The sequence below is a fragment of the Peromyscus leucopus genome, chromosome X (assembly GCF_004664715.2).
Source record: "Peromyscus leucopus breed LL Stock chromosome X, UCI_PerLeu_2.1, whole genome shotgun sequence".
In the NCBI taxonomy this organism is placed as follows: domain Eukaryota; kingdom Metazoa; phylum Chordata; class Mammalia; order Rodentia; family Cricetidae; genus Peromyscus; species Peromyscus leucopus.
The window spans coordinates 102,779,964-102,901,859 of NC_051083.1; the positions used below are offsets into that span (position 1 = coordinate 102,779,964).

The following is a 121,896-nucleotide window of genomic DNA, read 5'->3' on the forward strand; positions in this document are numbered from 1 at the left end:
TCCAACCCCCATTGAGACTCTGGCAACTGTCATGCCTATGAGGTGGGGCCAGGGGAGGCAGCTGGAGACCCAAGAGCTGGATGGGCGAGCGCTCTCTCTGTGCCAGGACCCTGAATGGTGGAGGTAGACCGAGCAGAGCTCCAGAGAACACCGCTGGATTGCAATACACCTTTCCCAGACCCTGCGACCTATCTTTCCCTTTTTGTAAGTTGCCCACTAAATAAATCTTCCTTTTAAGTAGAGTGGCCTTAATAATTTCACCAATATATGGCTGTGCCACCAGCCTCTAATACTGAAATATTAATTCAATAATTTTTAATCAAACCCAGGATCCTAAATACATACTTCTTGATCACTTTACCTGAGTTGAGATACATTTAAGAAATTCAGTGGAGCTGAAGAGATGACTGAGCAGTTAAGACCACAAGCTGTTCTCACAGAGGACCCAGGTTCAATTCCTAGCAACTCATAACTGTCTATAACTACAGTTCCAGGAGATCTGAGGCCCTCTGTGAGCACCATGTACACATGTGATATACAAACATACATGCAAGCAGAAAAGGCATACACATTCAACAGTAACAATTATTCTTTTAAATAAACATCATGTATGTTGTGCTGTGGGATGGTCTGTATGTCAAATATGTTGCTCTGATTGGTCAATAAATAAAACACTGATTGGCCAGTGGCCAGGCAGGAAGTAGGTGGGACAAGGAGAGAGGAGAATACTGGGAAGCAGAAGGCTGAGGGGAGACACTGCCAGCTGCCGCCATGACCAGCAGTATGTGAAGACGCCGGTAAGCCACCAGCCACGTGGCAAGGTATAGATTTATGGAAATGGATTAATTTAAGCTATAAGAACAGTTAGCAAGAAGCCTGCCACGGCCATACAGTTTGTAAGCAATATAAGTCTCTGTGTTTACTTGGTTGGGTCTGAGCGGCTGTGGGACTGGCGGGTGACAAAGATTTGTCCTGACTGTGGGCAAGGCAGGAAAACTCAAGCTACAATGTTGTCACTAGTTTTCAGATGAGATAAGCAAACGAGGAAGGAATGACTTTGCCAAATTTTCAGAGACTCTATCTACTACCATGGTTCACGTCACATTGATGAATACAGACCTAAATTTTCTGCCTTGTGTCCTGCCCACTTTTCAAATCTCTATCCCTGTATATTCATTCAAGTAATTCCTGTTTCTTCCATCACCTCACATTTAACCACACAGTAAGCACATGCCTCCCTAAAATTAACTTGCCCTTTTGAGTGCTGCTTCTATTCATGAAAATTTTACTCTAAACCACACACTCCTGCATCTCTTTATCTCTCTGTGTGTACTCCTTCTATTCTTTCAACTGAAATTACTTTCCAAGTAATTCCCACATCTGTCTCTTGTCCTTTATCCCCATTACCATGGGTTAAGTCAAGGCCTATAAGGCTTCTCACCTAAGCTAATTATTACAATTCTTAGATCCAGTTTGAGGTAATCAATTCCTTCCTGAACACTACCACTAAAGTGACCCTTTTAAACCAAAACAGCCAGGCATGGTGATACACTCTCGTAATCTGAGCACTTGCAAGGTGGAGGAAAGAGATCAGAAGTTCAAGGTTTGGGCTGCATGAGACCCTGTCTCACAAAATCAAAACCCCAATCCACAACTCTCTAAAGAGCTAGTCATGACTATGGCACTTCCCCACTTACAATCCTTCAGAAGCTCATAATGAACACATAAAATACAAATATATTCTCAGGTCCATTTAAGAAAGATCTGGTTCCTAGGAAGGAGAAATAGAAGTTCCAGACCAGCTTGTCTATGGAAACTTTAAGGCCAGCCTAGACTACACAGTAAGAGCCTGTCTCAAAAAGAAACAGGAAAAAGGGGGGAGAAAGATGTAGTTCCTCCTTCTCTTGCGCACTAAGATTTAACACTTTCAAAATTTTCAGTTCCCCATCTGTGTCCTTGCAAGTGCTATTTCCTTTGCCTATCATACCCCCTTCTTCTTAATCTAGTAAGCTACTCAGCATTCAGACACTCAGCTAAAGAGTTTCCTTCTCTTTCTAGGCAAAAGAAGCTTCTCCATCCCCTCAAAAACATTCTAATCTGGGCATGGTAGCACACATGCCTTTAATCCCAGCACTTGGGAGGCAGAGGAAGGTGAATCTCTGTGAGTTGGAGGCCAGCCTGGTCTACAGAGTGAGTTCCAGGACAACCAGGGCTACATGATAGAGAGATCCTTTCTCAGAAAAGAATAACAACAACAACAAAGTTTCTCTGGTGCCATACAGGCTTAAGGAGTCTTGAAAGACCTCCACGTGACTCTGATGTTTATCGAAAGCTGAGTACCACTGCTATCATATTCCTTTAAGCTACAGTGTATGTATTTGAACCAGGTCTCAGCATTATCTGCTCTCTCATCCAGATTCTCAAGCCTTTACAAAGAGAAACCATGTCATACTCAATTTTGTAATCCCAGTACCTGAAGAAAAAGAATGACTATAAAAATAAATTTCTGTTATTACTTTTATTATACTATAAGCATATGCAGTTTTTTTCTTATCAAAATGATATAGTATTACCTTATGAGACTATAAGAATTGTCTTGAGCCGGGCGGTGTGGTGGTGCATGCCTTTAATCCCAGCACTCGGGAGGCAGAGGCAGGAGGATCTCTGTGAGTTCAAGGCCAGCCTGGTCTCCAAAGTGAGTTCCAGAAAAAGCGCAAAGCTACACAGAGAAACCCTGTCTCGAAAAACAAAAAACAAACAAACAAAAAAATTGTCTTGATAATTTAGACTAAATATTTTCACCAATGGTGTAAATGATAACATGTCCTCACTGACATCAAACTCAACCTGCTCAGAGCTGTGCCACAATAATTTAAGTTTCCTTTAATAATTTATTGTAAGACCACTATAGGTGAATTAATAAATCTCTCCAGAAGATATTTATAAGTGTAGTTACTCATATTTCCTGAGGATATATTTACTAGTGGCAGGCAGCAACATCCCAGGGCCTGCCTATAGACACGGAGTGCAAAATGAACCGACCTCAAGTTTTCTTTTTTAAATAGAACTCGATCCTTGGATCAAGAACAATTTATCCCCAGAGCAGTCTCTCTAGATGGCTTCATGACACCATCACATTCTTACCAACAGCTGCCTAGCTAAAAAGTCTTGAAGGTGGCTCAGCAAGCCCAGCTCAGAAATCTTGAAGATATTTATGGAATTACAGAAGAGTTCAGAGACCACTGAAATAGAGGACACCTGCTGCTGTCATTACACAACAAAGAAGACACCAGACAGCTTGAGCCTTTATTTTAGGAAAGAATGTTTAACCATACTTTGGAAGTCCCTGGACATGGAAACATAAGAAAACCTGAGTTGAGTCTAGGATATGTGCATTCTTTAACCTGAACCCTACTTTGGCAAGGCAACCTGTAAAAGGGTCCTCTCAACAATTTCACCTTGATGACCTAGCCACATATAGCATATTTATGAACTGGGACCATTACTCATTTCCAAAGAACAGGGACCTGGATATTTTATAGGGCATGAGCTGGCAACAAGTGTCTTGATGCATGCATAGTTAATTCAAGAAATGCAGGATTCAAAAATAATTGGTTTCCCTACCATCAAATTCATAAAACATAGTTTAAAGCTACAAGTACAAGGAAGCAAAAGGTTGACTCAGCCTTAATCTAAGACTATTTGAGGATTTGTTTGTTTGTTTGTTTGTTTGTTTTTAATAGCAAATACACTTCTGATTTTCAGGACTGAAATGGCATGCATCTTGTTCTTTAGTGGAGGGCTTCATTATGGTTACAGATGGAATGAAATGGATCATTTTGGCTGGATCTTGATCACTTTACAATTTTCTTTAGTCTATGCCAAAACACACACAGAAGACACTATGAAGAAAGCCTGGGCAAGTTAGGTATATTTGCAAGGATGGCAGGGAGTGATAGACTCTGAATATGTGAATTTACAAAGAAGTTTCTTCCAGCACTCACTGTGAATACAGGGGCATGACAATATTCTCTAGACCTCAAACTTGAACGCTTAGCTTTTTCAATTATTTTCCTCCATGTCCTACCTCCCATTTCCCAGGTTATAATATAGGCTTAACTTCCTTTTTTTCTCTCAAAGTACAATGTTCTTTATTATCTGCCTTCAGCAGACATGGTTTTTGGCTTCAGATTGAAACAGCACTGGCTTCCTGACTACCTTTCATCACTTACTTGGCTAGTTTCCCTCTGACTGCTCCTAGGATGTCCTGTTTTTCCCTGTGTCTGTCATGCTTGTGATAGAAGCCTGCTCCCACACTGTTCCTGGTCTTTGCTCCCAGGATTATAACACCCAGAAGAGGCTACAGTTTTGCTCTATTGCCACTTTCCAGACTCCCTTCCTGGCGCCTGCACTTTGCCACCATCATACGTTCCGTACCCTCTACAAGCGTCTTCTCAACCTTGACACTGGCAACCCCAAATGTTTTGTCTCTTCTATTTTTTTTTCCCAAAATCATTCTTGAATTTTGGGTTTGTTTTCTGTGAGTCTACCTTTAGACTCAGGCATCCAGTGTCATGTCATGAATCCAGCTGTGTGAATCCAGCTGTCATGTCAGACTGCATTTCCTCATCTCCCTCCAATTTAGTCTTTCTCTTCATTTACGAGTTAGCAATACAGATCTTGAGAGGAACTATCACAATGACTAATTGCCATGAAATGTGTGTGTGTGTGTGTGTGTGTGTGTGTGTGTGTGTGTGTGTGTGTGTGTGTTTACCTCAAACAATGTTTAAACTATTACTTAATGACTTCCCGTATCACATTTGGGGGAATTTTTTTCTTTCTTTTTATTTGTTTATTTTTTAAAGGTTTTTTTTTTTTCATTTTACATACCAATCACAGTTCCCTCTACCTTCTTCCCCTTCTCCGGCTCCCCACCTCCCCCCATCCCACCCCCTAGCCACTCAGAGAGGGTAAGGCCTCCCTTGGGGAATCAACAAAGTCTGGCATACTTAGTTGAGGCAGGACCAAGTCCCTCCCTCCTGCATCAAGGCTCAGCAAGGTATCTTACCCTAGGGAATGTGTTCCAAAAAGCCATTTCATGCACCCAGGATAAGTCTTGGTCCTACTGCCAGGGTCTCCCCAAACAGATCTAGCCACATAACTGTCACCCACATTCAGAGGGCTTAGTTCAGTCCCATGTAGGTTCCCTAGCTGACAGGCCAGAGTCCATGAGCTCACACCAGCTTGGGTCAGCTGTCTCTGGGATTTTCGCCATGATGATCTTGACCTCACTTGCTCTTGTGATCCCTCCTCCCTCTCTTCAACTGAAGTCCAGGAGTTCAGCCCAGTGCTTGGCTGTGGATCACTGCATCTGCTTCCATCAGTTACTAGATGTAGGTTCTATGATGACAATTAGGGTAGTCACTAATCTGATTATAGGGGAAGGTAAGTTCAGGTACCCTCTCCATTATAGCTAGAAGTCTTAGCTGGTGTCATCCTTGTGGATTCCTGGGTATTTCCCCAGCACCATGTTTTTCCCTAATGGTTCCCTCTACCAAGATATCTCTTTCATTGCTCTTTCTCTCTGTCCCTCCCTCCACTTGAACTTCTCAGTTCCTCCTGTTCCCATCCCCCATCCCATCCCTTCTACTCCCTCTCTCAGTTTACCCAGGAGATCTTAACTATTTCCCCTTCCTGGGGTCCTCCATGTGTGTACCCTTTAGGGTCCTCCTTTTTACCTAGCTTCTCTGGGGTTGTGGATTGTAGCCTGATTATCCTTTGCTTTGCATCTTAATATCCATTTAAGAGTGAGTACATACTATGTTTGTCTTTCTGGGTCTGGGTTAGCTCACTCAGGATGATTTTTTCTAGATCCATCCATTTGCCTGCAAACCTCATGATGTCATTGTTTTTCTCTGCTGAGTAGTATTCCATTGTGTATATATACCACATTTTATTTATCCCATTCTTCAGTTGAAGGGCATCTAGGTTGTTTCCAGGTTCTGACTATTACAAACAAGCTGATATGAACATAGCTGAGCAAATGCTCTTATGGTATGATTGAGCATTTCTTGGGTATGTGCCCAAGACTGGTATAGCTGGATCTTGGGAGAGATTGATTCCCAATTTTCTAAGAAAGCACCATATTGATTTCCAAAGTGGTTGTACAAGTTTGCACTCCCACCAACAGTAGAGGAGTGTTCCCCTTTCTCCACATCCTCTCCAACATAAGCTATCCTGGAAGGATTAGTGGAGGGAAGATCCTCCCAGGAAGTAGAAGTTCCCTCCTGCCAGTGCAGTTCTGAAGAGGTCCAAAGAAAAGGCAGGGCTGCTGCTTGCTCCTTGCTGGGCAGGGAATCTACCCAGTTGTTGGCTTTGCTGCTGCCGCCACTGCCTCTGCCATCGAGCCCTGCTCCTCCAACCTTTCTTTTTTTCCTTTTTTTTTATTTTTTGATGCAAAGTATTTTATTAGTTTGAACACAAGAAAGCCTAGTTTAGATGAGTTTCTAAGTTGAATGCGCTTGCATGGAGCTCAGTTTCGGGCTGACAAACAGTTCCTAACGCCCTAGGTGGGTGCCTAGTTCTGATCTGTGAGTGTGAGCTGACCAGCATCCGCTGGTAACGCCCCTTTTTTCCTTGATAAGGGCTTAACAAACATTAGGCATTGTTTTAGTCTTACACAGCCAGTGCTGTTCCAAATGTCTCCTGGGAGGCATACACCATGTGCAGAAAGCTGTCTTCATCTTCTCACTCTTGTACACTTCAGAAGTGGGTGTGCACACACTCACCATGCTGTGCCCATTCACCAGGAGGAAGAAAGCTTGATTGGTGTTAAACTGTAAGTGCCTTCTAATTATCTTGATGAGCTCGCTCATGTTCACATGATCAGGTACAAAGAACTTGGTTTTGTCCAGGATAGGTAGTTGCTTTTCACCCTTGTATCACTCTTATCACCGGGATCTTGGTGGGGGGCTGCTCCCGTATGAGCCAGAAATCTTCCACTCTTTGTTCGAAGCTGTGGCACTGCTTGAAGGTCTTCTCAGATGGTACAGGGCGGGAGTCCTGGGTCGGAGGCTCTAGCACCCGCGACAGCGACTTCCCTTGTGTCTCTTCCTCCTTCAACCTTTCAAAATGGACTGAAAAGTACCCTCTAAGAATCTTTAAGGCCTCCAAAAAAAGACTGCTGAGTAGTCAGTCAGTTTTAGAGAGTAAGAAGCAACCAGGTTCTCAGCCTCTCTAGCCAGCAGTTGGCCATTGTTGAACTCTCCATCCCTATCATGTAAGTCAATGTAACAAATCTCCCTTTAAAATGTTGATGGCTATTCTTGGTTGTCAACTGGACCACATCTGGAATGAACTGCAATGCATAAATGGAGGGCACACCTGTGGGATCTTTTTTTGCTTGGTTTGAAGTGGGTGGATACACTTCTAGTCTGGACCTTTGAGGTGGGAAAACACTTGTCTTTGATAAGGATCTTGAGGGGGAGGGATACACCTTTAATCTGGGCCACACCTCCTGCTGGAAGTCTATATGCTATATAGTATATAAGGATATGGAAGAAGGGAGCTTTTGCTCTTTGCCTGTTTGCCTTCACCTTGCTAGCAAGTCCATTCCTTCACTGGCATTAGAGCCTCCTTCTTCAGGATTCCAGTGTCTACTGAAGTCCGGGTGAGAGATCCAGCCTCATGAACTGAACAACTTCTGGATTCTCCAACTTTCCATGCAGCCATTGTTGATTAATTGGACCACAGCCTGTAAGTCACTCTAATAAAAAAAATCCATATATATATATATATATATATATATATATATATATATATGAAGAGAGAAGAAGAGAGGAGATTCATTCTATAAGTCTGCTACTCTAGTTCTAGAGAACCCCAACTAATACAAAAATATATTCCTTGACTAATATGTGATGTATGGATGTTTTCCAAATGACATGTGGCTCTGCCCAGGGAACCTGAAATTTTGGCAAGACAGAAATTTGTAGACAGGGTAGAGAATTCGGGTTGAGATTCACAGGTCTAACTGGTTCCATGGCTGTGTTAACTGCAATATTTGGATTTTCTCATTTTTTTTAAATCACTTATCTTTGGAAAAAATGATGGAAGGAACATTTAAATATGCCTTGCTTGGGAAAAAAGTTTGGAGTCTAAGCTGAAAACAAATTATTTCATTTTCCTTACTACATAATAGAATGTCCTCTGTAATACAATAAATCTACTCTACTATTATTCCAATCCATACTCCTGTGGTAGTGTCAGCTAAAGGTCCAGAGTCTTTTCCAGTGCTCATATGAAACACAGCTTCATCCCAATTTTCTCACATATAGTACACAGAGACAGAAAACCTATTTCTATTACTAGCCTCATTGATTTCTATTCCATAACTAAAATGGTGGATGCTGAAAAAACTGTTCACTAACAAATGCACACCCAGAAGAACAATATTTAAGATTGGAATCAAATAAATGAATAACCCTGTCTTAGTTATTTTTTGGCTGCTGTGATAGAATACTCTGGCAAAAAAAATTGAGAAAGGAAGGGTTATTTTGGCTCACAGTTCAAGATACAGCCTTTCATGGCAGGGGAGTCAAGGCAGCCACAGCTTGAAGCAGCTGGCCACATTCTATCTTCAGTCAGGAAGAAGAGTATAGGAATGCTTGTGCTTCGCTCACTCTCTCCTTTTGTACAGTCCAGGATCCTAGCCCAAGGAACGGTCCTACCCACAGTGGGTGGGTCTTCCCACTTTAATTAATCTAATCAAGATACCCCCTACAGACATAACCAGAAGCCCACTTCCCAGCTGATTCTAGATCTCATCAAGTTGAAAACTGAGATTAACTATCACAGACCCTTTCTTGGATAAAGCTATGACTCTTTGGTTATAAAGTAGCTCAATTGAAAACCAATTAAAGCTCTACACTTCCTACACAGACTAAATATTCTCACTCTACTGTCTGTCACTTTCTGTTTGACCCATTTTCTGTAGTTCTTCAGCTCTTCAGGAACCACTGCTTGTAGGGGAATAGCTGTTCTCCACCACAACCACCACCAAGTGTGACTCAACTGTCCAGTGTGGTTAAAAAAAACAGACAGATGAAGCATGGAAAAAAGCACACCAGAGTTTTAGTATTAGACTAAGTACAAGCCAGGGACAGAGGAAGAGTGTGATCAGGGGATGATGGAGAAGGCTGCTAGCCAGAAGCCTGGGCTTCAAACATGAAAACCTTGAATTTAGGCAAAAGACCATCAGTGAAAAATAAGGGGTTCGACTTTTTAGGAGCTGAAAAATGACCAATTGGAACCCCATGCTCAGCTGATTTGGGTCACATCCAGGCACAGGATACTGGGTCTTCAAGTCAAATTTAAAACTAAATGCTCAGATAACAAGGTTAAAAATGACAAGGAAGATAGACTGTAGAAATCCAAGCACCTGTAATCCTAGCACTTAGGAGGCCATGGTAGAAGAATTAAGAGGTCAAGATTATCCTCACCTATGTAGCAAGTTTGACAGTGTATCAGAGAGGTGGGGGAAGAACTAAGCCATAGTACTGTTGGCTCATTAAATAGTATAATGTCTGCCATATAATGAACCTTTAATCTGTTCTTAATTCTGTTTAAGAATCAAAGAATAGGGCTGGTGAGATGACTCAGCTGGTACAGATGCTTGCTGCCAAGCCTGATGACCTGAGTTTGATTCTTCATGCCCCAGAGAGTGGAAGGAGGGAACTGAATTCTGTAAGTTGTCCTATAACCTTCACACACCTGTTGTGCCCCCTCTCTGTTACACACAGATAGATAGATAGATAGATAGATAGATAGATAGATAGATAGATAGATAGATAGTAGATGCTAAAATTTAAAAGAAGGCATGAATAACGAGCAAACTAGATAATGATTCTGGAAAGTCAGCAGTGGCATTAATCAAAAGGGTACTATTAGAATCTAAAAGGAAGGAAGTCAGCCAAGCATGAGAGCACATGTCTGTAATTCCAGCACTCTGGAGACTGAGGCAGGTGTACCATAAACTCAAGGCCTTCCTGGACTCCATGGTAAGAGCCTTTCTTAGAAAAAAAAAACCCTCTGGTTACTTATAACAATGTCTTGAGTGAAATAAGGCAATCACAGAAAGACAAATGCTTCAAGATATCACTTATATATGGCCTTTAAAATCAGCAAACTCATAAAAGCAGAGAATATAATGGTGATGGTCTGAGCTTGGGGGAAGTAAAGAGTCAGCCATGAAATAGGAAGATATTGGTCAAAGGGTACAAAATTTCTATTACATACAGGAATAAGTTCTGAAAATCTATTGCATATAGCTACTATAGTTAAGAATAACATATTGTGCATGATAGTACACACCTGTAATCTCACCACTCAGTAGACTGAGGCATGAGGGCCTGCCTGGGTAACATAGGGAGACCAGTCAAAAATTAAAAATAATGTTTACATAAAAATTGCTTAGATCTTAAATGTTCTCAGGACAAAGAAGTGCTAAGTATGTAAAGTGATTTCTATATGTGAATTTGTTTTATTTAATCATTTCAAAATATATTTCTGACAAAGCATTGCACTTTATACTATAAATATGTTTGACTCTTTTTTATTATATATGAATTGAGATTTCAAAAAAAAATCCTTGGAATGAAATTCAAAGGTTTGCCACAGAAATTAAGCACAAGCAGATTTAATAAATGGGGAAAGGCCCCGTAAACAAGATGGCAGCCATTTCCTTAAATCAAATGGGTAACAGGATTACTGGGGGCTCTAGATGACATTTTGTAAATGAGGTGGAACTTTTGGTTTAGTGTATGCATGAGTATATGGGAAAGTAGACATTTCTTTCTTTCTTTTTTCTTTTTCTTTTCTTTTTCTTTTTTTTTTTTTTTTTTTTTTTGGTTTTTGGAGACAGGGTTTCTCTGTGTAGTTTTGCGCCTGTCCTGGAATTCGCTTTGGAGACCAGGCTGGCCTCAGAACTCACAGAGATCCGCCTGCCTCTGCCTCCCGAGTGCTGGGATTAAAGGCGTGCGCCACCACTGCCCGGCTTTTTTTTTTTAAAGGGTAGATTTATTCTTTTTTTTTTTTTTAAGATTTATTTATTTATTATGTATACAGAAGAGGGCGCCAGATCTCATTACAGATGGTTGTGAGCCACCATGTAGGTGCTGGAAATTGAACTCAGGACCTCTGGAAGAATAGTCAGTGTTCTTAACCTCTGAACCATCTCTCCAGCCCTTCTTTCATATTTTAAATGCATGTTAGGTTATTTTTCTGAATTTGTTCGGTATTTTTTCTTCTCTTACATTACACCTTAGTCAATATTCATTCCAGTGTTACATTTAATCACAAGTGCACTCAAGAACAAGAACTTCTTCAGAAAACACACAGCCTCAGCTTGTTTTTAGCCTAACTTATCTTTATCTGTGGTTCTTAACCAGGAGCCAGAAGATAGGGCTGTTTACTTCTGTATTAGTTCTATACTGATTTATAACAGATGACCACACAGTGACTTAACACTAACAGCTTAGCTTACAGCTCTGTAAACCAGAAGTCTGTAAACAGGCTGGCTAGGCGCTAAGCTCAGAGTCACACAAAACTAAACGCAAAGTGAAATCAAGCTGCACTCTTATCTGCAGCTTGGGATCCTCTTCCAAGTCCATTAAAGCTGTCGGCCAAATTCAACTAGATGTAGTCGTAGGCATGAGGCTCCCATTGACAGGCTGGTTATCAGCAGGAGGCTGTTGTCAGCTTCTAAGGACTGCTCATTCAATCCACATTCAGTGGTCCTCTCAGGCAGTTCATAGTATAGATGTTTGCTTTCCTCTAGGGAACCAGAGTTCCTTTCCCTGACTTGCTCTTCTCTACTGGCCAGAGAAAACTAAATTTAAAGAGTTCCTGTCATTAGGTCAGATCCATCTATATAATCTCTATATGTGTAAAGTCAACTGCTCTGGGACTTTTATAACGACTTCAAAATCCCTTTACAGCATTATATAGATTATAGATAGTCAGATTGAATAACCCAGAAGGAGGTGCATATACCAAGAGCTGGGAATGTTGGGGCCATCTTAGAATTCTGCTTAATGTACCCTCAATTGAAATGTATTCATTTATAGAAAACATGCCATAAAATGAAAATAAAAAGAAATAGCAACTGCTGCCTACACATCCCTAGCCCCAGATGACTCTGCTGAACCTGGACAGCAACTGACACAGCCTGCTCTTCCCAACCTTGGCCAACATTCCAGCTTCCTTAGATTCCTAACAACAATGCCCCAATATCAGCAAGAAGCAGCCAGAGAGAAAGATTACCACTTACCCAACACTCAGAGACCCAATAAAAAAACAAAACGGGAGAATGAAGGGCTCTAAAGGCCTGAACATAGCAAACATGGCGCTGATGGGTTTGCCCTTATACTTTTCTCTCCCTTGCTAAAAACTGTTAGATTGCATTCCTAAAGCTAGCCCCCAAGGTCCATTCCATTATTTGGACACTGAGTCAAAACACTAAGACGGTAAACATGTACAATCAGGACTTACCAATTCACCCTAGCACAGACCCCGCCTTTTTCTCTTTAAAAACACACTCCTGCAAAAAACACCTGCTGCTGCGGTTGCTGCTTGCTGTCTGCCTTTGCCTAATCCAGAGGCAGACTACACACACACACACACACACACACACACACACACACACACACACACACACACACGTCTCTCTGGGATAATAAATCTCCTTTGTGCTGAGAACTTAGTGTCTTGGTGTGTACTGTAACAACTCCAACTCTGAGGGGGTCTCAACTATTTGCTCTAATTTTTACTTGTTATCATATTATTTCAGACAGCTGACCTATCAAAATGTTCATTTGCTACAAGCTAGTGAAACTAGAACAAACTTGAATAATAAATTCATTTCAAAGTGTCACCTTGGCCATAGGACAACTCTGAACATCTCAGTTTTCACACTGATAAAGTGAAGGTGATAGTATGATCTTCCCTAAACAAAAAATTTGGTTTAAGCTCTGAATTCAGATTGATTTGGCAGCAAATCCTGACACTAAACAAATGTTACCTGTGAAACTTTGATTGACTTATATTCCTCTAAACCTATTTCTCTACCTGAAAATGAGGACAATATTAGGATCTTCCTCATGTAGTGTATGGATTAAGTGAAATAATATGCACAAAATATTTAATATGGTATCTGGCATCTAGTAAACACTAATTTAATTTCAATAATTACCTTACTGTTAAGTAAAAAACTATCTCAGAAAGTATGAAGAGGTACTGTAATATAACATTATCACTAAGAACAAAGATCAAAGACCATTAAACAGAAACTTGACATATGCTGGATACTGATATATAAGTTTATATATATTACTGTATTTAATGTGTCTTAATTTTGCAAATGAAATTCTCACTTAACTCTGTCTTTGAACATTGTAAACATACCAGTTGTATTCATAAGATAAAACATGAAGAGAATTTATAAGTATTGTTATGTTTTTGAAAAGTGTTCCCCCAAATTCATATGCTATGATCCCTGATGCAACGCTGTTGAAGATTAGGGTCTTATAGGAGGGGAATGGATCAAGGTCATTCACAAATGGATTATTATTACCTTGCAGTAGGTCTGTTACTGAAATACTAAATTGGTTATAAAACTGAGTTGAGCCTCCTTCTTTTCCCTCTTTCCCTCTTTTTGGTTATAGGATTTTGAAGGACAAAGGCTCTTATCCAATGTGAACCTCCCCACTCCCAATGTTGGACTTATAGCCTCTAGAACTGTACAAAATGAACTACTATTCTATAAATTACCCAGACTCAATTATCTCATCATGGCAGTACAGAAGAGACCAAAACAACCCATAGAGGTCAGAAGAGGGTATCAGATCCCGTGGAACTGGAGGTACAGGCAGTTGGGAGCTGCTTGACATGGGTCCTGGAAACTGAACTCAGGTCCTCTGAAAGAGCAGTATGTGTCTCAACAACTAAGCTATCTCTCCAGTCTCAGCTTCTCTATTTCTCTGTTTCTCTGTCTCTCTTCCCTCCCTCTTTTCCTCCCTTTCTCCCTCTCAAGTCCAACCTCCTCTTTCTTGAGACAAGGTTTCTCTATTTATTCCAAGTTGGTCTGGCTCAAACTTATTAGGTAACATAAAATGGCCTCAAACTTGTATCCATCTTCCTGCTTCAGCTGCCCAAATGCTTGAATTATAGACATACACACCCGTATTTGGATTTGAGTGATTTTTTTAAAACATAAAGTTCATGTGCCTTTGTTTACTTTTCTTTATATAAGGCCATGTATACTGTTTATTGCTTTGAAAAAATGTTATGCAGAGTCCATATTATTAGAAGTATATCTCTGATATTATACCTTGTTCCTGGAAATTCCACATTAGTCTGCCATTTAATAGCTGCTTTAAAAATTGCCACTGCTTATTCTCTTATGTGTCAATTGAAGTGCAAAAAGTATGCCATTTTTTACAGTAGAATACTTAAATTCCAAATATTTTTTTGTTTTGTAAGGATTTTTTCCAAGTTTAATTTCTTGATGAAATTTATTAAACAATTCTAAGACTATGGAATCTACAATAATTTCAGGATTCATAGGTGTGCAGAAAACTGGAAACAAATACTAGGTCTTAATTTTGTATGCAAGTTTACCTAATACATGGTATGTTACATGGTTTCTTTTAATACAGTCCCCTTGTTTACAAAATAATACACACTTATTGTAGGATATTTAATCATTACACAAAGAAAGAAATAAGGTACAAATCTATTTTTATTTTAATATCCTATTATTATTAAAAATATTACCACAAGTCCTTTCTGAATATCCTATCACAATTCTCTATATATGGATAAACACACATATATACACAGATAAATAATTTCACATAAATGAGATTATTACATGCATTATTCTATATCATCTGTTTTCATTTAACACATCATAAGCTCTTCTTATGCAAATGAATATAGGGATTTGACCCCTAAGAACTTATGGTAAACACTTGTTTCTGTCTGTTCATGTCCTTTTCATGGCAAAACCATATTACATAGTCCACATAATCCAAGTGAATAAGATAAGCATGCAAGTCTCTCTATTTGGTGTGTGGCGGAAAAACAATCCACTGACCTGAGTCTGAAAATGACAGTTCTCTTATGACCTTACAGGCTTCCCAAGCACAGACAGGAAGCACTAAGTTCAACCCCCAATACCACAAAGGGAAAAACATTTAGAGTTAAGACATTATGAACTGAAGTTGCTTTCATCCATTTTCACTAACTGTAAGAAGGAAACCGTTAGCAATAGGAAAACCAAAGCCAAAGTACATGAAAAATCAAAGATAACAAAAGATGGACACAAAGAGAGGACATTGATGCATATTGAGCTCCAAATGCATTGGATGTTATCATTTATGTGGACTATATACAAAAAGATATGAACTTAATAAAAATAGAAGCACAATTTTACCCATGATAAATAAATATTACAATACATATAACACTTTATTTTGAAAACATCCAAGTTTATTTATAGAAATGCAGGCAGGACAATATGAGAAGGGCTATATTCAACATACAATATATACCTGTATGAAAATGTTGAAAGACAATAAAATTTGTAAATGATGTGGGTGTCAGAAGAGTTGCAGTTTGTGAATTATTTCGAAATACTGTTAAGAGTACTACCTGAGAGCAAGCTGGAAGCTTTAACACTCCATGTGAACACATGGGATTTTAAACACAATGAACTGAGGTAGGTGGCAGATATTTGAGGTATGGGTGTGTGCATTTTGTATATTCCTGTGCAACTTGATTCAGTTTAAGTGTAGTTTTTTTTTGCTTTTACCTAATTTTTTAGCAATGAAATTATGCATATGCAAATATGAAATTCCCCTCTATTTTTAATGTATTTATCATGATAGAACAAATATAATCTAACAAATTCCCTTTTAAGATAATTCTAGTTTGCTTTCTTCCAGAGTCCTGAACAAGAGTGCATGGCTACATAATATTCTATTATAAAATAGCACGTTTGAATTGCAGGCTGGTTCTTCTGGCAATACATTTCTAGACTTTCTACTTCAGTTCTTGTTAGCTTAAGGATTGAAAACTCATTATTTTAATGTCAACATAAAGTATCACTTAAAAGGTACACTGAAAGGCCGAAAAAAGATATAAAGATTCCAAAGCCAAACAGGAGCAAGTGTTTTAATATTTAGTATCACGGTAAGAACACAACTGACCTTTCAAACAGATAATTTAGGGCTGAAGATTAGCAAATGTTATCTTGTCTCTGACAAGCTCTGGACAATTTCAGAACGTGTTTTTCATGGATTCTGATATTTCAAAACTCATAAAAAGTCTTGCAGATAAAATCTTTTCGTGTCTATGTTGTATCTCCAATACTGTAATCATTTATACAATCTTTCCTGAGTTATCACTGTAGTGCTTGCTTCAAGAAAGGCTACATGGCTTACAAGGTGCTTGGATCACTGATGTTCTGAGTGACTGCTCCCAGGGTTGTCACAAAAGTAGCTCTAGGGAACCTGCTGGTTTAAGAGAAGAGAGAAAATACCCACAGCAAGCCATTCCATATGGTAGTGGCAACTTCTTCCCTTTAGAGTAGAACTGTTGCTATATACAGGAGTAGGTTAACCAGCGCAAAGACTTTCCTTAAACCTACTTTTGCCTCAGAGCAGTGTAGTTCTTGCAGCCTTTGGCAATGAGCCAAGTGGGAAAAGATTGTATCATAATTTCCATCTATGCAGAAGATTCTGTGAGCTCTTGTGATTTTTGTGGAATGAATTAAAATAACCATTTAATTCAAGGGTACTTTCAGTTATGGGGTGACCTATAGAATACTACTGTATAGATAGAGTTCCACAAAATTTTCTGTAGAGACTCCAATAGTAAATATTTCACACCTTGCAAGTCATACAATCATCATTCCAACTGCTAAACTCTTTCAGGAAAAACAGCCAACACATAACATATTTTAAAAAAAAGCCTTATCTATATACAAATTAAATGTTATTTTAAAAAACAGTGTGGACAAGTTTGTTGATCCTTACTTAGGAAAAAAATAGTTTCCCCTTTTTCTTATGTATGTTTTATTTGTTTTACAGAACCTTGGGGCTGTCCATGAAAGAGTCAGGGAAGGCCAATAAAACAGAGAGCTGAACTACCTCTGCTTCAAACAGAGCATTTAAAAAATTATATATGGAATTTCCTGTGAAATTAGGTTTGATTAAAGGGCTCATTTATAATGAAAACATTTCCTTTTTTGTTTTTTTGAGACAGGGTTTCTCTGTGTAACAGCCCTGACTGTCCTGGAACTTGCTCTGTAGACCAGGCTGGCCTCAAACTCACAGAGATCCACCTGCCTCTGCCTCTGAGTGCTGTGCTTAAAGGCTTATATCACCACTGCGTGGCTATAATGAAAACTTTTAAAACCACTGTTTTGAACTAAACTTAATGCTTTAAAACTAAAAAACAGATATTTGGACAACATAAACGCATCTTTCACATTTTCAAAAATGATGAATGTTAGGATAGTTTTATTGCTCCCAATAATTAACTTTTCCAAGCAGTTATAAAAGCATTTAAATAGACAACTATAATAACTCTAAGATGTCATTAGCTTATCATTCCTACTACCCATTTTGACCTTTTCTCAATGGAGAAATTAATGTTCAACTTACCTTGAAAACTTGGCATGGAATATTCAAATAAAACTTCAAACTAGGATTCCAATACTAGACTGTGAGCTTGTGGAATACAGGAAGTAAGTTGTCTTCTTCATATTCAAGCTACCTTTAGCACTTCAAAATACTGAATGACATTAAATAGTACATGTTCACTGAATTGTTATATATTCTCACATAGCACATAGCATTCAAATATTTTTCTTTAATATACAGACAAGTGATACCTCTACAATAAATCAAAATACTTTAAGAAACATATAGGTTCACTAGTAAGTAATTAGGAAGAAAATAAATTTATATGGTGATATCTTTTTATATAACATATATTTTGATAAACATGCACTATTCTTTTCTATAATCCAAAAGGAAAAAGGCTGTCCTCCATAGTGAACAAAAAAAAAAACCTGTAATTTGAGATGATTTTTTTTTGCTTTTTGAGTCAGGGTCTTAGGTAGCCCAGGATGGCCTCAAACTCATTATATAGCTTAAGATGACTTTGAAATGCTGATCTTCCTTCCTCTACCTCTCAAATGCTAGTATTGCTGGCATATACCAATGCACTCAGTATCATTAAGTCATTTTAATTGACAGATAATTGCTTATATTTGGAGGGTACACTGTGATATATTGTTCAATGTAAACACTTTAGAAAGATTCAATAAAGCTGTATCATCTCAACAGCTTATTTTATAGTAACATTCCTAAGTCTATTCTTTAACACACTTAAAACACATAAAATCTAATAGTAATTTTTGATAAAAGTTATACTTTCACAAGAACCCACAATTCCCTTGCCTACACTTTGGAAATCCATAAAGCTCTTGAAATCCAGATATTTTCATGTTAATTAAAAAGGTTGGATTTCAAGCCTTCATTCTTATTTTTATTTTTTAAAATTAATATATATACCAAGTGGTCACCAACGATATATGAGCAATATAAACTGGCCTCAATAGGTTGTATTTATCTATATAGATATATATGACAATAATAATTAAAGAAAAGGATATCCATCATTTGGGAATGCACTGACATGGTCAGGGTTGGAGGGAGGAGGGGGTAAAATGATGTAAATACAGTACACGGTTTTTGTTTTAAGGAACTTATTTGACAATCAAATTATCTTAATTTATTTGGCAGTAGTTTTCTGAACTGAATGAGGCTATACACTATTTTTTGTTTACTCATTTAAACTATCATATGTTCTGCTGCAAAATACTAACATATTTGATTATGTCGTGTTTTTCCTAACTCCTCTGGTATGTTACAGAATCTACAATTTATAAGCATTTAAATTTATAGAAATGCACGGGCTGGGTGGTGGTGGAGCATGTTTTTAGTCCCAGCATTCAGGAAGCAGAGGCAGGTGGATATCCAAGTTCGAGGCTAGCCTGGTCTGACAGAATGAGTTCCACGACAGCCAAGACTACACAGAGAAACCCTGTCGTGAAAAAAAAAATAATAGAAATCCCCCAGAACACACTAGACCTTGCCTGGGGTTGGATTGCTTCACAACACTTTTAGAACCCTATTTCTAATCTCTCTGAAGCTATGCCCCTGCTCCCAGTTCAAGCTTTTATGCTGCCATCTTGATTAACGGTTGAGGCAGCACAAACAACCCAAGAGCCTATTATGACGTCAGTGGAAGAAATAAATGTGCCTCACGAAAACACTGAAAGTCAATATCACTTTAATGGGCAATGAATGGCTCTTTGTTTCAGAAAGAACATCTCAGTCTTTATCAATGGACATTGGACAACTGAAGATCAGAATCCAGGTACTGTCTTAGCTTGGCAGTGGTCTCTCTCTCTCTCTCTCTCTCTCTCTCTCTCTCTCTCTCTCTCTCTCTCTCTCTCTCTCTCTCTCTCTCTCTCTCCTCTCCTCTCCTCTCCTCTCCTCTCCTCTCCTCCTCTCCTCTCCTCTCCTCTCCTCTCTCTCTTCCCCCCTGCCCCTCTCTCTCACACACACACGTTATTTGGCTGACACACATTTTGGGCAGTATGGAATTTCTCTCACATCGTGGGCAGCGACGAGAGACAAGTTTTGAGAAAAAGTAATTGGAGGCGTTATTATGGCTCAGCTCCAGCAATAAATCCACCATTAATTACTCTTTGGAAATGGGACACTCCCCAGCTATTTCTTTCTTATGGACTTTACCCTTTGGCCATCTGGATCATATGTAGAGCTCAACTAGAGATCTCATAGTAAGTGAATAGGATGGGTCTATTCCTATAGACTAGAGATGGTGAAACTGCTAAAATTCTATGGTGGGATATTTCAGACTTGGCTCGGGCGACAAAGTAAAATACAAACCCAAATGCCCACACCGTTTTCTCACGATAAACGGAAGAGACTCAAAATCGCCCCTCTCAAAATGCTTCTCTTTCGAACTGCGCTTAGTAGAATTAGTGACTAAAGCTAAGCAAGGTCCCACCTAACTCGGGCGTGCCTCAGACTTTTGGCACCGGGCTGCTCCTGCGCAGGTCCTAGACTCCGCCCCTCTGAACGCTAGCCACCTCCCTTATTCCCCGCTACTTCCGGCCTCTACCAAATGCCCTCAACGCGCTTGCGCCATTTTGACAGGCTTTCTCCCGCATTAGTAATCAGAACATTGCCTCTCTGGGACCGCCCCCCCCTCGCCGCGCCCCCCCCCCCGCCACCTCTCCGCCCCGCCCACGCTTTACCGGCCCGACCCGAAATCTCGCGAGGGTAGGTGCGCGTCGGTATTTTGCGGGCTAGTAGCTTTCCCAGCAGCTGTAATTGCCGCTGCGGGAGAAATTGGAGCTGCTGTCGCCGGCACGCCCGCTGCTGCCTGGCTCTCCCGGACTGAGAAGAGCCACAGCCTCTCCTAGCGCTCTTCATACACCTAGCGCCCGGGACGCCCGGCAACAGTCCCAGACCCACTGCAGCCACCCCAGGCATTCGCTTTGCAGGTCATCCCCCTTAGCCCAACAACTGAGGGTGGTCCCCTGTCCCTAGCCGACTTCTCACACCACGTCATCTGTGCCCTCCTCAGCGTCGCCCGGGACCCACCTCTCCACACACTAACTGACGAGGAGGAGACGCTGAGAATCACCCTTCCTCCAGGCGGAGCCGGCCCCCTCACCCGCGGGTGTGTCCTATAAATGGCGTCGGAAAGCGACACCGAAGAATTCTATGATGCCCCTGAAGAGGTGCACCTGGGGGGCGGCTATCCTGTAGGGTAAGTAACAGAAGCCGGGGCCCAGAACTCGGACAGCCCGGTCTCTGGCTTCTCCCGTGCCTCCCTCTACTCCTCTGCCAAATGCCGCTGTGTCCGTCACCGCTGTTCCTCTTAGTCTCATCTCACTCGGACACCTCAGAACCCAAACCTGGGACTCCTTAGGGTAGGATGAGTTGGGAGAGGGACTCCTTCTCCACCCTGTTCCCGAGTGAACGGCCCGGGGACTCCTTCGGAACCCCTTTCTTGTCTTGGCCAGCCATTGAGTGGATGGCATTCGTGCCTGAGAGGCAACGATTTGTATTTGCGGTGTTCAAAGCTTACCTTTCCAACATCCGTTTGGGCCCTTGGGGACCAAAAGGAGCGGTGGCAGGAGAAATTGAACTTCCCTGGGTCTTTTTTGAAAAAGACCTCTAGTTTACCTGTTCATTTCCGAAGTGGCTGTAACTCTACCCTATTTGCCATTCACCTTTTCTTTTGCATAAAAAAGAAGCGGGGAGAAGGCAGGTATTTATTTAAGGAAGTCCTCTAGCCAATGTGTTCGACATCAACAGTGTTTTACTGAAATAGCACTTTACTGTGCGCCAGAGGAAATTGTAGACAAGATGCTTACCATTAGAGAGAATGATGTGGTCTGAAACGGCAGCGGGACACAAATGTACACAGGCGAGTACAGATGTACAAACAAGTGCTGAGTAATCTGGTCCTTGGAAGGAGAGCCCAGCTTTGTGCCCTTTATCTAATTTTGCAAGATGTTTTACTGGTGATTAATATGGGTAGCTCTGAGTAGGAAGTTCACTAGTTGGAAAGCTTCTCTGACCAGGATTTGGACTTATTTTACTCTTCTACTTTTCAGAGTTAAAATAGCGTTTAAAATGATTTCACAAACTCTTCCCTGACATGTCTGGAACAAGAAGCAGAGAAATACATTCTCAGGCTATAAGATCTTGAAAATTGGTAAAATGTGTATGTTAGTGTATGATTCTTGGAGTTGAACTCTCTTCAGTTCTTATGTTTACCCCGTGGAAGAAATACTTTGATAGAAATAAAGTTATCAGTACATTTTTAGAAATCCTTTTAAAAGCCTGCTGTGTATTATATATACAATATATACCCCAAAAGTTACAGCAACACAACCAGAAAGAATTGTATGTTGCTAGATTACTAATGTGTGTGTTTCCAGGAAGCTGTCTGTCACTATTGTGAGGTTTTAGGATCATAATGATATGCCTTGAGATAGCACTGAATCTCCTTGAAGTTCAGTATCTGATCCAAGTTTGGAACTCAGTAGAACAGGGTAGAAAATGTGTTTAGATTTCCAAACCTAGTGAATTCTCCTGAAATAAAGTCTGTGTGTGGTTTTCCCTTCAAAGTAATGAACTGTCAGTTCAGGCTAAATGAGAGAATAAATCACTTAGTAAGCATTTATGTGGGGGTTTTTTGTTTTTCTTTTTTATGTGGGGGGAATAATCAGTTTTCACTATGTTAGCAATTTAGAGCCATGTGGATATTGTTCTTCCTCATTGAATAAAGTAAGTTTAGTCTAGAAAGGACAGTTATTTCAGAACCTCTGTAAACTGTTAAGTTCGATATCTAACACAAAACATTCAAATGTGAATTCTTCTCTTCCTTTCTTGGCTTTAGACTGTTAGCTTTCTACAGTGCTTACTTTGGGAGGAAGTATACAAACTTATACTGTTTTACTTATCTGAATCCAATGAGTCATTATGATAGAATTGATAATCACTTCTTCCTCCTGGGATTATACAGCTTCTCAAGAACTTTATACTTTGATAGTAGGTGATAAGTTGGTTTCATTTTAAAGTCCTTTGGGACCCAGCTTCCTAAATTTAACTCTACCTTACCCCAAAACTGAGCATGTTGAAAGCTCTATGGAAAAATGACAAGGTTTGTTTAGATTACATGTCCTCCCTCCTACTGTATTAATGAGAGGATTGGGAAAAAATAGACTTATCTGGAGAATTGGATCTGAAAACAGCAATATTGAGAGGGCAGAAAAGAGGTGGCTTTGTTTATATTTTCCTCCATCCTCTGAGGCAGACTTGTAAGGTACTATGAGCAGCGAACAGCTTTAAAACTCAGTTAGAAATCTTGATTTCTGAAAACAGGTGGCATCACTAGCTAGTTGATCATAAGAAATGTCTTCTGTTCCTTGACATGAACCGAAGTGGCACACCATACAAGCCCTAAGAGACTAATTGAGTGAATTTGACCACTTAAAGAAATGCTTCTTGATGTTTGTGTGTTTGGGAATACACAGAACATTTCATCAAATTGTGCTAAATTGAATAGACACTTGAGAAAAACCTAATGTTTTGTTAATCAGCAGAATGCAAATACAGTCTGTTCCCTAATAGTCATCTATTTCTTACATTTCTTAATTATTTGTTAATCTGTACTTTGAAAGAAAATTTAAGAAGCAGCCCACTTATTAGAGTTTGAGCCCAATGCAGTTATGTTTCCACAGTGGCAGATCATCTCTTACCCAATTTGTAACATGTACCACATTTATAATGGTTTCTTTTGATTGGTACTTTCTCCATTTTTACATATAAGATCTTAGAGAAGTTAAAGGCATTATTCTAGGAGAAACAACTTTCAAGCAACAGAGCTGGCATTTGAAACCAGCTCATCAAACACTAGCCCAGTGTTTTTCTAATACATCATAGCTGTTCTGCACTATGTAGAGAAGGGATCTTCCCCCAGTTGATCCAAGAGTAAGTGCTTTAGTACCAGCCTTCTACATTGAATTGATAAATCTATCTAAAGCCATCGCCTAAACCTTTCAGTTCTCTTGGCTGCAAATTCCCATTTTCTCTTTCTAGAATCTCTATTTTTTGTTTTATTATGTAGGACTTTTATAATGTCATAGAATGCCCAGAAATGGCAGTTAGTTTAACTCTTACAAAATGTTATGAAAACTAAAGCCCAGAGAGAGAAGGTGGCTTACCCATGATGCCACAGTGAATTAATAACAGAACTACATCCCAGATCAGTTTCATAATATGGCATTCTTTCTCTTCTGCTGCTTAATACAGCAGGAAAGGAAGGAGGAACTGTGATATAGTAGAAAAGAGTCCAACACTGTGAGTCATCTTATTTCCTTTAATTTGAAATTACGGTTTGAGAACCCTTTGAAATTTAATTGCCTATCATTGTATTCAGATTCAGTAGTGTGTACTTTTATTGATAAACCTTTGTTCTTGGAGAAATCTGTATGTATCTCTCTCTATGTCTCTCTCTCTTTCTCTCTCTTTCTGTCACACACACACACACACACACACACACACACACACGTTGAGTTGTTTTGTTTTTGTTGTATTGTCAAACGAATCTAGGGTCTGATACATGCTAGATACACTCTACCACTGAGCTGTATTCCCAGCCTATTCGTTTTGTTTTATTTATTTATTTATTTATTTATTATTTTTTTATTTTTATTTTATTTTATTTTATTTTTTGGTTTTTCAAGACAGGGTTTCTCTGTGTAGCTTTGCGACTTTCCTGGAACTCACTTGGTAGCCCAGGCTGGCCTTGAACTCACAGAGATCCGCCTGCCTCTGCCTCCCGAGTGGAGTGCTGGGATTAAAGGCGTGAGCCACCACCGCCTGGCTCATTTTGTTTTATTTGTGCTTTAATGTATATCCTGCCAAGTTGCCCAGGCTGGCCTGGACTTTCTGTAGCCCATACAGGCCTTGAACATTCTGTCCTGCCTCAGCTTCCTGAGTAACTGGACTTACTGGCCTGTTCCACCAGGCCTGGCTTACATATTTTTATAATGTTTTATTTGAACAAACATTTATGACTTTGATACATGGTTCCAAATCCATAGATTTGAAATTATTTACTGCATAAATTATATATGAGTTGGATGCTTCTTCCGACTGTGAATTATACCTACATATTCTAAAGGCTGCAACAGAGAACATGTTATAAAAATAAATTAATATTTTCAACATTATTTTTTAGTGACAGCCAAAGTCCTAGACTTCCTAAGTCTCAAAGCTTTAGAAGGATAGAATCATGCATTTTTAGAATAGGAATTAACTAGACATAATTTGGCTCAGCCTTCCCATTTAACTGAAAATGAAACCTAGACTTAGAGAAGGAAGTTACACATCTTACTTCAAACTAAAATCCAGATCTTTTGATTCCTTATCTATGTGATGCTGCCACATTTGAATAGAGAATAAGAGCAGGTAGTTATGCTACAGATTTTTACACATACCCTGTTAAGTCAGGCCACTAAGGTGGTCTAATTCTATTTAACAGGGCTTTTCATGCTTTATCTTTCAAAAGACATTGACTGTTATATGACTCTGATTATGGCTCACTAATTTCCTTTAAGTCAAAATGAAAACCAATGATTGAATAGCTTGTCAACGAACAATGATTATGTAGTTTTGTTTTATTTTTAGTGGTCTTGTTAGTGTTAACTGCAATATTCCATGTTTAGGTTGAAGTAATGATAAGTTATAAATGAAAACCAATGATTGAATAGCTTGTCAACGAACAATGATTATGTAGTTTTGTTTCATTTTTAGTGGTCTTGTTAGTGTTAACTGCAATCTACCATGTTTAGGTTGGCGTAATGATAAATTATGGACTGAATCATGAGAACAGAGATTAAAGTATCTGGAAGAATTGTTAGGTGTACCTGAGCATAATAGCTCATTCACACGTATAATCCCAGCACTCAGGAGGCAGCATGGCAGGAAGATCATGTCAAGTTTGAGGCCAGCATGGTCTGCATAGTGAATGCCAGGAATGCATAACAAGGCTCTGTCTCAAAAAATAATAATAAAAATAAATAAAAAAGAGCAAAAGAGATGGCTCTCCATAATAATACTTGCTATGCAAACAAGAGGACCTGAGTTTGAATACCAAACACCCACATACAAGCCCTGCATGACTGCACCTGCCATAACCCTAGTATGGGGGGTGGCAGAAACAGGTGGATTCCAGCAGCTTGTTGGCTGGCCAGCCTAGCCAAAATGGTGACCTTAGGGTTCAGTGAGAGACCCTGTGTCAAAAAAAAAGTTAGCAGTAGAGCAAATCACCTGCTGGGCTTTGTAAGTACACAAACCCATACACACATGCTCATATACTGTAAATCTACACATAGAGAAAAAAACCAAAAGAATTATTAGATCTAAAACATCCCCAAATTAAATGGCTTTCTTTACTTAAACATAAGAAGCATTTCACCCTGAACTGAAAATTCATATTTGCTTTTGCCTGGTTGTTGTTGGTGGTGGTAGTGGTGCTGGTGATGCTGGTGCTGGTGGTGCTGGTGCTGGTGGTGATGGTGTGTGTATGTGTTGACATGTCTTATTATATAGCCTTGGTTGGTGTCAAACCCTTGATCCATCTCTCTCAGCATCTCCAGCCCTGGGATTGCAGGCCTGTTCCACTACATCCACCTCAGCACATGTTTTTATTTACAAAATATTAGTGTGTTATAAATTTAGGAAATATCTTGTAAATGGCTGTTTGATCTAGGCATAATAATGTGCTTCTGATCTCAGCACTTGAGAGATAGAGGCATTGATCAGGAGTTCAAATTCATCTTCAGTTGTATAGTAAGTTTCAGGCCAACCTTGACTACACAAGAATGTTGTCTTAAAACAACAACAAAAAATGGCTAGTTTTGTTCCAATTCAATCATAGATTATATTGATTGCTGTTGGCTCTGTAGATTGATAGAAATATATTTATTAGTGAAGTTTTAACATACTCATAACATATTGAAGTGGGGAAAAACCTTCTACATATCAATTAGTAAATTTAGGTTCTAAATTTAGTGACCTCCAACTGTCAATTGGTGACTCATGGAGATAGGACAGTTGGTAGCAATATGGCAATTTGGAGACTCAATTTGAATCTGTACAAATTCATGTAAGTTGAAAACTTTATTATCTTGTGATAACTTATTTCATAAAATAAGACATAGAACATGATTTTCTAAGAATGTTAAAAAACAGACGTAGTGTATTCCTGTAATATTAGTACTTGAGAAAATGGAGACAGGCGAATCATGAGTTCAAGATCAATTTAGGCTGTATACCAAGACTCTGTTTCAAAAATCCAAAACTAAAACAAATTAATATATTAAAAACAAGTAGTTATAGGATAAGTTCACTGGTAGTCTTTTTCCTTAATTTCCTTTTTTTAAATTTTTACTTTTTTGTTGTTCTGCTTTTGAGGCAGAGTCTTACAATGTAGCCACAGCTGCCCTGGAACTCACCATGCAGACCAGGCTAACTTGACACATAGAAATCCTCTTGCCTCTGCCTCCCCAGTACTGAGATTAATGGTGCGTACCGCCATGTCCAGCCCAATTGGTAGTGTTTAAAAGAATATTGTGTGCATGTGTGTGAAAACGAGCAGGCTGTTGTGGGTTCATGTGCTTATGCAAGCTAGTGGTTAATGTCAGGTGTCTTCCTCAGTCACCCTTTCCCTTATATTTTGAGGCAGAATTGCTCCCTGGAGCTCTACTAGTGGGCAAGCCTAGTTGCTCACAAAGCCCCAGTCAGTGATCTTGTTCCCCTGCTGCTAGGATTATAGTTGCATATCACCATACTTGTCTTTTTAAAAAGATTTATTTATCTTATGTGTCTAGATGTTTTTCCTGTATATATGAATATGTGCTGCATGTGTGTCTGGTATCTGTAGAGGGCAGATAAAGGCATCAGATTCCCTGGAACTGGAGTGTCCCAGTGCTTGTAAGCTGCCATGTGGGTGCTGGGAACTGCACAAGTCCTCTGCAAATACTCTTAACCCCTGAGCCATTTCTCCAGCCCCCATGCCTGTCTTACAAAGGTTCTGGGGATCCGAACTCAGGTCTTCATGCTTACATGGTAAGCACTTTATAGACTGAGTCCTTCCCTCAGCCCCTCATTGGTAGTCTTATAGGAAAGAAAATAATTTCTGATTTGGGATCTATAACTGGTGCAACAGTCAATATATTCTATTCAGATCATTGTTATAACTTTAATAAAGTCTGATAAATTTACCAACTGAGGTAGTGTGTGTTCCCTCCTCATATTCCTGCTGCAATTTTGGTAGCTGTTTTCTGGGAGTATAGTGGAGATAATATTAGAAGGGAATAGTAGTTTGAGATCATGGAAATTGTGGTGCTGGAGATGGAAGAGGTGAATGTCACCCTAAACACCTAAAATAGGGACCAGATTATAAGCTACTTCTTGCGGCCTGGTAACTGAGATATGTATAATTCCTAAGGTCATTTTTTTCATAGGGGCACACATATGCAATGCAAATTCAGTAACCATTTCTGTTAGAGATTAATGCCTAGTTTAAGCATTGTTTAAAATAATAAAATTTGTGCCCATTTTATGATGCCCCACTGATATTTTACTTGAATTGATAACCTGTTTTTTATTCTGTTCACAAACATCTAATTTATTATCCATGATCTTTCTTTCATCAGTTCTTTTCCCTTTCTGCTTTGAGATATTTTTCAGCTAAACAGTTAAATCCTTAATTGGTTGCTTTCTTGCTCTTCAAAGTGGAATTCTGTCTATTATTTTATTTCCAATTGAACCATCTTTATATTAGTCTGGTCCCATGATTCGAAATTGAAGGAAAAGCAACTAAAACATAATATGGACTTCATATCTTATAGCAACCTCAGTGTTTTTCCCCCTAGTCAGTATACAAATTTATCTCAGTTACTATAGCAACCAGTCTATCAGTTATTCTTCTAGCTGTTTAGCCTTCTCTCAGATCCTGGGATTTGCCATATAATTAGGCTCTGCAAATGTGCTTCAGGTCTCAGCATTTTATTACTAGCTGCAGCTGTCTAGCAGTTTACAATTTGTCATTCCATCAGGGTTGGTTGCTCTCAAGTTCACTAAACCTTTTTGTCTCCAAACATGCAAACATTTTAAACATACCAAACTATTTTTGTTTCATTGTTAGCCATCGCCTTGAAGACTGAATGCACTGCATCACTACCATCCATGTTTATCCCTTTGTATTATCAGTGAGAGTGAATTTCAAGCCCAAAGGTGACCATTCAGAAAATACATTTAACAGTAACGTTTTGGATACATTATCATCATCACTAAATAACTGAAGCACCTTGCCGGGCGGTGGTGGTGCACGCCTTTAATCCCAGCACTCGGAAGGCAGAGCCAGGCGGATCTCTGTGAGTTCGAGGCCAGCCTGGGCTACCAAGTGAGCTCCAGGAAAAGACGCAAAGCTACACAGAGAAACCCTGTCTCGAAAAAACAAACACACAAACAAAAAAAACTGAAGCACCTTGAGTAAAAACACATGGGTTCACCAAATAAATAATCCGGCTTAAAAAATGATTTTCATAGGCTGTAGAAAGATTGCTTAGCCTTCAGATTAATTTATTATAGTTTGAGAAAATGTTATCTTTCTTTAGCCACCTTTGAATAAGCAAAAAAGGAAGAAAAACTTAATTATTGTATGGTTCTTTAAATTTTCCCATTCACTTAATAAATTTTGTCTTCTATAAATGTCACAATTTATGTAACTAAAATAGCTTTAATATATATGTTTATCCTGCTGAAATATAAGGAATATTTACAAAATTCAAGTTGTTTCTGTTAATGCATGGTTTTGGTACTATTTTTTTTCCCCTCGGAGCTGAGGACCAAACCCAGGGCCTTGAAATCCCCAACCCCGGTACTAATTGTTAATACTGCGAAGGTGCAGTAATAATTTCTGAATGTGTACAGCTGTTCTCTAGAGTCGGGCGGTGGTGGCGCACACCTTTAATCCCAGCACTCGGGAGGCAGAGCCAGGCGGATCTCTGTGAGTTCGAGGCCAGCCTGGGCTACCAAGTGAGTTCCAGGAAAGGTGCAAAGCTACACAGGGAAACCCTGTCTCGAAAAAAAAAACAAACAAAAAAACAAACAAACAAACAAAAAACAGCTGTTCTCTAGAACTGAATGAATTCTAGGTCATTAGTCTGTCAATGACTGTACCAATATAGATGTCATCTCTATACATAATGACATAAACCACTTCTTTTTAAGATCAAAGGAAAATTTTTAAAAAACTGATATGAGCTGGGCGTGGTGGTACACACCTTTAATCTCAGCACTTGGGAAGGCAGAGGCAGGCGGATCTCTGTGAGTTTGAGGCCAGCCTAGTCTACAGAGTGAGTTCCAGGACAGGCAGGCCTGTTACACAGAGAAACTCTGTCTTTAAAAAAAAAAAAACCTGCTATGTAAAAATATACATGTCTGTGGCTTAATATGATGTTTTGATACATGTATAAATTGTGTAGTGTTTCCATTTATTGTTTCTTTATGGTGAAAACATATGTGCAGTAATACACCAAAATTTCTTGCTTCTAACTAACACAGTACCCATTTGTCAGTCTCACCACATTCTTCCCGTCTTATTTTTCTCACTTCTGGTAACCATGACTCTACTCCATCCATGAGATTTACTTACCTGGATTCTATATGAATGAGCTAGTGAAGTACTTATCTTTTGTGTCTAATTGATTTAACTTAACAAAATTATATCCATTTCCACCAAAGCTGTCATAAATGACACACTTTAATCATTTGATATGACTGAATAGTATTCTAATGTGTATATGTACCATATTTCTATTAGACACTTGACTATTGTTAATAGTGCTATAGTAAACTTAGGAGTGCAGACACATCTTTTTGGTGAATTTATTTCATTTCCTTTCGATATATAACAATAGTAAGAATGCTCGATCATATAATTGTTCTCTTTTTAACTTTTAAGGAAATCCCATGCTGTTTTTCAGTGATAGCTATACTAATTTACATTCCCATCACTTGCATGCAAGGATTCCATTTCCTCCACAACCATACCAGCATTTATCAATAGAGTGAGGTGATACCTTATTGTTCTTCTGATTTGCATTTCCATGACAGTTAGTGCTATACAGTATATTTTCATTTACCAATTGGCCATTTGTATATATTCTTTTGACAAATTTCTATTTAGGTCTAATGTCCATTCTTTATTGGATTACTTAGGACTTTATTTTGCTGTTAATTTATTTGAGTTCTTTTTAGATTCTGACCATTAACCTATTGTCAGATGTTATAGTTTTCATTTTTTCCTATTCTATAAATTGTCTCTTTATTGTTTCCTTTGCTGTGCTGAAGCTTTTAAGTTTAATAAAATCCTAGTTGTTGTTTTTTTAAAGAAATGCATTTGTCCACTGTGCTTCTGGATTCCTACCTAGAAAACTCATTGCTTGTGCCTCTGTACCTTAAAATGTTTTCCTTATTCTGTATTCTAGTAATGTCAGTTTCCAGTTTTATATTTAGGTCTTTAATCTGCTTTCAGTTGATTTTTGTAATTGGTAAGAGATATGGGTCTAATTTCATTCTTCTGTATTTGAAAATGTGATTTCTCCAACTCTATTGTCTTTTCTCTAATTTGTGTTCTTGGTACTTTTGTTAGTGATAGTTGGGAATAGATATGTGAGTTTTTTTCTAGGCTCCTGTTTTGTTCTATTTATGCCAATGCTGTGCTCTTTTAATGACAATAGCTTTGTAGTTTGTTTTGAAATTAGGCAACATGATTCTTCCTGCTTTTGTTGTTTATGCTCAAGACTCTTTTGGCTGTTTCAGGGTTTTGTATTTGTGTAAGTGCACATGCACAGTTACATAGGAACTTATTTTGTACTTATTCATTAAGTCAGTAGCCTAAGATGGCCTCAGTCTCAATGCAGTCCTCCTACCTCAGCCTCTCAAGTGTTGGAATCACAGAAAGAAACCATCACAGTTTGTTCCATAGGAACTTCATAATGATTGTTTTTATCCCTTTATTCTGTGAAGAATGTCACTGATGTTTTAGTAAGGATTACATTGAATATGTAGATCACTTTAGTATGGACATTTAAGCAACATCAATTCATACAATTCATGAACATAATAAATCTTCTGTTTCCTTAATTAGCAGTATTTTGTGGTGGTATTCTAATTGTACTGAAATGTGATTTTGATTGTATGTTAATAAATAAAGTTGCCCGGGGGTCAGAGCTATTAGAGCCATAGACAGAGTGTGGTGGTGGTGGTGGTGGTGGGGTGGGGTGGTGGGGGGCGGGCGGCGCGCGGCGGCGGCACACGCCTTTAATCCCATAGATCTCTGTGTGTTCAGGATATAGCCAGCATTGGAGACATATGCCTTTAAGACCTAGGAGGCTGTACATTCAGACAGTGACGAGGCAGTCACGTGTTTGGGTTTACAACCAATGAGAAGGCAGAATGACTAGAAAAAACGACTTACACACAGGAAATAGCTCTCTTTCGGGAAGCTGGGACAGCAGGAGGAAGGGTGAGATTTTAGCTCTGAGCTCTGACCTCTTGGCTTTCTCTTTTACATTGTTTCTGTGTTTCTTATTTAATAAGACGGTTGGTTACATCTACAGTATTTTATAATTTTTATTGTAGAGTTAGTTTGAAGCATGTGTGTTTTTGTGTGTTTCTTGTTGAGATAGGTCCTCATATAGCCCAGGTTTGATGCATGCATAGCTGAAGATGACCTTGAACTTCTAGCTTCCTGCCACTCAAGTGCTGGATTACAGACAAGCCACCATGCCCCTCTTACAGAGCTCTTTCAACTCTTTATTTAAATTTATTCCTGGGTGGGTTTTTTTTTGTAGTCATTATAAATAGGATTGCTTTATTTCCTTTTCAGATAATTCACTCTTAATATCTAGCAACACAACTGATTGTTGTACATTGATTAATTATTTTTGAGACAAGATCTCACATAAGCCAGGCTGGTTTTGAATTCCATATGTAGTTGAGGATGATGACCACCTTTTGCTTCTCCTGCCTCCATTTCCCAAGTACTGGGATTACAGGTATATGCTACCATGCCCAGATAGTTTATTAGAATTTAACTTTTAATACATTGAATGCACTTTTCAAAAAGTAGTTATCTTTCCAAGTTAAAAGATTGTTGTAGTACAACTTGTTAATTTATTCTTTTGGTTGTGAAATTACTTAGTACTCCTGATTTTTGTTTTTTATTTAAATCATGATTTGTGTGGTTTCATTTAAATACTTGTATATCCAAAACTGTTCTTGAATTCTAATAATGTTCTCAAAGAAAACTTTAACTTCACAAATAGACTTAGGCACAGAAAATTTTACTTTGCCAAGGAGCCCCCTGATCCTTATATTTTTAAAAGAAAGGGGACTTACTTCTTTTTAAATCCTAGAGTTAAAGCATCATATTTGTGATTTTTTTATTTTTTCTACGTCTCCCTGGCTAGCCTTGAATTCACTATGTAGCCCGAAAGATAACCCTGAACACCTGACCTTCCTACCTTCACCTTCTAAGCGCTGGGTAGGCATATATCATCATTCTTCACTTTATTTTTGAGGTTTTCTGATAGGGAACTAACATTTCCCCCCCCCCCATTCCTTAAGCTCTTCTAGCACAAAACTCATTAAACCCTGAATATTCTTCTAAACTACAGATTAAACTTTCCAGAAAACCAATAGATGTGCTGTATTCAAATACACATTGTTTAAAGCAGGCATTTGGTCATTAAGTAGGTTAATGAGGAGGATTGGGAGTATTCCTTCTTGAATTGCTAAGAGTAGTTGCAGATGAAACTTAATTTCATAGTCTTCTTTAAATTGGTCTCTGAAAGTCTTTAATAAAATTAGGAGACTGGAGGAATCACCTTTTTTGTTTATCAACAGTACTGTGAACATTCTAGGCACCCATTTAAAAGTTTCTATTTTAAAGATATGCTTATATATCCATGTCAAACTAAAATGACAGGTGATATCCACACCTCCTTGCCAGCTTTCTCCTTCCTAGATTAGCTAATATCATTACTGTTTTAAGATTTACTAATGTAACTCCTTGTCCCTTCCAACTGAAAAAGGATAGTAATGGATGAAATGTAAAGGGTAAGGGACTTTGGGAAGAAGCAAGGGAAAACTTGCTTAAATTGGATATAATATAGACACTGGTAAATGGGATTGGTTGATGTCTCAGCTGGGAGTTATTGGGTTAGTGAAAGATGGGCAAGCCAGTACCTTGATGAATAAGGGCAAATAGATTTGTCAATAGTAGGTATTTGATCTTTATCAGATTGGTTTAAAGAGTTAAAGTAAATGACAGAGATTGGTCATTTTCTTTTTTTTCCCCCTTTAGCTGACTTTTTCTATTTCCATTATGTCCCAGTCATAGCTCTTGACTGTTGACTTTTATTTTAATCTCTCTCTCTCTCTCTCTCTCTCTCTCTCTCTCTCTCTCTCTCTCTCTCTCTCTCTCTTCTAGCATAGAGAGATCTCCACAATTGATATGTAGAAGAATGTTTAAGTGGAACTAGAATTGGTTTGTAAGCATGTTCTCTAATGTTCCACTTCTCTTTTACTTTTCGTAGCTCTGTCAAATGTCCACCCATTCAAGTCCACGTACACACACTAGTTTTCATAAGAGGAACCAGGTAAGGGAGAGGGCTGAGATGAGGGCAGTGTTTTGCATTTACGGAATTTTTGTAACCCGAGAATATCTTCTACTCAGTAAATACTAAATGTTTACAGTGGAGTCTTAGATGTTGACAGTTATCCTGCACACATCAATTCCTCGTTATCAGCCTTGTTTTTCAGTGTGAATGTGTTCAAAATAAGAAAGAAATGATATGTAACTCTACATGTTGTTACATACAAAGAGTGATAAATAAATGCCATAGTGTGTTGGCAGTTCACTTTCAGAGTTCTTTTATGTACATAGTCACTCCTGACCATCTTGTAATTCTTTGAGATGGGAGAGTTTTTGTGAGGTGAGTAGGATGATTATTGACAGATCAGTATGATAAAGGACTTGTTGCATAGTCATCCAAGGGGTAGAACTTCACTAACCTGTGTCATTAGATGTAAGTGTATAATGGAGAATTTAAAAGCCTAAGTTCAGACCAACAGGATGGCTCAGCAGATAAAGATGCTTGCTACCAATGCTGACGCATGTGTTTGATCCCTGGATCCCCATGGTAGAAGGAGAAAACCAACTCTTGAAAGTTGTTTTCTGGCTGGGCGTTGGTGGCGCACGCCTTTAATCCCAGCACTCGGGAGGCAGAGCCAGGCGGATCTCTGTGAGTTCAAGGCTTGCCTGAGCTACCAAGTGAGTTCCAGGAAAGGCGCAAAGTTACACAGAGAAACCCTGTCTCGAAAAAAAAAAAGACAGTTGTTTTCTGACCTCTACATGTGTGCTGTGACATGTTAGTGCAATGCACGCGCGCGCGCGCACACACACACACACACACACAAATGTAAAAAATAAAAAGTCTAGGTTTCTCTCCACTTTTTCTAAAGAGTGAGTATTTTGCTGTTTTACATGTGATTTGTTAGAATAATAAAAGTAATCTTACCATTTGCATATGTAAAATACAAATTTTAAAAACATGATAAATGGCATTTTAATTTTCTTGGTATGCATTATTCTAATTAATTATTGGCCAAGAATCTAAAAGTGACTTTGCTATTGAAAAAGTTGGAATCCCAGACCCTGCTCACTGCCTTTTAAAGAATATGGTCTTTGTTTCCAGGGGAGATCTCACTTAGTCTGGGCCACCAACTCATCAGAGTTTCTCTATGCATAATTTTTTCTGTAATTGTTTTATAGATTGTTGTCAGTTGTTTAGTCAGGCACAGTCCTGTTATGATTCTTTTGTAATGCTGATTCATTTTTTGGCCACAAGCCACTAACTGGAAACACAGTATTTCTTTTTTTTTCTCCTTTTCCCTTCAGATGTGTTTTCTAATAGTCACAATGAAATTTTTTGTTTGTTTGTTTTTCAAGATAGCGTTTCTCTGTGTAGTTTTGGTGCCTGTCCTGGATCTCGCTTTGTAGACCAGGCTGGCCTCGAACTCACAGAGATCCACCTGGCTCTGCTTCCCGAGTGCTGGGATTAAAGGCATGTGCCACCGCGGCCCAGCTTCACAATGAAATTATGTGGTAGTCATTAACATTTCTCACCTAATCAACCCTCAGTTGACTGTTAAATAAATGGGAACATACATTTCTGACATCTAACTAGAAAAGGTACATGAACAAAAATTATTAAAGATACAAGTAAGATTGAATCATCTTTATAATAAATAATAAAGGGCTTAAACTTGGCCTATGGAATCTTTTATGTAGGTAAATGTTGTAGATAGTTTAAGCATTTTCTAGAATGTTAATTGCTAATAAATAAATATTTCATAAATGAGTATAGGAATAGAAATTCAAACATATAGAACAGAAATTGAATTCATAAAAATACAATTGAATTCTTAGTGAAATACAGTTTTTCTTATTAGTCATATTGAAAGAATATACATAGTGAAAAGCTACCAGCTATACCATGATCTTGTTTCAGTGATTAATTTACAACTTCCTTTCCTTATCAAGCCTTTTATTGCAGTATAACAGATTTTCTTTAGTTAAATAAACCAAAGAACTAGGTTTGATGATGTCTGTCCTATAGTCTCAACTATTCAGAGAGCATGGGAATTGCAAGTACAAGGCCTGTCAGAGCTAGAGAGGGAGATCAAGGCCACTCTGGGAAGCTTCCTGATACCTGGTCTTAAATATAAAAAGCAAGGAGAAGGTATTTGCCTAGCACATGGGAAACTCTAGGTTCAACCCTCAACATTAAAAAAAAAAAAAAAAAAAAAAAAGATTTGGTTTGTGTTTTGTTTCTCTTCCTGTCTTTGGTGATGACTAATGGACTCAGAAGAAGAATCAACAGTCTGAAGAATAAGATCACTATCAATAGTTGTTTTTGTTTTTGTTTTACCATACATTTATTTGGTGAGGGGAGTGTCAGTGTGGGCATACACCATGGCACAGGTGCACAGGTCAGAGGGCAACTTTTGGAAGACAGCTCTCTCCTCAGTCTCAGGTCATCCAACTTGGCAGCAAGAGCCTTTCCCCAGTGAGCCATCTCACTGGCCCCTAGAATAGTTTTTAAAAATAGGAGCTTGGGACAGGTGCTTTAGAGCCCTAATTTTTACTTAGAAGTTACTGGTACTTACTCATCAAGACTAGAACTCCATTGAATGCTTTATATGGTATAAAATCATATTAACTTGATAAAGCATCTGAAATATGGCTTGTTTACTTTTTAAAAAGGACATGGTGTGCTTATATTAGGTCTTGACTTCTCTAGGTAGGTGTATATTTATCACTCTCTATCAGATATATCAGAAATTACTTTAAACCATTAATAGATCTCATTTTTGTTCTAACCTACTTTGACAAACTGACATTGTGATAATGCCACATTATCTTAATGGTATTAATGTGCACGTTTGTTGAGTGGTTGCAAATCTATACAAGAGCATAGTTAAGTTTAGAATTTTTAAGTAGGTGAAGGATAGTTGCTTATTTGTTTTTTATTATTTTTGCTGGTACTATGATTAAGTTATTTTAGGGATATGGCATAAACTTTGCTACATATCTTTTTTTTGAAAATCAGACTGTTTCAGACAAGATATAGTTGTTTAATGATCCACTTTAAGCTTATAATTTACCTTATAGTGAACAGATGTGGTTTTCACAGTTCCCTTTGATTTCATTAAATTTTATTAACAAACAATGCCACAAAACTTCCCTTCAAAAACATTTAGACATTGTGTCAGATTGCCTCACCATCTATTTCTATTAATATCATTGATAAAATCCTATTAGTTATTTTTATATATACCCTAGTTCAAGGATTTCATAGTATTTAAAACTTTAAATGAAATGAGAGATGGTATAATTAAATTATAATATCAAAAGTAAAAATAAAATATTTAAATTACTAAAGAATAATAACACTAGTGAATTACATCTTTAGCATTCAGTTAATATTTATTGATTATTGTAGCTATGCTCTCAGATTTTTGTTACTTTTTATCCAGGGAAATCTGAGTAATTAGTTTCTGTTACATAGTTAAAACCTGACATTTCCCGGCCTGGGGAGATAGCTAATGGGTAACTGTGCAAGCATGAGGACCTGACTTTGAATCCCCAGCACCCAGGTAAAAAGCCAGACATGGCTATGCATGTCTGTAACCTCAGCATTGGAGGGCAGAGATGGGTGGGTACAGAGAAATGACTGGTCAGCTAGCCTAGCTGAAATAGTTCAGTGAGAGTTCCTGTCTCAAGGCAATAAGGAGGAAAGTGATAAAGGAAGACACCGGATGTTCTGTTCTGGCCTCTGCACACTTGGGTTCATGTACCACATACACATCACTCCACACACATGCCTAAAATGACCTCTCTTAGGAAAATTAAAGTGGATTATGATTTTATAGCACCTATTTTAGCCTACCATTCCTAAACTGTATGGGTTTTGTTTATAACCCTTTTAACAGTAGCCAAGTTAAAATAGGACCATGAGACCAATATGGGTATGGTCATGGTTTGCGTTTCAAAGGCAGAGCAAGTAATTTTTTCTTAGATATCATTTCTTTAATTTTAGTACTATTAATAAGTTGGAGGTGTCTTTTGAATTCCCAGTTTCTATAAAGGATTTTCTAATTAGCATAGGATCAAGTAATATGTTCTACAAGAATATAACTAAGAATGAATATTATGTTTATTTCAGTACTTATATACAATATTGCAAATCAAAAATTTAAAATTTCACTTAGACAAAAATTTAAAAAGGAAAGCAAGAAAGTATCTTGTTCTATAAATTTTTAAATAATTTTAAATAAATTTTAAATAATTTTTTAAATTATTTCTTATTTTTGAGATTATAATATAACTGTATAATTCCCTCCTTCCCCTTTCTTCCCTTCAAACCCTCCCATATACCCCTCCTTCCTGTCTTTCAGATTAATATCCTTTTTATTAGTTGTTGTCACTTGCATATATCTATTATACACACACACACACACACACACACACACACACACACACACACACGCTCCTGAATATGACCTGCTCGGTCTATATGTTACTTGTATGTATGTTTTCAGGGCTGTTTTTTTTTTAATCTATTCACTTTGGGATTGGCTGTTTTATTTGTGCTTATTTATCCACTTAGTTCTAGCTTCTTCCTCTTTTTTCCTGCCTGGCCTCTTAGACAAAAAATAAATCATCATATTAGTTTTCAGAGCACCAGAAGCTTTCCAAGTTCCTGTTTAGACTTTACATGTTAGTGTCAGTCTTTGTTTGCTATCAGATTTTACTGTTTCAGCTTTCTGGGCTTTAGAAATCAAAACCCTTGAGCTGGCTTCTTATTATAATGCCTGACAAAGCCTTATCTCTACTCATGTCCTGTTCACCTCCAGGAACTGAGGGTCCCAGCACTTCCTTTATAGAAGCAAGTTGACTTTTGCTCTGCTTGTTTCAATTGCTTGTTATACTGCTTTACCTTGTCTTACTTTATATTTTCTGTATGGCAAAAGCAGAAGAGAATCAAGTCAAAATGAAGCTACAAGGTGGTTCCTGTTAAACAGCCCTTTGTAGTCACCTCCCTATAAGAAATGTTTCCCGAGCAACCAGCTTTATTCTAGCTGACTCACTCTAGACACTTTCCTTCTGTCTCATTGCCCCTTTTACCTCTTCAGGACTCTGTCGGGGATTTTGCAACCTGACTAGCTACTTAAGAACCAACCATCCTTTTTTTCCCTCAAGACCTAAATAGTCAGCTTTTTTTAAACAAAAAGAAAATGCCTTGTTAGTTGATTTTTCACTGTGTAGTCCTGTTGGGGTTTTGGTTTTTTTTTTTTTTTTTTTTTTTTTTGGTGGGGGTGTGGAGTTGGTTTTCTTTTTATCTGAGTTTTGCTTGTTTGGTTGGTGGTGGTGGTGGTGGTAGTGGTAGTGGTGGTATTGGTTGATTGGTTGGTTTGCAATGCTGAGATTTGAGTCCAAGACTTTCCCTGGGGCTGGACAGGTGCTCTACCACTAAGCTATATTCCCAGGTTTTAGCTAGTTGTTTAAATATATTTTCATAAGTGTAATGAGGAATTTAGAATTGGCAACATTAAGGATGAGATTGCTCTTGGATTTTGTTTTTGTACTGTAGGAGGTGGCCTTTGAGTTTCTTATTTTTTAATTGAATATGAAACAGGTGGCAAATGTAGGATTAGTCTGTTTACTGATTCCTCCTTGTTTGCCAAAGACTTAGAAATGGTTTGTTTTCAGATAACCTTCAGGTAAGGGGAAGAGAAATAACAACCAGCAAGGCAGAGTATCTATGGCTAAAGGGTTGAGAAACTAAAAATAAGATGGCTTATAAGCTCTGGCTCTTTGAAACTATAAACATTTAACGTTAGTTATAAAAAGTAGTTTTTAGCTCTTGCCCATGATTTTAAGTCCTGATAAGGCACGAACAATAAAGATCTGATCTTAAAATTGGAAAAGATGATCCAACATTAATTTTCTACAAGCAGAGGTGCATAATTCACACAGGCCACATGCAGCCCAGTATAGCTATGAATGCAACTCAACACAAAACTGTAAACTTACTTAGAACATTATATGATTGTTTTTGTGACTTTTTATATAACTTGATTGTGTGGGTTTTGAGCTTGAACTTTATACACAATAGTACTGTGTCACAGTGCCACACAGAATAAATGTATGTATGCTCTCACAGCCTGCTGGGACATGGGTTTGAAACCCTCCTGTGGCCAAAGACAGTTTTGCTTCCAGTGTGGCTTAGGGAAGCCAAAAATTTGAACCTTCTTGACTCTCTAAAGGAACCCCTCACTGAAGCTCTGGGGCGGGGGGGGGGGGGGATGATGAGCTAAATTGCTGTTTTGATCATGTCAGCAACTGCTTTCAAAATAAGGGTTTCCCGGTGTACAGGGAAAAGCAGCTTTGGGCTTGTAGACCTATATGAGTTAGTATATACTTGTATTGATTGCTATTCAAATCTAGGAGCTAAGTACTTCAAGCATGTGGGAAGATTATTAGATTATTAGTTGAAAGAATTAAGAAACAAAATCTGTCTTGTATTACAGATGGCTCACCTATCTAGACATTGTGTCAGTCTGTTATAGTAGCCATCTTGAGTTTTATAGGAGTAGGAACAATCTAAGCAAACATAATGCAGCTGTTAATTTTCCTTCCTACTCTTCATTAAGCAGTTTTGCTAACTGTGCATAATACCATATAGATAATACATAGTATTGACATTTGGGCATACACACTGAATATACTCTGATAAAATTTTGACTAAACACATGTGCAGCATCCTTCATTGAGTGAATGCTACTAAATACTTACATGAATATTTATATAATGGTGCAGTCATTCAGTTCCTTCTTCTTTGTCTTTTCATTACACACCAGCATAATTGCCACATAATTAACGTGAGAAAGTAGAATTACTCTCACTTAAATTCTAATTTCAGATAAATGCATTAAAGTTTATTCATTGTTTGTTATTGGGAGTTAGCTGTGTGTTCCATTTGGATTATTTTTTTTTCACTTTCTAAATATGATAACCCTAGTTGAAGAAGAAACGTCTCTGGATATAGGCACGATTGTGAAATGTAGGTCTGACTAGAGAGTACAGTGAAAAGAGTGGCATTTAGTCTGACAAAATACTAAGGTTTTTAGTATAAGTGCAGGATTGTGTTGTTAGTTTGTTGTTTTCTTTTGTTTTTTAGTATCCATTACTTTTTTCCCTTTGGAAGTACATTAGTAGAAACAAAGCTCAAAAATGGGGAAACTTCATATATTGTTAGGTATACACATGTGTGAATGCTTGATGAAACTTTTGGGGGCCTGTTTAAGACAGGGTAATCCTGGCTGTCCTCACTCTGTAGATGAGGCTGGCCACAAACTCAGAGATCCGCCTGTCTCTACCTCCTAAGTGTTGGTATTAAAGGTGTGCATCACCATGCCTGGCATGATGAAACTGTTTTTAAAAACCAAATATCAGGGAATTTTACTCTGTTTGACCCGTATTGGGTAGGGAAACAAATAGAGCATACAGTAGTGATCCTGGCAGGGCTGCTACTCAAGTGTCCAGGTAAAATGGGGGTCATAGGAGTTTATTCTCTATGTTATATTGGAAAATTACATGCACATGTTGATTATCCCTTATTTAGAATTCATGGGAACCAGAGCATTTTAGATTTAGGAATTTTTAGGAGTTGTTTTCATTTTTAGAAGATATTTTCTTATATATAATAAGATATTTTTGGAATGGGAACTGACTCTAAACATAAGATTCATTTATATGTCATATATGCCCTATGCACATAACTTGAAGGTAATTTTATGGGATATTTTATGTGCCTGCACAGTCACATGAAATTGGGTATCATTGTTGACACTGAAAATTTTTGAGTTTTGGAACATTTTGGATTTTCAGATTCAGGTGCTGAAGCTGCATATTCTAATATAGTCTTGTATATATCAAATAAAGAACAATAGCTTAAAGGTTTGAACATGGACTTCAATGAGAAAGTTAGCCTGTATAGAAAGGCTAACTTTGCATGTACTATACAAACTAAGTACAAAAAGAAAAGTTGAGGCCTCCACCAATTTCCCAGAGATCCTATCAGATAATGAATAAGTTTTAGAATGATTACTTAACTATTATAATACATACAAATTAAACCCCTCTGGTATAAAGCTTTATTATTTGTTTTCATTATTCTATCTCTACTTTCAAAGCTCCACTTTGTGTTTTCACTTGGAAAAATTAATGGTTCAGGTGTGTTATGTCAAGTTAAAGGAGAGTTCTAGAGCATGGGGAACGATATAGTAAGTTCAAGTAAAACTACTACTTTTACTAGATAAAAGTAGGATTCCTAGAACAAAAACCACACAGACCTCTTCTGTATTTCATTAATATTTAAAAATTAGATTTCAAACTATTCCTGTATAAGAACTAAACCATGTGATGCATAATCATATTTTTGGTTAAAAACAGTCTGTATACAGGATAGCGATCCTATAAGATATCATCCCTGATGACATCATTGCCATTTTAGTTTTGTTTAAGTGATGTTCACTTAACAAAACTGCATAGCACACATTTCCTAGAGTGTATCCTCATTGTTAATTGAGTCATGCCTGTGTTTGGACGGTCTGTAATAACTATCAAGAAGGACTGAAGGTACAGCTTAGTGGTAGATTGATGGTTTAGCATGTGCAAGGCTCTAGCTTCAGCCTCTGACACCACCATGTATGCACATGGATGCTTGCACACACATACAAGCCATTACCAGTTTCATGCATAAGGCTGAAGCATTGATTATATTTAGTGTTTTAAAGCACTTTCGTTTTCTTTAGCCTTCTGTAAGTTCCCACTGTAGAAATAGCTAAAGGGCTATTCCAGTGAGCCTTTTAAACACCCTTCATCTCCTTACATACACTTGAGTGCCCCTCTTCTGTCTTTCTATGATATAATGTGGGTACAGTTATTATATATTAAAATTGTCTCATCATAGGTTTGCCTCACCTATTATATTGTGACCTCTCTATGGGCAAAGGCTGGGTCTTTCTTATCTTTGTTTTCTCCTTGTTGCCTAGCAATGCCTGACCTGTGGCAGACAACCAATAATGGTTTGTTGATTAAATGAAAGAACGCAAGAACCCAGCTTATCTAACACCTTAATTTTAAAAGTATGAAAACTGAGCTTTAGTGAGATTGTGACTTTTAAGAAATAAAAACAGGAAACCACAGAAGTCATCTGTCCCAACTTTCTATAAAGTCCTTGTTAAGGTTATCATGCAATTTCTGTTTGAATACTTTATCACAGAAGAAGCTTTAAACTCTGGTTGTTGATTAAGCTTATTACGTTGAGAAAAAAAGACTTCCACCTGGGAATTTCTGCTCTTAGTCCTTGTTTTGATATACAATGCTTCAAACATTTGAAGACAGGGTTTTTTTGGTTTTTTGTTTTTGTTTTGTCTTCTCTGGGTTGATCATCCTTATTTCTTTATATCTTTTCACATGGGTTTCAAAACATTCACCAAACTGGTTTCTCCTCTTTTATTCAATGTGCTTTTCTAAATGTTATTTCTCAGGTAGTACACAATGGTTTTCAATGTGCTCTTATCAGTGAGAATGTGCATACAATGTCCCCCATTCCTGTGTTCTTTTAAGTCAGTCTAGGATGGCAATCATGCCACAGTTTTACCCAGTGTAAGCGATCAGCAGATAATATGTATGGTTTCACTTGGCATCTTATTAAACCAGGAATCCCTTATCATGCACTATGTATTTATTCCTGTTACATTCCACTGTGCTAAGATTTGATCTATTGTTCTAGTCCATTTGAATATTTTTTAGTCCTTCTAGCCAGTATGTTACCTGTCTGCTCCAACTTTGTCTCATCTGGAAATTTATAATATATGGTCAATGTATTCATCAAAAATATTAAGAATTTGAAGTAGATAGGAAATGAGTGTTTGTAGTGTTTTGGATAATAGATGTTCCCCATAGTTTCAGACATTTAAACATTTGATCCCCAGTTAGTAATGTTTAGGGAGGTTTAGGTGGTATAACCTTGCTAGAGGAAGTACATCACTGGGGACAGACAGGCTTTGGAATCAAAGGCTTTACTTGCAGTTCACTCTGTCTGTTTCATGCTGGAGGTTTATGATTTGAACTGTCAGCTTCCTGCTCCTGCTGATGCCTGCTGCTTGCTGCCATGCTTTCCTGCCATGATGGCCTCTTATCCAAGATTTGTTCCTTCCATAAGTTGCCTTAGTCGTGGTGCTTGTATTAGCAACAGAAACCAAACTAGAACAGTGCTTTAATCTAGATTTTTATGTACAGTATTCCTTTGGTATTCTAGGCCAAAACCCTATCTAAAAGGAAAACCAGGATAATCTTGCATGGTTGATTTCAGTGAATGCTTGCTGACTCTTAGTATACCTTTTCCTTGCCAGGGGCTCTTAAACAGTTTAATAGTATGTGCCAGAAATTTGTTTGGGATTGATATGTAGTGAATATATCTATAATTTGTGCTATCTACCTGCTTTCCATTGTTGATTATTAGAGTGTTTTCTTTATGTTGTCCTCTTCCATTCTCCTTGGTTTTCCTGAAGGTTTCCATAGGGAATGAGCTGTGTAAATTCTCACATAGACTAAGAGATAATGTACAGTAAAGATGAACTTTAGAACATCCTGGGACTTTATTCTTGAATGTCTAGGTCCCAGTTTCCTCATTCTACAATTTGTTTATCTTCTCTTACTGTTAATGATGTTAATTGAAGAAATGATCCACATGTAAGCAAACCTGCATTCTCTTTTGTTGTTCTTGTTATGAATGTAAAGTAGAGACAACCATCTTCTCATAGTTTTTGAAACTTTAGCATACTCTGTGCAACAAAACTTCTGACACTTTTCTTGAGCTTTTTTCTTTTCAACTTATCTCAGATATGTGCCCATTCCATCCTTCCAGACTCTCTTGAATATTTTTTCTTTAAAGTATTTCTCATAATGTGCTTTCAACCTCCATGAGAGGGATTCATTCAGGTCTTCTTTCAGAGATGTCTGCAGACCTCACAAAGCAAGACTCCTGGAATTGCAACACCCAGAAAGCCTGTCTTTATCAGTCAATATAAGAACAATTAAGGACAATAAAGCTGATTTGGCATAATTTAATCCTGAAGCGGGAAAGCCTTAGTGATTCAGGTTTTACTACTGCGAGTAGCATTGCCAACCTGAAAATCAGCTTGTTCAGTAAAGACAAAATTGGATTAGAGAACAGCAGCTTAGCTTCCAATAAAAAGGAAGAGAAGACATACCCAGAACATGCTAGGGAACTCCAGATGCTATGTGAGGAACTGTAGGCTATCTTGGATGGTTTGATAAAAAGACAAATGAAAATAGAAAAGCTGTCTACCAAAAGAATTTGTGAACTAGAAAATTATCATTATGGAAAGGATACTAAAGGCGCCCCTCTGTTTCACATGTGGCCAACAACCTATTTTATGAAACTGCCAGCTCTCTGGCATATCCTCCTCAGCATACCATTAGTGTGGAGTTGGCCCCTCACCAGACTATGACCTCATCCCGAGATGCCTGTCCTTGTAGCTACACCTACAGGGAAAGGGACAGCAAGCTTACAGCTAGAACACATGATTCTGGAAACAGGACCAGGCCCTATGACTCCCCAGATACAACCAAGGCTAGACACTACTTGAACAGTCCCCTAGATGGGACCTGGCATTGCGTGCCTGAGCCAGGCACCTTTCTGATATGACCACCAGCCCTCTTAGGATCCTGGAATCACTCTACTAGTCCTTGCAGCCTCTCCAGGTTCCCTTTGTGCCTCACACCTACCTGTTGTGAAGCAGTGAGTGAAATAAATGAGTTCCATAGGGAAATGTTATTTCTTATGTTATTGTCATGATGATGCAATCAACAGAATCCAAACCATGTGAATTTCTACAAGATGAACAGCACAGTTTCTTTAGCCCATGAATCACAAGAAATAATCATTAGCGGGAGAACCTACTGATTGGTTTAAAAAGACATCTCCACTGATGACTCAGTGGGTAAAAGATAGTGCCGTCAACCTTAGTTCAGTCTCCAGGAGGAAAGAGAGAACCAACTCCTGCAAATTGTCCTCTGACCTCCACACAGGCACTATGGTGTGCAAACACTCATCACTGCTCCACTAAATACATTATTTAAAAAATTGAGGCAATCTAAGAAATCTGGATGTAAGCTATATAAATCATTAGAAATTGTTTTTTATGATATGGTTATGGTTTTTTATAGAAAAAAATATTATTTTTTCTTTCATTTTTCTTTATTAAGAAATTTTCTACTTACTCCACATACTATCCACAGACCTCCTCCCTCCTTCCACCCCCCAGCTCTCTTTCCCAAGTCACCCTGCATCCCCACATCCCCCAAATCGAGGTCTCCCCAGCACACTGAGCCTAGGCAGGTCCAAGCCCCTTCCCACTGCACCAAGGCTTTGCGAGGTGTTACAGATATTGTGGTTATGTTTTAATGAGAAGTCTTTATCTTTTTTAGATGCATATTGAAATGCTTAATGGATAAAAAGAAATAGCTTCTGTCATTTTCTTCAAAATATCTGACAGAATGGAGAGAGGGGTGTTGATCTGTCATTGTTGAACATGGTCAGCATATATGGTGTAGCTTTACTGTATTCTAAATATTCTCCAAGTTTTGTGTATATTCTCCAAGTTTCTAAATATTTGTAATGAAAACTTGGAGATTCTCCCCCAAATATTTTTTTTTTTCCGGAGCTGAGGACCAAACCCAGGGCCTTGTGCTTGCTAGGCAAGCGCTCTACCACTGAGCTAAATTCCCAACCCTGTCCCCCAAATATTTTTATTGCCATATAGATAGTTATTTCCAGGTTCAGTTCCAAAACTTGCTCTGATTATAACTTACATATTCTCCTAGTGTATGGCTAAAATTAGAGCCCCTTTACTTGTAGACTGATATCATATTCACTCTTTAGTTTCTGGGACCCAGTCTCAGGCTTTGCCTAAGAAGTTGATGTTGTTTCTAGATAAATCAAAGCTTTAATAAATGGTTAAAGTTTCAACTTGTTGGTTACCTAACCACGTGAAACCATAAAGGGTCATATGAATTATTACAGTAAATTGGGAGGGTAGGTGGTTTGTTGGAAACAGCAAAGAAACTATTCACACCATCCCTAGTTCTAGCTAGACTTGGTTGGTTTGTGATGGGAATTGAACCCAGGACCTCACACACGCTTAATACGCACTCTACCATTAACTTAATAACCCAAGCCTTTTGACCTTAGCCTAAGTTCTAGGATGGCAGGGACAGTGTCTACTTTGTTTCCTACTTTATACTCAATGCTTAGCAAGCACCATGCTATTTGATAAACAATAGATAGATGTTAAATGAAGTAATTTAATCTTTTTGTGTTGTTTTTCTCATTTAAAAAATTGGGTAATTGTAAGCATGTTCAGCCTGTGGCTATGGACTGCATGTATCTCATGATGTCTATGAATGTGGACCAATACATATGTAGGTGACAACATCATACCACAATGACAAAAGATTGAACACTTCTGGAAATGAATCGTTTGAATTTTTCTGAAACAACCTTTTGTGCATGATGTGTGTGTGTGTGAATGTATACAGGGATGCTGTGGTAAGCCTGTGGAGGTAAGAAGACAACACTGTAGAGTTGGTTCTCTCCTTCCACCTATACATGGGTCCTAGGGATTGAACTCAGGTCTTCAGGCCTGTAATGCAACTGTCTTTAAACACATGAGCAGTCTCACTGGCCTTGGAAATGATTCTTATGATACCTTCAAACACGAAAAAAAATTTTGCCTCGAGACTAATTTTTAAAATCTGAGATTTTGGAATATATTGCTGTAATTCCTTTTATACTTGGTAGCATCATAGGTGGTATGCTAACTCTTAAAATTTGTATTAGTTCTTCAAGAGTTTTGTTCATGATTTGATTGTATTCATCCCCTAATACTTCTCCTTTTCTATCCACTCAACTTTTTGTCTGTTCTTTTAAACACATCAAGACCAATTTCTGATACTCGAATGCTCTTAGATGTGTGGTGTTTCACTGGAGTATGCTTGACTTACAGGGGCTGTGCTCTTAGAGAAAATGGTTTCTCTCTCTTGCAGCAACTAACAGTTGCCAATAGCTCCATGACTAGGTGTAGGAGTTGGTGCCAAATTCCCTTCTTCGCGATGGAATTTAGTATGGTTTGAGTTTGCACAGATCTTATTGTGTATGTTGCCACAACCACTGAGTTCATATGAACAGCTGTCCCACTATATTCCTAAGACATGTTTCTTGTAGTCATCTACCACTTCTGGCTCTTATACTCTTCCTGACCCTTTTTGCACAGTGATCCCTGAGTCTTGATAGGAGGGGTACAATATTCCATTTTGGCTCAGCATCCTGAAGTCGTATATTCTCGGCACCTTGGTTGGTTGTGGTCTTGGTGTTAATCACCATCTACTGAAAATAGAATCTTCTTAGAAGAGGCTTGAGAGATGTATTGATCTGTGAGTATAATGATAAGTCACTAGGAATTAGTATAGTACTATGCCAGTTTAGCAGAATTATAGTGGTAGGTTCCTCTGGGACCTATGACCTGTCTAGATATAGGTTCTGGTCTGATAATGGTGCCAAATATGAGTTTTACCTTGTAGAACAGGACTTAAAAATCTAATCAGTAAGTATCTGGTTACTGCCATGGTATTCATGCTGCTATGCACCAGTGGGCATGTCTTGCCAGGCCACTCATATATTGTAGTTCACAGGGTTCACAGCTGAGTAAGACTGATAATTACTTTTCTCTTCTGGAAGCATGCACACAGTACCTAGTGAAGGCTAGCCAATAGAGGTGAAGCTTCCAGGTCAGCACCACCTTGGTTTCTCCATGTTCTATAACTCAAGGACAAGGTATCTTCAGCAATTCCATCTTACTGTAAAGTTCTGAATGGTAACCAAGAGCAAAGGCAATAGCCTGTAATGTTTGGCGGGGGGGGGGGGGGGGCCGCTATGGGACCTCTCTAGCCAACAGTTCAAAAGAATTAACCCATTCATGGCACTGGGCTGTTTACGTGTTAGCCATTGTGTCTAGTATGGACATTGTTGCCCTGTTATAGTGTAGCTCCGATTTAACTCTTTGTGTGTTATGTGTATGTGTGTATTAGGAAGATTGTGTAGTAGTAATTTTCCATATGACTTTTAAAAGTGTTTTGTGTTATTTTCCTTTCACGTACTTCCTCCTCTCTCCTGTCTTGTGCTCTCCCACCCCAATTTAACCTTTTTCCATTCCATTATCACATTTTAACCCTTTTATTTTATTTTACAATACCATTCAGTTCTACATAACAGCCACGGATTCCCTTGTTCTCCCCCTTCCTGCCCCCCCTTCCCACCAGCCCACCCCCCATTCCCACCTCCTCCAGGGCAAAGCCTCCCCTGAGGACTGAGATCGACCTGATAGACTCAGTCCAGGCAGGTCCAGTCCCCTCCTCCCAGATTGAGCCAAGCGTCCCTGCATAAGTCCCAGGTTTCAAACAGCTAACTCCACATTTTAACTTTTTAAACCAGTGCATTCTATCTCCCCTCATATGAAACCCCCTCCCCATGATTCCTTAGTAATTTCCTTACTTCTATGATCATTCCAGTTGAAACACAAATATCTGAAGGTTCAAATCTAGCATTCACAAGTGAGAGAAAACATGGCATTTATCTTTCTGGATCTGGATTACCTCTCTCAGAATGATTGTTTCTAGTTCAATTCATTTACCTGTGAATGTCATAATTTCATCTTTCTTTATAACTGAATAATAGTCCATTGTGTAAATGTACCACATTTACATTATCTATTCATCAGCTTATGGACATCTAGACTGTTCCCATATTGTAAGTAAAGCAGCAATGAATGTAAATGACCTGGTATCTCTAGAGTAGGCTATGGAGTCCTTTGGGTATATACCCAGGAGTGGTATAGTTGGATCATGTGGTAGGTCTATTTTTAGTTTTTTGAGGAACTGATTTCCACAGTTGCTGCTCCAGTTTGTATTTCCACCAGCAGTGAATAAGTGTTTCCCATTCCCCACTAACTATGATAGCAAAACAAATGACGGTTGTTATATCTAAATCTCTGAAACAATAACCTGGTTCTCTTATATTATATTCTTTGAGGGTGTGCTAGAGATCTAACTCAGTCTTTGTGTACACTAGGCACGTATAATATTTGGGAAATAATTTATTGTTATTAAAGGAAGTAAATACTGTTCTCAACACACAAGAGAGTCAGGTTTAGCAAGTTCTAAAGTCCATCTTTAAGAGAATTAGTAAAAGTTGCTTTGCTTACATGTTTGTACCTTTTACTGCAGTTTTGTTTGGTTTTGCAACCTGTACAGTCTTTGAACATCTTTTACATAAGTTGCAGATATTGTCATCAAATCCAAATCCCAGAGATTAGACATCTATGCTTGGATGTAATGAATTTATTATATATATTTTCTTTGTACACTTGGAGGTTATCAGTAAATTAGGTTAGAAATTATAAGAGAAAAATAATTTCTCCAGTATTCTACAAAACACAAGAGCAATGTGCTAAAGTTGTATAATTTTTTTAAATGACTGTAATGCAGATAGTAAAATACATTCTGACTGTAGCCACCAATGTGCTGCCTGCAAAAAGAAACTCATGATCAAAATACTAAACAGATAAGAAACTAGAGAAAATATATAATGCATAATTTTATATTGAAACATAATTTTGTTATGTATAACTGTCTATAGTATAAACTGTAGCTAGTGTGCAAAAATAAGTTTCTCATAGAAAAATTTATAGCTAGCATGGAGGTGCATAACAGGCTGATGAAGAAGTACTGCTTGAGCTCAGTACTTTGCAGATAATCTTGACAATACACTGAGAGTCTATCTCAGAAATATAAAAGCAAGTTATAATGAATAAAAATATTCTATATGTATTGTCAGTTGCTGAGATACTAATATGAAAATTACCTTTATATTCAAATCCTAAGTGAAAGCCACTCTACTTTTTTGCTATTTTTACATGAAAACCATGTGTTTTTTTCCTTTTTAGCAAAACCCAATATTTGTTTAAAGCACTTTTATTTTGAAGCTGTTTCAGAAATTGCTTTTTTCATGTTTATAGCTAAACACATTAATAGACACTACTTTCAATATGCTGAAAAATAAAATTTTTACCATGTGCATTGATTCAGTAACTATTTTGTATTTGACTATAAAAGCACAAATAACAACAACAGTGATATACAAATAAGATTACATTAAACTTAGAAGCTACTGAACAGGAAAAGAAACAGCTAACAGGAGGAAAATAAAGTATACACTGGGATCAAATATCTGCACACCTTATATTTTATAAAGAGTTAATATCTATAATATATCAGAAACTCAAACAACTCAGAAGCAAGAAAACAGTTAAAAATGGGCAGGGGAACATGACTTGGTGGTTAAGAACACTGGTTACTCTTCCAGAGGACCCTGGTTCAATCCCAGCATCCATATGATTGCTTATAATCACCTGTAACTCCAGTTCCAGGGCATCTGACACCTTCTTCTGAGGGTACCAGGTACATGCTGGGTATACAGACATATGTGTAGGCAAAATACCCATACATATGAAATCATAAAACAGTTGTTTTAAATGGACAAAGAGACATGCCTGTAATTCCAGTACTCGAAAGCAGGAGGATCAGGAGTTCTAGTTCATCCTCAGCTACTAGTGAGTTTGAGGTAGCCTATTCTGCCTGTGATCCTGTCTCTGCACCTAAAATAAACAAACACCTGAAATGGCAGTTTTCAAAAGCAGACATGGGGATAAGTGAACCAGTATATGAACTGCTCAACACCATTCCTCATAAAGGCTATGTAAAAATCATGAGATACCTGTTAGGACTGTTGTCAAAAAATAGGTAAGTGGTAAGAATTTGGCCCATTGTGAATTGTTGGTAGGGATATAAATTAGTATAGACATTACAGAAACCAGTATACAGGTTTCTCAACTAGAAATAGAACTGTCTCCAAGTAAAATTGCTGTGAGTATAAATTTCAAATGCTTTTAGAAACAAATGGTGAATATGTAAACTGACAGGGTAATTATCTTGATTTAATCATATATATCAAAATGTTTCATTATTCCCAATAATTAGGAACTTCGTCAATTTCTTGTTTTTTTAGACAGTCTCATGGAAAGTTGGCCAAACAAGACCACTTCCTTTGTCCCAGATCTCTCTGAAATGTTTGTAGATGTGACATAGTGTCTTCGCTTATGTACTATAATATAAAACTGTGTGTGTCACATAAAGAACATGCTTTACACATATGAACAGATACTTATACCTTTCTTCATCTGCTTTCTAAGTGTAATGTGTTCTGCCTATACCGACATACTGTTTGCTTTTATTATTATGTTCATAGGATGATATTGAACTTCTAATCTGGTCTGGCTATTAGGGTGAAATGAGTAAGGTTAATCTGGTAAAATTATTATAAAGATACATTTTGTTTGATAATTTACAGTATTTTTATTATGATGTCTTCCTGGGAATAAATTAGAAAAATAAAGTTTGGGCTTTCGTAATATTAAAAAAGCTTCCTAAAATCCCAGAAACTCTACAGATCCTTGCTAAGATCTTATAGCCAGTTGATGGTGGAAGAAAGAGAGTAACATTTTTGTGGCCATCTAGTCCTCTATTTTTCCCTCCCATCCCTAAGCATGGCCTCAGTAGTTGTTTTTGTAGACATGTACTCTCTCTGAAATCATGCTTTATCTTCACTTTGAAATCAGAGACTGAGATATGTAGAAGGGCTGAGTGGTCCCAGGATACTGAAGATTAGTAGCACACTTATCGGGCAGGTACTTCTTCACTAATGACAATTCTCAGATAGAGCTGAATGGAAGAAATAAGCATTTTAAAAGCCCTTGAACAATTGAAAAAAGTGCCACAGAGTGCAAAATAAAATCATAAAGTCTCTTTGGCAACATCCCCGAATCCCTATTCTTCTTTGACCTTGCAATTACAGTTTTTAAAAACCTGGCTTCTCTGTTCAGCACAGATAAGAAGCAAAATTAGAAAGGCAAGAAAGCTTTTAAGCATAGGAACATGGCCAGCTGTAGGAAGTGACCACTTAAGGTGAGGAAGAAAGAAAACTCTAAAGCAGATATTCCAAGCCTAGAATCTTGGGCATGAAAGCAAATAAATTCCCCGTATTTTATCACCTACAGGAGGGCATTATTATATTAAAATATTATGTTTGAGCATACTAATTAAGGGGTGATTACATATCTTTTATTTAAAGAGGTATTTCTAAGTGACAGATACTAAAACTGCAAGGATTACTCATATATTTATATACGTGAGACTTTATGTTCAAACAACCATTAAAAGACAATGGTTAGGAAAATGCAGTAGGTGGTGCTGTGCATGAGCAACAAAGTGAAGGCAATTAATGCTGCTTCTTGAGTTGGACTAAACTTGTTTAAGGCTTTGAATTCTGACTGGCCCTTAACAGCTACAATAACTGCCTAATTGACATGCCGTAGCCTGGGAATGAAGTAAAGAAAGGTTCATATGTAAAATCTCCAGAGAAATGAAACCTTTGGATCTTCAACTTTTGCAGTGTTTAAGACCTTGCCCAGAAAGGAGGCAATATACTAAAGCCTGGAGTCAGGCTGCCTAAGGTCACATTCCAGCCTGTGCATTTTAAAGATAGAATTTAAATGATTGAGTCTGATCCAAGTTAGACTTTTGTTCTGTGAAAATAATATAATTAGTAGGAGAGTTTTGATGACTAAAAATGTTCAAGCATGCAAGCATTGTTTTGGCACATATGTGATAAATCATGGCCATTGTTTTATTATTTATAAAGCCCACTTGGAGTGGATATAAACCATGATGTTTGCTACTATTTATTTGTTTGCTTATTATTTATGTTTGTGTGAATGTATGCCACATGTGTGTGCGTGCCTGCAGAAGCCAGAAAAGTGTATTGAGTTCCATGGAGCTTGAGTTACAGGTAGTTTTGAGCCAGTGGGTGCTGAGAACTGAACTCAGTCTTCCACAAGAGCAGCAAGCACCCTTAACCATTGAGCAATCTCTGCAGTCCCCTGTTGGCTTGCTTTGTATGCTGGAATGAATTGTTCTTTTCTCATTTTGGCACATAACAAAGGTCATTTACAAGTTAAATGTGTTTTTTACTTTTTACTAGGCACTGAAGTTCTATAAATAGATCAGAAATGTTTAACAAAAGAATTCTAGCCTTACATACTACCCTGATAAAAAACAGTTTCAAACTTAACACTTTAGAAGAAACCATGGTAGTTTGAAGTACATTGTTACCCACCAAACTCTTAACGACATTATACTTAAAGTATGCTTCAAACATGAGTGGTTTTGGTTACCAGATTTTTTGTTTAATATCACTTATTGGTAAGATTTCATTTGAATCACCAGCTCAGTATACTCTGGCTTTTTTCACTCTTTTTCAATGAGCTGGAGCTTTATAGGCTGTAGAGTACCCTTTTTGTGTCCAGAAATAGTTTTTGGCTCCTCACTACTGATAGCTTCCAAAGTACCATGGAAAAATGTGGAGTAATTCAAAGTTGCTAAAGAAACTACCATGCACTGTATATGTCTTCATGCACCCTGACTTAATCCTCATATCAGTCCAAGGGAGATATTTTTGCCCCCTTTTGCAGAGGACAAAACAGCACCTTTAAGAAACTGAATCAGCCGGGCGGTGGTGGCGCACGCCTTTAATCCCAGCACTTGGGAGGCAGAGCCAGGTGGATCTCAGTGAGTTCGAGGCCAGCCTGGGCTACCAAGTGAGCTCCAGGAAAGGCGCAAAGCTACGCAGAGAAACCCTGTCTCGAAAAACCAAAAAAAAAAAAAAAAAAGAAACTGAATCATTAAATGATTTGATCACACACGTGGGGTATCATTAAACAGTGTTCAAGTGAAGTTAGCCTGCTTAAAAGACTGTTTTACTATGTCCCTTGTCTTTAAAAAGGAAGTAATTACTCTGCATAATCTGGAATATCTCCATTAATGTCAACAACTGGCCAATAACTTAGACATTAAATCAACAGCCAGAAACCTATTACATACAAGAGCTAAGAATATCTTCCCTTCTAGGGGATGCAACCAGCTAAAGAACCTGGCCAAATTTCTCCAGGTGTAAGGATCCTGAGATAAACAGAATTTCTTCCCTTCTCTCCTTCATATGGGGTTTAGTATTTTTTGTTTTGTTTTTAAACAACATTGCTTTTACTATTGTAGGTCTGCACTTCCCCTTCGTTGTCCTTCAGAATTCAAGGTTCATGGAGATTTGAGCTTTTTAAGGTCTTTGTTTTCCTTTGGATTGTACTTGTTTGTTTTAGACATCTATTTGTATAGAATTGATCTTTATTTCTTTCTTTGGAAATTAGAATAGCCTTAATTATAACTAACATTCTATATGCAGGATTTTATTACACAGCAATATAGATTTGACTAGAGAACCAACTAATTGTCAAGATGCCAAGCATATGATCCCAGAACTCAGGAGACTGAGGCAGGAAAATCTTGAGTTTGGACTATGTATCAACTCCCTGTCTTAACAAAACAAAACCTGTTTTCATTTCTGGAAATTGTCCTTTGTTAACACAAATTTATTTTGACCAAAAGCACTGTTAGTTAGGTGGGCACTGTTTCTGACAGTTAATTTTGTGCTTTTTCTTTAGTAACCTTAAAAAAATCAAGCTATAATTGTCTACTTCATCTTATCTCTAGTCCTAGCACAGAGTGGTATTCCAGAATATTAGTTCAGTGAAGAGACTAAGTGTTCTTTGAAAGTTATTTTGTTTCCTACTAAATTTTAAGTAGATCTTGAGGATTCCTGTAACAATATTATACTAAATTTGGCAAATAAAGAATATAGTAGTTTGGTTTTTCTTATAAATACAACTTTGAGGAAAAGTTACTCAGTCTCTTAAACTGTTTTTCTATCTGTACAAAAACACTGTGATTAAATGGTTTTGGTTTGAAGCTGCCTTTCAACCCAAAGTTGTATCATCTGTGATAATTGCATTTTATTTTTCAAAATCCATGCTATGTAGCCCTAAGGAATAATAATTAGTGGCCATAAATATGTTCTCTCAATTATGCTTTGAAACAAATATTAAACTGTTCTTACTTGGAAAATTAAACTGTTCTTACTGGAAAAAACCAAAAAAGTAAGGAAGGAATCAGTGAAAATAATTAGTGAGAAATTATTTTTGAAATTATTGTATCTAGAGTAGTCTATATTTAAGGATAGAATATTTTATTAATTTATTGTTATTTTTTCTTTTATTGAGAATAGATTCTTTTCTTACATAATAGATCCTGATTATGGCTTCCCCTACCTCTGTTCCTCTCAGTTCCTTCCCACCTCCCCTCTCATCCATATCTACTCCCTTTCTGTCTTTCATTAGAAAAGAACAGCTCTATAAGGGAAATATTAAAATATAATAAGATAAAACAAAAACTATCACCTTGAAGTTAGACAGGACAAGCCAACAGAAGGAAAAGAGCTCAAGAGAAGGCACAAGAATCAGAGAGCCACTCTGTTCGCAACTCAGGAATCCCATAAAAACACTAAACTGGGAGCAGTAATATATACATGGAGAACCTGATACAGACCCGTGCGGACTCTGTATATGCTGCTTCAGTCTGTCAGTTCATAGGAGCTTTGCTCGTGTTGATTTACAGGGTCATGTCTGGTGTCCTCCATCCGCTCTGGCTCTTTCTGCCTCCTCCTTTGTGGGGTTCCCTGAGTGGAGGTATTTGGTAGAGACAACCCATTTAGGGATGAGTGTTCCAGGGTTTCTCACTCTGTGTTTAATGTCTGACTGTGAGTCTCTGTATTTGTTCCCATCTACTGTAGGAGCAAGCTTCTCTGATTGTAGCTGAACAAGGCACTGACTTTTGAGTATAGCAGAATGTCATTAGGAGTTATTTTATCACTACATGTTTTTATTTTTTTAGACCTGTAGTATTTGGTTTTACCCCAGGTAAGGGTAGAGTTTTGCTCCAGTAGAAAAACTGAAGTCAAAACGAAAATCATTCCTCTTTCCAAAATCAGTATGTATAATGCATATGAAAATTTTGAACCATGTTAGAAACCAAAGAAGTGCAACATAGGACAAAAATAATATGTACACTTGATTATCGAATTGACAAATATTGCAAATGGCACTCGTTTTCGGCAAAGATATTAAACTGGCATTCTTAAAGCAGTGAGAGCATAAATTGGTGTGATTGTTCTGGATAGCAGTCTGAAAACTTCCTGCAAATTTGAATTTTTTATACTTTTGACCCACAATTTCACATTTAGAACAACCATTTTGAGGAAGTTTATTGTGGAGTTGCACAGTTTCTTTTGTAGAAAGCTCCATATACTATATGTATATGAAGACAGATGGTAAGTAAGCTTATTAATAATTGCTTTAGCTTTCTTCCCTGATCTTTTGTTTTCCAGTAACAAAATATATACCTATTTTTTAATGCAAGCTTGTCTTTATTAGTATGTAGAAGTTTTTCTTATTTCTTCTAATACTTTCTTTTGTTTCTGAACAGATCTCCAGAAAAAGTTGGACTTTCATCAGTCAAGGTTAGTTGTGTTTTCTCAAAGATTTTGATATTTGTCACTTTCTTTCAACTGTTTTTTAAGTTATTTTTTCCTTCAAAAACATTGTCATTATATTCTAACTTAACAATTATTTAGATAATCCATAAATACCTATGTGAATATTGTGCTATAAGGACAGGTTTAAATATAATTTTTAGATTTTTCATTAATTTCTATTTGATTTATAATTTTAAAAATAAAAGAACACAATTAAAGGACCAAATATATAACTTAGTGATACAGTACTTACCTAGTATATACAAGGCCTTAGGTTCAGACCTTAGCATTTTAAAAAAGAAAAAATAGAATAACCAAAACACTTGTGTGCTTCTTATGGGCACATGTTTTGACACTGTTAGTATAAATAAAAATTAATACTGGCCTTATTTCTAAGTAAAGAGATTTTCTATTGTGACAGTATATCATTGGTGGCCTTTTTTGTTTGTTTTTGTCATACTGGGGATCAAACCTGGAACCTAGCACATGCTAGGTAAGAGCTCCATCACTGAGCTATATCTTAGTCCCTAAGAGATACCCATTTTAAATACAAGAATATCATCATGAAAATGTACTTATATTAAATGTATTATAAGTATTTATATATGTGTATTATATGATTTTTGTATGTATAAACGAACATTTTCTATATTTCAGATATATATGCATATGTATATACATACATACATATACACATGCACCTTTAATGTACATTGGATACATTATAACATAGTATATTTGTATGGAACAGTCTACAGAAGTAAAAATGAATTAATTATATATAATTAATATATATGTATATATTATATATATAATGTACCAGAGTGTTGATTGGAGGTACAAGGCACAGAAAAAATATGCACTGTGATTCCATTATGTTTAGTTCAAAAGCATACCAAAAAATAATATATTGTTTAGAAATATAATCGTGAGTTCTCCCTGAGTCCCTTGATTCAGTCCCCTTAATACCCCATAAAATTGGGCATGATGGCTTGTAGGCAAGGTTTTCTGTCCCACCAGCTAGCTCCCAATAATCACACAGAGACTTATTATTAATTATAAATGCTTGGCTGATAACTTAGGCTCGTTGCTAACTAGCTCTTACCTCTTTAATTGACCCATATTTCTTATCTATGCTCTACCATGTGGTGGTACCTGTTTTCACCATAGCATGTTCATCTCCTGCTTTCTTTGCATATAGCTGGTGACCCCACCCTCTTTCTTCTCAGTGTTCTCTCAGTCTGGCTCTCCCACCTAACCACCTAGCCTCTTCCTGCCTAGCTGTTGGCCAATTGGCTCTTTATTAAACCAGTGATGATACACACACACACACACACACACACACACACACACACACACACACACAGTGTACAAAAGGATTATTCCACAGCAATGGCTCATGCCTATAATACCAGCACTAGAGATGTGAAAGCAGGAGAATAAAAAGTTCAAAGTCATTGTTGTTAACATAGTGGATTTGATGCCATCTTGTTCTACATGAGGAAACATAAACATGGTCAAACTGGAAAGAAATCAAAGCAATGATAAACAAAATTTAGGCTGTCGTTTCTCAGGTGGAGAGATTATAAAGGAAAATGAGAATAAGTCCAAGAGACTTGAAAGCTCTTTCCTTTTTCTTAAAACTGGATGCTTAAGAAAGGTTCTATCATAATTCTTCCTTGTATTTTATAAAAATATTTTGTACTTAATATTTCCATGAAACATGTTTTAAAAATAATACATATAAATGGTTTAAATGTCCATAGAGCAAAAGATACATGATGGGAAGAGCTGTTCCTCTTCATCCCCTACCTCCTAGTCTGAATATCTAGAAGTGATTGCTTTTTATGCTTGTAAGTTTTCAAAGCCACTTGGCTCTAAGGTATTTATAGGTTATAACAAATAGGTCTGGAGAATCTACTTTGTGCCAGTAATTAAAGACTGTCCTTACTTGACTAAAATTAGATAGCAAGTGTACATATTTAGTAAATAAATATGAGATTGGGTTTTGTTCCCTTTTTATTTTTTTTATTTCAAAGTAAGTATGGAGTCACAGGAAACTACAAATATAGTATGAAGAGGTCCTGTGTATCCTTCAGCCAGTTTCCCCAATGGTTATAACTTAATTATAGAACAGTATCAAAACCAGGAATTTAACATTGGTCTAGTGTGAATGTATAATCCTATATCAGTATTTTCTGTGTTTATTTCTGTGTAACCACTACAACCAAGCTGCAGAACTGTGTCATCAACATCTGCCTTGTGCTACCACTTTATATTTTACATGCTACCAACACCCCAAATCATCTCCAAATTTGTTTTCCATTGATGTAATTTTGTCATTTTGAAAGATAGTCTATAAATGAAATCATGTAATATATGCCCCTTTGAAATTAGCAGAAAGCATTGAGGTGGATCAGAATTGTATTATCAGCATTGTGTTCATTTTCATTGCTTAGTATTGTACATACATGTTTATGTATTGAGGATATTGAGTATGTTTTATATATAAGTGTTATATCTACTAGTATCCTTTTTTAAACATTTATTTTATGTATGCATTTCTGTGTGTGTATATACTACACAGAGGCTAGAAAAGGGCATTGGATCTCGTGGAGTTAGTGTTACATACAGACAGTTGTGAGCCACCCAAATATGGGTACAAATAACTGTGGAAAATCAGAAAGTGTTTTTCACTACCTACTTCTCTCCAGCTCCTCATCTACAAATATCTTTTTTTTTTTTTTTTTTTTTTTTTTTTTTTTTTTTTTTGGTTTTTCGAGACAGGGTTTCTCTGTATAGCTCTGCGCCTTTCCTGGAACTCATTTGGTAGCCCAGGCTGGCCTTGAACTCACAGAGATCCGCCTGGCTCTGCCTCCGAGGGCTGAGATTAAAGGCGTGCACCACCACCACCACCACCACCACCACCACCACCACCACCACCACCACCACCTCATGGCACAAATATCTTAAGTGGTACAAATAAAGGTCCTGGTTTGTGGTAATTTTACAGTCTCACATTATAGCTATCTGTGCAAAAGCACAAAAGGTCTTGGTTTTTATAGAACAGACTAGATACCGAGTCTTACAAGAAAGTTGGAGGAAAGAGGACAAAATGAAGCAGACATGAGAGCATTGGTGCCTTCTGTAGAAGGTAGAAGTAGAAACAGAATAGAAAACATTACAAAAACAAGATACAATTTGTGCTAGGGTTTGAAAACTGGGTGGTTACATGGGTAGATAGAGAACCACCAGCAAAATATTGTGTTAGGGAGCAGTATGAACAAATGTGTGAAAATATGGCATTTGCTGGAAGAACTGAAAACAGTAGTGTGACATCTATAGAAGTTTCAGTGGTAGAATGCTGGAAAACTAGACTAGATTGTTATGAACCTTAGATATTGAGCTAAGAACTCTAGCCTTTAAAATTTTTAAGCAGGATTGATGAGTCATTTTGTATATATCTTTCAGTTACTCTGGCTAGTGTGTTTTTGGTTTTGTTTTTTAGTTTTTTGTTTTGGTTAGGTTTTTGAGACAGGCTTTCTCTATGTAATGGCCATGGCTGTCCTGGCAACTGGAATTCTCTTTGTAGACCATACTGGTCTCAAATTCAGAGATGAGATCACCTGCCTCTAGAGTGCTGGGATAAAAGGCGTGCATTACCATGCCCAGCTCTGGCTAGTGTTTTTGTTTGTTGGGTTTTGTGGGCTTTTGTGGATTTGTTTATTACAAGGTCTCACTTTATAGCCCACGGTGGCCTTGAATTTGCGCTTATTCTGCCTCTGACAAAGAGACAATGGAAATAACATTGAAAGGAATGGATGGGTGGATATGATAGCCATTTAAAAATTGTTTTTTATTTTCTCAGCAGAAAGTGAATGAAAGTCACATTTCTAACATTTTTGTAACTTTAATATATTAAATATCTCCCTCTTTACTAATAAAAAGCAGGAGTCAACATAACTAATTTTTCATCACTTTTAAGATTATAATATAATTACAATAATTCTCCCTTTCCTCCCTCTAAACCCTCCCGTATATCCTTCCCTGCTAACTTTCACCTTTAACTTCATGACCTCTTTTTCTGAATTTCTTATTATGTATTTACTATTTATAGCTTAATGTTCTATGTCCCAGGCTGTCCAGGAACTTACTATGTAGCCAAGGCTGGCCTTGTACTGCCATCAATCCCCCTGCCTTAGCCTCTGAAATGCTGAGATGACAGGTATGAAATATCACACCTGGCTCCTAGCTTAATGTTCTTTTATAGATAATAACAAATATTTCCTTGAGTATGCAGCAGTTTTGTACAAATTAATTGTGAATATGAGTTTTTACAAACTTTTGTTGGGCATGTGTATTTTTTTTCTTCTATTGAAAATAGACTCTTGCCGGGCAGTGGTGGTGCACACCTTTAATCCCAGCACTCAGGAGGCAGAGTCAGGTGGATCTCTGTGAGTTCAAGGCCAGCCTGGTACGCAAAGCGAGATCAGGACAGGCATCAAAATTACACAGAAAACCCCTGTCTCAAAAAACCAATAATAATAATAATAATAATAATAATAATAATAATAATAATAATAGCCAGGTGGTGGTGGTGCATGCCTTTTTTTTCATTTTTTAAATTTATTTATTAAATTTAATTTTACATATCAACCACGGATTCCCTTGTTCTCCCCCTCTCACCCCACTGCCTTCTCCCCAGCCCACCCCCCATTCCCACCTCCTCCAGGGTAAAGCCTCCCCCAAGGACTGAGATCAACCTGGTAGATTCAGTCCAGGCAGGTCCAGTCCCCTCCTCCCAGGCTGAGCCAAGTGTCCCTGTATAAGCCCCAGGTTTCAAACTGCCAACTCATGCACTGAGCACAGGACCCAGTCCCACTGTCTGGATGCCTCCCAAGCAGATCAAGCTAATCAAATGTCTTATTTATCTGGAGGGCCTGATCCAGTTGGCGGCTCCTCAGCTGTTGGCGCGACTTTAATCCCAGCCATCAGGAGGCAGAGCCAGGTGGATCTCTGTGAGTTTGAGACCAGCCTGGTCTATAGAACGAGACCCAGGACAGGCACCAAAACTACACAGAGAAACTCTGTCACAAAAAACCAAAACAAACAAACAAACAAAATAGATTCTTTTCTCATACTATTTATCCTGATTACAGTTTCCCTTCCCTCTAGTCTCCAACCCAGTTCTTCCCCACCTCCTCTCCCATCTGGAACTACTCTCTTTCTATCTCTCAATAGAAAAGATAGGCTTCTAAGAGATAACAAAATAAAATGTAGTAAGATAAAACAAAAACCATAACATCAAAGTTGACACAGCAAACCAAGAGAAGGCACAACAGAGACCCACTCATTCACACACTTAGGAGTCCCATTAAAACTACTAGACTGAAAGCTGTATTATATATACAAAGGACCTGGTACAGGCCCTCACTTTCTGCTTCAGTCTCTGAGTTCATATGAGCTTTGCTCATTTGATTTAGAAGACCTGTTTTCATGGTGTCTTCCATCCCCTCTTGCTCTTACAGTCCTTCAACCTCTTCTTCTTCAGGGTTCCCTGAGTCCTAAGTAGAGGGATTTAATTGAGACATCCATCCCATTTAGAACTGTGTTCCAAGGCCTGGCTTGCCGCATAATGTATGGCTGAGGGTCTTGTGTTGTATGACTCTGTATTTGTTCCTATCTGCTGCAAGAGGGAGGTTCTCTGATGATGGATGAACAAGGCACTGATCTGTGAGTATGGCAGAATATCATTAGGAGTCACTTTATCACTGCTTTTTCTTTTTAAAACCAGTAGTATTTGATTTTACCCTAGTAAATCTGTGGGCTATCCAGTCTCTGGTTCTTGGTCACCTAAGCAGTGTCACATAGGATTTCCATCTCCTGGAATGGGCCTTAAGTCAAATCAGACATTGCTTGACTATTCCCACAGGCTTTGTGCCACCATTGCTCTAGCATATTTTGCAGGCAGGGCAGCATTTTAGATCAAAGGTTTTGTGGCTGGGTTGGATTTTCCGTTTCTCTTTTGGTAGCCTGCAGAGTACTTTCCCATGCCAAAGACATTAGAACATGGGGATAAGGGTTCTATGTAGGCACCAACTCGACCTCTCCATATGCAGTGAGGTGTGTGGATGTTGTCTTCAGCAAAGAGTCCTTGCTGTGTGTTTAAGAAGAGCAACCTGTTGTCTTAGTAATAGCATGGTTGCTTGGGAATTTCCATGGGACCCCAAGAGATGACTAGTTGGGGCTTTGTCTCTCTCATTATTTAGAGACTTCATTAGGATTACCTTCATATATTTTTAGGACATTTTCACTGCACTAGGTTTTTCATACCACCAAATGCTCCTCAATTCTGGCTGTCTTTCCATGCATTCCTTCCCTCAACCACATCTTCCCTCCCTCTCCCCATCTGACCCTCCTGTTCCTGTCCAGTCATCCTGAGTGAGGTGACCCAGACACGGAAAGATAGATATAGTATGTGTTCACTTATATGTGGATATTAGCCATTAAATAAATGATAACCAAGCTGCAGTCTGTAGCCACAGAGAGATTAGGTATAGAGGAAGGGGTGGGAGGGCATGTGGATATTCCTGGGAGAGGAAAATAGGTCTCATGGGTGAACTGGGAGTGGGGAGCATGTATATTAAAAGTGAAATGTTCAAGTCCTATAATGAAAGATCATAGAGAAAGTACAAGCAACTCTATTAGCCAACACAAGTGGAGCATAACTTCTACATGGATGACTAAAATCTGAGTCGTGAATTGTACCTTTTACTAAAGGATGCTTCTGATATTGTCATAGATAGGGGCTAAAGAAATGACATGATATTGGGAAAGCTGGGCCTTAGTTTTATGTTTTAGTAAAGAACATGCCACCCCATAAGAAGATACTAAAGACTTCTCAAGTCTAGTTAACTTGGTGATGTTGTCTTGTCACATGCTTTACTTCCATTGCCTATCCTCCCAGCCTGACAGAGGTGTTATGAAGAAGGATCTAGGTCTATATATAGTTAACTACTGTGGTTTTTTTTAGTGAAAATTATAGTCGACTTATATATACTTAGAATTTACTAAGAAACGTTCTGATTGACTTCCCTTCCCTGAAGATCAGGTCTTTTGAGTGGTACCATATGACACCTTTTAACTTGTGACTTAGCAGCTTGCTACCTTTCAAGTTCAAAGTCCAAAAGAGCTTTGTTAAGCTATATAAAATAGAAATCTAATCACTGGTTAGCAGTTTTTTTCTCAGTGTAAGAGTGTTAACCTAGGATCTTTGTAAATACCAATTAAAACAAATCAAATTAGGACCTAGGAAGTTTTCATATATATTTTAATTAGCTAAATGAAGAAATTTTCCACTAAATTGTGTTGTAAAATGCTTTTGATTTTTCCAGGTAATAAACAGTTGGAGGATAATTGAATTAAATACTTAAAATTGGTAGGATTGATGGTGCTATTGTGGTAACTTTTTTGTTGTTGTGGTTGTTGTTTTTGTTTGTTTGTTTGTTTGTTTTTTGAGACAGGGTTTCTCTGTGTAGCTTTAGAGCACGTCCTGGAACTCACTCTGTAGACCAGATTGGCCTGGAACTCACAGAGACCCGCCTGCCTCTGCTTCCCAAGTGCTGGGATTAAAGGTGTGCGCCACCACTACCCGGTAACTATTGTGGTAACTATTCTTAAAGATGGTCTTTCAAATATTCTCCATCTTGTCCAAGTTCTCTAACTAAATAGTTTTGATTAGATCTTCTTTAGTTTAAAACTAGGCTAGAGCTGAAAAGATTGCTCAGTGGTTAAGAGCACTTGTTCTTACAGAGAACACAGGTTTGATTTCCAGCATGCACATGGCAACTTACAGCTATTAGTCCTCCAGTTCCAGGGGATCAGGAATGCACACAGTGCACATATACACATGCAGGAAAAACAATAAACTTAAAAATAAGTAAATAAATAAATGCTTTTAAAAAGTATTTCCTTTTGCACAAGGAAGGCCTCTTCTCTACATAAAGAACTATAGAAAACTAAGAAATGCTTAGAGTGGAGCAGTCTTCCCCAGGGAAGAACATACCAATTGGTTATCGAATGCTGAACCATAAAACCATACATACATATAAGTAACATCATACAGAGTGAGCAGGATATATTTAGGAATGCATATCTATATGCATATGTGTATATAATAACAGCTAATGTAAAAGAGGTCATAAATTTGAAATAGCAAGCACGAGTATATGGCTGGGTTTGAAAGGAGGAAAGGGAAGGGGAAAATGTTGTATTAATTCAAAAATAAAAGGAAAAGAAGCACTTTATTTTAAAAAACAGGCTGGACATGTTGGCACCTGCTTTTAATCTCAGTGCTTGGGAGGCAGGGCCAGGTGGTTCTCTTAGTTCAATTTGAGCTTGTTCAACACAGTGAATCCCAGACCAACCAGAGCTATATAGTGAGATGCTATTTCAAAAAATAAAATTTAAATCTAGAAATCAATTAAAGAATATGTGAACTTAAGTTACATATTTTAACCAAAGGAAAACCAGAATATACATTATTCAACATTCATTATTTAGCAGTGATTATTTAGTGCTGGACACTGTTTAAGATATTGGGTAAATAGCGGTAGACTCAAAAAGCAATGTCCCTGTTCTTGTGGTCGTTCTGGTAGTTCGAATGTAATTGGCCCCAGGAGCTCATAGAGAGTGGCACTGTAAGGAGGTGTGGCTTTGTTGGAGTAGGATTGCCTTGTTGGAGGAAGTGTGTCACTGTGGGGGCAGGCTTTGAGGTTTCCTATGCTCAAGATACTGCCCACTGTCTCAGGCAACTTCCTGTTGCCTTCTGATCAAGATGTAGCAAGCACCATGTATGCCTGCATGCTGCCATGCTCTCTGCCATGATGATAATGGACTGAACCTCTGAAACTAAGCAAGCTACCACAATGAAATGTTTTCCTTTTCTAAGAGTTGCCATGGTCGTGGTGTCTCTTCACAGCAAAAAAACCCCGGCTAAGACAGTCATTATACTCTAGTGGGATAAGAGAAAAACTAATCAAATAACAAAGCTCGTTTCAGATTCTGAACAGCAAAAAGGGCTGGAGAGATTGCTCAGTGGTTAGGAGTGCTTATTGCTCTTACAGAGAACCCAGGTGTGGTTCTCAGCACGCACATGGTGCTTCACAACCACTTATAACTCCTATTTCAGAGGATCCAGCAGCTCCTGTTAGGATCTTCATGGGTACTGCAGACATGCAATGCATAAATGCACTCAGATATACATGTACAAAAATTAAATAAATAAATGTGTTTTTTCATTTTTAATTTAATTTTTACTTTTATTAAAAAATTTTTCACACAATATATTTTGATCACAGTTTCCCTTCCCCCAGCTCCTTCCAGATCCTCCCTTCCTCCCAGATTCTTCCCACCTCCCTACCCACCTATGCACTTTTTCTCTCTCTTTAGAAAACAAAAAAACAAACCAAAGTACAAACACACACACACACACACACACACACACACACACAGACACAGACACACACAACCAAAATCCATAAAAACACAAAATTAGTAAGCCATATTATACCAATAAAAGGCCAGGAAAACAAAAAAAGTCCAAACAAAACAATATGAGACAAAAAGTCTACAAAAATACCACTGAGTTCAGTTTGTGTTGGCCATCAACCGCTGGGCATAGAATCTGCCTTTATGTGTAGTAAATATACCCAGTGAGACTCCACTTGGAGAGAACTGATTTTTTTGTGTGTGTGAGTAGTTGTTAATATAGCTTCTTGGGTTTGGGATGGAATGTTGTGTCTACTTCCCCCCTCAGTGCTGTACATTGTCCAGTTGTGTATCTCTATGTTAGTTACCATCTACTACAAGAGGAAACTTTTCTAGTGATGGTTGATCAAGGCATCTGACTTGAGCCTATGCAGGCCCTCTGCTTGCTACCATAGACTCTGTGAATCCATATGTGCATCACTCCCATTGTGTCTGGAAGACACTATTTCCACGGAGTCCTCCATCAGCTCTGGCTCTTACAATCTTTCTGCCTCCTCTTCTGTATAGCTCCCTGAGCTCTGAGGGGAAGGGTTTGATGAAGACATCCCACTTAGGACTGAATATTCCAAAATCTTTTTCTCTCTGCACATTGTCTAGTTGTGGGTCTCTGTGTTAGAGGAAGCTTTGCTGATGATGGCTGAGAGAAGCACTGATCTATGAGTATAACAGCAATGTCAGGTGTGGTTTCCATCTTGTGGAATAGGTCTTAAATCCAATTAGAGAGTTATTGGTTACTCCCATGTTTGTGCCACTACTGTACAGCATACCTTGCAGGCAAGTCACCATTGTAGAGCACAGGATTTGTAACTGGTTACCTTTTCCCTGATAGCATGCAGAGTACCAGAAGCACTAGTCAGTAGGGGTGAAGGCTCTAGTTAGGCACCAGCTTGATGTCTCTGTGTTCAGTGAGATTTGTAGGTATTGCCTTCAGCAATAGGGCCTTACCATCAGTTTGTGAAGAGCAACCAGTAGCCTTGACAACAGCCAATGTTTGGAGGCCCTTTTGGCCATTGACTCAACTATATATAGCCCACTCCTGGCATTGGTGGTTTCACTTGGTGATGAAAGATATCTAGTTGGGGCATTGTTTCTATATGGCCTTTAAGTGTTAGTTGTCTCTCCCCATATTCTCTCCCTTACCCATCTCTTACCTCCTCTTCCCTGTTTAATCCTCCTGCTCCAATCTCCCCTGTCTCTCCACTAACAGACACACCTGTACACATAAAATCAAATAATTATGTTTTTTTAAAAGATGGCCAGGCAAGCCTTCTATGACAAAAATGTCACTTGAACCCTAATAGCAAGGGTTCACTGAACTGTAGGTATTGGAGGTAGTGATGAGAAGTACATGAACTATCAAGTGTGTAGGAAGAGTCCACATCATGTTAAGCCCTCATAGACTGTGGGAGAGTTTAAATTTTACCTGATACTTAAGATCCCATCAGGGAAAAATGATCCTTTATCAGATTCTATAATAAAATTAATAGTATTACCCTCCCCCAAATATTGAAGAGGAATCCAAAGGAACAAATTTGAGATTGAAAATGTTTCAAAGCTGTAAAAAATTTCAGTAGCAAATTGACTCAATTATACTAATAAGTAGTAATCTTTGGCAAAACTTCAACATGGAATTAGTACTCATACAAATAATTCTGATACTTGTATAAGTGTCATTTTATTACTTAGATATATATCCTATATGCCTTGTATTACTTGTCTGTGAAAGTTATTATAGCAGCCTTCCTCTAACAAGCTCTGTGATATATAAGAATTATGAGTTGATATTCCTTATTATATCAGTAGCATTCAAATTGCTATCCTTTTATAAATGTAAAAGCAAGATTTGCAAATGTTTTACACTATTATTTTACCCTAATTTTTCTAGCAAGCATTGCAGTATCCCATGTCTACCTTTCTAACTTCCCAGATATGTGTGTGTGTGAGTGTGCACATGTGTATATGTGCATGCAAATAAAATAAATGTACATGTAAATATATATGTATTTTTGGTGGGTTTAATGTTTTTCATCTTTTAGTGTTTTGAGAAACTTCATTTAACTTCTCATTTAGTCTTGCCTCTTTTTATCTAAAAAATGTAGAATTTAAAAATATTCTCAGAATATGCTTTTCTGTGTCATGTGATTTTTATTTTTATATATTTATAAAACAATATTTTGGAAAGTATTTTTAATATCTATTTATTTAGTGTGTACAGGTGTTTTGCCTGAGTGTATGTCTATGTACCACTTGTATGCCTGGTGCCAGCAGTAGCCAGAAGAGGGCATTGGATTCTCCTGAGACTGACATCACAGACTCTTGTGTTGTGAGTCACCATTTGGGTTCTAGGAATTGAACCTCTGTCCTCTGGGAGAGCAGCACAGTGCATTTAGTCACTGTGCCATCTCTCCAGTCCCAGGAAAAAATATTTTTGATCCTTAGTGTTTTCTAGCTACTAAGATATTCGGGAGTTCTTTTTTTTTTCTATTTCAGTTGTATCATCTATTAAATGTTTTAAAAATTATTATTATTGGGGTGCACATGCATGCTAAGGCTCAACTCAGGAGATCGGAGGACAACTTGCAGGAGTTGGTTCTTTCCTTCCATGCTATGTGTTCCAGGGATTGAACTCAGGTCATCAGGCTTGTAAGAAGCACTTTTACCCTCTTGAGTCATCTCACCAGCCCTCTATTAGTTTTTTAATGTTAAAACGGTAAGCTCAGGGGTCTGGAGAGATGGCTTAAAGTTAAGATAACTTGGTGCTCTTTCAGAAGACCCAGCTTTGCTTCCCAGCACCCACATGGCAGCTCCTAACTATCTGCAACTCCAGTTCCAAAGGATCCAGTGCCTTCTGGCCTCTACAGGCATCCATATTGTGTACATAGATACACTCAGGCAGAATACCCATACATGTAAAAATAAATCTTCCTTGCTGAAAACTAAGCTCAATTTTTCACATTTAAATTTGCTGATTTTTTTTTTTTTTTTTTTTTTTTTTGCAAATCACAGTGTCATAGTTGGCATACTGTCTTCTGTTCATAGCTTTTATGTTTCTTTGCTTTGTTTGGTATTATTACTTTTTGTTTTAGTTGTTTAAGGACAATCTCATGTCTTCTTTGGTTTAAGAATGCTGTATTTCCCCCTTTTACTCCCTTTTTGAGGAGACTTTTAAATAAAAGTCATCATTTGGTCTGTTTATTTCTTTCTTTAAACAGGAAACAGAGAATACATCAAACAAAGCTGGAAATGAGTCCCCTGTACAAGAACTGAGACAAGATGTATCTAAAAAGGTTGGAAAGATATAATGTCAACATTAGTTTATAGAGGATATCAAATTTATATGATGCATTTAAAATAGAATGTGTTGTGTATTGTTTTGGCATACTGTTCTGTACATACTGATTGTTTTAGCAAATGATTTTTGCATCATCAGCTTTATGGTGAAAGGCACATGGGGCTTTTTAGAAGTCGTGTCATCATCTACTTGGTAATTTATCCTTGAAACGTTTGTTTGTTTGTTTGTTTGTTTGTTTAATATGGCTGCTAAGTGCTATGGCACAGGCCTTTAATCTCAGCACTTGGAAGGCATAGAAGGTTAATCTCTGTGGTGGATATAGTGAGTTCCAGGTCAGCCAGGGCTACAAAGGGTGATTCTGTCTCAAAAAATCAAAACAATTAACACCAACAGCAAAATATGGTTGTATTTAATGGTTTAGGAGTTCCTAATCTTGACTTAACTATTAAAAGTTACAGATTCTTGAGCCGGGTGGTGGTGGCGCACACCTTTAATCCAGCACTCGGAGGCAGAGCCAGGCGGATCTCTGTGAGTTTGAGGCCAGCCTGGGCTACCAAGTGAGTTCCAGGAAAGGCGCAAAGCTACACAGACAAACCCTGTCTCGAAAACAAACAAAAAAAAAATAAATAAAAATAAAAATAAAAAGTTACAGATTCTGAGTCAGGCATCATGTTGCACACTTTTAATCCCAGCACTTGGGAGTTAGATGCAGGCAGATCTCTATGAGTTTGAGGCCAGCCTGATCTACATAGCAAGCTCCAGGACAGCCAGTGCTACATAGTGACTCTATCTCAAAACATCAACAACAGCAACAAAAAAAAAATAGAATTTACAGATACTGAAAGGCTCATTGTAGCAAATTATGATAGCTTTAGGAGTCAGAGATAGCAGGAAGTCCTTACATTGATAGAGTCCTTGATGCCTTTTAAATAATCAGTGCTGTGATGCTCCAGAAGTTAGTTCATAAGAAGAGACTGAATGCAAGGTACATAGTTTGGGGCTGGGGCTGGGAAGATGTCTCAGTGGGCAAAAACACTTGCTGTTTAAGTATGGGAACCTGAGTTCAAACCCCTAGAATGTATCTTTTAAAAAAAGCTAGTCATGACCCTGTATGCTTGTGTTTGGGAGTGCAAGGAATGGAGACAAGTTGATCCCAACAGGAGTTTTCTGGCCTGTAAGCCAGGAAGCAAATCAGGTTCAGTGGCAAACCCTGTCTCAAACAAATAAGGTAGAGAGTATGGAGGAAGACACAGGGTATCCTTATCTAGCCTCTGCATGTACTACACATATACACCATTTTAAAAAAACCATTAGAAAATGAGCTGTTTTTACTATCAGCATAAATTCCAAGGAAAAAGATAGTTCTATTCATTTACTTAGACAAATGTCGTGTGTTTTCTGGGCCATGAGCACTGTTTTAGCCACTAAGTTTCTAGAGCCCAGCAAAACAGCTCATTCTCTACTTCAAAGCTTCTTCAACAGTAGCATTCTTCACATACATTGTTGTGAAGGGAAGCAGCAACTATTGTGTGCATTATAGAACTCTTCTACCTAGCTGGACTCCAGTAGCATTCTCTCCATCCTTTAGTCATGATAACCGAAAATGTCTCCATATCTGGGATGGATTTGTGGCAAACTTGCTGTCAATGAAGAACGCTGTTCTACCCTTATAAAATTTATAAATATAACAGACTATGAATTTTAATGTTAATCATACCATTTTCTATAGAAGAGAAAAACCCCTTCAGGGAGAAGAGCTGTTCTTGTATATTAGCATATAGAGCAGAAATAGAACTGTTTTTAAAAATAGGAAAAAACTCACCATTCTGTAGTGTAACAGTTTCTTTGATTTTTTTTCCATGATTCATTCTTGGTTCTCAACCATTTACATACATTTTTTTACTTCCTGATTACAATGTAGATAGAATTTTTTATTCTTACCCTGTTTATATGTCCTTCATATTTCATCATTACTATGCTTCTACCAAACATTTTAAATTATATTTAGCCATTTGTATTGTTGAAACTTGTTCATTTTTGCTATATTTCTCCTCTTCCTCCTCCTCCTTCAGCCACTCAAGTGCTAGCATTACAGGCATTTCATCAATACCCCAGCTTTTAATTTCCCCCTTTAAAAGAATCAGTTACTTACTTAAACAATTTATCCTGCCTGTAGTTAATACCTGAAAGGTGATTGGGAGGAGAGTTTAAATAGAAGCTGAAAAGGTAGTGAGAAAATCCTATGGGACATAAAGTGAGGCTTAATACTCTTCTAAAGCTCTAGCCTTTTAACACTGATTTAACATGAATTGCTAAAGACCATAGGAAAATAATACTAACTATCCTGCTTGGAAGTTTCTTACATTTTAGTAGATGAATTTGAGTAAACATAACCAGACATGGTGGGACAAACTTCTTACAGAACAGCAATAACAGCCAGTTCTACTAGGATGGAATTGTTTAAAAAAAAAAAAAAAAACTGACCAGGGCAGGTCTGTGACACATCCCCTTAATTTACTGGGGCTGGGGAATTGAAAAAGCGGAATCCAGGGTTGGTAGGTAGAAGAATGAGTGAATCAGAGAATTTAATATGCTAGTTAATAAGAAAACTGACCATGTATTTTCTTCTAAATATTACTTGAAGGCATAGACCACCTGTGTGTATTTTTCACTTAGATGTAAGAAACGGGGAGTGGGAGCAATGTGGGCTGGATGTTTGAGCTCTTTGCATAGACCTGCCCTCAGTCTGAGGAATGAAGCCTTATAATTGATTCAAATATGTTCGTCCCCTTGTATCTGCTGACTTTTCTGGTGTAGTCTTGAATTCAGACTGAAACAAGTTCAATTCTAACCTAGGTGGATTTTGTTCTCATGATTTTGTCAACTTGAGACAGCAGGGAGTTTCTGCAACTAGTTTGGCAGGACTATGTACATGAACTCTTGACATTTGGAGTCTTCATGAGAAAACATATGGCTTCAGCTTACAGGGTTCATTGAACTTTTGTGATAATGTATACTAACACAGGTTCCCTATTACAGTGTGGAAGCATATAGTTTCTGGAAGCAAACTTCCAGGGCTTATGCCATTTTTATGACTGACTAACTCAAAAACATTGGACAAATCACTTGGTCCATGTATGCTTTACTTCCTTCATTTGTAAAATGATGACAATAGGAGTGAAACTTCATAAGTTTGTTGTAAAGATTACAATCAATGAAGTGTTACAGACATTGCCTGCCATATATTTAATTAGCTATTGCTTTGTTATTGTAAATAGCTGCATTTTTTAAAAAAAACTGCTTTTTAACTTTTCATTAGATAATTGATAGTATTATTGAGGAGAGTCAGAAAGTACTACAATTGGAAGATGAGTCTTTGGATCCCGAAGGAAAAGAACTCTCTGATCAGGCTACTGCCGGTCCTTCTGTGGCTGGGACAGATTTTAGTAACATACCTGGACTACTATCCATAGAGCATGAACTACAACAAGATTCTGAACAGGCGGACAGTCCAAATGTGTTTGAAGAAACTGAATCAGAAACACAAAAATGTTTTCCTTCTGCTGACACCTGTGAGAAGACAGTAGATGAAACTGCTAATTTAACTGATGTGAGTTCAACTGAGCAGCTTGATATTTCAGACCTGGAAACCGAAATATTGAGCAAGGAAGCAGTGGAAGTCAAAGAAAGCGATGTTCTAGATTCTGCATCCTCAGACTCTCTATCTAGTAAAGATTTTGCTACTGCGGACGAAGCGGCTCCCGCCAAACCCCCAAGGCACCTTACTCCAGAACCTGATATAGTAGCCAGTACAAAGAAGCCTGTTCCTGCACGCCCACCTCCACCAACTAATTTCCCACCTCCTAGACCCCCACCTCCAGCCCGACCTGCGCCACCACCAAGAAAAAAGAAAAGTGAACTGGAGTTTGAGGCTCTTAAAACACCTGATCTGGATGGCAAGTATTAATTGAGAAATATTTTGGTTGGGAAATATTTTAGTTGGGAAATATTTTGGTTGGGATAGGGTCCTTTTATGTCATCCAGGCTAGCATAGAACTTCTCTATTGACTGGGCTAGCCTTGAACTTGTGGAGATCTTCGGCCTCTACTTCCTCAAGCATAGGCATTTGCTATGATTCTCAGCTAACTTTTCTGCTTTTGTTTCAATTTGTGCTAAAGAAAAACCACTCTAATAGCTAGGATATATAAATTATTTTTTGAGTAAGTTGGCAAAAAGTGAAAGGTATTATACTAGTCATAAGTTAAAATAATATTGCTGAATACTTTGGCAGACTCTAGACTTACATTTTTTACCCTCTAAGAATTGATGTGGGAGTGGTAGAAAGAAAATGGGAGTGGAAGACTTTAAAAGTTCTAAATTTAAATCCTAGATCTTTGAATTTGTAAACTGCATAGTCTTGAAGATGTTAAATACTTCATTTGAACCATGTTTTTTTAATAAAGAAAATAAGAATAATAAAAGCCACTGTTCTCATAGGCTTGTTATAAGAATTAAATACAGGTTAAAAGTACTTCTTTATTAATTTTGTGTATGTGTGTATAAAATTGTTGGTATTATTGCTCTATTAGTAATACCTTCATTATCGTTACTATTATTATTATCATTGCAGTACCCAAAGACAACATTACATCTGATTCTCTCCTTACTACAAATGTGGTTTCAGAGAGTACAGCTAGAGAGTCTCAGCCTTCTCTCGATTTGGCAAGTGCTACAAGTGGAGATAAAATAGTTACTGCCCAGGTTGGTGAATTACTATTATATTTGGTATAGGCTAACTCAAACTTTATACAACTAGCTGACTTAATTATTGAAACCATTTTTCTTCTCTAAGCCAAATGTTTCTTTGTCTTCCATGCCTGACCACCTCACTTCCCTTTCTAACTTGGCTACTAACTAGTTTAGTGAGTTTAGGTAACTATTTAGCATCTGATTCTTAGATGCCCCACTGATAAAATGTGGGAAAAGTATCTACCTTGAAGGTTTTCTGCAAGAATGAAAGGTGCTAATATATGCCAAGTGTGTGGCAGGTTATAGGTATTTTAAAAACAGCTGCTTCTATTTTTAATATTATAAGTTCCTTTTCCTAGACATAAAACAATTCATGTATTAGGCCATGGGCTGTACAAAAGAACTGCATAACATTTTACCACAGCCAAATTCTGGAACTTAAGGTAATTGATATAGTAGCTGAGGTGAGGAGGGTTAGCAGACCTGAAGTGTAGCATTACCATTTTGTTTTAACAATGCAGTAGAGGTCACAAGCAGCCAGTTTTTCTAAGATCCACATGGTGTTTTCCTTTTTGAAGTATTGTTTTTTTGTTTTTGTTTTTGTTTTTTTTTGGTTTTTTTTTTTTTTGGTTTTTCGAGACAGGGTTTCTCTGTGTAGCTTTGCGCCTTTCCTGGGACTCACTTGGTAGCCCAGGCTGGCCTTGAACTCACAGAGATACGCCTGGCTCTGCCTCCCGAGTGCTGGGATTAAAGGCGTGTGCCACCACCACCCGGTGTTTTTTTTAAATGTAGAAGAATATGCAACAACAGCTGTATGTGAAACTTTTAACATATTTGTTGTCTAGCTTTTCACATAAACAGAAGTTGTCCTAACCCTTCTTTAGCAATATCCACATATGGCTTGAATTAATTACAATCTTAGTAGAGAATTGTTGTTTTGGATGGGTTCAAATAAAGTACTTATTTGTTTGTGATACTACTAAGGCATAATTTTATGGGCAGCAGTCGTTTTGATGTCTAATGTCTTTCAACATGCAGAGAATAATAAAGGACTAAAATGGAATCATTAACATCATTTTCAGTAGACTTTTTTCTGATTTGTGGAATTTTGTAGAAGCATGCATGGTAATAAATAATTAAAATTTATAGAAATTGATTCAGTCTGTCTGTTTATATATTTATAATTTTAGGAAAATGGAAAAGCACCTGATGGGCAGACCATAGCAGGTGAAGTGATGGGCCCTCAGAGACCTAGATCCAACTCTGGGAGAGAGCTCACTGATGAGGTAGAATTCAATTTTTTTGTTCTTAAAAACATGAAATGTAAAAATCATAATGGGAAAATGATAAAGGTCTAGAGATGGATTGTGGTGTTGGTTGCATAGCACTTAACTGTACATAATGACCGTGAACTACACTTAAAAATGATTAACATGCTGTTGTTTCATGTTGCATACAACTTACTGTATTTTTTAATTGACATTTCACATTTATACATGTTAATGGGTTGTAATATGATGGTTTGATAGATTGATACAGTATATAATGACTAAATCCAGGAAATCAGCATTTCCATCTTTTTAAGCATTATTTTAATACTAGGAATACTGAACTTGTTTAGTTATTTTGACATACATAATGAATTACTTTTAGGCCAAAATCATTAAAATTAAGAGTATCTTAGATTTGTGATTTTATTTATATATTGAAGTTTGAATCTCTGGTGGAAAGTTACCATTTCACAAAGATATGTGGTGGAATGCTTACATTAAAAGCAGAATCCAAGATGGGCTGATGACAAAGCAGGCCTATAATCCCAGCACTCAGGAAGATGAGGTAGGAGGATCACAAGTTCAGTGTCTACTTGAGCTACAGAGTAAGTTCAAGGCCAGCCTGGTAACTTTCTGAGACATTAAATCAGAAAGAAAGACAGAAACATCTGGGGCTGTAGCTCAGTTGTATTTTTGCTAGTATTCATAAAGTCCATTCCCAGTACCACATGCACATTCACACACAGCACAAAAAACAGGATCTGTATTTTATAGAAAGTGAGCTTGAAAATAAGTGTAGTAGTTCAGATGCTTTTTTACGTGTGTGTGTGTGTGTGTGTGTGTGTGTGTGTGTGTGTGTTTATGGGTACATGCATGCCACGTTACACGTGTGGAGGTCAAAGGACAATTTGTAATACTTGGATCTCTCATTCCACTGTGTAAGTCCTGGGGATTGGACTCAGGTCTTCTGAGTTGGCCTTAAGTCTTTTTATCTGCTGAGCAATTTCCCTAACCCTATAATGGTTTCTTACCTTTGAACTTAAGAGTGAGGAGTTGGAGAGATGAGTCAGCAGTTAAGAGCAATGGTTGCTCTTCTAAAGGACCCAGGTTTGATTCCTAGAACCCACACAACCCACACAGTAGCTTACAACTGTCTGTAACTCCAGTTCCAGGGGAATCTAATGCTGTCTTCTGGCCTCCACAGAAATTATGTGCATGTGATGCACAGACATGGATGCAGCAAAACACCATACATATAAAATAAAAATTAGAATGTATTTATTGGCAGTTTATTCAGAATGAAGTTCTAAAACAAAGTAGGGGTTTGTTTTTTTTTTTGTTTTTTTTTTTTTTTTAGGAAGCTAGACATGGTAGTATACAATAATAATTTCAATACAAGGATAGCAGATCATTAGTTTGAGGTCATCCTGACCAACATAGCTAGACCCTTTCTCAAATATGTTAAAATAAAATAATACATATTTCTAAATTATACTTTGGAAAACAGTTTAACATTTTCTCAAAATGTTAATGTCACTATGACCCAGCAGTTCCATTCCTATTTTTATACTAAAGAAAAATGGAAATATATCCATGCAGAAATGTACAGATATTCACAGCAGCATTGTTCATAACTGCCAAAAAATGGAAACAGCCCAAACATGTATTATTGATGGATGAATCCTTAAATAAAATGTAGTATGTCCATTCAATGGTATATTTTTTAGCAATTAAAAGGAATGTGATATTGGTATTTGGATAAACCTTAAAAATAGCACGCTAAATGAAAGAATACAGATACAGTGTGTGTGTGTGTGTGTGTGTGTGTGTGTGTGTGTGTGTGTGTATGTATTATACATATATTTTTTTATTGAATTTATGAAATGTCCTAAATAGATGAATCAATACAGACAGAAAGATTAGTAATTACCAGAGACTGAGAAAAAAATTAAATGGGATTGACAGTCAATATAGGTGATTTCCTTTGTGAGTAGTCAAATATTATAATTCAATGATCAATTAAGAACTATAAATGTATTATTAGCCATGGAATTGCATGTTTTAAGGAGTAATATTTTATGGTGTGAGAATTATATCTCAGTGTAAATATTTAAGATTATTCTTCCCAGTAGTGACTATCTAGAAAATCCTTAACTTAAAATTTTAAGGATTTTGTAGACTCAAAAAAGATAAGGTCTGGATAGATGGCTCAGCAATTAAGAGTTCTATTGCTCTTCCAGAGAACCTAAGTTTGAGTCAGTCCCAGCACCACAACTCACAACTACCTGTAACTCCAACTCCAGGAGATCCAGCACCTCTGGCCTCTGTGTACAACACACATACACACACACACACACACACACACTACATACATATAAGCAAATAGTTAAAAATAATAATTTTTAAAGATAATTAAGTTGCAAGTCATCTTGATATTATTTTTTTACCTCCAGGAAATTTTAGCCAGTGTAATGATTAAGAACCTAGATACTGGAGAAGAAATACCTCTAAGTCTTGCTGAAGAGAAGTTGCCAACAGGTATTAATCCTCTCACTCTACACATCATGAGAAGGACAAAGGAGTATGTAAGGTATGACTTAATGTTATTTAACTTTTATAACATTTCGGTGTGGTGGTGATGATTTAACTTTGTGAACTGCAACTGTCCGTATTTATTTAAACTCACTCCTCTGTTTTAATCTAAAAGTAAAATTAGCTCAAGAATATAGTCTTTACCTTTGATCTCTGTTATAGTCATATTATGTAGTTACTTGTGGAGACTATTCTACATCTTACAATTCACACTACTTAGTTTCTTGTCATTGAAATGGTTTATTCCAGAGACAGGATCAAAGCCGTCTAAAAAGCCATGTGTGAGGAGCGCTCAGTCCTCTAGCACTTCACTTCCTTCAGTCTAACGCCCGCCCACCTGAGCCATTTTGGCGGCCTTAGCACTTCACTGTCTGAGTATGCATACTGTGTATTCTAGTGGGAAAGCAGCTTCGAGCAGAACCATTGAGTCTTGTTATGAGATGTAATGAGAGCCTAAGGAATAAGTTCTAGATAAGCGAGAACTTTTCTTAAGTTTATATATATATTGTACCTTATGAACCAAGAAAAAGCTATCTACAGGTTACTTTATTGTTGATATACACAACCTTGATATAGTAGGATTTTTATAAGCTATTAAACTGCATTCACTTAAATTTTACACATTGTATCTTGCTTTAAGATTCCAGTCTTTAATCTTGGAAACCATTTAGTAATTCTCAGGTTATTCATTAATTTGAAGTTATATAAACATACCGGGGTCATTTTTCTTATTCTGATTGGTTGCTGTATAATAAATACAAGAAGATATTTTTGAAAAGAGAATTTTTAAAAAATGACTTTCCCTTCTTGTAGCAATGATGCCACACAGTCTGATGATGAAGAAAAGTTACAGTCACAGCAAGCAGACACCGACGGTGGAAGGTTAAAACAAAAAACGTGAGTTACTCGCCAGGGCTTTCTTCTTTTTAAATGTTTATTAGAAAAGTAAGAAAATTGCCAGGTTATTTTTAGCAAAAAATGTAATATAAAAGTGTTCTTGGCCACTTTTTACATTTCAGTAAAGCAGGTACTTAATGAGATTTATCTCATTAAATTCATAGTTAAACTCATTCCAGGGCTTCTAACATGATACTATTACCTTATATTACCAGCATCCCAATGTTGTTCTGTTACTCCTACTAATTGCCATCACAACACATTGATCTACCAGAAAATTCCTAAGAGGATCAATCCTTGCCATATTGCTCGGACATATCTGCTACCATTTAATTTCAGTAACAACTTTCTCATAATTTCTTTCAGCTTGAGAGAGTTGCTTTGGAATGGAATATGTGGTCTCCCTCCAAATGGTTTTAATCACGTTAAATTTCTACCCCACACTATCCCTTCCCTTCTGTTGGTTGATTACAAGTTTCTTATGTTTATATAGGTCACCTGTAAAGCATCTGACATAAAGTAAATGACCAGTATATTTTGTATCATCCTTGTGTTGTTTTCCATCGTAGATTCTAGAATTGTGAGTAGAACATCATTGTCCTTAGATTTCTTCCCCCTTCTCTTCATCTTTCCAAAGTCTCTTTATATTTCTACATAAATTATGTGAGATTCTTCCTAACTGTTCCAGTTAATAACAAGTCTATAGCCACATAACTTATTTTTTTTCTCTTTAGCATGATATCTTAATGCCATTTTCTAATTTTAAAAGCAAATCATTTTATCAGCATATATTTTACATGTTGTTCATTATGACATTTTCATACATGTATGTAATGTATTTTATCATATTCACCCCTATTACCTTTTCTCCCCCCCCCACTCCTACTGATCCTCTTTCTCTTTCTAACTAGTTTGTCTTCTACTTTCTGTCTTTTTTACTCTTTATTTTTGGGTTTTCATGGCAGGGTTCCTTTGTGTAGCCTTGGCTGTTCTGGAACTAACTTTGTAGAACAGACTGGCCTTGAACTCAGAGAGAGCTACCTGCCTCTGACTCCTGAGTGCTGGGATTAAAGGCATGCGCCACCACTGCCTGGTTGTTTTTGTTTATTTGTATGTTTTGTTTTGTTTTGTTTTAAATTACCTAATGAGTTTAATAAGAGTTACTTACAGGAGCATGGGCAACTTATCAGTGACTACACTGAAGAAATATTTCTCCTAGTAGCCACTAGCTCCCTATAGATCCTCAAGGAGGGTGAGCCAAAAGTAAACACATTTTAAACAGTTAAACAATATGATATGAAAAGTTTATGATCATATGATTCTTCTGTTACCCCCACAAATACGTAGTATAATGGTGGTCATATGGATTGTGTCTGATTATGCATGAGTCACTAAATTGGCAATATTGCCATATAAAGTCCAAAGTGAATGATCCACTTAAGTCTGATTTTTTTCTTGTGTATATTAAGGGAAGTAAGACTATTTAGAAAATATGTGCCAAAAATGCAAATATATGTTAACACCAGATATTTGAAAGTTGGCTAACAGTAACAACTGTCAGGAAACAAACATCCAGGCGAGCCGTCATATAGTGTATGCCCTAAAGCTCATTTATATTCTACTTTGGTTTTCTTGTGTAAGTTCTCACTATATGGCTATATACACCAGCTCAGGCTGGCATGAACTCACAACTTCTTTCTTCTTTATCCTGAGTATTGCGATTACAGGTATATATCTCTGTGCCCTGTTAAAGCTCATTTTTCTAGGAAAAAAAAATCTATTAAAAAAAATGGGTCTGCCGGGCGTTGGTGGCGCACGCCTTTAATCCCAGCACTCGGGAGGCAGAGCCGGGCGGATCTCTGTGAGTTCGAGGCCAGCCTGGGCTACCAAGTGAGCTCCAGGAAAGGCGCAAAGCTACACAGAGAAACCCTGTCTCGAAAAACCAAAAAAAAAAAAAATGGGTCTATTCAGTCCCATTATTGATTTATACATCATTTCTTAAATCTAGTCATCTAGTACCTGAGCTTCTAAAGTAACAGAGAAGCAGCAAATCATGACATAGAAGTTGGCATTGTAATCAGAAAATGATAAAAGGACACATACATAGCACAATAGTCTGTGTATACAGTAACTCTTTCCAGCCCTTTCTCTTACCATGATACACATAGAACATAGAAATATTTGCACTGAATGATGGGGTAAACCAATAAGGCAGCCAGTAACCAGAAGAAATTGGCCCATGGTTCTGACTTTTCCTGAATCATAACTAGTTGTTTTGAAATCTGAGGAAGCAACTGATAATTGAGCCTAAGTGAATCCTGTTCAAAAGGCCCTGAGAATAGTACGAGTGGTAACTGGCCCTATTCATCAATGAAAGGAAATCTAAATGTTCAGTACTACTTTAAAGTCATGAAAGTCTATAGCTGAGCATAGTGGTATACACCTTTAATCCCAGCACTTGCAGGCAGGGGTAGGCAGAATTTCTGTGAGTGTTAGGCCAGCCTGGTCTACAGAATAGCCATGGCTATCTAAAGAAACCCTGTCTCAAAAAAACAAAAGCAAAAAGTCTGTATTTTAGAAAGTCACATCTACAATGATTTAAATGTCTTCTTGGCTTTTAAATAGTAATCATCATAGTTTCATTTCCTGTTGGTATGATAAAATACCCTGATAAGAGCCACTTAAGAAAGAAAGGGTGTATTTGGCTCACAGCCCATAATTGCAGGAATGTTAAGGCAGCATGAACTTGAAGCAGCTAGTCATAATACATCCACAGTGAAGAGTAGAGAGCAATGAATTAATACCTGCACTTAGTGCTTAGTTCGAGTTCTTCACTCTTAAACAATCCAAGATCCCCTACCCAGGGAATGGCGTCACTCACAGTCTTCCCATTAATAAAGATAATCCCCTCATAGATGTGTTCACAGGCCAGCTCAATCTAGACAGTTCCTTATTGAGCCTCCCTTCTCAGGTGATTCTAGAGTGTGTCAAATTAGCAATTAAAACTAAACATCATTGTAGTGAACCTATACTTATCCATAAACTATAACTTTAGAGTCGACACCTTATTTTGGTTCTAGAAACTGGTTTTGTGGAGATGGGGACATAGCTCAATGGTAGAATGCTCACCTAGCATATACAAGGCCCTGGCTCAATCCCCAGCACTATAAAAATAGTTTATCGTCTTTGTTTTCTGATGACTGAAAGGAATAACAGATATGTATAAAATAGAAAATGAAATTTTTTAATAATCTCACAGATTATTATCAAGATTCTCTATCATTTTTTGACAATGCTGGTGAGTCAAAACTAGGGACCAGCACATGCTAAGGAAGCACCCTACCACTGGATAAATAGAAATTAGTAATCAGTGCTGGAGTGTAGTTTATACCAATACTTATTTATCCATTCTGCTGTTGAGAGACATTCATATCTTTTTAATTGAAAAGAGAAGAATTCAAACTTGTTTAGAGAAGCTTTGATGCTTGTTTAACGTTGGATTTAGGGGTGTCTACTGGGAAAGCTCAGGCTAATTTTATTTCTGTGAATACCCAGATGAAAGAGAAAACACAATAGGTCTTCTTAGACTTCCCAGGTATTCTATTTTGTAGATCAATTATTATTATTATTATTATTATTATTATTATTATTATTATTTTGGTTTTTCAAAACAGGGTTTCTATGTATAGCCCTGGCTGTCCTGGAACTCACTCTGTAGACCAGGCTGGCCTTGAACTTACAGAAATCTACCTGTCTCTGTCTTCCAAGTGCTAAGATTAAAAGCATGCACCACCACCAGGCATAAATGACTTTTTTAAACCTTCCTTCTTGTTGGTAAAATGTATTTTTAGAGACAAGTCTCTAAAGTAGTATTTTCAAAATTATAACTGCATATTTATGGCTTCACCACAACTCTCCAGATGGGATTGTCTGAGGATGGGGCCCCATAGATCTGCTTAAACATGCCTCTCCCTACCCCACAATTGCCAGTCAATTATTATTCACACTTGAAAGGTATGGCTCTAAAATATATAATAACTGTTAATTGGGAGAAATCATATTCATATATATTTTCTTTGAAGGATATTGACTTGAATATGTTCTTTCCATAAAACATGGAATCTGATGGGGCTGGAGAGATAGCTCAGCAGTTAAGAACACTGGCTGCTCTTCCAGAGGACTCAGGTTCAATTCCCAACACCCACATGGCAGCTCATAACTGTCTATAACTCATACAGACATACCTTCAGGCAAAGCACCAATATACACAAAATAAATTTAAAAAACCAAGGAATCTGAGAACTTGAATACCTACTATTAATGTTTTTAAAGATACCTCTTAAGTTTGTCTGGATAGTTCACTTTGCAAAATTGTGTCAATACGTTTTTGTGTCTTTTTCTTCAGGACTCAACTAAAGAAATTCCTTGGAAAATCAGTAAAGAGAGCAAAGCATCTTGCTGAGGAATATGGTGAACGGGCTATAAATAAGGTTAAAAGTGTAAGAGATGAAGGTCAGTAAAATGAGCACATTTCAACTGAATAGTCCATTAATGTGTATTTTCTAAATTTAGTTTATTTATAAGAAGCACTCTGTATCAGTGAATATAACAAATTTTTATAGTCAATGTTAGTATTTCAATAAATCACAAATGTCTCACTTAGTTTTACGAATATGAAGAAAGATAAATGTATAATTTTAAGTATGAATTGGCTTAGTATTTTGTGATTATAACAGCCTTGAAGGATTTACTGTACAAGGATTAGGTAGAAATTTGTTTTGGCTTTTAAAAATATTTTCAAGAAGCTAGAGAAATGACTTAGTGGATAAGAGCACTGGCTGGATCTTTTTGGCTTTTAAAAATATTTTCAAGAAGCTAGAGAAATGACTTAGTGGTTAAGAGCACTGGCTGGATCTTCCAGAGAATCCATGTATAATTTCCCAATACTCTCATGGTAGCCTAGAGCTTTATGTAACTCTAGTTTCAGAGGATCTGACACCCTCTTCTGGCTTCCATGGGCACCAGGCACACACATAGTACACAGACATTCATGGAGGCAAAACACTCATGCCCGTAATAATAAACAGACTTTTAAAACTGTTTTTTTTTAATTAGGTAAACTTGGGACCAGGGAATTATTTCATTGGGTAAAAGCTCTTGCCATGCAAGCCTAATGGGGTTCCTTGGAACTCAGGTAAAAGCTAGATGCTAAACCGGGCGGTGGTGGCGCACGCCTTTAATCCCAGCACTCGGGAGGCAGAGGCAGTCGGATGTTTGTGAGTTCGAGGCCAGCCTGGTCTACAGAGCGTGATCCAGGAAAGGCGCAAAGCTACACAGAGAAACCCTGTCTCGAAGAAAAAAAAAAGCTAGATGCTATAGTATGCACCTGTAAAGGCAATATCTTTATGATGACATAGAAGATGGAGAGAGAATTGCCCTCAAGTTCACAGGCCAGCTAGTCTGCAGCATGTAACACAGCAGCAGAAGAAAACAAGAGAGACCCTGCTTCAAAGAAGGTGTAAGGCTAGAACCACTCTCAAAACAATGTCCTCTGATCTCTACTCTTGTGCTGTGGCATGTGCATTCACCCAGGCACGTGCGCGCGCGCACACACACACACACACACACACACACACACACACAATGACGACAACAACAACAACAAAACAACAACTAGGGGCCAGCAAGATGGCTGAGTGGATAAAGGAGCTTGCTGCCAGAGTTCAATCCCTATAATCTCTGTGGTAGAATGACAGAACAGACTCCACATGCACCTCATGGCATGCACATGTATGCACAATAAATAATGTAAAAATAGATTTTCTTAATTTTCAGAGACTGTAGCCCACTGTGCCTTTGTCATTATTTTGCTCATTTGTTTTTATTAATAAGTGCATTTAGTACTCACACAATGCCAGATACTCGTCTAAGAATTAACCCAAGTATTAACTAATTTAATCTCATAACTCAGTAAAGTGAGTATCATCATCCTCACTTTATAGGCGAGAAAACTGAAAAGCATAGAAAGGTTGAGTAACTTCTCTATGGTCATACAGATTATAAATAACAGCTGGATTTAAATTCAGCCAATCTAGCATCAGACTCCACTTTCTCAACCAATATGTTATATAGAAATAGACAAATTTTGCTTCTCTATTTACTAAAAGTATACTTGATGATCAATATATTTGAAAATACAAATTGTAACTAGATATATATTAACCATTGATGAATTTTGTTGCTTTGGTCTTCAGTGTTTCATACTGATCAAGATGACCCTTCATCAAGTGATGATGAAGGAATGCCATATACAAGACCAGTTAAATTCAAGGCAGCACATGGTTTCAAAGGACCGTATGATTTTGATCAGATCAAAGTGGTTCAAGATCTTAGTGGTGAACATATGGTAAGCAACCATTTTGTTTTTTATGACTGGCAGTGTATTTTTTGAGGCTTCTATTTAGCTTATCTTTACCAATGTATGTAATTTTGCTAATCAAAGTCAAGAACAGTAAATTTATATTAATATATTTAAATGAATGGATAATGCAGTATTTGTCTCTGAATTATTGTTTAAGGAGTAACGTTTTAGGCTGAGTATAATCTCTTGGGCCTATAATCCCAGCACACAGAAGGCTGAGGCAGGAAGATGAATGAGATCAAGGCCAGCCTATGCTACCTACCTAGGACAACCCAATTTCAAAATGAAAGTGAGGTTTGGAATAAATGAGCTCTAGGCTGTATTACTGAGAAAAAGATATGCAGAGAGGCCAACCTTTACAGCACTTAAATTAGAAAATAGTCTGTCACTTGTAAAAATATTTTAAATATTCCCAATCACAATTTAAACAAGTATTTCAGAGCTAGGGATACTTAGAACATTTGCATGTCATACATAAATTCCTGCTTTCAGTCCCCAGCACTTTGAAAAAAAATGTTCAGAATCCCAATGTGTTTTCCACAGTAAAATGTTCAGCCAAGATAGAGATAGGTAGAAGTTTATATTCTTTCAGATTTCAAAAGTACCAGACTAGGGATGTGGCTTTGTGGTTCAGTGTTTCCTTCATATGTATGAGGCTCTCTCTGATCCCTAACACTGCAAAGAAAAAAATCAAGCCTACCAGTGTAGACAAAAATACTCAGATTATGTTGCAGGTAGTTTCTGCAAATCCAGGAACATGAGGAAGATAGCAGTGAAACTCAAACCTAGGTAAACTATGCTGTGCCCTTGATCAGGGAATCAAATAAAGCCTAAATGTTGCCTCAACTACAGAGTGACTATAAGCAGCAGATAGTGGCTACATTGAAATTGCAATTTTTGTGCTAATAAATTATGCATCGGTATTTTAATTTTTATAATGGTTTCATTTTGGAACTTACTGAATTTTTTTATACTATATTGAACCCACCTTTATTTTCTACTTAAGTAAAAAGCCCATTATATTGGGATCCAAATCATGGTGTTTTGTTTTTGTTTTTGTTTTTAACTGTATTTGACTTTTATGGAAATGATTGCTATTTAAATAAACAGTTGCTTCTAACTTACATAATCTTTCTTCCTTGAGAATCTATAGGCAGGTAATCTTTTTAATACACCTAAATCTGTGTTATAATCTTATTTGTTAGAATAGGATTTGGCCCTTCCTAGTAAAAACTGCTATTTTTTAACACTTTTCTGAACATATACTTCTCCAATGTTTTCAGTTTCTATAAAGAGTGTAGTCATGTACTATAGAGAAGAAAGCAGAATAAGACCAAACTATTTAGGTACTTGGAAGTATCTCATGCTATGGGTACCACAGCTAAGGCAGGCTAGGCCTTGTTCTTTTCAGTCCTGGTAGGGGTTGTTAGTGACATGTAAGGGCTTTCTCTTCCCCCTTCATATTCAGTTAAGGGACTGAAGTTTCCAAGCTGTGCTTTGTGCTTTTCTAAATAATATTTCTAGGCACTTAGGGACTCTCATAAATGGCACCAGAGGTTGCCCTCTGACCTCTGCACACATGCCCACACACATGCATGCATGTATGCAACCAAAAATAGCCCTTATTTTATTACTATGTGAACATAGTTTGGGGTTTTAAATTTCTTAGGTTAAACTATGGGAAATGATAACGATCCTAACATACCTTTCTTCTAAAGGCTTCCCTTTGTGGTACTTTAGCACCATTGCACCTGTGGTAGGAGACGTGTCAGGAAAGTTAGTGTTCTCTTACTGTAGATAATGTGGCATAACTTTAAAGGTTGGGTTAAAGGAACATCTCTGAAGCTTGTAAAGTCATTTTGAACCTTCTGTTTTCATAGGGAGCTGTTTGGACCATGAAATTTTCTCACTGTGGCCGATTACTTGCCTCAGCTGGACAAGACAATATAGTGAGGATATGGGCTTTAAAAAATGCTTTTGACTATTTCAACAATATGCGAATGAAATACAATACTGAAGGTATTTTTCATTTCTTTAAATATCTAAATAAATCTGGAATTTTTGCATTTTAAGTGCAATATATGTTAAGAATCCTCAGTTCCCAAATTCAAAATGCTTTGTAATCTGAAACTCATGAAACATTGGGAAAATGCTCAAAGTTTTCTAATTTTAGAGAATTTCAGATTTCATTTTTTCAGATTATGGATGCTGAACTTATAAAGACCATGCAATTACTTAAAAATCCAACAAGCTCCAAAATCTAATAAGGAATATTCAACTGTATTGTTCTCTTTAGCTAGCCAGTCATTTGTAGTAACCACTACTTATCGTAATAGCCAGTTAGCATTTACATGGTATGGTATTGTGCACCTATTTTCTCGACTCTTTGTAGGGCTGAGGCAAGAAGGTCAGAATTCAAGGCTAATCTGGCTTATTTAGCAAGACTGTTTCAAAAAATAAAAATAAGGCAAACAGCAATAAGCAAAAATCTCTGGACCTAATGAAAAAAATACCACAAAGCTTTTGATATATGCCTTTTCTAGTATAATATGTAATTTTATTAACCAGTTAGAAATTACTTGGTTTCCCCTAGCAACCTTCAGTTCTATCCTAAATTAAAATGAAAGATTGAATTAAACTGGAAAAATAATAATACTACATATACTCACAAAGTAAAGAAAGGTTGCTAAAAAAGCAATGAAAAGTAAATTAAGTTTGTGGATATATGAAATCAATGGATATTTGAAAAATTGTTAACTGACAAAATAAAACCAACCTCAAAATACTATGAATATATGGTAAGCCTAAACAAAATATTCTTGTTATGTGATGATTTAAGAAAGTATAAAGAATTTAATTAAGTAGGGACTCTGATTTTATGAGATAACATTCTTGTAATTTTTAATGTAACAAACTTTATTCACAAATCATCCCCTTCCTAATCATCTAAGGTTGAAAATAAGAAGTTAAGAAATGGGAGAAAAGAAAATAGAGTTAACCATTGGTGAGAATATAGAATACAATTGAAGCACCAATTTAAAGAACACAGAAGTTTCTCATTCATTCAACTATCTAGTTAGACCCTATATTTTGTTTTGTTTGGGAATTTCTTGGTACTAGAAATTGAACCTAGGTCCTCAAGTATACCAAGCAACTATCATTAAGCTCTATGATTAAGCTATATTCTCAACCTCAATCCACCTCCCACTTAAAAAAGAAACTTATCAAGTAACAGTATCTCACTGATACCCAGTCTGGCCTGAACTCTCTTTGTAGCTCAGGCAGGCCTTGAACTTAAGATCTACTTGCCTCAACCTCATGAGTATCTGAGATAATGGTGCTGTGCCACCAGTACTGGGGACCCTCTATTGTTTAGAAAACCTTATGAATGTCCTTAATGTATGCCATAGTACATTGATGATGTGACAAGATAAAGTTAAAATGGGCTACTTGTATAGTGAGTGAGCTTTTCCTGTTCTACCTGGTGAGGCAGAAAGAATGTTTTAGTTGCCTTTAAAACCTGACCTCAGCTGAGAACTTCTTGGTCTTCTGTTATTTCCCCTTGCTCCTTTTGTAGTTAGTAACAATGTGTTCACTATGAATAGTGAAGATGAAATGATACTTTGTTTACTAATTTAGGGAACTGGTTAAGCTGTTTTATTCAAATTGATCAAAATGATAAAGACAATATGTGGGTGCTTGTGTGGTTACAGTTCACATTTAGAAAATGTGTTTTTCTAGGGTATTCTATTCTGTGACTGTTATTATTTCGTTTTTGTTGGTAGATTAGTGAATATACATATATGCTTTATTTACAATTACTGTGCTGGTTTTAGGCCGTGTGTCACCATCACCATCTCAGGAAAGTCTAAGCTCATCAAAATCGGACACAGACACAGGGGTATGTTCAAGTTTTATGGTTACTTTTGTTAAATTCTGTGATTTGTTTGATGCCCTGAAATAGTTTTTAATTATAAATAAGTTCTGTCAAGGTTTATTTAAAATTAACATGTAATATTAGAAGTCTTTCTTCTACTAGTATTCCCAAGTAAAAAATTATCATGCTTCAAGATTGCCAAATGGTGAATATTATTATTCAAAGTACCAACCTACTGTTGCATACTTAAATAAAACATAATCACTTTCCCTCAATCCAGGTTTAATATTTTTAAAATAATAATTTAATAACTTAACTATAGTTAAATTCTTCTGATGTCATTTTATTGCCTCCAGGAAAAAGATGCTTCTTAATAATGCCTCATATTGCCTTTCTAACTCAGTTATAATACTCTGGTATCTGTGAGTTTTACTTTTCATGCTGGTCTGTGTTCTAAATTTAACTCTTTCACATTGATATCTTTTCCCATGTGTTTGCTTTGTCCAGAATGCCCTGTCTGAATTCAGCTCAAATATCTTATGTTCTCTTATTAAATGTTTCCCTAAATCCAGCAGGCAAAATTATTACTCAGTGTGTTTTATAATATATCATATGTACTTTTCTATTTATATTGCTTACCGTATCTTCCTTCTATTTAGGCTTTGGACTAATTCTTGACACCTTACTCCATGCTGAATGTAATAGGTGTACAGTTATCATTGAAATGCTGCTTCTGTGCTTTTATTCTAAATTTATCTGGATGCTTCCAGTCTCCTTTCTTTTTATTCAAACTATGCCCATTCTTCATGGGCCACTTTTTCTCTAAAACCTTCACTCACTAATGCATAGTGACAATTTTAACTGCTTTGCTTTAGGGAAAAGGGTTTATTTATTAGTTTAATTTACTATAAAGCTTCTTGGTATTTATTGCTTTGAAAAGACAGCCTATACTGCATAAGACTGTCTTGAATATGCTTAGCAGCTTATATATTCATAACTACTTCTGTCTAGCCTCCCCACCCCTGATCTCTAAGTATAATTACAATGTTAATTGAATACAAGACATTATAAATGAGAACTATTGCTGGGCAGTGGTGGCGCACGCCTTTAGTCCCAGCACTCAGGATGCAGAGGCAGGCGGATATCTGTGAGTTCGAGGCCAGCCTGGTCTCCAAAGTGAGTTCCAGGAAAGGCGCAAAACAGAGAAACCCTGTCTCGAAAAAAAAAAAAAATGAGAACTATTAAACTTCTTTAATAAAAAAGTTAATCATTTTTCTTATACTATTTGATTTTTTTCTTCTGAAATAATTGAGTGGTCTATCATTTTTCAGGAAAAGGTCATTTGAGATTGCTTTGACATTTCTCATTCTTTCTCAAAACAGCCAAAAGAGGCTTCTATTACATGTCTTTTGGGGTTTGGTGTCTGTAATTATTTCTTAACCTAACTCTAGATACAGTGGATCACAATTAGCACAGTGGAGATCATTTTTATAATCATTTTGTCTGGCTTAAGGTTGTGGTGTCTTACCTCTTTTGAAGTGCTTTTTCATGTTTTCTCATCATGTGAAATAGAGTACAGTTCAGCAGTGATGAGCCAAGATCACTCACCTACTCCCTAGTAGTATTCCCAAGCCTAGGATTACAACTCCTATGATGTTTCTCTTGATTCCCAAAAGTAGCTCAGGAAGTGTAAGGGAGGTACATCCTTAGCTTGCCCTGCTGTCTAAATGCTTAAAGACTTGTAGTGTTGACTTTAGCATGGACTTTTAGTCTTCTCGGTTTCTATGAATCCATAGTCTGACAAGAGTGTAATATGGTGATTCTGTGTAAAATTTCTTCTTGATGCTATAAATTGTAAGGGTGCTTTTTTTTACTTAGAAATTAGTGTTTTCTTGGGTAAATTTTTGTTCAATATACTTAATTGGTGGAATGTCAATGAGTATTAATAACATGTTAACTGCTGCTTAAAATTTTGGAGGGGAATAGATCACTAAAATTTTTGGGAGGGAATAGATCGTTAGAATGAAGAAATTGAATAAAGGGAGCTATCAATCTAGAAGAAATTGAGAAAATGTGTGACATTTGTATATGTGGCATTTTATAAATCTATACTGTAGTGCTATTAATAACTAATTTATAGATAAAGAAAGAGCTTTGAAATATTAAGTAACAGTTTCACAGTTGATAAATATAGCATTAGAATTAGTATCCAGCTCTATCTCTATAACCTATGCTCTTAAGAATTATGCTACACTAGTTGCCATCTCGATATCTGGGACTTATCTTCATTCAGTCCAAAAATATTGATTATTGAGTTTCTACCACATATTAATCACTATTTAAAGAACCGAAGAAATAGTAAACAAAGAAATAAGACAAAGCTATGTTATGAAGATTATATGGAAGAATATAATTTTATAGGACACATTATTGAGGACCATCAAAATGGTTCAGTAGGTAAAGGTGCTTCCCACTAAGCCTGATGACCTGAGTTGGGTTCCCAGGACCCACATACTAGAAAGAAAGAACTAATGTCCATGACTTGTGCTCTGACTTGCATGTACTCATACACATACACAAACAAATGTAATAAATAAGTTTAAGTTTTAAAGCTACTTCATTGAGTTATAACATACAAAAAGCCATATATACTTAACATATATTATTTGGTGAGTTTGGAGATAAATGTCCAACCATGAAAGCATAAACACAATGAATGCCAAAAAACCTACCCATTAACTCCAGTTGTTTCTTCATTCTCCTTATTTATTAATTTTTGTGATAAGAAATTTTGAACTATCATTTTTAAGTGTATAATACAGTATTATTACTATAATTGTTGTTCTGTGCTCTCTAGTACTTGCTAATTTTGCATAACTGAAATTTTATACCCTTTGAATAATACTATCTGGTTTATCTTTCCCCTGATCCCTGGCAGCCACCATATTCTGCTTCTGTGAATGGAACTATATTATGTTACATTTATCATTTATGTGGTATGATATAGTATTTGCCCTTCTGTATCTAGCTTACTTTACTTATCTTCTAAGCTTGTTCTTGTTATCATAAATGGCAGCATTTTCCTTTTCGAATAAATAATATTCTACGATGTGTATAAGCCACATTTACTTTATCTATTCCTCTGTCATTGGATATTTGGGTTACTCATATGTCTTGGCTGCAGTGAACATGAGAGTGCAAGTCTTTTAGATTCTGACTTTAATTCCTTTGGATGTATACCAGGAAGTGGGATTACTGGATCACGTAGGAGCTCTATTTTTAATTTTCTAAGAAATCTCCATACTGCCTTTCCTGGTGGCTGAACTGATTGACATTCCCACCAGTAGTGTATAGAGTTACATTTTCGCCAATTTCTTGCCAGCCCTTACCAATGTTTTTCTACTAAAATAATTTTTTCATATAATATATTCTGATAACAATGTCCTCTCCCTCAACTCCTCCCAGATCATCCCTACTTTCCCACCCATCCAATTCAATGTTATCTCTCTCTCTTTAGAAACCAAACCAGTAATTTTTTACAAAAGGATTTTTAAAAGCATAAGAAACACATACACACATAAGCAAAACCTATAAAAACACAAAACCAGAAACCCTAATATACCAGCAAAAGACCAGTAATGTTAAAAAAAAATGCCCAAACAATGCAGTGTAAAACAAAAACTCCAAAGGTACCATTGAGTTCATTTTGTGTTTGCTATCTTCTTCTGGGCATGGGGCCTGCCCTTAAGTGTGGTTTTTATCCTGGGTGAGACTCACTCAGGTTGGTTACTCCCACTACATTTGTGCCTTTATTGCACCATCATATCATGCAGGCAGGCCACCATTGTAGATTGCAGGGTAATAGCTGTATTTTTTTTTATGATAGCCATCATGACAACTGCAGGGAGATACATTGTTTTTTTTTTTTTTTTTACTTGCAATGGAATAAATCAAATCAACCTGATGATTAGTGATGTTGGATGCCTTTGTGAATACCTGTTCACGATTTGTATGTTTTCTTTGGAGCGTGCCTGGCAGTTCCTTTGACTGTTTTTTTCTTTTTTCTCTTTCCTTTCTTTCATTGTGTGTGTGTCTGTGTGTGTGTGTCTGTGTGTGTGTGTGTCTGTGTGCGTGCTGCTAGGCAACCACTCTAACTCTGAGCCACATTGGACCTTTGGACCATTTCTAATTGAGTTACCTGATTTGATTTTAGTTTAGCTTTTTTACTGTTCAGTTGTAGAGTTCTTTATAAATTTGCATATTTTGATGACAAATAGTTTCCTCCATTTATGTAGCTGCTATTTCATGTGGTTGGTTGTTTTTTCTTTCTTGGTTTTCAAGACAGGGTTTCTCTTTGTAGCCCTGACTGTCATGGAACTTGCTTTGTAGACTAGGCTGGCCTTGAACTCACAGAGATCTGACTGCCTACAAGTGTTGAGATTAAAGATGTGTGCCACCACTGCCTGCCAGGTGGTTGTTTACTTTTCATGCAAAATTTTTTACTTTGATGTCTTCTTTTTGGGGGGAGATGTGATCCAAAATTTTCAGTGGGTATAACAAAACCATACATCTGCAATGATTTTTCTTTTACATGTAGAGCTATGATAAAGTTTAATTTATAAATTTAGACATAAAATATTTAATAACACATTATAATGAAATAGAACGGTTATAGTAATATACTGTAATGAAATGATAATGAATGTTCTGTTTCTCTTTTGAGTCCAAAATTGCAGAATCCAAAGCTGAGAATAAAGGAGGGTTACTTCAGTCTCCCACATCTCATTTTCCTTTTACAGATTTTTTTTTGTAGCATAGCTAATAAATCATTGCCAGACCCAATGCCTAGAAGATTTTTCCTTGTTTTTCCAGTTTTACTGTGTAGACTTTATAGTCAATTCTTTAATATATTTTTAATTGACTTTTATGAATGGTATAAAATAACAGTCCAAATTCATTTTTTCTTTGATTTTTCGAGACAGGGTTTCTCTGTGTAACAGACCAGGCTAGGCTCAATCTCACAGAGATCTGCCTGCCTCTGCCTCTGCCTCTGCCTCTGCCTCTGCCTCTGCCTCTGCCTCTGCCTCTGCCTCTGCCTCTGCCTCTGCCTCTGCCTCTGCCTCTGCCTCCCGAGTGCTGGGACTAAAGGCATGTGCCACCACAGCCGGGCACTCCAATTTCATCCTTTTGTATAGAGGAAAATGAAAAAGATTAAGCAAGGTACCAGAGTAAGTAAGATGTCAAGCAAAGCTTGTCATTTGTGTAAAATCTGAAGGTGGTAAGGAAGTGATCCTCTTCATACCTAGAAGGGAGTATAGCTGCAAGGCAGGTATACTATGTTCAAGAAATAGCATCCAAGCCGGGGTAGCTAGTGCCAGTGGGCAAGGGGGAGAATTAAGTAACAGAGATATGAGTATATACCATTGCAAGAATATGTGGATGCTGAGAACAAACCTAGATCCTCTGGAAGAGCAGCCAGTGCTCTTAACCTCTGGGACATTGCTCCAGCCCAGGGAGACATTTTTAAATCATCTAGAAACCAGATGAACATACCTAATCTTCAGTCTAAAATCTGAAATCTAGAACATTTTTAGCACCAGTATAATACCACAAATAGAAAGTTCCACATCATAAAAACTTTTCTCATGCATAAGATGATTAAAAATAGAGCTAGTGTGGTGGCACATACCTTTAATCCAGCACTCGGGAGGCAGAGGCAGGCACATATGAGTTTGAGACCAGCCTGGTCTACAAAGTGAGTTCCAGAACAGCCAAAGCTACACAGAAGAACCAAAAAGAGATTATTAAAAATATTGAGAGACTGGAAGACTGGAGGTAGAGTAGCACAAAAAAGTCAGGGAGAAGAAAATGCATGTTTAAAAAGAGATCTGGTGGTGTGGAGGAGGCAGGGGGCTGGGCAGATGGTTAAGAATACTTGTCGCTCTTACAGAGGATGTAGATTCAGTTTTCTGCACTGACGACATGGTAGCTCACAACCATCCCACACTTCAGTGCCACAGGACCTCACACCCTCTTCTGACCTCCAAGGCATAGGCATACACTTGATATACATACATGCATGTAGGCAAAATGGTCATAACATAAAACAAATCTTTTTTAAAAAAAATTTAAAAGGCCTGGAATCACTTTTAGGGATATTGTGTTTAGGAGTTAATGAAAAATAAATAATTATTAAGCAAGAAGTTGGCTTTTATGTAATGGGGCAAGACTATTAATGGTAAGTCTTTTATCAGGGCTCGCTATCTGGAAGTAAATTTGGGGAAGAAGTTGTTATCTAGAAGTGATTGGTAAAAAGCCCAGAGCTCAGTTTTCTGGTCTGCCTGCATGGTTCCTGTGAAGATTTTCTTACAAACTTTGGAAGTTCTCTGTAGGGCTGGAAGTATAGTACAATATTAAGAGCCCTTGTCTAGCATGCATGAGGCCCCTGGATTCCATCCCCAACCTCAAAAATCAAGCCTCCAGTATAGACAAATAATAGTTGTTGCTTTCTTTTCTACCCCATGGCTACTGTCCTAGTTCAAGCTCTCATTTTTCCTATGTTTTAATATTTTGATGATTTTTATTATTAAAATATAATTACATAGCCGGGCGGTGGTGGCCAAGCCTTTAATCCCAGCACTCGGGAGGCAGAGCCAGGTGGATCTCTGTGAGTTCGAGGCCAGCCTGGGCTACCAAGTGAGTTTCAGGAAAGGCGCAAAGCTACACAGAGAAACCCTGTCTCGAAAAACCAAATATATATATATATATATAAAATTACATTCCCTTTCCTTCTTCCAACCCCCCCCATACACACACATTGTTTCCTCTCAAATTCCTGGCCTCTTTTTAATTCTCTCTCTCTCTTTCTCTCTTTTTCTCTCTGTCTCTGTCTCTGTCTCTGTCTCTCTCTGTCTCTCTCTCTCTCTCTCTCTCACACACACACACACACACACACACACACGCACACACACATACTCAGGTAAATATATTAATATCACAGTGTATGGTTAGTGTTGCTTATGTGTACATGAATTCAGTGCTGAGCACTTGTTATTGTATAGGCAATTAGGGGGGCTCATCCCTTGGGAGAAAACTATTTCTCCCTCTCTCAATATCTGTTAGTTGCCTATAGTTGTTTGTCCTGTGGTGGGATCCAATGACATTTCCCACTTCCTCATTGCATGTCTTTTGGTGCTCTCTTTGTTCCAGTCTTGTTTAGATAGCCATATAGTAGAGGTATCATGGATGAAGCTTCTCTGTCATTTCTAGGAGACACAGTCTCACAGCAGCTATCCTGGTCCTCTGGCTCTTAAAATCTTTCTGCTCCCTCTTCCTCGACGTTCCCTAAGTCTTAGGTGTAGTAGTTGTGTTGTCGATATAGCCATTGGGGCTGTGCACCATCTGACCAGTTTTTCTCTGCATTTGGACCTGTTGTGATTTTCTGTAATGGTCTCTGCCTGTTGTGAACAGAAGCTTCTTTGGTGAGGGCTGGGAGCTACACTTATCTGTGGGTATAAGGATAAGTATTTAGGATGCAATTAAAAATTGTGCTGGTTTAGTAAAGTGGCAGTAGTAGTTTCTCTTCTAAGATCCATGACCTCACTAGCCCCAGGTAGTTAGATAGGTTTCTAATACCAGGCATGAGTTCCCTCCCGTTGAGTAGGCCTTACATCCAATTATAGTTGTTGTTTACTGCCAAGATACGAATGCCACTATTACAGTTTTAGGGATATCCCATAGTACTTATTGTTGTGGTTCATAGGCTTCTCAGATTGCTTGTCTCTCTCGGCAGCTTGCATCGCAATTTCCTAAACTGTGAAAGTTAGTCCTTAGGGGGGAGGCTTTCAGGTCAAAGCCAGCTCAGCTCCTCCTAGACTTGGATTGGAAGTCAAGCCATCCTTCTTAAAGTTATTGTTCTTCCTATCCATTTGCTTCATCCAAACAGTGTTTGACATTGTTCAGTTTTCTTTCTAAAGTTTCGGTCAGATCATGTTACTTTTTCCTTTTCAGAATTCTATATTGGTTCTCCATGGCCTTCTACCACCAAGACTTTGGAGCTACAAGTTTGAGATCCTTCATGAAGTGGTCTCAAAGTACCTTTCTAACTTAATATCTTTTTATAGTTTTGTGAATTTTTGTCTCCATCCTCATCCTAGCTACTCTTTCCTAAACATGAAAGGCTTAGCTGACACTCCGTATTTTGTTTCATGCTACATGCTCTAAACCAGTAGAGAGAGAACTGCTGGGTAGTGGTCACACTCCTTTAATCCCAGCACTCGGGAGTCAGAGGCAGGTGGACCTCTGTGAATTCCAGGCTACACAGAGAAACTCTTGTCTCAAAAAACAAAAACAAAAACAAAAACAAAAAAAAAAAAGGAGTTAGATAACTTATATCCTGCCTTGAGTCTCTTGTTCACAGGTGGTTATGTGACCTTCCAATGTGTTATTTGGACCTACAGGGTTTTTCTTAATGTCTTCATATTCATAGTGCTAATTCCTATTTCAAAAAGTTGCTAGGATTCATTCTGACGATGAATACACAAAGCATTCACTAACTAATTTTTTTAATTTTCTACACACTTCTGTCAAATGATAGAAACCTAACTAAAAATGCCTTAAGTAATGAGGAAGTGAGTTGAGGTAAGGTTTCCCAGGGTTAGTTAGCTCAGAAGTATCATCAGGGACACAGAATCCCACCAATTTTCTGCTTTTCACTTTCTTTTGTCTTGGGCCTTTCCCTGCCTTATGGCCGTAAAAGGGCAGCTACTGTCTTAAATGTCACTTGGAGACAATGTTCCAAGGGCAAAAAGGGGAAAGTCTCGTAAGTGAGCTCTGTTGAACACACCCTGTGGCTAAACTAGTCATTCTTGGGAAATGGAGTAAGCTAATGTTAAAGAAGTTTAGCCTAGTCATGACTCAACCGCTTGAGCTGGCCCACTTCTCCTGAAGAAACGGATGCTAAGAAAAGGCCAAAGAAAGGGCTCTTTTCGATGGGGAAAGATATGATAGCATGGTATATTGCTCCAGCAGTGCTTCTAGTTTGTTACTGCACGGAGAGAGAAAGGTGGTAAGTAGTAGATAAGCATAAACAGGGGAGTCTGCTTTGGGTGGGAAAAGTCTGAAGTTCTGTTCAGATAGCATTACATCCCAGTTGTAAAGTTTATTTTATGTCTAACTAGGTATGTAGCGGAACTGATGAAGACCCAGATGACAAAAATGCACCATTTCGGCAACGGCCATTTTGCAAATATAAAGGGCATACTGCTGATCTCCTTGATCTTTCGTGGTCTAAAGTAAGAAATTATTATTTGAATTATGCATTAATTCTGTATGACTTTGACATTAGGATTTTAAAATGTCTTATTTTTATGGTTGTAACACTAGCAAGCATAGGCTGTCAACTTTGTGAAAGTTATTTATAAGCTAATCTAAGTTCTCAAAAGAGGAATTTCAAATGTTGATATTGCTTAACAGTTTAGATCTATGTATTATTTGCCATTTGCTTTTTATATGCAGTGATTTCCAGAAAGAAATGATCCTTCACAAAATGGATAGGACTTCAGCTACAAAGATCAAGTCTGGCCCATCATTAAGCCTGCTTTAAGGCTTAACTTGCTACCTTTATGCAATTATTGATTTTTTTATTAAAAGTTCATTTTGTGATGCTTTTCCCATAGAGCACTATTACAACAGCAGTAAAGGGACAATTTTGCCACTGAATACCTCAAAAGTTTTCTAAAATTTTAAGGAGATGTCTCAAATTTTAACTAAGGTGTTTAAATACAAAACACCTTAGTATTTTTGCTTGATACCTTAAACTTTGTCAGTAATCAGTATCTAAAATATGTTTAAAATTTAAGAGAGCATATTTGAATACCATGACTTGAGAAAAGTGAACTGTGTTAACTAGACAATACCGGAGATACAAATGGTACCCATAATTTTAATTATGTCAGAAAAACCTTATGTAGCACGGAGATGTTAATGGTATATTTTGGCAAATTAAATCAAGCTGCACCTGAACTCTGTTTGCTTGCTTTGCTTGCTTGTTTGTTTGTTTGTTTGTTTGTTGAGACTGAGTCTCTGTAGCTGAGGGTGGGCTGACACTCACTCTGTGATCCAGGTTAGCATCATACTCAATGGGATCCTCCCACCTGCACTGCCTCCATATCTACCTCTGCCTGCCAAGTACTGGGATCAACATTCCCTGCCATGTGCATTTGTGAATTGCTGGTTCTCTTTAGGTATTCTGGGTATTTTATATAACCCATCTGTCAATATCTCTCCATTTCTCTCTGTGGTCTGCTTTTTAAACCAAATATCTTACAAACTTGGGGACCTAAGTTTGATCCCAAAAATGCACATTAAAAGAAAAGCCAGGCATAATGTCACATTATAATCACAGCACTGATAGAAGAAGACCCATGTGGCTCTCTGGTAAGCCAGCCTAGCCTACTTGGAAAGTTCAAGACCAGTAAAAGACCCTGCTTCATAAAATAAGTAGCAGTGTCTGAGGAATAACACCTAAGGTTGTCCTCTGACTTCCACATGCATGTATACACACATTTAATGTACATACGTGAACACAAAGAGGAACAGAACCTTTTTGTGAAAAAAATTTTGAACTTTTACTTCTCATAATTTAAAATTACATTTATTTATTTGTGTATGTGCACCTGTGTGCACATATGTGCATGGGCATGTGTGCCAAGGTGTGCATATGGAAGCCAGAGGATAAGTGGGTCAGTTCTCTCCTACCATGTGTGTCCCAGCAATTGAATGCAGGTTATCAGGCTTAACAGCAAGCACCTTTATCCTCTGAGCCATCTCAATGGCCCAAGAACCTTTTCACATATAGAGGTTTATGTCAGACAGTTTTTATATTTTAATTGACACATGAGAATTATGCATATTAATGAAGTATAATATAATATGTGTATATAATAGATAGTGATTAAAAAACATATGATTGACATCTCTACCTACTTAAAGATTTGCCGGGGCTGGAGAGATGGCTCAGAGGTTAAGAGCACCGACTACTCTTCCAGAGGTCCTGAGTTCAATTCCCAGCAACCACATGGTGGCTCACAACCATCTGTAATGAGATCTGGCGCCCTCTTCTGTATACATAATAAATAAGTAAATCTTAAAAAAAAAAAAAAAGATTTGCCATTTTCTATTTAGTGCCTTCAGACTCCTCTTTTCCAGTTACTTATAAAATCTATAACAAATTGTTATAAATCACAGACACTAACTGTACTATGGAATACTAGAGTAACACTAAACAGTCTCAGCAGGTTCTCTCTCTCTCTCTCTCTCTCTCTCTCTCTCTCTCTCTCTCTCTCTCTCTGTGTGTGTGTGTGTGTGTGTGTGTGTGTGTGTGTGTGTGTGTGTGTGTGTAATAATAATAGTCAAAGAAAAAGAGACCATCAGTTTAAGGGGGAATAAGAGGGAACATGGGAGGGTTTAAAGAAAGGAAAAGGGGAAGTGCTGTAATTATATTTTAATTAAAATAAAAGAATAAGCCGGGCGGTGGTGGCGCACGCCTTTAATCCTAGCACTCGGGAGGCAGAGGCAGGCGGATCTCTGTGAGTTCGAGGCCAACCTGGTCTACAGAGTGAGATCCAGGACAGGCGCCAAAAAGCTACACAGAGAAACCCTGTATCAAAAAACCAAAGAAAAAAATAAAAGAATAAACTGAGTTCCTATAAACATCTGCCTACTAGATATTCTATATTTCAGATTCACTCAAAACGTATCTGTTGTTTGCTTAACCACCTAATTAAGAGCATAACTTTGGAGCCAGACTCCCAGGATTCATATTCTAACTACTTTGCCCCTATAGTTGTGGGATCTTTGGCCATTTTCCTTAACTTTACCATACTTCACCTGCAAAATAGGCATAATAAAAGTAGCTTCTTTGCAGAGTTACAGGGAAAGATTAACTGCGTAAATACAAAGCACTTACATAGGGCTAGAGGGATGGCTTAGCAGTTAAGAGCACTTGCTGCTTTTGCAGAGGATCTGGGCTCCATTTCCAGCAGCCACATGGTGGCTCACAACCATCTGCCTCTCCAATTCCAAGGGATCCAACAACCTCTTCTTGCCTCCATTGGCACCAGGTAGGCATACAGTACTCATACATTCAAATGGCAAAACACTCATACACATAAAATAAATCTTAACAAAACAAAACAAAATAAACATACCTACTTACACAATAAATGTTCAATTAACATTACCTGTGAATGGGGCTGGAGATATGGTTCAGCAGTTAAAAATGAGTACTGCTCCTCACAGAGGACCCGAGTTTGGTTCCCAACTTCTTCAGGGGGCATTTTACAACTGCCTATAACTCCAACTCCAAAGGTATACAATACCTTTGTTCTCCACAGGCAACTACACTTAATGTTCAAATAACTGCCCCCCCCCACACACACACAATTAAAAATAAAAATATGATCTATGAATGTGCCAGGTAGAGGATTTTAGGCACCAAGGACACCAAACTTAAGTATTTTACATGTGTTCTCTTTTGTGTTATCAAACAGGTAAGATCACTGATGTTTATCAAGGATTTGAAAAAGGAGATTTGTAGGAGTTAAGGAACATACTGACAGGTGTGTAGTTATGGAATAGGGAGTTGAATTCACACTCCATGTCTTTAGAGCAATACTCTCTCACCCCATTCCCATGTCACAATAGCTCATCACCCTACAAAAGCTAACATACAAAAATTGAAAATTCTGGATATATTGCAAAGATGCAAGAATCGTAAATTCTTCCTTTCCTGCATTCTTTACAAATTTTGTAGGTCACAGAAATATTTAGTATTTAGTCTATATACGTGCCTCATGACTGGTGCCAGTTTGTAAGCTGAGACTTCTTGATTCTTGATATGATGAATATTAGTCATAAAAAGATAAATACAGAAAACAAGGGTATAACACTTCGAAAATTTTTGTGGAAGTTACTCACATTAATGGGTGTGTGTGTGTGTGTGTGTGTGTGTGTGTGTGTGTGTGTGCGCGCGCGCGCGCGCGCACACGCGCGCTCATGCATGTGCATGCATGTGGGGGGGTGCACGCCCACACGCACACCCACCCACATGGGGGTAGGGCAGGACAGAGGACAATCCTAGGTGTTGTTCCTTAGGCAGCATCTACCTTTGTTTTATATCCAAATATGTTTATTGGGCTGGTTCCCACTCATCATGAATCAGGGTGCCTTTGATGCTGCTTCCTCCTGAAGGAGCATCCTTCGGTCAGCCTTTCCTGACAACAAAAATGAGTATTGACTTGTTTCACTCAATTGTTCCTTCAGCTATCTTGCCAGATTTTTCATTAATTTTTGAGGTTATATCATTTCCCTGTTAGCTTTATTCCCTCTAACCTCTCCCGTGTACCACCCCCATCTTGCTCTTTTTCAAGTTCATGGCCTCTTTTTTTTCTTTTGTTGTTACATTTTGTGTGTGTGTGTGTGTGTGTGTGTGTGTGTGTGTGTGTGTGTGTGTTCCTAAATACATAAATACAACCAGCTCAATATAATATAATGTTACTTGTATGTTATGTTTTCAGGGCTGACCATTTGGTATTGGATAACAAATTGGTGTGCTTTTCGCTGGGAAAGACCTAACTGCTACTGTCTTAATTACTTTTCTATTGCTGCGAAGAGACACCATAACCAAGGAAGCTTATAAAAGAAAGCATTTAATTGGGGGCTTGCTTACAGTTTCAGAGGGTGAGTCCATGATCATCATGGCAGGGAGCATGGCAGCAGGCAGGAAGGCATGGCACTGGAGCAGTAGCTGGGAGTTTACATGTTGAGACAAGAGAGTTAACTGGGAATTGCTCGGGCTTTTAAAACCTGAAAGTCCACTCCTTAGTAACATACCTTCTCCAACAAAGCCACACGTACTAATCCTTCCTAAATAGTTCCTCTAGCTGTGGACCAAGCATTCAAATATATGATCCTGTAGAGTCTATTGTCATTCAAACCACCATAGATTACTAGATGTTATTTACAATACGATTCTAACCTGTTAAAGGGTAGTGGTCAAATCTTACTTTACTGTTATTTCTCTTCAGTGTCTATTAGAGTCTCTGTTTATAGTGAGTTTTCTATTTTTTAAATACTTTTATGCCAACTAACACAATATTAAAACTTAGAGTAAAAATCCCATATGTAATAAAGGATCTTTCACTGTATAGGTGAGAGGACTATATTCCCTGATCTACCTAAAGATTATAAGTCTAGTTATACACAGAATTTCAGTTTGAATATACTTTATGTGACTCCAAAGGTCAACGATTAGTTTAAGAAATTATTTCAGTGCTGGGGAGATGGCTCAGCAGTTAATAGCACTGGCTGCTCTTCCCAAGGACCTAGGTTCAATTCCCAGCACCCATATGATGGTTCACAACTATATGTTCCAATCCCAAGGGATCCAACACTCTCTTCTGGCCTTTATGGGTACCACATATGCACATGGTACACAGTTATACATGCAGACAAAACATTCATACACATAAAAAATTTTTAATTAATTTCATTTAGTAAGAATTTATTGAACAAAAACTTGGCACAGTAGAATAAAATTTAACATTTCTTTAACACATTTAATATTTTAAGAATATATTTATATATCATATGCTTAAAGCAAGAACTAAATACAGCCAAATTTTATTTGAGTTAAATGTGTTTTATAGAATAGCTCATAACATTACATAACCAAATAAATATTTGCAGTTAGTCTTTTTGCTTTTTTTGTGATTTTTGAAGACAGGGGTCTCTTGTAGCCAGGCTGTCCTCAAACTTACTATGTAGCTAAGAATGACTTTGAACTCCTGATTCTCTTGCCTCCACAACCACAAAATTACAACTATGAGCTGCCACACAGATCCAGATGAAGTGTTCTTAATTACTTTGAGCAAATGACAAAGCATCTTGGTGCTTTTCTGCACTCTGCAAAACTTGGTTAGAGCCTAGACCTAGAGTCAGACCACCTGCTCTTGAACCCTAACTCTACTGTGTAATCTTAGGCAAGTTATTTTTCTGTGCTTCACTGTTCACTCAGTTGTCAAAAGGATGAAAATAACCTGCCTACCTCACAGAGTTGCTGTATAGTGCTAACAACAAAGCTTTTTGCAAATTGTGTGTACTCAATAAATGTTATCATTGCCTTGATTTGTTGGTCATCTAGGACATTTAAAAAAATACTAGAGTCCCTTTGAGTTTCCTCATTCAGTGTAATATATAGTTCTGCCCTTTAAATAGGTGAGTCTTAGAAATTACTGGGCTTTGTTGGCCATGTGCTTTTCATGGGTAGGTGTTTGGTTCCAGGGTAATTGGTCCAATATATTGCCTAAGTCAGTTACCCTACTTCTTCCAGCTCTGAAAATTCTATGATGTATTCTGAGAACTTGTCAGTTTCTGTTCTCTGGTTTTCTTGCCTAGAGTGTGACAGGAGTATAATAACTTTTCATTTCTATGCTGCATTGCAGAGTAATCTTTTTGAAGATATTTTAAGTGACAATTAAGATCCATGTAAGTTAGAATTCACCAGCATTTTTGGTGTGAAAAATAACTAAACTAAAATAATCAAATTAATAGATTTCATATATTCATAGCTAAGTTTAAACATGTTCCGGTTAAAACAGCTAAAGTACTCCTTAATCCTCTGCTAGTACCTGACATACTCCCTTTCATCCATTGTAAGATTCAAAGTAATGTAACAACAGGTAATGCTAAAATGGCTTAGAGTCAGTGAAATACACTAGGTAATAACGAGAAAATAATACACTTTTCAAGTGAATTGAATAGTCGTATTCTTTATGATGGTGCATATAGCAATAACATAGTATATAAAACTAAAACTGGAAATAAAACTGTAATTCTAGTTAAATTTTATTGTGTAAGTAGTGTTTTCATATATATTAGTAATAAAGTAACTGATGTCATTTTCTCCATAGAACTACTTTTTGCTCTCTTCTTCTATGGATAAAACAGTCAGGTTATGGCACATTTCTAGAAGAGAATGCCTTTGCTGTTTTCAACATATAGATTTTGTCACTGCCATCGCTTTCCATCCAAGAGTAAGTAACCATTTATACATATACTCTTCGTCATACTAAATAGAGATGAAGGAATTTGATTTCCGTGGAGAACAGTTGGGACTACAGGATTAAAAAATCGTTAGTAGCCATATAACTGAAAAATTAATATCTTATTTTGCTTTTGAGCTTGGTGTTGTGACATCAGCGTTTAGTCCCTGCACTCGGGAGGCTGGCGCATGTGAATCTCTGTGAGATTGAGGCCAGCCTAGTCTATATAGTAAGTCTTAAGACAGCAGGGCTGCCTAGAGGCCATGTCTCAAAAAATGGGGAAAGGGGCTGAGAATGTAGCTTAGTAGGGTATTTGCTTAGCAGCAGGAAGCTCTGAGTTCAGTTGCAAGCACTACAAAAACTGGGTGTGGTGATGTATGCCTATATTCACAGTTCTGGGAAGGTAGTGATTGAAGGATCAGAAATTCACAGTCACTCCCAACTACACAATGAGTTTGAGGCCAGTCTGGGATACATAAGACCCTTCAATCAGTCAGTGGTTGGAAAAGAAGTTTTCTAATAATTTGCATTACAAATGGGAAATTATATTCTAAATACAGTAGTAAAAAGTCATCCCAGCCAAGCAGTGGTGGCACATGCCTTTAATCCCAGGACTCGGGAGGCAGAGCCAGGCAGATCTCTGAGTTCGAGGCCAGCCTGGTCTATAGAGTGAGATCCAGGACAGGCACCAAACTACACAGAGAAATCCTGTCTCGGAAAAAAAAAAAGTCACTTCAAATCCTTAATAACACATGGAATATAAGTACATTATAGCCTAAAGATGTGAGATATTAGACTTAGAGATAGAAAAATAGCTAAACATGGTAGTGCATGCCTGTAATGCCAGCTCTCTTGAAGCTGAGTGGAGGATGATCACTAGTTTAAGGCCAGGTTGGGCTATATGACATTGTCTCTAAAAGGAAAAAACAATAGGTATAACAGGGTAAAGGTGAGTCTATAGGTGAGAATTATGGAAGGGTTGTGGAAGGGAGACAAAGTTCAAAAGACTGAAATGGGTAATGACCAAATTTCATTATGTGATATCCTGAATTAATATTTAGGATTTTGAAACCTTGTTAATCAATTGTGTGTCTGTGTGTGTGTGTGTGTGTGTGTGTGTGTGCGCGCGCGCTTACATGAATGTGTGTGCACTTGTGTGTATACATGTTCACATGTGGATATACTTGCCATTGTATTCACTTGAGGAGGCTAAGGTCAACATTGGATTATCTTCCTCTATCACACCCTACCTTATTTTTAATAACTAATGAATTTTTATTACTTTATGTATATGAGTTTTTTACATGTATATCTGTGTACCACATGTGTATCTGGTGCCCTCCAAAGCCAGAGAGGGTGTTGAATCCCTCAGAACTGGAATTATAGATGCTTGTGAGCCACCATGTGGATGCTAAAAATCGCACCTGTGTCCTCTGGTAGAGCAGCCAGTTCTCTTAACTGCTGAGCCATGCTTCCAAACCTACCTTATTTTTTGTGAGAGTCTCTCTCACTGAAGCTGGAGCTCACTGTTCTAACTAGACTGGCTGGCCAGCAAGCTCTCCAGAATCTACGTGTCTTGTTCCCTGCCCCAGCAATGGAGTTACAGACTTGTGCTGACACACCCGACTTTTATGTAGGTGTTAGGGATCAGAACCCGAGTCCTCCTGCTTAGGTAGCAAGCATTTGACCCAAAGGAGCCATCTCTGCAGTTCTTGTTAATCTTAATCTTGTTGTTTGTTTCTTGTTTACCATTTTTGAGTAACCATTTTTTTTTTTTTTTTTTTTTTTTTTTTTTTTTTTTTTTTTTTTTTTTTTTGGTTTTTCGAGACAGGGTTTCTCTGTGTAGCTTTGTGCCTTTTCCTGGAACTCACTTGGTAGTCCAGGCTGGCCTCGAACTCACAGAGATTCGCCTGGCTCTGCCTCCCGAGTGCTGGGATTAAAGGCGTGCACCACCACCGCCCGGCTTGTTTACCATTTTTGAAAACAGATCTCACTGTGTTGCTATGGCCTCAAGTGATCCTCCTGCCTCAAACGTTTGGAATAGTTGAGGCAACATACATGTGTCGCTGATCCTGGCTCACATTGTTGTTCCTTTTTATTCATTTCCATCGAGAAAATCCTTTAATAACTACTCCTAGAAACCAAGTACTTCACCAGGTGTGATGGTACTTATCTGGAATTCCAGCAATCAGGAGGTTGAGGTAGGAGGATCATGAATATGAGACCTGCCTGGGATACATTGTAAGTTTCAGCGTAATGTGGGCCACATAATGAAACTTGGTCTTGAAAATAGAAAAAAAAACTATTTAATTTTATTTCAACCAAAGAGGAAAAAAGTTGACATGGAATTGTAGATGCCTTATGCCTTTATGGTACAGAGCCATAAATACTTAAAGCTGAATTAGTTTTGGTTTTCTGCAAATGCAAGCACAAGAAAGAATACTCATTGTTACCGCCACTACTGCCAGATTAAAATAGGTGGAGGACTCGAGCTGACTCTAAATTGACTTTCCCTCCCTCCCAAGTTTGGTAAATGGCTACCTTGCAGTCAGATCATGCATCTCTATTTGTTTAATACCCATTGTCTTTTTTAATGCAACATTCAGTCATTTTCCCTTTTCTTCATCTTTTCCCTCAAATTAAGAGAAATCACTAACTTTCCCCCTCAATATAATTGCTCTCCCAAGGCAAACCTATAGCTTTTAAAAGGCTTGAGAACACTTTAAAATTAAAATGATATAATCTGTGTTTGTATGTTATTAATTTTGGCCATCAAACTAGTAGAATATTCTTTCTAAATAATGTCCTTATCCCTTTCCTTAGGTAAGATAAAGGATGGAATTTATACTTTGCAGTAACTGAGCCAAATCTCTCCACCTATTAAAGTAGCAGTGCTGAAGGAAATACTAGTTTGTAATGGTGTTCTATAGAGTTATTATTGAGGTCTCAGTTCTTTCAATTATTTTTGTAATTTTCTTTGAAAACCTAAAAGCTATGGTGAAGAGATTTTGACAGGGGCTGGGGAAAACAGTCATGTCAGCATTTTCTTAGACAATGTGACTCTACTATAATATAATGTTGCCTGGAAAGAAAGAAAGAAACAAAGTTGTAAATAGAATAAGAAATTGGAGACACATGCCAATATTTCAATACAGTTTAAATTTTGAAGTCCAAGATGAAGTATTTTTAACTTGTTCAACTTTTCTGGTAGATGCTATACAGTTTACTATACCATATCCTCAAGAACATCCATCATGTATAGATCATCCATGACAGGCTTCAGCAGTGAATTAAGTATCTTATATGAAGAAAATGTCCTGATTATTAATATATAATCCTTCTGTTTGTGGGAGGTGGTAGCTGTAATGAGAATCTGTACCTTCTCCTGTTATTCTTTGAGAAAGAGTTTCTCACTTAACCTGGAGCTCACCAATTTGGCTAGACTTGTTGGCCAGGGAGCTCTAGGGGTCTGCCTTTCTCTGCCCCTGAGCACTCAAGTTACAGATGTGTGCCGTTACCATGTATGTGGGTGCTGGGGATCTAAGCTTGGGTCCTCACACTTTACCGACTGAGCCATCTCCCCAGCCCCTGATAAGTAATGATAACATTACCAGAATTTAGCTCAGCTGAGTAGTAGGACTAGTTTTGTTTGCAGAGGACTTTTCAGCCTTGACTCTATTGACATTCTTCGTTCTAGTGGGAGGGGTGAACGTCTTATCTGTATATTGTAGGATGATTTATAGTGGTAACATCCTCCCCTACACTAGACTATGATAATCAGAAATGTCTGCTGACATTGCTGTATGCCTAGGATGGATCCAGTTTCTCTAGATACAGAACTCCTGCACTGCAATTCAAAAAAGCAGGTTCAATTTGTAACTGGCATTAGCCTTGTATCCCAATGTTACACATGTCCCTGAAACATGCATGGTATAAGATAATGTTTCCCAGAGCATACCCAAAGAAAGTCCAGGGTGAATTCAATTAAAAAGCCACTACCCACTTTACCCCCCTTTTGGATATTCAAAATACAGGTTAACTGAAAATCTTACAAAGTTTTTGCACTCCAGAATTTCTTAAATTTAATTGATTATAGAACATTATTTCATGTGATGCTTACTCAAACATTTATATTAACATCCATACTTGGAAAAACAGTTTAAGGATATAATGAAGTTATTCAAATTCTGTGTCTTCAACATGAAAGCTGACATGTTTAATTGTTGTCATTTTTAGTACACAAAATGGTGCTTTCTTGAAGACTAAGACTTTGTGGCTAGGTGTAAATGTAGTTCACTGATCTCTATCTCTATCACTTGCTTGACTCCCTAGTACCCAGCCTTCAAAATAAAAAGAAAATAACAGTAACAAATACTTTTCAACTAACACTTCATTTTAGATTATTATTTCTTATCTCTTAATGTGTTAATTAGCCAAGCTTTCCCTGATGTGAAAATAAAAGCATTCTCTTGCCAACTTTTTAGGATGACAGGTATTTTCTTAGTGGATCATTGGATGGAAAACTCCGCCTATGGAACATACCTGACAAAAAAGTGGCTTTATGGAATGAAGTAGATGGTCAGACAAAATTGATCACAGCTGCCAACTTCTGTCAGAATGGAAAATATGCAGTAATTGGGACATATGATGGTAGATGTATTTTCTATGATACAGAGGTAAGAGCCTTGTGGTTTTAGACAAGTTATTTGTACCCTCTGGCCTTTAAATGCCTTATCTGTAATATAGAGCAAAAATGGTAATATCTGAGACTTAGAACAAATGATCCTTGAGGTTTCTTCTAATTCTGGTATTTTTAATTTATGATTTTGTTTTAGCATTTGAAATACCATACACAAATACATGTACGATCTACTAGAGGGCGCAACAAGGTTGGAAGAAAAATTACTGGCATTGAACCTTTACCTGGAGAAAATAAGGTACTATAGTATTCAAAACCATCTCAATCCACACTGTGTACTGATTCTTGAAAGTTAGTTTTAATATCTGGGCCATAACATAGGGGAATACTGCTGTTTGTAGTTTTGCTGTTTTTTGGCTTGGTGTTTAACACCCTTTTGGTATTATGGCATAATTTAGATTAAAAGATGATATTTTTAACTTTGGTTTGGTTTTCTTTTAGATACTGGTAACGTCAAATGACTCCAGAATCAGACTATACGATCTCAGAGACCTATCACTGTCTATGAAGTATAAGGGTTATGTCAATAGCAGCAGCCAAATCAAAGCAAGTTTCAGGTAAATTGGCATTGAGAAATCCCCAAAAGTATGGCATTTCCTCACTCCCTTTTTGTCATTACATAAGGTTTTTAAGTCTACATTTTTATAACTGCTATCACATCATATCATCATCGTACAGTACTTACTTTGTCTACCTGCATGGTAGGTAAAAAAAACTATCCCTGTTTTGCAAATAAAGAAAGCAAAACCCTGGTAGGTAAGAAAACTATCTCCATTTTGCAAATAAAAAAAGCAAAACTCAGAATATTAAATGATTGGCCTAAAATCATAGGTCTCAGAGACATGCTCAGAAGATTCTTAGCTCCAGAATGTTTGCTTTTTAACTTTTATATAAACTTTCAAGAGACACCCCACCACACCACCACCACTACACACATATTGCCTTGATCCCTTTAGGTACAGGAGCTAGCTAAGAAAGCATTTGATCACCCTAAAGTAGAGTACCTTGTCATTATACCTTTACTTGCCATTATTATTTCAATTCTTAATTTGGGATCTGTAAGCTCTCCTGAAATAGGATTATCTGCCTAGCTTTTCTTCTTTCTAATCCTGCTATCAACTCTTCTCCAAAGTCAGTTATTTTCTTCTTGAAGAACCCAGTAATTACCCAGCCATTCAACTGGTGAACTATTCTACTTCTGTTATCCTTTAAGGCACTAGTTCTCCTAGAGTAGATTAAACAACATCATAGTTACCTGGGCTTTGATGAAAATACTAATGCTGGTAGAGTCAGGATTAGCTCAGTGAGGCCCTGGGTTGGGTCCTCAGCACTAATAATGTTCAAAATGTGAACAACAGCTTACATCCCTATGTCTGAAAAGATTAGCCTGGTTATTGTGACAGATAGTATAGTCATTATAACAGTGCTAGAACAAGTAAGTAGCAATGAACAACAGCATCAAAAAAGCCTGGCTCTGCATCAAACCACCTTCATAGTCTGCAGAATAAGAAGATGGCTCTAGTTTTCAACAATCTCCCTCAGGTGTTGTTTTAGATATTTTAAATTAGGAAGCACTGATAGAAGGAAACCTTGATTTTTTTTCTGTTTATTTTTTGACCTGTCCTGCTCAAATATAGCCATGACTTTACTTACCTCGTTAGCGGTTCAGAAGATAAATATGTTTATATCTGGAGTACTTACCATGACCTAAGCAAGTTTACTTCAGTCAGGAGAGATCGTAATGACTTCTGGGAAGGTATTAAAGGTAAGCAAATGCAGCTTACTTCTATGTATGTGCCTTATTATAGAGGAGTAGAGATTCTTTGTGACCGCACTATGCTGGAAACATAGATGGACGGACTTATGTCTTCCACTATGTCAGAATTTATAGAATAACAATAAACTCTCAAGTTACAACAGTTTTGTTGGCTGCAATTTCCCAAGAAGTCCCAGTTTCATTTGATAGCTGGCCTTTGGCCAACACAGGTTCTTTTTATCCCAATTCTTAAGAATCATTACTTGTGTGGGGGTAGTGTGGGGGGGTATAGTTCCACACATGACACTGTGCAACTGTAGAGACCAGAGAACAACTATGTAGAGTCGGTGCTCTCCTTCCACCGTGGGTTTCAGGGATCAACTCAGCTCGTAAGGCTTGTGTAACAAGAACCTTTACTAACCGGGTCATCTCCCTGGCCCTTTTGTTCTATTTCACTTACTAATATTAAGTTTCACATCACACGTTCACGTGACACACTAATTAGTAGCTTATAGAGTGGCTACAAAAGGGTTAAAGAGGTCACAGAGTTGAAGGAAGCTTTACTGGGGCAGAGGCAGATAGATGCAAAGAAAGTCACTGGGGTAGTTAGATAAGAAGTAGGAACACAATGGAAGAGTTTCTGGAGGCTCAGCAGAGCAACCCACAGCCAAACTGTGAAAGCACAGAACTGAAAAGCAGGTGACAGGCAGGCAATTCAAGTGGGACACTTCCAGCAGGAAGACTAAGCTGAGCTTAAACTTACAGGACAATTAGGAGCTCTCTATTCTTGACATGGACCAGGTGGTCAGATAGCGGTTCACTGGGTTTGTAACCTCTACCATTAAAGTGATAGGCTCTATCTTTTTATAGGGTCCAGATGAGATTTTCCCACCTTTTGATGTATTCACTAAGTTCTGGGGCCATTTTGTTCTCTGATAGAGTTTTTAATAAGCCCTTGTAGTCATATGCTTTCAGTCTACTTTGATGAGTTTGTAGGTGCTACTCTTGTGGCTTGTCTGTGCTTGTAGTTGGTGCTGGACGGGTGATGGTGTCTGTGTGTACAAATAAGATATAAAGTCAGCCTGTCTCTGCATTTCTATTCAAAATGGAGTCAAACACTGCTTTGTACTATGGAGCCACCCACAGCAAGACATGGAGAAACTTAGAGCAAGGCGCAACCTGATCTTCAAGCCATATTGGCAGTTTAACAAATGTAACTGGTTGTGTTTCAGTAGCAGACTATTTCATTTTTCTATACCAACGAGAATTATTGTGGCCTAACATTGGAAAAGTATGGAAGCATAGAACCTATATGAGACAGTTTTTTAAAAGAAATGGTTCTGGATTTTAAATTAGTCTTACATGTTTTAAAAGGTCTTTTTCATAGTCTCATTTTTGTCTTGATGTATAGTATAAACTTTCTCAGTTATCCTGAAATAATTTTTTCCCAGCACATAATGCAGTGGTTACATCAGCCATCTTTGCTCCAAACCCAAGTTTGATGTTATCCTCGGATATTCAATCTGAAAAATTAGAAGGTACTGATAAAAGTGAAGATGCTGAAGCTTTGGATAGCACGTCTACTGGTAGGTGCCTATATTTTATTTGTCCTAGTTTTTTCTAGCCACCTATGGGAAGATTTTCATACATACAAAGAACATGTCTTGTGTTCAACATAACAGTTGTTAGATACCCATTTCTGGACATTTCAGTAACATGTTTCTTGTAAGTTTTACACCTTTAAATTCATCTAGGAATTTTGGAAAATTGGGAGTTCATCATTTTTGCAGGCAGCCTTCTCTGAAGAGAAGTCAAAATGAGGCGAGCAAGATTGTATAGCCTGTAAAGGCCCCTGCTGCCAAGCCTGACACCTGAGTTCCATCCCCAGGACCCACACGGTAGAAGGAAAGACTACCTAAGCTACTCAGAACATCATCACATGCAGCCCCGTGGGTAGCTGACAGAATCAGCACATACAGCTTTAATCAGCTGCTTCTAGACAGAGATGGCAGAGACTCCTAAGTGCTTGAGTTAATGTTGGGTTGTCCACACTAGTGTAGTATTTGCCTGCTTTTAGTCAGTGCTTAATCATCGTTTGCTTCCTGAAGTCATGATTCAATAGGTAGCTGTATACCTACCTGCAATTTTGAGAATGAGTGGTAAGTTCATTTATGTACTTACTTGTTTTGAGACAAGGCCTCACTGTGTAGCCCTGGCTGGCCTAGAATTTGCTTTGTAGACCAGGCTGGTCTTGAGTTCACAGAGATCTGCCTGTCTGTGTCTCCCAAGTGCTGGAATTAATTATAGATATTTAAAATGCTCAGAATAGGAAGTGAAAGGAAACTGTCAAAAGTAAGAGTGATTGTACCAACAGTTATATAAAAATGTTCTGTACTAGTCCTTAAAAGTGTGGTTAAGAACCTGCATATGTGAAGCAGTTGTTAGAGAAAATAAGCTTATATTCGAAAAAGCAGTCATAGAATACTTTCTTATGGATTTCTGCACCCTGCAGACAGACCTTTTACAGAGCCATAAAGTCACAGCAATAAATAGGGGTACAGAGGGGGCTTTTGTTTTCTTTTGCTTTGTTTTTGTTTTTCAAGACAGGGTTTCTCTGTGTAGCCTTGACTGTCCTGGAACTCACTCTGTAGCCCAGGATGGCTACTTGAATTCCTGAAAAGTTTTTAAGTACTTTCAATTAACTGTCCCAATAATGTCATTTATACTATCCATTCTACTTACTGTGCCATTCTGTTTGAAGAATACTCTTTTGGTTTTCCGAGACAGGGTTTCTCTGTGTGGTTTTGGTGCCTGTCCTGGAACTCACTCTGTAGACCAGGCTGGCCTTGAACTCACAGAGATCTGCCTGGCTCTGCCTCCTGAGTGCTGAGATTAAAGGCAGGCACCACCACCACCTGGCCTGAAGAATACTCTTAAAAACAAGGATGAATTCTAGCCTAGCACTTCTTTCAACCCAAATGATAATTATTAAGATTTTACTAAATGCCTACTTGGAGACAATCTATAGTATATTTTTTAAAGCCTTCTCAAAATTGTATCACATTAACAAGGCCCCATTAACTCTCTAGATCCTTTTTGAAGAGTCACAGCTTTTAATGGATTATTTCCAAATTTGTACCTGTCTAGGTATAGCTAAGATTAAACTGGCAATTCAGGGCATGGGACCATAAAACACATCCAGTGTCTCTCTCTCTTTATTCCTGACATTTGGCACTTTGGGCTTTCCTGTATTACCCCCCACCCCAAGGTTAGGATGATTACACCATGTAATAAGAATTAAAAACAGTGTAATATAGTAGTCTCATCCTGTAGCTCAAGCTTACCTGGAACTCACTACAGATTGAGGCTGGCCTCCTCAAACCTCTGCCTCACCTGCTTTTGCTAAGATTCCAGCCACTATTTGAGTCTCAATAAAGAATTTTCATTTTCTTCTGCTTCTTTCATGTCTCTAAATCCTTTACTACTGCTGCACTGTTTGCCTTTTAAGATAGTCCAGAAGGAGTATAAGGAATGTTCAAAGACTCACAAGACGGTATTAACAAACCTAGAGTGAAAACATTATGTCTTCCTCATCCTGTACCCAACTTTTCAATGAAAATTTTAATTCCTCTACCTCTAAGGAATCAGTACTTCTTATTTTTAGTCTATAGATAATCAACAATATAGAATTCATTTGTCAACTGTTTTTACACGGCTGGCAAATGTAAAAGGTAAGTGTTTGGGCCGGGCGGTGGTGGCGCACGCCTTTAATCCCAGCACTCGGGAGGCAGAGCCAGGCGGATCTCTGTGAGTTCGAGGCCAGCCTGGTCTACCAAGTGAGTTCCAGGAAAGGAGCAAAGCTACACAGAGAAACCCTGTCTCAAAAAACAAAAAAAAAAAAAAAAAAAAAAAAACCAAAAGGTAAGTGTTTGGGCCATTGAGCAGTGCTACATAGATACTCAATATAGACCATAAAGGCAGAGTGCTGTCAGCATTCACAGAGCAAATGTATGTACTCATTTCATAGCAGTTTCAGTATGTCTGTGCTACAGCCAGTCTTATCAATCATCTTAGAGACCCCTCTTAACAGCAGAACTGCTGCCCCGCTGGTAACATTCTTCTAGTATTTCAATCCTGAGATTGAAATGGAAGCATTAGATGGCATAGAGGCCTAGACTACCTTGGAGTAATTTAGTCATTCAGTCTCCAAGGAACTGTAACATCCCTAAGACAGAAAAAGAACAGCTAAGAGGAAGTTAAGTGGAAGTGTGCTTTAGTCAGGCAGAAATGTACCAGAGAATGTAAGCATTCTAGAGAAATCAAGAAAACAGATGGTCAGAAGAGGTTCTTTCCCACCAAAGGTACAAACAGGGTCATGAGCGTGTAGTATTGTGGCAACAGGCTTCTTAGTCCTTTAAAATCAACTAATATCTTTTCTTCCTGCTTTTCAGGTATTGTGAAGACAGATAACACCGAAGTTCTTCTCTCTGCTGACTTCACTGGAGCAATCAAAGTGTTTATTAACAAAAGGAAAACTGTACCTTAATTTGAAAATATATTTAAAATAACCATATCAGTGAGTTTCTATATGTATCAGAAATGAGAAAAGTATTATAGTGTTTCAGGCTAACATCCTTTTTTAACTTTTATTGAAAGTTGTCCAAATATAATATATATTTTTTTGAGAGGCAGTGTTAGCAATCTAGGAACCCCTAGACTAGAAAGAATGTGGCTAGATTAACATTGCCGAGCATAGAGTTTATGTTTTGTTATGTTTATGTTTTGTTATATAATTATAAACATGCACAGGTTTCTGCATGAAAAGATATTAATATATTAATCACATGTGCGTGCCTTTTGGTTACATGCACTAAATCTAACAAAGTTAAATTATTGCGGTGGCTCTTTTGGCCTCCTGCTGGGTGATAGTCTTGTTTCTAGCTCTAATTTTTTTTGCACAAAATTTCGTTTTTAAGAAACGTGGTATCTTTTGACTGAATTATTGTTTTGAAAATGTTATATAGGTTTTCAATAGGTCAATAACCATGTGTAAATGGTTTTTTATAAATTTCTCAATTTGGGGACAAGATTTTTTTTGTGATCTAAATTGTGGACTTATTCTTTACTTTGTATGTGTATATATATATAATTTTTTTTTCTTTGCCACACTGGAGCACAATGTTTCTATGTAAAGAATTCTTTTCTTTATCCATGAGCACCAGGCTTTGCTCACTTAAAAATAAGCCACATTAAGGAGTGAGTCTTCTTTTTTACAATAATGTAAAAATGAACTGTTTACATTTTTTTTAAAAGCATTGTAGTTTTTAAAAATTAAGCTGTTTTGTTTTGTGTTGTTGAATTTGAAAGGCCTTGTAAATACCAATATAATGTACCAATGAAATAACATCTGGGACAATGGAACCTGGTAATGTTGTTGATGGTTTGCATATGTTGCTGAAAATGAAATATGTGTCATTAAAGTTGGTCATCAACACTTGTTAAAGGTGAATTATTTTTAGATGACTTGAGTAAACCAAGAGATGCAAGAAAAACCAACTTTTGTCTTCAATTGACTTCAGCAAACAGGGATTCTAAATCCCTGTTCTGATGCATTAGCTACATGCCTTTGAAACTGTTTCTGAGTTTCATTCTCCAGTGAGTTGTGGTGCCATCTATGCTCACATATGTTCTTTCTGCATTGTTTCCAGAATGTGAGGATGTGAGGAGTCACCATCATGTCCTAGTTAATCTAGCATGGTCTTGATCGTCAGCGTTCTTGGCTTTCTTCTTGGTTGCTTGTCATCCGCCTTGGATTTCGCCTGCATTGCCCTCTTACTCTAGAGCATGCTCTCTCCCACTCCCTTCCTTGGCCTTACCCACCTCTCCTCCCTCTCTGCTTTCTTTTCACGTCTCTTGGCTCTCTCATCCTCCTGTACTCTACATGGCAAATTGAATTATTATGTCACTGTCTTTCTAACTAATCATAGTTTCTGGGTTTTTTAAAATTCCTCCTCTTCTTCCATTTTTATTTGTTTTTTGAGACAGGTCTGTCTAGTCCTAACCTGGAATTCTCTATGTAGAGCAGTAGAGCAGGCTGGCCTCGAACTCAGAGATTCTCCTGCCTCTGCCTCCTAAGTGCTAGGGTTAAGGGTGTGCACCACCACACCTGGCTTCGACTGACTTCTTTCAGAGTATTTCTGTCTTTCTGGGTGTTTCAACTGCAGATAATCAGGGTATTGCTCTGGGAATATTTCCTGATACCTTTCATATAGTTGCTTAAAGAAAAGGCTAAACTAGTTGCTTACAGACATAACGCTGACACTTGCAGTTACTGTGTCAATGCACTGAAGTTGTAAGTCAGAAAGTGCGTTTGCAAAGGAAGCGTCCAGATATGTACAAAGAAGCTAGGCAGAGTGTGTACACCTATAATCACAGCTGAGGCAGGAGGATCATGGGTTCATGGCTTGCCTGCACTATAGGGCCAGTTAGTTCAACTCCAATCTGGAAAACTTCAATCCTGACTGAGAAGAAAAATAAGAGTATAGTTATATTTAGTGAGTAAGTGCTTCCCTAGCATGTGCAAGGCCCTCACTTCAATCCCAGTTCTGCACCATTCTCCCTACAATGAGTATCAGAAAATCTCTATGAATAATGTGATTTAGAAAAGAGCAGGTTCTGGAGTCAGATAAACTTGGATTTGGTTCCTTGTTAGCACATTCCTTGGTCAAGTTATTTATCCTTTGTTACCATTTTCCTTGTATGTAATATGGAAATAGCTAATGTAAAATATAAAGATTCAATGGTAAATTGTGTGTGTGTGAAACACGAGATCTAGCTAGTAGATGTACTCAGTAAATGTGCATTTTTCATTGCCCTTTTCAAATATCCCTTTAGATCAAACAAAACATTTGCACACACATGCACACACCTTTTGAATGGATAGATTCATGGGCACATACACAATAGAGTTGTTTTGTTTTGTTTTGTTTTGTTTTGTTTTGTTTTTACTGTTTAGTTAATGCCTCACTGTGTGGCCCTGCCTATTGTAGACCAGGCGGCGTGGAACTGACAAGAGATCTGCCATCCTCTGCCTCCTGAGTGCTGGGATTAAAGGTGTGTGCCATCATGCCCAGCCAACAATAGCATTTCAAGGATTAACATAGGGCTTTTTAAAAAGACCAACCCCAAACCCTTTTTCTTTTAATTATCACCTTCTCATAAAAGAAAGAATATTTTCATAGGAGAAAACAAAGTAGAAACAACGCAGTCTTAATCCCACAAGTAGCCTATGATTGTGAATCAATCTAGCTTTTGAAAGGAAGTAATTTTGTTCCCCTATTTCCCAATTTTTCCATGAAAATGTATTGTGTGCTGTGGCAGGCTGAGAACCACCATGCTAGATGAACTGATTGAGTCTTTCATTCGTGCTTTTTTGTAGAGTCCTATTGAGTCTTTGTCTTCATCTTTGTCTTGGTTGCCTTAATTGGAATGCAAATATTAACTTCACAACATAATATTTTTAGACAGTCTTTTATTTGGAGCTCAGTAAATTGAGCTTGAACCACACAGGTATCTACTCTAGTATCTCAGATAATGTTGAGCTAGGAATTAGAAATGTTGGTCTTGATGGGTGACACAGAATTCCAGCATTTCCCAAGTTTCTCACACAGAGTCTGATATGGGAACTCATGCTTTAAACAGTTAAGACTGGCCCAGGGTAGATAGCACTAAGCTTACTGTTCTCAATTCTTTGCTGTACTAAAGACAAAAGGAAGGGCCTGAAATCCCTTCTCTCATAACAATGGACATCTCTGTAGTCTTCTTAAGAGTTCTCTGCCACTTTTTTTATTTAAATTTTTTTTTCATTTTACATACATCCACAGTTCCCCCTCCCATCCCTCCTTCTGCTCCCCCTCACAGTCTCCCCCCAGCCACCCCCCCATCCACTCCTCCAAAAGGGTAAGGCCTCCCATGGGGAGTCAACACAGCCTGGTACATTCAGTTGAGGCAGGACCAAGCCCCTCCCTACCTACATGAAGGCTGAGCAAGGGGTCCCATCATAGGGAATGGGCTCCAGAAAGCCAGCTCATGCACCAGGGATAGATCCTGATCCCACTGCCAGGGGGCCCCTCATACAGACCAAGCTAACAGCTATCTCCTGTATGCAGAGGGCCTAGTCTGGTCCCATGCAGGTTCCACAGCTGTCAGTCTAAAGTTTGAGTTCCTATGAGCTTGGTTCAGTTGTCTCTGTAGTTTTCCCCATCATGATCTTGACACCCCCCCCCCTTACTCATTTAATCCCTCCTCTCTCTCTTAGACTGGACTCCTGGTGCTCAGCCTGGTGCTTGGCTGTGGATTTCTGCATCTGCTCCCATCAGTTACTGAATGAAGGCTCTATGATGACAGTTAGGGTCTTCACCAATCTGATTACCAGGGTAGGCCAGTTCAAGCACCCTCTCCACTATTGCTAGTAGTCTAAGGTGAGGTCATTCTTGTGGATTCCTGGGAATTTCCCTAGTTAGTACCCCTTACCCCATAACGTCTCCCTCTATCAAGATATCTTTCATTGCTCTCCCACTCTGTCCCTCCCCCAGCTTGATTGTCCTGTTCCCTCATGTTCC

The 121,896-nt window shown here is 37.6% G+C and overlaps 1 protein-coding gene and 1 pseudogene across 3 annotated transcripts; one reads left to right on the plus strand and one right to left on the minus strand.

Moving 5' to 3' along the window:
• Positions 1–6,582: 6,582 nt before the first annotated feature.
• Positions 6,583–20,654, minus strand: LOC114705407 (annotated as a pseudogene).
• Wdr44 (WD repeat domain 44) lies at positions 19,424–118,827 on the plus strand. Of its 3 annotated transcripts, none has more exons than XM_037199301.1 (21): positions 19,424–19,509; positions 20,749–20,934; positions 58,021–58,054; positions 70,831–70,905; positions 74,230–74,866; positions 75,541–75,671; positions 76,850–76,945; positions 79,384–79,520; positions 80,336–80,419; positions 84,825–84,931; positions 86,674–86,825; positions 88,721–88,859; positions 90,677–90,741; positions 99,897–100,010; positions 106,689–106,811; positions 111,305–111,496; positions 111,656–111,757; positions 111,961–112,076; positions 113,157–113,284; positions 114,727–114,861; positions 117,727–118,827. In XM_037199301.1, the coding sequence occupies exons 2-21, from the start codon at positions 20,858–20,860 to the stop codon at positions 117,819–117,821; spliced, it is 2,739 nt and encodes a 912-aa protein (XP_037055196.1). In that variant the 5' UTR covers positions 19,424–19,509; positions 20,749–20,857; the 3' UTR covers positions 117,822–118,827. The 3 variants fall into 3 exon arrangements, with proteins under 3 accessions (XP_037055196.1, XP_037055197.1, XP_028743129.1); XM_028887296.2 differs by lacking the exon at positions 19,424–19,509 and adding an exon at positions 20,438–20,665; XM_037199302.1 differs by lacking the exons at positions 19,424–19,509; positions 113,157–113,284; positions 117,727–118,827 and having other exon boundaries at positions 20,437–20,934; positions 114,727–114,810.
• The last annotated feature ends 3,069 nt before the right edge of the window (positions 118,828–121,896 follow it).

What these genes read in the sequence shown, in the direction of transcription:
- Wdr44 (XM_037199301.1), top strand. Translation starts at nt 20,858, where the DNA reads ATGGCGTCGGAAAGCGACACCGAAGAATTCTATGATGCCCCTGAAGAG. An exon ending in GGGGGCGGCTATCCTGTAGG is followed by an intron (nt 20,935 to 58,020) that starts GTAAGTAACAGA and finishes GTTTCTGAACAG; the next exon opens with ATCTCCAGAAAAAGTTGGAC. An exon ending in GACAAGATGTATCTAAAAAG is followed by an intron (nt 70,906 to 74,229) that starts GTTGGAAAGATA and finishes ACTTTTCATTAG; the next exon opens with ATAATTGATAGTATTATTGA.